Consider the following 138,062-nt stretch of genomic DNA (forward strand, 5'->3'; position numbering starts at 1 on the left):
CTTCAGAGGTGTTGGTAATTCTCAGGAAATCTAAACAGTTTTCCGGGAGGGTGGCCAGAGCTTGGGACAGGGTCTCAAAGTCAATGACCCCAAAGGTTATCACACAAACACCATCATACAGGACCCAGGGCGATCCTGCACACAGGTGAACACCCAGAGGCAGACACAGAAGAGCACACCTTACGGACACGTGGAAACAGACACACAGACCAAACTCTAGTGTGGAGAAGACCCCCCCTAATCCCCATCACCACCGTATGGCCAAATGCACATAGGGACATCTGCAGACAGACTCAAGCATGTGCCCATGGCCACCCAGTGGCCAGGTGGGAGCTGGCCAGCCCTGCTCCTGGTCCTTAAAGCTCCAAGCTGCCCAACCCCAGGGGCAGTCAGTGCCTCCACACCCCGATTGGGCCTTTGCCACCATCTGTGAGCAGTGAGCAGAGTGCCACGGGGTGGGGGTGGCATGGGATGGGGGCTGAGTGTGTGGAAGACAAGTGCCAGGCCCCAGTAGGCATCACCACCCCCGAGCAGGCAGGGAGACAAGGCCCAGACACAGCCGCTAATTCTTTCTTGCCTCAGACAAACAGGGTCCCAGGGTATCCTGTGTGCCAGGCCCAGGCTGGGCACCAGGGGTGTGGCTGGGACCCTGACACAGGGAGCTGGTGGGCAGAGCTTGAACTCAAGGCATGGCACTTGGGGTAAAGGCCGCAGGAGATGTAAGATGGTACTGGGAGCTCGGAGAAGAGGTGCCAGGGTGGCAGGACCTAAAAGCCACAAAGGCACTGCAGGAGGTCTTCCCCAGGTCAGGGGACAGTCCCACCTTGTCACAGTCTGTCCCTTCTGCAAGAAGCCCTTGAGATCTGGTACATTTCAGACATTCCACGTAGGTTCACACGTGCACACCCACACACACACACACCCACTCTGACTTACACATGCTGACATACATCCTCTTGCATGCAGACACACTCGTACATGATGACATTGTCACACGTGCTGACACATACATGGTGACACACGCACGCTCACACACGCTGCCACTCACATATGCTGACGCACTCACAGACAGTGACACACATGCTCCCGCATGCTGACATTCCTACATGCTCACTCAGAACACACACACACTTATGCACGCACATTCACACCAAAGCTCACCCATGGTCACAGCCTCACACATGCACACTTACCAGTGCTCAGCCACAATTCCTCATAGCCACACTTACTGCCTCACAGGGCTCACTCATACTCACTCACCCACACGCACACATGCTGTTATTCTCACACCTTTACCCTCTCATCTCCAATTATTCACAGTCACATACTCGCGCACAATTGTATGCACTCAGTTATTCACACACACACACACACACACACTCAGAGCACTTGGGGCTCTTCTTCCCTGGTGTGGATGCCTGGGTCAGGCTTGCGCCCCATTACCCGTCTCAATGAAAACCCAGCTTGACCACCAGCTCCGGGTACAAGTGGGTGCCCCCAGGGCCCAGACGCAGGGGTGGCCAGGACAACCAGGCAGAGAAGACCCCAGGCTGCAGGGGCCATACCATCTTGAGCTGTGGGCCCTACCTGTTGTGATAATGTGTGTGTCCTTTTAAGAGGGAGGCAGGAGTGAATTTTTGTAGCCCTCCTGATACCCTGATTTTGGACTCCTGCGTTCAGGAACACGAGACTTGATCTGTATTTGAAGCCCCTGTGTGGTCTTTTGTCAAGGTGGTGGCCCCGGGCAACTTGTACCAGCCCTGACCTGGCAGCCCGTGCTGGGTCCCTTCAGTGCTGGAGCTGCCCGGGCCCTCTGGGGTGGCAGGGGCCCTGTGTCACCCCTGACGATGACACTCTGCTCCAGGGGTTTGGCCTTCACCTCTTCCAGAAAACTCTGTCCTCCTGAGACTGGAAGCCACGGAGGTGGGGCCAGCAATGGATGAATATCCCCTCCAGGTTCTCAGAGTGGGGCCCCTCCACCCCTTGGGCCCTTCAGGAGGGGCTGTCACTTTCGGTGCCCTGGCTCTCGCCCTCAGACACCTGGCTGACTGCCCCTCGGACAAGCCCCAACTTGTCTAAACCTCAGCCGTGGATTGAGCTTAGGCTCCAGCTGGGCCCGGCCACATCCAGAAGGCACCTGACCTGCCAGGAGGGCTGGGAAATATCCCCTGCCCCAGCCCTGGGTCACTCAGGCAGCCCCTTGGTGGCCTCTCCATTCACGGGACTGCCCGCCCCCAGTGAGCTGCTGCCATGACTTTCATTGCCCTGTGTGTGTGTGTGTGTGTGTGTGTGTGTGTGTATGTGTGTGTGTGTGTGCCAGCCCCAGCTCACTCTCAGGGTCAGACCCCTCCTGCAAGTCACACCTGCATGCCCAGAGCTCCCCAGGGGGCCCCAAGCTGCCCCCTGCGCCCTCTCCAGCTCTCACCCCGTGTCCAGTCTGTACCCAAGGGCAGGCTGGACCCGGTCCAACTCAAGGTTGGCTGGACCCGGTCCCTCCCGCCTCTTTCCCTGGGGGTTACTGTGGCTTTGGAACTGGACTCCCCTCCACCCATCCATCACTCCCCACCCCAGCTTAAGCCCAGTATCCCAGCCTTCTGTACGTGGCAGGCTGTGGGCTGGCAGAGATGCGGCCTTAGGCTTTTTTCAAAGGCCGGTCACTCTCCACTTTTGCTTTCTTCTTGCTATCATCTCAGACCTTGCCATTCACCCCGTAGCTGACTGACACTAAGTGGACTGTTGGTCTTGGACCTGGGGCTCTGGCTACGGAGACCTCCCTTCCAACTGGTCTCCGAACCTGCAGTGGGGAGGTGGGATGGTGGGGTTGCCTGGGTGGTCCCCTGGGTCCCTGAGAGCCACACTCTGGTCCTGCCTGTGGGGTGTTGTCGCCTCTCATGCAGGGTGACCCATTGGGCCCATGGGCCACATTCCCAGGAACCCTACCCCAGGGGTTGGCTCTGTGCCTCCCAGCATTATGACACGGGTCCCACCGGCTTGTCAAGGCACCCATGTCCCCGAGGGAGACGGAGGCAGGGAGGGAAGGAAGGGCAGGGCAGCCAGGAGAGAAGACAGGCATCCACGATCTCCAGTGGGGGCGGAGGGTACTGAGTTGAACCTGTGCCCCAGGATCTGGTGCCCTGAGCTCCCGCCAGCGAGGGGACTTGATCGAGGCCCTGACTCCTGGCTCCCCGCCACTGCCCTTGCCCCAAGCCTGCCCAGCTCAGCAGAGATCGCCAGGGCCGTGGAACACATGGCCCAGAATAGTGCTATGATGCCGATGAGTGGCATTTTATTGCGGGGCCAACCACATTGAACAGCACCTCCCGTCCCCCAAAGGAAAAGCCCTCCTCTTGAAGGGCCTAAGGGGTGGAAGGGCCCCACTCTGAGAACCTGGGGGGGGGTGCAGTATTCATCCATTGCTGGCCCCCACCTCTGTGGGCTCCGGCCTCAGGAGGGAAGGGCTTTCAGGAAGAGGCGAAGGCAGTTCCATGCCAGACCCCTGGGGCAGAGCATCATCGCCAGGGGTGACACAGGGCCCCTGCCACCCCAGGGGGCCCGGGCAGCTCCAGCACTGAAGGGACCCAGCACGGGCTGCCAGGTCAGGGCTGGTACAAGCTGCCCGGGGCCACCACCTTGACAAAAGACCACACGGGGCCTTCAAACACAGATCCAGGCTCTCGTGTTCCGTCGGTGGCCCATGGCTGCTCAGGGAAGCCCTGGCTCCCATGGCCCAGTGCCCAGGACCCTGGTGCGGGACGAGGGCAGAGCCGTCAGGCTGGAGGTAGCCTGCCTCCTGCTTAGCCCGATGGGCTTGCCACCCAAGGGCATTTCTCTGACTGTCCTCCCTTCGTCCTCTCTAGGGCAGATCTGTGTCCCCCGGCTTCACCAGCTGTGTCCGCGATCCTTCCTAGCGAGCCTGAGCCTGCGTGCTACGACCTGGGCATGGCTCTGCTGGCATACAGGGGGACCTACTGGGTGGACGCGCTGCTGGGAGCCTAGGCCAAGCCAGCACAGGTGAGTGTACATGGCACTGGATCCTGTCCCCATGAGGCCTGAACCTCCTAGGAGTGCGCCCCCTGGTGCTCACATGGGTGTGGCGCACGGCTCTGCCCACAGCCGACATCCCATACCATTCTGAGCCCCCAGACTCCAAGACCAGCTCCCTCTGGTGGTCTGCAGCCAGCTCTGCTTCAGGGATAGCCCAGGCGACAGAAGGTAGGGCTAGAAGGGAGGGAAAGGGGGCAGCCTGGGGCCTTCTGCCTGGTTTCCCGGGTCCTCTAGGTCCAGCCTCCAACCTGAGGATGCTCAGGACCCTTCCTTGAAGGCAGGGAAAGCAGCGAGTAGGCAACCCAAGGCTGGGCGTGGGCACACAGAGGCAGAACCTGGGAGCCAGCCGCAGTAGCCCAGTGTGGCTCCCCCTTCTGCTGGGTCCCCAGGCACCCTGAGAGGTGGCACGCACACAGCCTTATTGCACAGTGTTTCTTTAATTGAAAGACAACAATCGACCTCAGAAGCAGCCCCTCCTCAAGCTGGGTGTGATGGTTTGAAACCCCCACCAGACCAGAGGCCAGAAGGCAAGGGGAGGGGAGACTGAGCCATCATGGGGGGAAGATGGACAGTGAGAAGCGTGATGGGAACTCCAGTGGGACAGACCCTCAGGGTCTGGCTGAGCCCAGGGCTCCACTCTTGGCTGTGGAGGAGAGGGTGCAGCACCTCCCTGTCTGCTGGGTTCCAGAAGGATCACCCAGGCTTTGGGTGAGCCTGGGCAGAGTAGGAGGGCAGCTGTCCCCCACTCCTGCCTGCCTGGGTAAGGGCTGGGCAGAGCCCAGAGAAACAGAAAGCAGACCTAGCCCAAGTATGTCAGAAACGAGGGTGGGGGGGGGACAGACAGAGAGAGCTGGACAAGACTGGTCCAGGGGCCAGGAGACCCAGGAGGCTGCCCTGGGGGGCCATGAACTTGCAGAAGGATGGCAGGGGGCTGAGGAGGACAAAGGTAGCCGGCTGGGCTGAGGAGTGATGTGAGTCTGGCAGGTGGGGTGGGCTTAGTGGGGTCTCCATCCTTGATCCCCCCAGACCCAGGGACCGTTTTCCTTGGACTGGAGCCTCAGATCATTTGCTTTTGGGGTGAATGGGAAGAAAGCTTGGTGGGGGGGCGCCTCTGAATGGGTATGATGTGGGTGGGCAGGGGCAGCTCTGAAGCCAAGGGGCATGTGATGGGGCCCAGGCATCACGCCCCACCTGCACACTTGGGAGCCAGTGTGGGGGTGTCAAGGGGCCGTGAGTGGAGGGTGGGGGTCAAAGGCAGGGCTTGGCTCCCTTGCTTTGCTGCCCCTTCAGGACACGTGCCATACACCCCAAGAGACCCTTCCCAGGCCACCACCACAGTGGCTGCCACAGCCTCTACTTTTTATAGTTGCCAAACTGGATGGCCAGGCGGTCAGTGACGCAGCGAAAGGTGGCCGGCTGCACCTCCCAGTAGGGCACAGGGTTGTTGAAGAGGCTGATGCCGTTGTAGTAGGCCCGCTTGACCCCGAAGCCCACCGGGCAGAAGTCGTTGACGCCCACTTTGGTGATGTTGTTGGTGTGCAGATAGACCACCTGGGGACAGAGAGGTGTGGCTCAGGGCAGCAGGCCCCTTTGCCCCCGCCCCTAACCCTGTTCCAGAGTCGGCCCCACTTGGGGAGCCCAAACAGCGGGCAGAACCCATAAGGCTGGTGCCCTCCATGCCAGCTGAGTCCTGCCCAGCCGCCTCAGGGGTTCATGTGCTGCATCCATACGACCCTTTGAGGGCCTGGAGGTGATTCTTCCATTGTCTGGAGGAGTACAACCAGGCTTGCATATGGCTGTCAGGTGGCTGTTGAGCAGTGTTCAGGCACTGGTGTGTGACTGGGTGCTGGGATGGGGGGTTAGTGGGGTGGGTGTGAATGGGGCTGTTGATGTGGGAAGGATGCCACCCTGGGTTCACACAGTCCCTGGCCTTCTTCTGGGTTCCCTGGACTGAGGGTCTCCTCCTCCTCCCAGTTCTCAGGAGCTCTTGCCCCCCCAACTCCTTGAAGGCTCTCTCTATGGGACTGTAGGGTGGGGGGCGTGGACTGTCTGATGGGGTGGGGCGGAGGGGTGCGGCATGGAGGGCTGCAACAGTGCCTTCTAGAGGTGGCAGGATATGGCCGCCAGAGGGCACTGCCGCTGTAAGTTGGCAATCCCCTTGCAGGGCAGGGTAATGGACTCGCCCCGACTGGACAGCCTGCAAGAATGGCCAGTATCCTGGCATGTAGGCAGAGACTGAGGTCCAGAGCAGGCCCGAAGAAGACCTTGAGAGGACCCCTTGATCCCCTCATCAAGCCACTTCCTGCCCAGACTGTTCCCCAAGCCCCTGGGCCTGTGGCACCTTTGTGGGGTCCCACCCACCCAAGAAACTCCAATACTTTGGCCACCTGATGCGAAGAGCTGACTCACTTGAAAAGACCCTGATGCTGGGAAAGATTGAGGGCAGGAGGAGAAGGGGATGACAGAGGATGAGATGGTTGGATGGCATCACCCACTCAATGGACATGAGTTTGAGTAAACTCTGGGAGTTGCTGAAGGACAGGGAAGCTGGTGTGTTGTGGTCCATGCGGTTGCAAAGAGTCAGACACGACTGAGAGACTGAACTGAACTGAACTGAACCCACCCGAGAGACCTTGAGCTCAAGTATCTACCAGGCTGGCTCTGGCGCATCCTGCCACCTCGCCACCCCTGTACCCAGCCTCCTCGCTGTCCCCAGTGCGGTCCCTACTCTGCCCTTTCACTTTCTCATCACCTTTCCAGATGAGGAGCTGGAGTCACCAGCCAGAGCACACATCTGACCAGCTGCACAGCGAGGTCCCGTTCTGCTCCGCGATGGGTCCGAGCACTGACAGCTAGGGTCTCAGCAGCTGCCCTGGGAACATCGGCTGCCCCTTCCCCTCGCCGTGTGTTAGAAAAACCTGGCTCTCACCTGGAGGAGCTTGAGGTCTGGAAGACCAGCCGGTACCCTGGACAGCTTGTTGTTGTCCAAGTGCAGCTCCCGCAGCGTGGGCAGAAAACTCAGGCTCCCGTTCTCAATCATGCGGATCTGGTTGTGGCCCAGGCCCAGCCTGGGAAGGGATAGATGAATAAAAGACGATGTAATGGGGTCTGTGGGCCACAGGGCACTGGGCAGACTCAGGGCCCCCTGAGACACCCCCCTCCCCAGCCTACCTGTACAACTTGGAGTAGCGGAGCAGATCTTCTAGCTCGATTGCCTGGATTTTGTTGTGGTCCAGGTGGAGTTCATTGAGGGTCTCGGGGAGGTCTGCCAGGAAAAAAGGATCCTCTGAGTTGAATCCAGGAGGGAAGACTGTGGGGTGGGGGAGGGCTGGTCCTGAGTGTGTGTGTGTGTGTGTGCACGATTTCACTCCTGATGGAGCGGAGAGCCGAACTCTGCCCCAGGATGGGAGAGGGGCGACCAAAGCCCTCCCCGAGTACACTGGGTGGTGGCTCCAGATGGCTCCAGGCTCCTTACCTGTGCCCCCCACCTGTGCCCCCCAAAATGTGAGAAAGAAGGCTACCTCCCTACCTTTGGGGATGCCAGTGAGCTTGGCCTCGGAGATGCGAAGGTAGTTGAGCTTCAGGCCATCAAAGGCTCCAGGTTCAAAGCCACTGTTCTCCAGGGGGTTCCCACCCATCTCTAGGAGAGAGGCTCTCTCAGCCCTGAAGCCAAGGCTAAGCATCTGTCCCCATACCCCTGGGGCCTGTTGCTTCCTAAGGGGCCCCCACTAAGCACCCGCTCCCCCATCTCCCCCTGAAAGCAGTGCCACTAATTTACTGGATGAGCTGCAAACTCCTTGCTGTTGAACACCATGAACTACCAAGGGCCCTGGGCCTGGCATGGGCCCTCGGGGACAAGGGGAGCCAGCCCAGCTTCTCCCACCTGGCCCCTGGCTGGCAGGCTGTGCCACCTCTATACTTGTCCTTTCCTTACAGGCCTGGGTTTCTCTTCACCTGGCCTTGGCAGCTCTGGGGTGTGACCCTAGGCAAGCCTCCAGAACGTTCTGTGAGGCCAGCTGGCTTGTCCATGGCACCTGGCTGCTCCGGCCGGCAGAGACCCCCTCCTTGACCCTCCCCCTTCCCTGTCCACCCTCACCACAACGGGGGACCACCACAACCTCAGGACCACCTGAGGACCACCACAGGGCGGGCCTGACTCACCAATGCAGTTCATATTGCGAAGCCCACTGAACACGCCCTTGGGCACCTTGCGGATGCGGTTGTCATGGATGCGGAGCTCCACCAGGGAGCTGGGCAGGTTGGGAGGGATCTCCACCAGGTGGTTCTTGGAGATGTAGAGCTTCTGCAGCTTCCGCAGGGGACTGAAGGCCTTCTCGTGGATCTTGGAGATCTTGTTGTTCACGAGGACCAAGGCCTGAGGTGGCACAGAAGGCCTCAGTTCCCCGCCTGCCTGCCTGCCTGCTCCTCTCCCCTCTTGCTTGCCCCTGAGGTAGTGATTCACATTGTTGGGGCTTCACAGATGCTGGAGCCCCAGCTCAGCTTCCAGGAGATCTACCTCTGTTCATGGGCAGAGTGCAGAGCAGGAGCCGGCACTCAGGTCCAGCAAGGTTGCTGCAGCTCGTGCCCTGGTTACCCTACCTGCACCCCGGTTGCGATGCAACCTTTCCTTTCTGAGTTGCTGGGAGGAGCCAATAAGATGCAAAGGTAACAGTCAACAGAGAGAATTGGGCTGGGTGATCCTGTCCTTCCCTGGTGGCTCAGAGGGGAAAGAGTCTGCTTGCAATGTGGGGAGACCCGGGTTTGATCTCTGGGTGGGGAAGATCTGCTGGAGAAGGAAATGGCCACCCACTCCAGTGCCCCTGCCTGGAAAATCCCATGGATGGAGGAGCCTGGTAGGCTACAGGCCATGGGGTCGCAAAGAGTCAGTCGTTTCCTTTTATCTTGTCCTGACATTGCACATGTGCCCATGACCCTGGGTGCTCCCGCCACAGCTGCCTCCTAACCTCTCTCAGGACTCCCTGGGTCCCCGGTCTCCTCTCACATTGCATAAGTGCGTGCCCACACCCATCGGGACCCCACCCCTCCACACGCCCAGCGGGCTGCAGGCCTGCTGCCTCTTCCCAGACCCTTGGAAGAGCCAGGGTAGGCTTACGTAGAGGTGCTGGAGGCCTTTGAAATCATCTTTTCGGAGCTCAGAGATGTCATTGTTCTGCAAGTCCAGCAGGGTGGTGTCGGGTGAGATCTCCTTGGGCACAGCCTTCAGACCTGGGGGCCGGCGCAGCAGTCAGCAGTGTGAGCCAAGGCCACGGCCACGGCCACAGCCCCAGCCCCAAAGGGGCGCACATGTGGACCCTCATGTGGGGACTCCGCGGCCGCAAGTGGGTGCAGCTCCAAGGCCAGGGTTGGACACTCTTTTCCCTCCCCACATTCTTTCAAGCAGACCCAGGGACACCCTCCCACGGTGAAATCAGGATCCCTGGGCTGGATCCGGATCACCCCCTGCCCACCCTCAGGCTTCCACATCCATCCGCCACAGACTGACCCAGGTCGGAGCACTGAACAACCCGCAGATGGCAGTGGCAGCCAAAAGGGCACATGGCGCTGTAGGTGGGTGGGAGGGAGTCCAGGTCTGGGATGCCCGAGGTTGTTTCTGCACCAGAAGCTTCCTCATCATTCAGCATGGGCAGCCCATCGTCCAGAGTGAAGTCCCAGAAGGCTTTTTGCTCAAAGGGCAGGGCCTGGCTCAGGGCCAGCAGGGCCGCAAGAGGCCACAGGGGCCACATGGTGGGCGTGCCTGCAAAGCCAGGGTGAGGAGGGGCCATCAGAGGAGCCCAGCCGATGCCCATGCCCAGGGGGCTGGGGTTCTGGGTGTGTGCTGTCCTCATGTCTGTCACACCTCCCCAGGGCAGCCAGACCCTGGGCTGGAGTGGCCAGGAGGGAGGTGTGGGTGGGCAGGAGGCCCTGGGCAGGGTGGGGGCATGGCTGGCTTCCTTCTGTCCTGCTCCGTTTCCAGGCAGGACTTGGCCACCGTGGGCCATGCCCTATCTTTCCAGTTAGGGAGTCTGCACCCCTCCAATGCACAAGCACACACACACACATGCATTGCCCCCCTCCCCGCACAGGACACTGAGTCAGCCTCAGCCTGTGTAGGGGGGGATCGGGGAGGTTAGTGGAGGTGGAGGAGAGGGAAACCCAGTCCTCTGCCACCACAGATCTTGAAGAGTTAAGACTGAAAGATAACCACGGGGGCCAGGGCCAATCCTTTCCTGCCTGAGCCCCCTTTGCAGTGCACCCACGTTTTTCTAAGAAAGTCAAGAGACCAAGGCACCAGGGTGGGCATGCTGGGCAGAGCTGGGCTAGCCCTGGAGCAAAGCAGAAGAGGGGGCATCCTCTCAGCCCATGTATGGAATGCCAGAGATCGAGGGGGAACCCTGACGTCCCCCCACATCCTTGCTGCTACTGGGGGGCCTTGGCTTCCTCCTCTGGCCCACGAAGCCTTCCCCTGCCTTCTATCCATGGCCCGCCCCCTTGGAAAGGCCACTGGAGGGGAACAGGCTACTGCCAGGGTGGCGGGCAGGGTCAGGCTTGTCTGGAGTCCCCCAGGCCAGGAAGCAGGCTGAGGGTGGGAGTGGGGGGAAAGCCGTCCTGCCCGAGCCTGCCCCTGGTGCCCACACCTGCCTGCCTTCTCCTCCTCCAGCAGAGGCTGCCCCCATCCACACGGGCTCCTCTAGCAGAAAATCTTGTCCCTGAAGAGGATGCCCCCTCACCCAGATTTCCTGGGCAAGCCCCAGCCTCATTTTCCCAAGTGTGACACAGGGATACACGTGCCTGCCTTGCTTGTTTCCCAAGCACAGGGTGTCTGGGGTTGCCCCATGTGCGGACCTCAGCCCTACCCCACAGAGGCCCTCACTTGGGGCCCATCTTGGCCAGGGGAGGGGTTCTTTGGGGCTTCAGAGGGGTTGGGGTGAGCCCCCCCGAGCCTGAGGCCTGGTTGCAAAGTGGGGAGAAGCCTCGGGCAGGCCCAGTGGATGTGGGGCTGGGCTGGTGGCCTGGGGGGCTGCTGCCTTGGAGCCCTGCCACCCTCAGGCGGTGGGAGGGCCTGTGGCCACTTGCAGACCTGTTGGCACAACAGCTCTGCCCCCTGGGGTTCCCATTGATCGCCATCTGGCCACCCTCTCTCGCACCTCTCTGGCCCCTCAGAGCTGGTCATGTGACCTGTCCTGGCTCCCACCTTTGCAGCAGCTGGGGCGGGCAGTGCGCTTGGCAGACAGATGCTGGAGGTGGGGGGCGGGGTCCCCAGGTGGGGGTTCAGTGGCCTTAGCGTCAGAGTCAGCCCCAGAGCGCCCCCAGCAGGCCGGCAACCCTCTTGAGTGTGCAGCCCCCACTGATAGACTCAGAAAAGCCGCCTTGCCTCCCAGGTCACACAGCAAAGTTAGGGTTCCTCCTGGTTGGGGGAGCCCCTGGCCTTCCTGGCTCCTTTGGGCCTTGAGTGCCCGTGGTCACACTCAAGGTCCCACCAGCCCTATGCTGGTCCCATAGGACTGGGGGAGTCTCCACCCCACCCCACCCCCAGCCCCGAGGGTCTTGGCACAGAGTGGGGAGAAGACCCTGGGTTTGCCTACCTGGACCACTAGTCCCTTTTCCTTCCCACAGGTTTTCAAAGCACAGGGCAAGGTAGGGTGGGCCCAGGCTTCCCAGGCACGGCTGGACACCCAAAGTTGAGAAGAGGAAGTGAAGGGGAGGATGAAGGCAGGAGGGCAAGATGGAGCAGGAGGCGGAGGAGACTGTTCCCCCCTCCCCTGGCACCCCTCCCAAAGCCGCTACCTCACAGGGGGAATGAGTCAGGGCTGGAACACCCCACTGGAGCCTTGGGAGGCTCTGGGATCCACCATCCACCTGGACGGCGGGGGTGGGGTGGCCCGGCCAGGCCTGGGGGACCGGGGAGGCCTGGGGGCCTCCACAGGGAGCCTTGGCCTGGGTTTGGGCCCTCCACATGGAGTTCCCAGGCAGAACTAGCCACTGAGGCCCTACGTGGGCTCCTGGGACCCTCCCTGGGGGTGCAGGGTGGGGAAGGGCGGGCTCCATTGGAAGCTCAGTCTGAGGGAGAGGGAGGCTGAGGTCTTGAAGGCCCCCAGAGCCCTCAGGGCAGAGGACAAGGTTTGGCTGGTTCTCCCTGGCTCCTGGCCAGGCCCAGGCAGTGGGCAGGCTGGCGGGCTTTCCGCCACAGCCCTCCTTTCCCCACAGAGAACTGGCAAGAGACTCAGCGCCCAGAACTGTGCAGAGGGGAGAGGGGCCGGCTGCATACCAAGCCTGCCAGAGACCACGAAAGACACCCCCGGGCCTCAGGGCCAGAAGGAGCCAGGGAGGGGCCTGGAGGGGGCGCCCAGGACTGAAGTTCCATCTGATGGAAGAGAAAATGGAGACCTAGAGAAAAGAACCCACCTCAGGTGATGCCAGGCCCTCAGGTTTTCACTATGGACACAGAGGGTGAGAACCATGGCTGGTCCCCCCAGCCTAGCCAGGCCTCCGGGCCTCAGTTTCCCTTCATTGGCCTCCCTGGGCATGTCCCAGAGGACTTCAGGTGGCCTTGGGCCTCATCAGGGGGTTCTCTGAGCTCAACGAGCTCCACCTCCTCAGAGCAACGGAAAGAAGTGGTGATGGTGGTGAGGCCTCAGGCCAGGCGCCCACAGGTGGGAGTGAGGACCGCCCCCCCCCAACATGGCTCTCCTTGTCTGGCCCTCTGAAAGGCTGCGCAGTCCTCTGACTGGGATGGCTCCAGGTCCCAGACAAACAAGACGCACTGGCAGCCACTGAGAACACGGAGGGGCCATGCCAGGCATTCACGCCAGGCCAAGGGTGGCAGGAGCAGGCCCTGAGGTCTGGCAGGCCCTGGGAACTCGCTTACAGATGTGTGGCCCACAGCTGCCAAGTCACAGATGCCGGACGCCTAAGCCCAGTGCCTGGCTCCACCGAGCAACCCGACCTGAACTCGGACACACGTGCCATCTTCCACTCAGCCCTGCTGGTGCCCACTTTTCTGTCCGCTTCCCTCCCAGAATCCAACCCATCATCCCCTGCACCCTCCAGCTCTAGTCTCCCCTTAGGTGGCACCCAGACAGAGGGCACGGGTGCCATCCCTGGGTCTTCCTGAAGCTGACGTGTGTGCGCGCATGTGGGGATGACTGTGTGAGGGGCTGGTGGCTGCAGTGGGGGTTGGGGTGAGCCCTGCCCTGCTTGTGTCTACACCCCAGCCACCCCTGAACCCACCGCCGTGGCCTCAATACGCCTTCCAGCTCTGAGGGAAGCGGGCATCCAAGTGTGGCTGGCCAGGACAGCTCCTTCCTGTTGGGTCCTGTGCCCCCGCAGCCTTCAGGCACAGACTCGACCTGGATGTGGGTGTCAGAGACCCACAAGGAGCCAGCCCATCTGCTGCAAGGAGCTGGCCCTGGGCCAGTGGCTGGTGCTACCCAGGCCAGACCTCTCTCCCCACAGCCCTGAAGACACCCATCACACCCCCATCCTGCTGGGAAACCTCTGGAAGGCGGAAAGGTCTAAGGGCTGGCCTTCCACCGTGCCAGGAGTCAGGCAGGAAATGAGCCAGGTCACCTGGTCTTTCCACCCCAGAGCTTTCCTTCTCCTGCTCGCTGAAGAAAGCCCAAGGGAGAGTGAGGGTGCTGTCGCTTCCCAGGGGTGCAACAGGAGGCCCAAGTGATTTCCTAACTCAGCCTTCCCCAGGGCCAGCAGGAAGTGCTGTCTCTCCCATTGCCTCTCCACGACTCAGGCTGGAGGTGACGCTGATGGAAAACAGGGCTCTGTCTTGTGGGTCTGGAGGCCCCAGGCTTGCATCACGCAGCTTCTGGAAACAGCATCTCTCGGGCCGGCACCATCAATAGTTCCCCTCGGCCCATGGGGACAGATGGCCCTGGCCCGCCTCCAGCTGCAGGGAAGTGGCCTGGGAAAGCCATCACGCCACCCTGGCCTGGAGGGTCCCCCAAGCCTTTAGGTCCCAGCAGGCGCCGGACCCCACAGGGAGATGTTCTCAGCCCGGCTCCCAGAACCTGAGGCCCTTGGCTGCCTTGCTCCCTTGTGGGACTGGGGCTTGGCTTGGGGTGGAGGTCACCCTCTGCAGCCAGCCTAGGTCTTGCTGGACCTGTGACTTTCAGCCCCTCCCAGGGCTCCCCCTCCGTGTGGTGGGGTAGCCTGTAAACCCCTAGGACCACCATCAAGGCCAAACTGGAACTGAGACTGTGAGAGGTTGGAGGTGGCACCCAGCTCCCCAGCAGTCCCTGTCTCCGGAGACAGGGCTCCCAGAGCCAGTCTCCCTCTGCCCTCTGTCTGGCTCCTTCAGGTCCCAGTTTTGTTGCCCAAATCTGTGATCCTTTGGAAACTCTGGCCTCTGACCGCTGCATCCCTTTTGGGCCATCTGATTCTCCTAGAGGCTGCTGGTGGGCAAGACGTGGCAGCAGGTTCACTGTTGCATGCAGCCTGGGACCTCTCCCAGCCCACTGCCCCATGTCCTGCAGCTCTGCTCCGTGCTGCAGTTTCTGCTGACTTGGGCCTTCACGCCATGGACCAGGAGAGCTAGGTGTGAGCTGGCTGGGTGGAGCCCCAAGGCGCCTGAACCCCGAGATTGGATGTGTTACCCAGGGAGAGGAAGCGGGGAGTCGTCAGAGTCCCCAGCACCTTTGGTGGGCTTGGGATGTCAGAGATCCCAGCCCACCAAGGAGCACAAACTGGGCTGCTGAGAGGGTAGGGGAATAGCCAAAGAGGGCTGAACTGTGGCTGGTGCTCCAAGAGCCTGGGCAGGGGCCCAGAGGGAATGAAGGAAGCCCTGGGGGACCCTGGGGCTGACGGCTCCAGGTGTGGGAGGGCTTTCACCCCAGGACCTCTTATCTAGAAGGTTCATCTTACCACAGCCCCAGTGAGCAAGACTAAGCAGACCCCTTCCCCATTCCCCCTCAGGCCATCTCCCACTGGCTTCCTTGAAGATGGGATTCACCAAGAAGGTTTTGTGCATGATCGAAGTTTGGGTGGGCCCAGTACATGAGAGGACAGAGGGGATGGGAGGGCACTGTCTGGCCCGAGAACCAGCCAACAGGAGGAGGGTGGAGCTGGCAGGATCCTGTGTACCTGCCTTCAGGAGCCCATGCTCATCCCCCTTCCTCCCCTGCGGCTCATAGCAGGGGGCCCCAGGAGGCTCACTGTCACCCTCCAGCCCCTCGAGTGGAGCTAAACCCTTGGGCTGGTGTGTCCCGTCCCACCAGCAGGGTAGAGAGGCTCAGGGAGGGGTGCCCAGCTCAAGGCAGGGACCGAGATCTCCCACCCTGGGGTAACTGATGAGGACGATTGGGAGGCTGTTGTGGTGGGCGTGGGAAGACCTTTTCTAACAATCTAGGGTGTTAGCACATGGGCAAGGAAGGGGAGGGCCCAGATATGCCAGCCAAAGGACCAACAGCTCAGTGGCCTAGCAGGTGGAGCTTTGGAGACCCTGGAATGGGGCTGGGGCCCTGCCTGGGGGCAGGGGGCACACGCCAGACAGTGCCTGGCCCTACGGACACTTTAGGCGTTGGGCTGTGCCTGCTGTTCACGTGCTCCTGGGTGGCCCTGGGGGCCAGCCACTGTCCCAGGCTATGTCCCAGGTGACCAAGGACAAATGACCACTGGACGGGCCTGTCTCCTTGGGGTTTCTCCAGGGCTGGCTGTGGGTGGCTCTGGGAAGCAGGCTTATGACTGACTCCTCCTCTGGGACTTGACGCCAATGCTGGAAGGGACCCTCTGCAGTCCTGAGTGACTACAGAGTATCCCTAAAGAGAGGAGATGCTTTCTTGTCTTTTGAATACCCCCTCTGCTCCAGTCCTTCCCCGTTCACCCTTCTGTGATGAGCCAGGGCCATTGATGGGACTGGGGAGAAATTCAGGCCAAGGCTTGTATGTCACCCTGCACAATGGTGAGAGGGCTAGCACCCCACGTTTCTGGGCCCCTAAAATCAACTGGCAAAGAAGTGCCGCCAGACCTGTGGTTGAAGGGGCTGGGCCTCAGACTCCCCATCAACACAGTGAGACCCCTGCTCCAGGGCGGGGCATTAAAAGCAATAGGCTGGTTAATGCCTTCTGTGACCTGGGTCCTCAGAACCTGAAGGTGGGCCAGTGGGTGAGTCAGCCAGGGTGGCAGGGCTGCCACTCAGCTGCTGGCTACATGGTGATGGGAGCCCTCCCTGATGCCAGCCTCTTTCCACGGCCTTGCCCCTGTGGCTGCAAGACAGCCATGTGCCTTCCTCTCGATGCGCCTATGGCAGCTGGTCATGGGGCATTCCGCACAAAAGCACCTCTGCCCAACCACCAGGGTGCAGATGGCATAAGTATTTGCAGGCAGCCAGGAGGCGCTCACTTGTACACACACAGGGGCAGCGACGTGTTATCTCTCCTCATGAACCCGAGAGCCTGGATGCACATTCCAGAGCATCTACAGCTTCTCTCAATCCCAACCAGTCCCCACAGGGTGGCCGGCCAGGAGGGGAGTGGGCACAGAAGCAGGAGACCTCAGGGCACGGGACTGGCCACATTGGCGACCTGAGCGGCCCTTAAGAAGACTTCAACTGTGAGAGCAATCTCCCAGGCCTGAGCGAGGTCTGCTCTGTGCCCCCCACCAGCACCCTGCCTCAGAGGACCCTGGGCCTTCTGCTCCACCAAGCAGAGCCAGCTCAGGAAGCTCTTGCCAACCCATGCCTAGGTCCCAGACCCATCCACAGAATGGTGAGGTGGGGCTCCCACCCCCCTAGTCTTCCAGGGCACGCTGCTGGATTCCTTGGCAGGTCCCTTGGCATGCCAGCCATTTTGGGAGCTTGCTAGTACACGGGCCGGGGGTCTGGCCGCCTCCCACACCAATCTGCACACCCTGCAGTTGACCATAAGCTATCATGATCAACACTCAAGTGTCTCTAATGGCTCCCTGGATGCTATGGGGTCAATAGCCAGGGTCTGTCAGTCAGAAGCCCTGACCCCTGGCCCCAGCTCTGCCCCTGACTGGCTGGGCCACTGTTGGCAGTTTCCTGCCCCTCTCTGGGCCTCTGTTGCCCCCTGTGTGCAATGGATGGGGTAGGGGGTCCTGTGGGACCAGCTCTGGAGGGCAACCCTGTTGGCGCCATTTGGTTTCAGATCTGAGATGCTCTCTCCATTCTAGAGGTGCCCCCAGGTACCTGCGGGGTGTGGCCTTTGGGGAACAGAGCACCTAGCCTGGGATCTCTTGAACCCCACCCCTCCCTAAAGGTGCCCATCCTGGAATGATGATGTCCTCGAATTGACCCATGGAGCCCTCTGGGGCCCTGGGCCAAGCCGGCCTGGCTAACATGGCACAGTGGCCTGGGCTTCCTTCTGCACTCCGCTTTGGAGCCTCAGTTCAAGGAGGTTCTGGGGACAGAGAAGCCTGAGCCACTCAGGCAGCCCCACCCAGGCCCCCCACCCCCCACCCTCAGCCACGGCTCTGTGGACCCATGCCTCACCCAGGAGGAGGTGAACGCAGAACATTCGCCTGCGAGTAAGCGAGGAATATCTGGGCAGGGTGCCTGGGGCGTGCCTGGGAAACCAAGTCTCCGAGCCCATGCCGTGGTCTAGCCCCAGGCCCTGGGGATCGCTCCCCAGCACTGAGTTCAGGCTGGCGCCCGCAGGTCTATGCTAACCAGGGGCCGGAGCCAGGCCAGCGGTGGGGGTGCAGGGCGTACCTGGGACTTGATGATGTTCTGGGGTGGCCTCCAAGAGGCAGAAGCCCAGGGGGATGTGGAGTGTGAAGCAGGGCTGAGCAAGGGGAGAGGGAAGGGGATGGAGAAAATGCCTGGAGGACCCAGGGGGGAAAAAAGGCCTAGACGGGACCGGGACCAAGGAGGGGCTGCAGAGTGGCCATGAAGGGGCATGCTGGGAGCCTGCAGCCGGGGGCCGTGGGAATCTGCAAGCAGCCTTGGGGGCAGGGGGTGGGAGACGGCGGTGAGGGGGCTGCGGGGGCAGGGGTAGGGACGAGGAGGGTGAGTTTGGGGGGTGCAGGGTCGGGGCATCTGGAGGATGAGACAGCGGGGCAAGGGTGGTTCCAGGCCAGCTGTAGGAATGGTGGGGGACAGGATGGGGCTTGTGGGGGTGGGGGCCTTACCTGAGGAGGGCAAGCGGTGGGCACGCGCTGGCTGGTGGGCAGCCTGAGGAATCGGCCAGTCCCTGTGTCTGTGTGTTGGGTCGTCTGAGAGCAGCTGCTCACTCCTGGGCAGTTCGGGGAGAGAGGGAGAGAGGGAGAGGGAGGCGGAGGGAGGGAGGCTAAAGGCTGGGCGGGCGGGCAGACCGACGGGGAGGGGACGGCGGCGGGGAGGGGGCGGGGAGGGAGGGAGAGAGGGAGGGAGGAAGGGAAGGAGGGGGCAGGCTTCCAGGCCCCCCTGGCAGCTTCAAAGGGAGTAATTTTCTTGTAGACGGCTGGGCTAGCTACACCCCTCCCCCTTAAGCCCCCCCACCCCGAGGACGACGCCCCCAACTCCAAGGCCACGACCCCCTGCTCCCAACCCCGGGGGGTGCACACTCTCTCACTCAGACAAGGCCCCTTGGCGTCTCCGGGCCAACGACGACGCAGCCTCAGAGATTCAAACTTTCCACCGTCCAGATGGGGACACTGAGGCCCAACAAGGGGGGCTGGAGCTGGCTAGCTCGCCGGTGCTCGGCCTGGCAGAGGAAGGCGAGAGGGCAGAAAAGGAAGGGGGATAAGGGGGTGGTGGCCTCCTGGTGCTACTCCAGCGAGGGGCCCCTGGAATCCTGTCCTGAGCCTTCCCAGAACAAACGTGTGGCAGCCGCAGTCTGGGGAGGAGGTGGTTGTTTGGGATCAGGGAGGGAGTCGTGGTGGATTGCTGGAAGGGCTGGATCCACTTCCCAGCCCACTCCAGCCTTTTTGTCCCCGTGACCTCAGAATGGGGTTCAGCTGGGAACTGGCAGGGGGCAGTACAAATTCTGGAGGTCCTCCTCCCCGGCTTGCCTCCCCCGAGCTGAGGCTCGCAGAAGCTGATTCAGAGAGGTGGAGCCGGCCAGTCATCCTTCTTGCTCCATCTGAGCAGGTCCCCCAGGGTGCAGGAACCGTGGTGAGGGTGGCCACTTCCTCAGCGCTGAGGCTGGTGCTGGCCACTTCTTGGGGTAACCGGGTCAGCCCACCAAGTGTCCCAGAAAGAGGCTGTCAGCAGCCTTGACACCCACGCCATCCCTGGTAGCTCAGCCACTTCCTGAGAGACAAGCCCACCCCTCCTCCCCGTCCCGTGGGGTCCCAATTCCTCCCCCTCACCTTGGCCCTTTTTGCCCAGCTTCGTCCTCAGGGAGCCTCCTGCAAGAGCAGCTTTGGGGAGACAGAGGTGAGGGTTTAGATGGGACGAGAAACTGAGGCAAGGAGCGCCGCTGAGATCTGCAAAGGAGAATGGGGAAAGAAATGAAAGCCAGACAGAACTCCAGTGGGCCCAAAGGAGGAAAAAAAAGAAAAAACTCAAACAGGCAGGGGCCGAGGGCAGGTCAGGGAGAGGCAGCGCCAATGAAAGGAGAAGGGGGGTGGTGAGGCCTCAGGGTCCGCCCACCCAGCTAGCAGGTAGGTTCTAAAAAGTTCTACCAGGGCAGTGGCTGGGCCCAGATCCCTTTTCTTTGTGGAAGCATCCATTCAGGCATGGCCGGTTGGACCTGGGACACAGCCTTGACAAAGCTGTGGTGGCTCCCTCTTGTTCCTGTGGGTGAGGTAGTCACACTTGGTTGGAAGCATGTGCCCTTCCAGACATGGGGGTTGGTTTTGCTTATTTGTTTGTTTTTTTTTCTCCTGTTTATTGGTGACATATTCAAATATCTCTGGCAGCAGAAGGACTCATACCATGAAGCCTGGGTCACCCCACGGAGCAGCAACCCTCATTCACAGCTGGGAAGGAGGAGAAAGAGGGTCCAAAACACATACAAGACCTTGTGCTCACATTGCGTGAGCCTGCAGGAAATGTCTAGAATCGGCACATGGACAGGGACAAAAAGTAGATTCGTGGTTTCTTAGGGGGGCATGACGGATAGAGTGGTGATAGCCAAAGGTATAAATTTTCTTTAAGACTTGATGAAAATGTTGTAAAATTGACTATGATGATGTTGGACCCTCTGTGAAGATATTAGACAAAAACCACTGTACACATTAAATAGGTGAATTAATTGTATGCTATAGATCCTTTCCAAAACATATTATGGAAAAATCTAGATAAGCTTTTTGGTCGATGCAATATAGCTCCATAAATTTATTGAAACATTTTTTAAATGAAAAAAAAAAAGGGGGCGCAAGGCATGCCTACTGCCCAAGGAGCCAAGTTGTTTACTGAGTAAGGTCCCACCTGGCCTGGTGCCCCTAGCCGCCCTCTGTGGAGCCTTGCACTGCTCTGGGGACTCTGTGGCCGGGCTCTGAGCTCTGTGGGGAGGGGACTGGGTCAGGCCATGGCCACACACAGCGCCAGAGGCACTCAGGAAGGCTTCCTGGAGGAGAGGACTTAGAGCAGACAAGTAGAGAAGAGGGATATTGTTGGCAGAAGGAAGACCATAGGGGAGCAGGAAGGCAGTTAGGTGGGAAACCTTAGTGGTGGGCCAGGGAGGCTCCTGGAGGGAACTTGGGACAGCAGTGAGGCGACACCCTGCACCTTGGAGTTCTTCCCCGCAGCTGGAGGTGTGTCTGGGACAATATGTCCGTAAATACGGTTCTTGCGCCTGGAAGGCTTTTCTGTCTGTGGTTTGCAGTCTGCAATAAGCCATAACTGCACGCCCGGCCCAAGGCCCATTGAGTCACTGGGCCTGGCCCTCTAATTTGGGGGCCACTCCCAGACCAGCCAGGCTGCACCTCGGTCCTGGGCCTCCTCCACTCCCTCCCTCTCCTCTGTAGCCGAGGAACAACGAGGACCCCAGTCGAAGCAGCCACTGAGCACAGCACATCCCACTGGCCAGCGGAGCTGCGGCCTCCTGGCCTCTGGCCTCCTGGGGCTGGGAGGAGGCAGCAGGAGGCAGGGGAGGGCAGGCATGGGGGCAAGGCAGGAAGGAAGAGCAGGCATTTCCTGAGGCCCCCGGGCCCTTGGAGGAGGCTGATGCACAGCTGTCTTAGCTCCACAAGAACCAGTGCAGACAGGGCTGGCTGAGGGACTGGAGGTGGGGGCGGGTGGACTGGGAGGCAGAGGCCGGCCTCTGCCAGCAGGAGCCCAGGGGTGACTAACGCCCTTTCCCAGCATTCTCTGCACCTCTGGGACATCACTGTACAGGCTCCCAAAGCCCTAGTCTGGACACTAGCCCCAAGGGGCTAAAGAGGACTGGGTGATCCTGCCAGCAGCCCCCTGCCCCTCAGCCAGGATACCTTAGCAGCCTCCACTTGTTAGAAGGTCCTTCTGCCAGGAGTCAAGAACACAGCCCGCTCAAGCTGCCTTTGCTGCGTGTTCCTCAAGGGCAGAGCCTGGTAGCCTGGGAGGTGGCCCAGTGGGCCGGGCTCCCAGAGGCTCAGAGAGCGCCTGCCCCAGCCTGAGCGCCAGCCCACCCAGATGCTCGCTCCCATCCTGTGTGCTTCTAGGGCCTGGAGAGATTAGCCTGGCCCTGACCTTCAGGGGCCCTCTGCCAGCCCCCTTTCAGGGCCTTCCTGGCCTCCCTGCCCTGCTGTGTCTGGCTGGTGCTCCCCTCTCTCTGCCTCTGCTAATCACTCCCCTTCTCTGTTCTTCTGGGCTCCCCAGTCCTTTTTCAGGTCTCTCTTCTGCATCTCTGTCACTTCCCTGGGCACTAAGTCAGTCAGCCTCAACTTCCACTGGTCTCCCTCACCCACCTTGAGCTCACTGGATGGGGCACAGTGAGGACTTCTGGGAGGAGGGGGCACAGGGAGGACTTCTAGGAGGAGGGGGGCAGGGAGGACTTCTGGGAGGAGGTGGCTCCCAGCGGTGTCCTGGGGCTGCCTTCTAGCCCCTCCTTGGAGTGCTCCCATGGGTTCTTGCACAGCCAGCCCAGTAGGGGGCATCACCCACAGGAGCCCCATTGCCAGGCAGGGACCTGTCACACACATACATTAGGGTCACTTCCTGAACACGCCACCCTGCCTAGAACTCAGCCAAGATCTTGGAGAGGGCCCTCAAGGCTTCTAGGCACTGCAGCCCCTGCACCCAAGCCGACACCCCCAAGTTCACAGCCTTGCCTGCCGTCACTCTCAGCCTTCTGGTTTTATCCACTCCCCTCATCCGCACTGCCCAAATCTCTGCACCCTCATGGGCTGGGCAGGGGCAGGGCAGGGGCCAGGCCCACAGTAACTAGGAGCAGTCCCTCCCACCTCATTGGTTCCTTGGCATTCCGGAGGCCCCAGGGCCACAGGTATAACGTGCCCAGGGGACCCTCTGGATGCCTGGGGCCAGTCCCACTCCTTAGAGTGGGCCAAACCTCTGCTTTCTGGAAGGTTCCCAGCGCTGATGCCTGAGGTGTGGTCGGTGAAAGCTGGCACTCTCTATGCCAGAGCTTTTTTTGACCTTCCCTTGAGGACATAATCACACAGCGGCTCTGTGTCCCAGGCCACCAGGGCTGTAATTTCAGGGCTTGAAGGGGGCTCCGTGGGGGCCTGGCCCACATCTAGCTATCTTTGGAGAGGCACGCTCTGGGTGTGGCTAGAGGAAGCAGCTGGACAGGGGACTGTGCCACAGGGCTGCATCTGTGGCCGCCTGCAAAGCCGGGAGACCCCAGAAGGCCATGAAACAGGGTGGGGGGGACATGGTCCTCCCTTGGTGGACACCAGCCCCCAGGAGTGGGCCCTGGATCTGCCTGCTGCCCTGGGGCCAGCAGGCTCCAGTGGGGGTTGTAGCCGAGAGCAGGTGCAGGGCTGGGGGCCAGGCAGCGAGCCTTACTGGACTGGCCCTGTGTGCCCACCATGGTGCCACTGCTCACAGGTCAGGGTAGGGGGAGGCACAGGCCTGGGGGGGGCAGCATGCCTGCCACATCCTTTGCCCTCCTCACTCTCTAATGCCCCTTCCTCAGCCTGTCTTTCTCCAAGACCAGCACGTGGGTTTATAAGACAGGAGGAATGCTTGGAACCTGCTGGGGGAAGCCCCTCGAAGGACTGGGTAGCTGGCCCTCGGGTTGGAGCCCTGGGGAGGAGGAAGAGGTGGCTGGAAGAACGTTGGTGGGCAGGACTCTGGGATTGTGCGTGGGGCGGGGCCCTTGAGGTTCTTGGAAGGAGTGCCCCCCAATTCCCTGTCCCCCTTCTCTGCTCCTAGTGGCCATTAGCCTCTGTGACTCACTCCTGATTCCCACTGTCCCCACTGGTCTCATCCTTAGTCGTACTCCTACCGTCGGAGGACCTCTGCCGCCTTGGTCCAGGGACTGATGAACACCTTGCTTTTAGCCACCTGAAAGTAGTCACCCCTACCCTGTCATCACCACCATCACCGTGATGACCATGAGGAACCCTCTGATGCCCAGTGTATCTGGGTTACTCACTGGGCCACGCCCACTGCTGGGCACCACCGCCAGCAGGCACCAGTGAGCAGAGGGTGCAAGGTGGGCTTGGTCCTGCCACCAAGTCTTGGCCTCACTGTGCTTGCTCCCCTGGCTCGGGGTCTATCTGGGGTTCTCACTCTCCTCGGGGTCGTGCCACCACGGGCACCACTCTGATAGGACTGAAGGCCCTGACATCCTAGCCCTCTTGGGGAGTTGCCTGAGCTGAACAGAGGGTCTTTGCCCCAGTCACCCCCTCCTTTGCTGGGAAGGCCTACCTAATGATGACAGGGGATATAAAAGTCCTGTGCCCTGTTCCAGCTCCCGACCAGCTTGGATCCAGGGCACCTGTGGGCCTTGGCTTGTCTTGCATTGTCGGTCACATGCCAGCTTCTCCCTGGGCCCACTCTTTTCCTCTCCTCCCCTCAAGAGCCTCCGAGGAGACTTCCTCACACCTCTCCTCGCCTCTGAGTCAGCTTCTGGGGAGCTCAATGGTGGATACCCACTCGGGGCTGAGGAGGGTCATGGAAGAATTGCCCAGCCCCTGCTGGGTTCAGTCCACCTGACAGAAGCCCCAAGGGCCAAGTGTTCTCTGTGTGAAGTGGAATTAGTTCAGAGGGTCTGCTCAGTAGGGAGGTAAGAGCAGTTGGGGGTGGGGGTTGCCCAGCCTGAACTTCCTGTGCCTGTCGGGGGCCAGAACTCTGAGTCTGGGGAGGGGACTCGGGGCTGACTGAACAAGCTGAAGGGGCTGGGGGTGGGGGCAGGCAGCCAGACTGGGGAGGAGGGGTTGTGAGAGCTGGGAAAGCAACAGGGGGCCTCCCCACAGGGCCAGCGCCTCAAGGGCTACTGACCTCTGACCCAGTCCAAACAGGAAGTGCCATATCTGTGGGCCCAGGCCCAAGAGGAGAAGGAATGCAAGGATGAGTCCAAAGCAAACACTCCGCCAGCTTCCCAGGCCTCTCCCCGCCCCCTGCCAGAGTCTGGCCTTTTCTCTGCTTAGAACTCAGGGCTGAGGCATGCGGGGGCTGACTACAGAATGGGACCGACGCAGAACTCCCAGCTCCCAGGCCCAGACCCCAGGCCAAGGCACTGGCAGGGCAAGGTCTTCCTTCAGCAGCTGTGCTGCATCCTCAGTGCCTGTCATGTGCTCTCTCTCTGGCCGCCATATTGCCATGAGCTCCCCACGCCCCGGGGCAGGGGCTGTGAACTGTTCCAGTGACCTCCAGCTGGCTCTCAGCACAGTTGAAGGGCCCGGTGGGGCTGAGCGCTCATAGCTAGCTGCTGTCTCCCCCACCAGGCGGACAGTCACCACCTCTTGTGTGTGTCCACTCCCAGGACAGGGATGCTTCCTGGAAAAGAGGGTAGTGATGCTTCCCTGAACAGTGGAGGTGAGCCGGGCCTCTAGATGGCTTTGGGCCAAGCTGCAAGGGGACATCAGGACCCTGGCCAGGGTGGGTGGGGGTCGGGGGGCTCTTGGAGAAGATTCTAGAATCAGGCCCTCTTAACCTCCTGCTGATGAAGCCATGTCCAGGATGTGGGCTCTGAGGGCTCCATGTACCCTGGAGTGCCAGCATGTACAGGCTGCCGAGATCCAGGAGGGAAGGAGGGAGGCCGGTGGAGGTGAATGGGCTTGAATGAGATACATCTATTATGTTTAAGTCCAAACGAGCACCGTACCAGGCTGGGCCATCTACTGAGTGAAGGGGCCTTGACAGTCAATGGGACATGGGCACATCTGAAGCAGCAGGGTCTTCTAGAACTTTCTCCCAGTGGCGCATCAATCCATCGGAGCTGGGCCTAGGCTCCTGCCACCTCCAGTCCCCCCAGAGAAGGGGGTGGAGAAGGCTGGCAGTAGGGCTAGGCAGACTCCCCTTCCTTTTGCTGGGGCTCGAGGACCACGCTATGGTAGGCCCGGATGCAGGAGAAGGCAGTGGGTGGGATGCGGCGCCGGTCAATAAGGTTGTTCTCCAGGTGCGTGGAGATGAGGTTGGAGTCCTGGGCCACACGTGTGTCACAGATGGAATTCAGGGGCACATGTCTGTGGAGGAGGGGTTGCAGGATGAGCCGAGACCCCAGAAAGGAGAGTCAGGCATCAGGCGAGAGGAGAGAAAGCGTGGCCCCACAGTGGATGGTGGGGACACCGAGGCACAGACACCAGGTCCAGGGTGGAGGGTCACCTGGCCACTCGGGGCTCCCAACCTCTCCCGCCCTCCCCCAGCCCAGATTCTTCTGCCAGCCACTGGGCACAGCCTCCAGTCACAGCGATCAAGATGGGCCCATGGAGGCAGGGAAGAATGCCCCCACAGTGCTGCTGCCAGCCTCTGGGGCCCCTGCGTGATGAGCCCACAGGCCAGAACATCTGGCCAGCCTGCCAGGTGGGGTCTCCGGGTCTCAGCAGAGCTGCCTCCCTCCCAGACTGGAGGTGGGGACAGGCCGGGGCGGGGTGGGGGGAGGGAACAGCAGGATGTGGCCCTACCTGATCTTGTTGTGGCTCAGACGTAGCACCTGCAGTGCCCGGAGGCCCAGGAGACCCCTTGGGATGGCCTGCAGCTGGTTGTGGTCCAGGAGCAGCTCGGCCAGGGAGGCCTGCAGGCCCAGGAAGGACACGCCGTGGATGCCATCCTCGCGCAGGCTGTTGTGGGCCAGGTGCAGGGTCTCCAGGCCGGGCTTCATGTGCGCAAACACGTAGCCGGGGATGCGCTCGATGCGGTTGTGGTGCAGCATCAGGTGGCGGAGGCCCCGGGGCAGGAAGGAGGGCACGTGCACCAGCCGGTTGTAGGACAGGTCGAGGGCCTCCAGCTTCCTAGGGGTGCAGTAGGGGAGTTATAGTCGGGGCCCCTGGTCCACGCCCCAGAGGAGGGTGGGGATTTGCTTCAAGATGGCAGCCACCACCAAGGCTTCCAACGGCTGGGGAGGGCCAGGCCCTGTCTGGCTTGTGTGCCCTCTGTCCACGGAGGCTGGGAAAGGGTCTGCGGGGTCCTCCCTTGCTCACCGCACAGCTAGCGAGGCTGGCCCTCGGGGCGGAGATGGAAGATCCGCTCCCTTTCCTCTCTCTCCCTCCTAAGCCCGAGCAGAGGGGCCAGTGGTCTGGGCCAAGAGCTATCTCCCTGGTGGTCCCCATGCTGCACTTTTTTGACCTCTTGGCCCTACCTAGGCTGAAGGCAAGCTGAAGACTGATGGGGAGGGAAACCAGGAGCACAGGGTGATGATGCTTCTAGAACAGACTGGGGCAAGGCAAGTGGTTCCTCTCACTGATATCCCCCCTCCCCCAGCCCCTGTGGTTGGGGTCAGCTCTTTGGCCTTGGGGTGGATGCCATCCTCTGTCCAAAGCAGGTGGGTCTCTGGTGCCTCCCAGGCCTGCCGAGCCAGCAGCCCCCTCTCCATCTACCAGCCGGAGAAAAACTGGCCGGCGCCGGCCTAGGCTTGACTGGCCGCCAGCCCCCTGCCCAGGCCCCGCGGCGGGAGTGGAACACGGCTGGGCGGCCCCTCCCTAGGCTGCTGTCTGCTTTCCTTTGCCCCCTTGGCAAGAGGGGGAGAGGAAAAAGGAATAATTAAACCCAAACGTCCTGGTAACTTTTTCCTGGAACACGAGGGCGCAGGGCGGGAGGCTCTGGTCCCTGGAATGGCGGTCTGGACTCTCAACCCCTCCTTCACCCTACCCCTGCTCTGCCTCAGTTGTCTTCAAACCCCAAGGATTGTCCCTTTCCAGCCCTTTGGCCAGTCCTGGGGTCACATCCTGACTCCTTAGGCAGTGCCTGTAAGGGCCTTGTCTGCCTCCTAAGCCCCTCCTGCCGGTGACCTGACTCAGCCATCCAAATGAGATCATGGGGACTCATCCTGGACCCTTCTTCCTATAGTGGGGTGACTAGTGCCCCCCAAAGATATGGCTGCCCAGAACCCGTGTATGTGACCTGATTTGGCAGAAAGGTCTTTGTAGATGTGAGTGAGTGAAGGATCTTGGGATGACATCATCCTGCTTTAGGATGGGCAGGAAATGCAATGGGAGGTGGTCTTAGAAGAGGAGAGACACAGTCACAGAGGGGAAGCCAGGTGAAAAATGCAGAGACTGCAGTGATGCGGCCACAAGCCAAGTGGCACCTGGAGCCCCCAGAAACTGGAAGAGGCAGAAGGGATCCTACCCTGGAGGGAATATGGCCCTGCCACACCTTGATTTTGGATCTCTGACCTCCACAACTGTGAGAACAGAGCTCTGTTGTTTTAAGCTGCCCTCTTTGTGGTACTTTGTTATGGCTGCCCCAGGAAGGTCACAGGCCTTTTTCCTGTGGCTGCCATTTCTTCCATGCCCCTTCCTGCCCTCGTTACTTCCTAGCTAAACCCAGCATGGGGACAGCTTGCAGCACCTAGACTGCCCTCCCTCTGGGCACAGGCAGAGGAGGGATTTTGTGGACTTGGGAGTTCTGTCAGGTGGGAGGGCCAGAGAGAAATCTTGGAGAAGCAGGTGGTGACTGAGGGCCCAGGCCACCCTGAACCCTGGGCAGGGATGCAGGTGACCCAGGTGACCCACCAGGCCCCGTGAAGTCTCTCTGCCTTCCCTCCTAACTCTCTGCTTCCTTTGTGAGCATCCTCTATCTTTGTGCCCATGGGGGCAGAGCTTGGGCGGTGCCAGGGGGACCGCAGTACTCACGGAAGATCGATCCAAGCACGGGGTGCCAGTCGGTCCTCCTGGAGCCGGTTGTTGCTGAGAACCAGAACACTGAGGCTGCAGCTGTGGTTCAGTGTGCCCTCTCTCACCTCCTCGATGATGTTTGTGCCCAAGTGCAGCTCCTAGGGCCAGGGTTCAGGGTAAGCATTCGACCCACCAGTCAGTGGTGGCCTAGCTCAGCTCCTTGCCCCCTTCCACTAGGCCCCACTGTCTCTGCCCCTCTCAGAGCTGTGGCCAACTGTGCAAAAGATCCCAGTTGACACCTGCAAGCTGTACCATGACTCTTCAGAGTCCTGCAAGACACAGGCTCAGAGAGCATTGCCAAGCACCAGGGATCGTGAGGCCCAGAGAGGGCATGAGCCTTGTTCAGGGACACCTGGCAGGTCCACGATGGTCCTTGACGTTCAATTTTGGGCTCCAGGAAGGTTTCGTCGGGCTGAGGAAAGGCCCTTTGGTGCTGAGGCCTTGTGGGTTTAGCATCAAAATTGTCCCCACAGGCAGCTGGCCCAGCTGTTGTGGGCAGACACTCCAGTCTTTTGGCCACAGCTCACCCTTGTGACTCAGTTGGTAAAGAATCAACCTGCAATGTTGGAGACCTGGGTTCAATCCCTGGGTTGGGAAGATCCCCTGGAGAAGAAAAAGGCTACCCACTCCAGTATTCTGGCCTGGAGAATTCCATGGACTGTATAGTCCATGGGGTCGCAAAGAGTCAGACACGACTGAGTGACTCTCACTTTCAGGGATTCCCTGGTGGCTCAGACAGTAAAGCATCTTCCCGCAATGCAGGAGACCCGGGTTCGATCCCTGGGTCAGGAAGATCCCCTGGAGAAGGAAATGGCAACCCACTCCAGTACTCTTTGCCTAGAAAATTCCATGGATGGAGGAGCCTGGTGGACTACAGTCCCTGGGGTCACAAAGAGTCAGACAACTGAGTGACTTCACTTCACTTTGCCTCTCGTGGCCTCGGGGCTCATAGTCACCTGCAGGGAGGCTGGCAGGCCGGGCGGGATGGTTCGAAGCTGGTTCCGGTCCAGCCTCAGGTACAGCAGGCTGCGCAAGGGCTGGAAGGCCAGGGGGGAGATGTTTCCGTCATGTAGCCGGTTCCCTTCTACCTCCAGTGTCAGCAGCTGGCTGAGACCTGTGGTGGCAGGCCGAGGGGGCAGGTGAGCTGACTGCCAAGCTCAGAAGGCCGGCTGGGAGCTGCCCACCTTAGCTCCAGAGACCCCCCACCCCTGGTCCTTGAGGCCAGGGCCACCTTTCTAGGTTGGTGCTCCCTGTCTGCCCCCCAGGAGGCTGCCTTGGGTGGAGCCTCCTCTCGCCCCCTCCCCCTGGGGCCTGTTCGCACCCCAGAAGCTGCTGTGCTCCAGGCCCTGAAGATGGTTGTCATTGAGTTTGAGCTCCTGCAACGAGGTGGGCAAGGTTGGCACTGTGGACAGTGAGTTCCCATCCAGGTTCAGCCGCTTCAGCCGCGTCAGATTCTAGGAGGTTGGAGAAGACCAAGCTGGAGACTGGGATGCCGCTGGCTGGGGCTGGGCCTTCCCGGTGTGGCCTTGGGCTCGCCCTGCCCACAGACACCCTGCTTGGGTTGCATCATGGCTTCCTGGTTCCCTCTTGGACCAGGCTTGTCTGGCGGTTTCTAGAACTCTCCTCAGGTTCTCCCAAGAGTGCTGGTCCCTTGGGGGACCTCAGGATCTGTGTTGGCCTCCATGCTCCCAGCTATGGACCATGTCACTCTACATCACTGATGCCCCTGGCACTGATCCCCCAGGAGACCAGGATGAGGGGCTGCTGTGTACCTTGAAGGCGTGGGGGTGCAGGCCAAGGGCATCCAGCTTATTCTTGCTCAAGTCGAGCCACTCCAGATTAGGTAGTCCCAGGAACGTGTGGGCTGGGATCTTGGCAATTTCGTTCTCTGCGCACACACAGGGCAGCCATTTTCCCGGCCCCTCCAACCCCCTCCCCTCTGCCAATCCGTACCTCCTCCACACAGGCCAGAGGCCGCAGTGACAGACTCCTTGAAGGAGCTGGGTCTTCTGATTGACCTGGTCAGAGCCTCTCAGGTCAGAGGGGCAGTGAGTCGTCCCCAGGCGTGGCGGGGAGGCAGCCACAGGGACCAAAGACCAATTGCGGCAGACACCCAGGTGTATGTCCTTCTACCCCTGCCATGGGAGTGGGTGTGAGAAAGTGGGGCCACCCACCTGCTAGGTAAAGCATGGTCAGGCCGGGGTCGGACAGGACAGGGACACGTTTCATCTTGACGTTGCCGCAGGCGATGGCCGCCTGGGCCAGGAGGCAGGAGGCTGGCAGGGAAGGCATGACCCGCTCTGGAGTGCCTGGGCCTATAGGCCCAGGGCTCTGCCCTCTCCTGCTTCCAGGTCTTTTCCGCCCATGACCTGTGGTCCCCGAGGTGTTGCTGCCCCCTTCACCTTGGCTATGATCCTTCTTCTCATGCCAGTCTGCTGGCCTGGGTTGCTGGGGGGCCCCTGGAGGATGAGAGATGAGGCTCTAGCCTGCTCACATAGCAACGGGGGCCTGCTGAGGAACAGGGTCTTTCCCGGGGCTCCCCAGACCCGCTGGTGACTCAGCCAGCTGTACCAGAAAAACAGGCCACTGGGCCTCCTGCTCTCGGCACCAAGGGCAAAGACCCAAACTAGGGCCCTGAGGCTGGGGTAGAAGATCTGCCTTGGCAGGGTTGCCCTCCTGCCTTGCAGATGGGGGCACTCAGCTTGGGCACTCTGAGAGTGGGTGGGGGTCTCAGTAGGTGGGAGTGTCAGTGCAGTTGGGCTATGTGTCCGAAGTCAGTCTTCACCTTTGGGGTACCTCTTGGGCTTTGGGCCCTTTTTCTTGGCTTCCCGGCCTCTGACCTACCTACCCTGGCCCTTCTTGTCAGCCATGGCACCCTCTTGGGCTCGGGGGGTCCTTGCTGCCCCAGGCCTTGTTGTACCTGTGGCCTGGGGGTGGACCTGTACGGTGCCGGCCCCATGGTTGTGGCCCTGTTTGTGCTCCCAGGCTGCTGGCTGTGTCGACTTCCTCTGGGTCAGCCTGGGTCTGGCGAGGACCTTCCAGCGAGGGGCTGTGGTCCAGGTAGGGGCTCTGGGGGCCCCCTCCTTGGAGGCAGGCCGCAGCCATGGCCTGTCCAGCTGCCCGTCATCAGGCCTGTCTGGGCTCCCGTTCCTGAGCATGGGTCGCACTTGACCTGCAGAAGGAGCCAGTGTGGGGTGGGGTGGCTGGGACCCCTGCGTGCCTGGGAGGCAGCACCTCCTTCCCGAGGAGGGAGATCAGCCATTGGCCTGCCTGCCTCTCTCCTGTATTTGCCCAGGCCTCACTTCTGCCTTTTTCTTCTCTCCTTAGGAGCTCTTGGCCTTCTGTCACTAACCCAAAGCCACCAAGTGTCAGAGATTCCCTGATCTCCAACTCACACTTTCACGGTGCCAGAGTGGAGGATCCTGAATAGGAGAGAGGTTCTCAATGTGATAAGCAGGCTGTGTCACCCTGCCTGCTTCTCAGAACTCCCAGGGATCCTTCAGGGACAAGGCACCAGCTGGTCCTTGGCTCATGACTGTGGGCCCAGGAGACCTTTAGTTGCCCTATTCAGAGAGGCGGGGCCTGCTCCTGTGTCTCCAGTTCCCTGTGACTTCTTCCTGGGCAGGGAAAGGCAGGGACCCCCTCTGGGAAGATGAAGGGTCACTGCCACATGGCATAGTTTGCTCTTGGAGGTGGAGGCCCCAGTGCCTACTGGGAAGGAGGTGTTGAGGGTGAGGAGAGCCTACGGGCCACTCTGAGGGGCTATCAGCCATTGAAAAATGGGGATAATAGTCTCCCACCCCAGACCTCCCCTCCACTGCATGGTGCATGCTGAATCACTCAGTCGTGTCCAACTCTGTGTGACCCCATGCACTCTAGCCCGCCAGGCTCCTCTATCCATAGAATTCTCCAGGCAAGAATACTGGAGTGGGTTGCCATGCCCTTCTCCAGGGGGATCTTCCCCACCCAGGAATAGAACCCAGGTCTCCTGCGTTGCAGGTGGATTCTTTACTGCTGAGTCACTTGGGGAAGCCCCTCACTGCATGGTAGCCCCTCCTCAACCAGCACTGACCATGAGCCTGTCCTGCAAGTCCTGCTGTCTGCAGTGGGTTAAGGCACTGGGTCCCCTCACGGGCCCCTCCCATTCCACCCCTGGGCCTGGGCGGGGCCTCCATTTTCAGCCTCCTGCGCTTCTCTCAGTCCCCTTGGTAGGCATTAAGGCAGCCAACTGTACTCTCCAACCAGCAAACCTGGGTCCATTCTTCCAGATCCAGCTGCAGCAGCCTCTCTTGGTGAGGGGGTGTCTTCTCTCCCCTGTCCCCACCATGGGCAATCAGCACAAGGGCCTCTCAGAGTCCATCATGCCCCCTTACCCTCCAGGAACAAGTTCCCTGAGGCTCATGGGACCCTCACGGCCCTGAATGGAACACTCATGGTGGGTTATGAGGTGGGCAGCCTCAGGGTGAATCTGCTTGCTCTCCCTCTGTGCCAGCCCTGGAGGTGGCGGGTCCCAGTAGTGGGGGAGAGTGCCATCCTGCCAGCCACCCTGCTAGTGCCACTTACTCACCGTCCGGGGGCCCAGATGCGCTGGGTGGTGGTGGCTGCAGGGTGGGCATCCCTGTGGGGGTTGGCTGGGCCCCAGGCCCTTTTGGGCCCAGGACTTGCTTGGCCAAGGCCCCTCCAGGGCAGCACCCCACCCAGAGAGCCAGGACAGGGAGCAGCACCCTCTTCATGGCCACCGGGGCTGGTGAAAGAGATGAAAGGCTGGAAAGGATGGAACACCAGTGGAGTGGCAGGCGACAGTCCGGCTCCCAGAGCTACAGTGCTTCGAGCCTCCCCTACCTGGCCTGGCCCCCCTCCAGGAAGGCTGCCCCCCAATAAACGCCTCCCCAGGCCTGGCCCCCGGCTTCCCGCAAAGTCCACTGCTCTCATCTGAGGAGAAAGAGAGATTGATTTTTTTTTTCTTGGACCTGAGTGCTCTCGCTCCTTTTCTGAGAAGCCTGCGTTCATTCTCCACTGGCCCTGACCCAGTGGCCCCCGTGAATAGGGCTTCTGTCTCTGCACACAGGGGGACCTGTGAGGCCCACCACAGATGGGGCTGCTCACCTCGGGCTGCCAGATCCTACCTCAGCGGCTGGGAAAAGAGAGGGTCTGGGCCTTGAGAGCCAGCAGCACACCCCAGGGCTTCCAAGGTCCTTGGGAGCCAGGGCAGGATCCTGGGGCACCGAACCATGGTGGCTCCAGCCCCTCTGTCGCAGTTGCTGATGCCGAGGCCTCCCAATTCCAGGGAAGACAGAACACGTGGGCAGAGCTGGGATGGGGTCCCAGTGCCCCCCACCTCTGGGCAGCTCCCTTTCCTCCAGGCCTCCACCTCCTCCTCTGTGAAATGGAGAGTGGGTATACATACACCCTGCAGGCCACCCCTCCCATGCCCTCACCCCTACATGGGAGTGTGTGTGGACCAGGGCAGCCAGGTTCTTCGGGAATCCTTGGTCTGGGGTGACCTGGCAGCCGTCTGGGTGAGGCCATTTCACAGGTCCTCACAGACTTCTTGGCTAACAGTTTCCAGGTCCCACTGGGACTGCTGACATCAGGCAGATGGGTCCCTCTGGGTCGGGATGGGGTCTGAGAGTAGGGGCAAAGAAGGGGTGTCTTAACCACAGGCTCCCTGGCCCGCCCTCAGAGGGCCCCAGCTCCAGGCCCAGCTGTGGCAGCAGGCGGGGGCTGGCAAAGTGGCCAGATCTCACCACATGGCTCTTTGGGGCCAGCCTTGAGGAAGCTTTTCCTACAACTCTGTCCAGCATTGACTTATGTTTGGAAGCGATCTTAAAAAATGAGTTAATTGTGGGCAAGGCTTGGGTGGAGGGGAGAGGGGGAGGGGGTGAGGAACAGGGCCAGGAGGCTTGTGGAGGAGTGTCCCGTAGCCATCTGGGGCTCAAGGTATCTGTCAGGGGTCAGGGAGGAATGTGTGAGACCTAGGATGGGGCAGGGGGCACAGATTTCCCCCCACAAGCGAGTCTTCCTTTGTGCCTGGGGAGCAGTCTGAGTCCCGAGTGCCAGATGTGGTGAGGACACAGCAGTCACTGCCTTCCCAGAGCCCTTGGGCCACCTAAAAGTTGCACGTGAGCCATACAGGGTCCCCCGTCCTATCCGGGACTCTGGGTTAAGAAGTGAATTTGGGACCATGAGACAGAGACAGTCTAGGGATTGTGATCAAGCGCCCTGGGAACCAAGGATGAAGCCACCATCTGCTTGTGTGCTTGTAGGTGACACAGGATATCCTGGGCTAACGTTTTGCTAAAGCTGGGGGAGGGGGAGAACGTAGGCACAGGAAGCCAGGGTTTGCCCAGGGATCCTGGACCATTGAGCCCAATCCCTCCCTGCTCAGTACAGAGAAGGAACCGAGAGGGGGTAGGGTTGGCCCAAGTCTGATGCCAGAGACCGGGTCTCCTGCCTCCCGACCTGGGCATTGCTTGAGGACGTGGTAGGACCCAGCCTGAGATGGGCCCCTGGAGACGGACGGACTGGTGGGAGCCCCGGCTCTGACCCTCCCCCTGCCTGGGGATGGATTCTGGAATCCTGGCCCCCAACCCATTTCCCCTGTTTGCGCCGCTCCCCAGGCGCTGACTAAACATCCTGCCATCTGGTTCCCATTAGCTGGGCTGGAGGTGGGGGAAGCCTGCTCCCAGGTTTCTCTGGCACAGTGGCCTGGAGGAGGGAGGCCTAAGCTCCTACCCACCTAGGCAGGAAGGGGCGAGGCCTGGAGCACTCTCAGCCCCCCAGGTCCCATGGAGTCCTGTCCTCACTGCCCTTCTCCCACCGGGGGCTCATTGGCCACCTGGCTACCTACTCTGTCCAGTATCAAGGCGTCTGGCCGTCGTGGGGACCTTGTAGCCACCCTCACAGAGCACAGCCTGAACACAGAGCTTGCTCGTGGACTGGGCTGAGACAGGCAGGGCCCCAGGCCAACACTAACCCTGAGCCTGGTGTCTGGATTTTCCAGGAACCAGAGATGTAGCCTGAGGGTTGCTGGAAGGGTTTTGGGCTCCCAGCTCTGCCCGGACGGCTCAGCCATGTGATGTCAGGAGGAAGCCTCCCTGTTCAGGGCCTCGGTCTCCCCATTTCGTTGTGACAGATATGGTCTCTTTAGAAAGTTCTAGAATCTGAGAACTGGAAGGGTTTTGGGCTCCCAGCTCTGCCCAGACGGCTCAGCCATGTGATGTCAGGAGGAAGCCTCCCTGCTCAGGGCCTCGGTCTCCCTATTTCATTGTGGTGGATATGGTCTCTTTAGAAAGTTCTAGAGTCTGAGAACAGGCAGGGCCCTATAGTAACTGGATGAAATGATCAAAATTGCTTCTGGCTGCACAATCTCAAGGTTCTGAGGACTAGGAAGGGAGTCTTGCTCCTTCTCCTCTGGTTCTTCCCTTCCACGTGGTCCACTGTCTACATGCAATTATCCCCCAAGAACACCCATACCCTCATGAGTCAGGACTCACTCAAATTGGCAGCCTAGAGGATGACAAAGCAATGCCCTTCGTCCCTCAAGCCTCTTTAGAACTGCACAGCGGAAAGCTCCTGTCCTGTCAAGGGAGGATTGGAGAATAGATCTTTGCTCACAGAACATTCCTGAGCCCCTGTGGTGGGCCAGACACCATGCCTGGCACAGTGTGTGGTACAGTGGTGAACCACATGGCCAGCTTTCCTGTGCTCACAAAGTGTGCTGTCTAGTGGGGTGTGTGAGGACCCCATCAGAAGGAAAGGGGCTGGCCACGGTGACTGTAGGAAGAAACACTTTCGACAGGATGAGGACTGTGAGAAACTGATGTTTGGGCTGAGATGTGAGTGAAAAGGAGATATCCATGCAAAAAGGGCTCCAGTAAGGAACCCCCCCGAGGAGGATGGACAGCAGTGCGAAGGCCCTGAGGCAGAAAAGGCTTTGGCCCACTTTGAGAACCAGCAAGGAGACCAGTGTGGTGGAGCAGGCTGAGTGAGGGGTGAGGCCGGGGAAGGGCTGCAGGGCTAGCTAGCTTGATAACGCATCAAAATGTGGCCAGTGGACTTTGCCTTTGACCTTGAAGGAAGCAGGGAACTGCTGTGGATTTCTGAGCAGAGGAGTTACATGTGATCTGACTTTTTAAAAAAAATGTTATTGAAGTATAGTTGAATTACAATGTTGTGTTAATGTCTGCTGTACAGCAAAATGAACAGTTATACATACACACACGCACACGCACACACACACACACACACACACACACACATATATATACATATATATAGTTTTTCTTTTTCATATTCTTTTCCATTATGGCCTATCACAGGATATCGAATATAGTTCCCTGTGATATATAGTACAGAGAAGGAAATGGCAACCCACTCCAGTATTCTTGCCTGGAGAATCCCAGGGACAGAGGAGCCTGGTGGGCTGCCATCTATGAGGTCACACAGAGTTGGACACGACTGAGTGACTTAGTAGCAGCAGTAGCTATACTGTACGATCTTATTGTTTATCCATCCTATATATAATAGTTTGCAGCTACTAATCCCAAACTCTCAATCCTTCCCTCTCCCTCCCACCTCCCCCTTGGGCAACCACAAGTCTGTTCTCTATGTCTATGAGTATATTTCAGAGATAGGTTCATTTGTTTCGTATTTTAGATTCTGCATATAAGTGATATCATATGGTATTTGTCTTTCTCTTTCTGACTTATTTCACTTAGTATGAAAATCTTTAGGGCCATGCGTGTTTGCAAATCCATGTTGCTGCAAAGAATTTCAGTCTTTTTAATGACTGAGTTTTATATATATATATATATATATATGTATGTATGTATACATAACTCAGCCATTAAAAAGAATGAAATTATACACATATACATACACATGTATGTGTATACAAACATGTATATATACATGTATGTATGTATATACTATATATACATATATAGTACATATATGTATATATGCATATACATATATATACATACACATATATGCATATACATATATATGTATTTACAATATACACATATATACATACATATATACACATATATGTATGTATATACAATATATATATATACTGCATCTCCTTTATTCATTCATCTGTCAATGGACATTTAGGTTGTTTCCATATCTTGGCTATTGTGAACAGTGCTGCTATGAATATAGGGGTTTAATTAGAGTCTTATCTGGGTATATGCCCAGGAGTGGGATTGCTGGATCATATGGCAACTCTGTTTTTAGTTTTTTTGAGGAACTTCCATACTGTTTTCCCTTGTGGTTGCACCAATTTACTTTCCCACCAACAATGGGGGGGGTCCCTTTTCTCCACACTCTCCCCAGCATTTATTATTTATAGATATCTTAATGATGGCCATTCTGACTGGTGTGAGTTGGTACCTCATTGTAGTTTGGATTTGCATTTGTCTAATAATTAGCAACTTGGAGCATCTTTCCATGTGCCTATTGCCCATCTGTATGTCTTCTTTGGAGATTTCTCAATTTAAGGCTTCTGCCAAGTTTTTGATTGTGCTGTTTATATTTTTGTTATTGAATTGTATGAGCTTCTGTATATTTAGGAAAGTAAGCCCTTGGGCACATCATTTGCAAATATTTTCTCCCAGTTCATAGGTTGTGATCTGACTCATATTGTAAAAGGATCCTTTGGACAGCAGGGTGGAGCACAGACTTGTTGAGGGCACAAGGGCAGAAGGAGGGAGCCAGTGTGGAGGCAGCTGCACCCTCCACTGGAGAGGTCTTTGAGTCTAGCCCAGGGTGGAGGGGGCTAGTGGGAAAAGTTGGTGGAGCCAGAACAGTGAAGGCGAGTGAGCCCGGGGCAGAAACTTGGGAGGCCAGCTCCTGACATGTCAAGTGTAAAGTGGGTGATCAGACAGCCAAGTTGTCAAATCTGTAAGGTAGTTCTGTGTATGCATCTGGAGCTCAGGGCCAAGGTCTGGGTTACAAGTCCTGCCCTCCCACTGCCTGTCATTAGACGAGTTCATTGAGCCCCTACTATGCACCAGGCCTTCTGCCAGGACTCAGGGAAGAATAGTGGCTCTGCAGCCAAAGACACACTCCTGGAGTGACACCCAGAGCAAGCAGACAGGCCTGATCTTGTGCCTTCCACAATGTGTCCCAGTAACATCAAAGCTTATCTGTGCATGTGTGCGCATGTGTGTGTGTGGGCATCTATCATATATAAACAAAGGTACAGTGGCCTTTTCCCTCTTCAAACTTTGAGAAGAAAAAAGGCAAACTTTCCATACCCTCTTCCTGTTGCCAGCCGTTTATTCCCTAGAGAAAACCCATCTTGTTTTAATGCCATGAAAACCCCAGAGGATCTGGTCCCAATTAAACAACTTTTCTTGCAGATGCTTTTGTGAGAACTAAATACATCAGAGGTCCAGATTCCTGCGTCGTCCTTCCTTCCTTGAGAACTGGTGTTCCTGAGCAAGCAAGTCACAGAGGGACAGTGAGAGAGAGAAGAGAGGCACATAGACAGACTAAAGGAAAGACAGAAGGGAGGAAAAGGGAACACAGAATCCGGATGATGGCTGGGGATACAGTGATGGGTAGTAAGAAGCACTGGCAGTCAGGGGAGAGGACCGTGGACATCCTCTGGACTGTAGGCATCCCTGGGGAAGGTGCCAGTGGAAGGCGTGCTGGAGGGGGGTGGAAAGCAGCAAGCGTGGCTTGGGGACAAAAAGGTCCCAGGTGGCCGATGTGGCTGAGTCGAGGGAGCAAGGTGAGGGGCAAGTGGGGCCACTCTCCCAGCCTCCTGTCTGAAATTCCAGATGGTTCTTGCAAATAATGTGGGCCCTGCTTGACTCCCCATGGAAGCTGCCCCTGCCCCTCTAGGTGGGCATCGAGGGGCCCCACACGTGGGGCAGAGGCTAGCGTGGGCCTGGGGGCGAACAAGCTGGAACGTGAGGTCGAGCCTCCCCCCCAGCCCCCACCTCCCCGGCCCTCCGGAGTGGGCACGTTCACGTTCCAGTCCTGGCGCCCACGTCTCCAACTCCAGACGCATGTGACTCAGCCCCGCCGGACTTGCCAAGCTGTCTAGACCCAAGTGTCTCCCCGTGGAGGGGCCGTCCCGCCCGCCACTTCCTCAGCCGCCGCCCCAGGGTTGGGGGCGGGGCGCTGTGGCGCCCCAACGCACGTGCAAGCGCGCGTCCCCGCCTCGCCTGAGCCGCGTGCGCGCGCCCCTGTCCCATCAGCCTTCGGGGGGCGCCAGGCGCGTGCGCGGAACCCCCAGAGACCCGCCCCTACCCCAGAGCGAAAGGGCGCGAGCGTGGGGCACCCCAACGCCCGCGAAGGCCCGGCTCACTCCATCGGAGCCCACCACCTCCCCGCGTGGCTCCCTCGGGGGAGGGCCTGGGAGCGCACTTGTGGGGACAACCCCGCCCATGCACCCTGGCTTCCTCCCGCACCTCCAAGCGGACCGGCGGGCCCTCGCAGGCCCTGGGGGTGGGGCCCTAAAGCAGGAGTTTCGCTGCCTTGCCTGGGTGTCCCAGGAGCAGAGAGCCAGGGGCTCTCTCAAGCCCCTCTCAAGGGCTGGCTCTCCAGTTGCCCCTGCCTTGCCCCCCGCCCCGTCCCTGTTCCAGCGTAGGTTTCAGAAGGGACAGAAAGAGGAGGCCAAGGTCCCAGGGAAACTGCTTCATCCTCTTGCGCCAGCAGACACGCTCAATGTGGACACAGGCTGAGAATGAGAACGTTCCTGATGGTTTTCATCAGGCAGCTGCTAGGCTGACATTCTTAGCCAGCCAGGGCTAGGACCAGAGACCCCAAGACTCCCCCAAGCCTCCCCTCCAGGCAGGCCCATGTCTGTCAGGCCCATAGACACAGCTCTGGGGTCTTCCAGGCTTATGCCACCCCAGTGCGTGGCCAGGCCAGTCCCCAGAGCCTCTGGGTGGGCGAATGGCAGCCCCGCCCCCCCTGCCCCCCCCCCCCCCAGCCAAAGGAAAGCTGGTGTCATTCTTGTTCCCAGAACCCTTCTGGTCTGTTGCTGATGACAAAGTTTGGGGTCCCTGCAGCCTTGAGGCTCTTCCCAATCTCACTGGTAAGTGTCCCATGTTCATGTCCTCTACCCCTCCTCCCATCCCTGTGAAGATGGTTTGTTTTGGAGTGGGCTTCTGGCTGGCACAGATGGCGTGGGCTGGCTGCAAGCCCTGGGCACCTGGGTGGATGGGTGACCAACAGTCCAGCCTGCTGGCTCAGTCTGGAGCAGATGAGAGAGGTCCAGGAAGAGGGCAGGCAGGAAAGACAGAGGGGGGAGACAGCCCTCTCACTTTGCCTCTCCTGGAGAACCTTGAACTCAGACCTTCCTCAGCCTGGCCTCATCACCCTGTGTCATTTCTCCCCCAGATCCAATGCCAGGCCCAGCCACTTACTTCTACAGAGTGCCTCAACCCATAACTAATGGAATTTTTCGCCTGAAATCTCTCTCTCTCTCTCTCTCACACACACACACACAGACACACACACACAGACATGTGCCCTTTTCTCAGGAGCGTGCATTTGGTACTCACCAGAGGATGTGGTGAGGAGTCCTTTGATCTCATTTTCTTACTGGGGAATCTCAGGGGTATGGGGAGTGGGGCACTGGAGGGATCCTCCATCCCTCAAAAGCTCCCCTTTCTTGGAACAAGGCCTTCAGTCTGTCTCAGAGGCAGCTGAAGCAAATCTTCCTTCTCTTCCTTGTGTGTGTGCGTTAGTCTGTGTCCAAGTCTTTGCGACAACTCTTTGTGACCCCATGGACTGTAGCCCGCCAGGCTTCTCTGTCCATGGAATTCTCCAGGCAAGGATACTGGAGTGGATTGCCGTTACCTTCTCCAGAGGAGATTTCCCTGGTGGCTCAGTTGGTAAAGTGTCTGCCTACAATGTGGGAGACCTGGGTTCAATCCCTGGGTTGGGAAGATCCCCTGGAGAAGGAAATGGCAACCCACTCCAGTACTCTTGCCTGGAAAATCCCATGGACGGAGGAGCCTGGTTGGCTACAGTTCATGGGGTCACAAAGAGTTGGACATGACTGAGTGACTTCACTCACTCACTCTCCAGAGGAACTTCCCAACCTAAGGATTGAACCCTCACAGGCAGATTCTTTACCATTTGAGCTACAGGGAAGTCTCTTCCTTACTGGAGAGGTAAACCTTGAACTTCTGCTTTCTTTGATTGGCTGTTGGGGGTGGGGACCTGGTTCAGATTCCCCCAGCACCCTGGGGTCTGCTGCTAATGGCAGCTGCAACTTTGGGGCCAAGATGCTTTCAGAGCCCTTCCTCTCACCCGATGCCCTGTACAGCTCCTGCCAGCAGCCCACTGCTCCAGGGCAGGGAGGCCATGGGGTGAAGCCATCTGGTTGACTATACATTTCGTACCCAAGGCACAAGGCCAGGTGCGTCACGTGGCTGGCTGCCTCAGCCACCACTGCTCGCTGCCAGCCCATCCCTGACACAGTGAGGCCAGTACCTGTCAACTGGTCTCATTTTCCAGCCTCTTTTCCAAGCACTGACACGTGGCCAAGTTTCCCCCATGATCAGGAGTTTGGTTCAGTGCTCAGGTCTGTGCAGGGCCCTGCGGTCTCTGCTGACATCTGTGCCCCCCACGCCCAGCCCCATCCCCTCTCAGGCGGACATTATCCTTCAGCTCTTAACCTGCCCAGGCCTCCTGCACAGAAGCCATGCGCTCTGGGCAGGCATGCCCCCTAACAGAGTTGTCCACATCCTCCCTGCCTCCCTGAGCTTGCATACCTCCAAGACAGAGAGCTCCCTCCCTTTTCCCAGGGAGCCAAGCTAGTGTTTTTGACAGTGCCCTCTGAGAGAAGTGCTTCCTTGTATTGAATTTGAGTCCACATTTCCAGAGGCGTCTACCACTCTGCAGTCCTTTCTACCCCACCCAGAGAGGCCCAGTAGTCTCTGTTCCCATTCCAGTCTCCAGTCTTTCCTGTGGATGAGGCTTGGGAGGCACCATGATTCGGGGGTGGTGTGGGAGGGGAAGCTGAGGCCTGCTGCTGTCATCTCTATGAGCTGAGGGCTGGCCAGTGGGCTCTCCATGCAGGGGACGGACCTGAATGACCCTTTGAGATGGTCTTCTCCCATCAAGGCCCTGACAATCCCACCACATCCCATCCTGTGCCATAGACAGAGCTGTTGAATCGGGGAAGGGCTGTTTAAACTACTGGCTCCATAGAGCTGGGTGGAGAAGGGGAATTTTCTTCCAGAATACACAGAGGCTGGTTTCTTCTTGATCTTCAGGAGCAGAGGATATGGAGAGGGTGGGGAGGCCACCACACTGCCATAGTTTCTCCCGCCAAATTCCCTAGTCCTAGGAAAGATCCACAGAAATACCCACAAGAATTTGAACGTCTGAGCTAGGGCTGTGATGGAAATGAAATTTTTTAAAAAGAAAGAAAAACAAAAACAGAAAAAGAGGGGGGAAAAAAGGTTAAAAAAAAATCCCAAAGCCCCCTACAGCCTTCAGCGGTAAGAAGTGCCCAAGGTAGCAGCCACATTGGAGGGGGAAGGGATCTTACAGTGCTTTTGCAAATCTCTGGGTCCCCGGGTCCAGGCTGGGGCATCCTTCAGCTCAAGTTTAGAGGCTCTGTGTTCTCAGAATAGCTTGGAATTCCAAACCATTCACTAGGGAATCAGGCCCTGCTCCACAAGGCCAGGCTGGGGTCCCTTCCTCTTAGCCCAGACTCCTGCCCATCCCTTCCTTCCAGAACATGGCTGAGCCCTCTCCTGTCACTCAGAGGACTGAAGTCGCCTTCAGCCAGGTCCCTAGGTCTCCTGCCCTCTAGCCCTGCCCCCTGATGCCACCCTCCAGGAGATGGCAGGATGGGGCACTGAGCAGGTACAGACTCTGGAGACAATCAAGGAGAGCTGGCAGCAGCTCCTTGCTGCTGGTTTCCCACTCTCTGAGCATCAGCCACCCTCCAGCTCCTTCCTACCTCATCTGATCAGCAGGTCCCTGGGATGCGGGCGTTAACTGAGCTGGGGGTTTTGGAGGTGTGGCAGAGGACAGGCTGACAAATGTCATTTCAGACTCATTGAGTTTGAGGGGCCTGAGAGGTGCAAAGACATTTCTAAGTGGCCAGGGCAGGAAGGAGACACAGAACCTTCCAGAAGGTCAAAGACAGACTGGAGGAGGGGTAGGTGAAAGGAGCACAATACTAGTAAACATGTACATAGTGCTTTTCACATGCCAGGTATTGCCCTGGGTATTTTATATAAAATTTTACCTCATTCCGCCCTCATAGCAACCCAGTGAAGTAAGTGCTCTCAGTATCCACATTAGGTGCGTGCAAGGAAGCACAAAGAGGTTAGGTAACCTGCCCAAAGACACACAGCTTGGGCCAGATTCGAATCCACGAAACCTCTTTCTAACTACGCTGTGAGTGTGGGTAAACGGAGACAGAGACCGGCGCTGGGACGTGGGACGCTGAAGTCCCAGTTCTGTCCCGTCACCCAGGTTCCCCCTTTATCTTCCCGCGGAGAAACCGCGGGAAGAGGGCAGGAGCGCCCTCTTCTGGAGGATGTTCTTCCTGCTCCGTCCTCCTTCCCGGGCCGGCGGGCTGGAGCCTAGTGCGTGAGCCTGGAACCAAGTGCCAGCCCCGGCTCCTCCCTCTTTCCTCGAGGTCAGCCTCCTGGGCGGAGCCACTGCCCAATGGGAAGGCACGGTGGAGGAGGGGGCGGGATGCGTCTCTGCGCAATGCCCCGGCTATGGCGCAGGCGGGTAGGCGGGAGGGACACTAGGCTCGCGATTGATTGGTAACTGGGCCGGCCAGTCAGCCGGGGGCGTGGGCAGGGCGCGGCCTCGAGCGGGAAACATGGCAGAGTTGGGTCCTGGCGGTGGCGGCGGCGGCTACAAGGGTGGGAGTGACGACAGCTCGTTCCAGGCGGCTGTAGAGGTCTTCGCGAAGCTGAAGGTGCCCTGAGGCCCCGGGAGCTGCCCCGGGGCGAAGGGGTCTGGGCGGCGGGGCTGCAGAAGTCGGCGGCGCCTCGCAAGGCCCGGATCGCCGCTGCTGGGGGGAGGCTCGTAGGCCGTCCGTCTCCGCTCCCTGGGCGGCCCTAGGCTTTCACTTTGCTGTCTCCGTGGCCCGTGCCTGGGAGTTCAGGCGCCTGAACTTTTGTCCCGCGGATGCTTTAAGGCCTGGCGTGCGGAAGGAGTGCAGGGGCGGGTGGCGGGGGTATGGGGCCACGGATCCTGGCTTCTAGGAGGAGGTCGCAGGGTCTGGTGGAGACAGATGGGCGGAGTGCATGCCTCCCGCTTTGAGTTTTCTTCAGCAAATGCCGGTGACAGCGGTGGTGAAGACGCCTTCCCCGCTAGGTCAGGCGGCGGCCCCGGGGCTGCGACCAGCTCTCCCCTCATTCCCTCTCCTTTCCCCTCCTCGACACCTCTCCCCTCGCCTGCCCCTTCCCCCCGATCCGTGATCGGCCCCGTGGGCCCTCTCCAGGTTCCCTTTGCTCTACGGCCAATATTGGACTCTCACCATAACCCCTAGTTGCTACCAAGTCAAACTACCGCTTCTGCCTCGAGGGGGCCTCCAAAAAAGACACAAAGTGGTGGGCACCTGGAGCTGCAGATGAAGGGGACTGAACTCTGGGCGTGATCAAGACCGCTACCCGTGGTCCGGGGCCGGGGATCTGTGTCACCTGCCTGGTGGCTGCTTGGCGGCCGGGAACGTGCGTGAATGGAGGTGCACTGAGAGCGTGATTACTGCTGTGCGTTTCAACCTTTCACTGATGTTGCCTTTCTAAAACTTCCTGGCTTTCCCTTTCTTGTTTAGGACCTCAATTGCCCCTTCCTTGACGGTCTTTATATCACAGAACCAAAGACCATTCAGGAACTGCTGTGTAGCCCCTCGAAGTACCGCTTGGAAATCTTGGAGTGGATATGCACACGGTAACAACCTGCTTTCTTCCTCCCCCACTCTTGGGGTACACAGACACCACTCAACCCACAGGGGAAGATGGGGTTTCTTCTTTATATGAGAAAGTGCCCACCGTCTTTAGTCACTATGAGAGCAGCTGCTTAGATAAGAAGTGAAGTCGTGCTCGGATCTGGGGAGAAAGTGTCCTGGAGAGTGCTTCAGCTTGTTTCTTCACAGCTGTGCTATAGCTGAGCTTGGCTTCTGAGCGCTTTTCTGGCTGTAACTACTACTTACAGAGCTGGCAGGGATCTGGGAAATGATGTATTTCAGACCTTTCATTTTCATACTGAGAAGCTGAGGTTCAGGGTGGAGTCGAGAACTATCTGGGGTCTTACTACCGAGGAGTGGCAAGCCGGGGCCAAGACCCCATTTCCCAATCCTTTGGGTCATGGTACCATTTCTCAGACACTGATGGGTGTCCCCAAGGAACTGGGGGTGCAGAAGGCTCAGGTACCAATCCAGTGCCTTCCTACCAGTGGCTCCCAGTGCTCTGGAGAGCCAGACAGGACAGCAGGCCAAGACAAAGCCAACAGGCTGAGGGCTCTGGCAGGGGTGTGCTCAAGAGGCTATGGGTGTCCAGGGTAAAGATGGGCATGTTTTGCCCTGGGACCTGGAGATTTTCTTTAAAAGGAGACAGGATATATGAGCCAGGTCTTTGTAGGCTGTATAGGATCCTGTATGTGTGCCACGCAGGGACCTGGGCAGACTTGGCTTCCCTTGCACGGTGCCAGGCACACACAAACACACACACACAGCTGCACCATGTGTCCAGCCACTAGCCCCAGGTCGCAGTATGGTGTTGCACATACTTGAGATGTGCTCTAGGGTCTGAAGTGACAAGTGGGCACACAGACACATGCTCACTGGAACACCTCAGACACTGATAGGTGTCTCCAAGGAACTGGGGGTGCAGAAGGCTCAGGCACCAATCCCAGTGTTGGGCACACCTGTGTTGTCTGAGTGCTGGGATGTTGGCATGGAGGAGGTCGCATTTGATCTGGGAAGGAACAGGTCATGGCGGACACTGGTTTCCATGGGAGTGGGGAGTCAAGGTGTGGGAGAGAGAACCAGGCAGCAGTGGCTTGAATGGCAGAAAGAACCCGGGACCAGGGGAGTGACATGTGAATTTGGCATTTTTGGCAGGGTCACTTGGGAGTTCTGTGTTGGATGGGTTTAGAGGGGAGAGGCTAGAGGCAGGGAAAAGACTGGAGCGTGGCTTGGAATGGCAGTGGCTCACGTGACAAGCACTGTTGGTCCTGGAAGGACTAGTGCCTGGTCCAGGAACCTGGGATAGAAGTGAGGATGGCCTGGGTTAGTTTGGAGATCTTGAACACAGGAGGGGGGCCAAAGTCAGGCCTTAGAGAGGCTTTTGTGGGAGGGAGCTCAAAGTTGCCTGGCCCAGGTGGAAACTGGGGACCAGGTCTCTCTGCTGGCCAGAGGGGCAATGGATGAGTCTGGCTGCGGCCCTCAGATGCTTTTAGTGCATTTTTAAATACAAGAAACAATCTTTTTAAGAAGCAACCAGGGAATGTCCAATTGATTTTTATGATCCCAAGCTGGCAGAAGTGCTGTAGGCCTCTCGATGGCCAAAAAGGATTTCACAGAGTCCAGTTTCTTCCAATTTCCTCTTGGTTTCTTTGTACATGGCTTCACCATTTCAGCCTCATTTAGGGCCACATATTCACCTTCCTCTGGGTGGAACCTGGGAACTGCATGCAGCATTGACTGGGGGATGGGTTTGAGCATGATGGTCTTGGTGGCTCATATGCCAAGCTGGCCTTCAGCATGGGCAAGGCAGAGCCACAGGGCCCCTGGATCGCTGAGTTCAACTCTCGTGGGTTTCCTTGGTGCCTGAGGAGCTTTACTTGCTTTCGAGGCCTTGAGCACTGTTAGTTTTTGCCCTGCTCCCTGCTGCTTCAGGAAAAGCAACTTTAATGAAAGTCCTTTCTGAGTGAGGTCACTTAGGCTTTTGGGGATTTATTCTTGAGTGTGTTGAAGTGGTTTGCTGTGGTTCAGCCTAATGGATCAGTGAGGGCTCCTGGCTCTCTGGTGCTTTGTGAGTGGGAATGTTGCCTGGCAACCAGGCCCAGGGCCAGCCTCCTAGCTTTTCACATGGTGGCACTTCCCTTTCCCACCCCTTCTGGCCCAGCCCTCTTTGACAGAAGGAATGGGTGCCTTAATGAGTAATTTAAGACAGGTGGCACAGCTGAGGCTGTTGTCCTGTCTCCCTCTTCCCTGCAGTCCTGTGATGGGGGTGTCAGGGTGGCCCCCACTTGCTCCCAGCCCCCCCACCCCGGCCCCAGCCTGGTTGGGGCAGATATGGCCACAGGGAAAGAACAATGAGCCTTTTCCACCGAACACCTGCACTGTCCTCTCCCACCATCATGATGAGATAGTCAGCAGGTCCCCAGGGTGAGGTCTGGGCCCCAACCCTGCTAGAGCTGGGCGGGTTCCTGGCCCCAGTTATCCTGGGGCTCCCTGGCTAGCAGCTGGAGCGCCCTTCACATGGCCTGACTGCTGCGCCAGGCCTGGACCTTGGAGCTGGGGTTGCTATGCTCAGACTGTGCCCCCTCACAGAGGAGACCCAGTGGGAGACTTGGGCTGTGTGTCGCTTGTGATGCCTGCTGGTCTGTGTCTGGAAATGGTTCTGCCCATCAGCTTGGCATCTTCTTTTTAAAAATTAATTTACTTATTTTAATTGGAGGCTAATTGCTTTACAATATTGGAGTGGTTTTTGCCATACATTGACATGAATCAGCCACGGGTGTACATCCTGAATCCCCATCCTGAACCCCCCTCCCACCTCCCTCCCCATCTCATCCCTCAGGGTCTTTGAGTGCCCTGTCTCATGCATCGAACTTGGACTGGTGATCTATTTCACATATGGTAATAGACATGTTTCAGTGGTATTCTCTCAAATTATCCCACCCTTCACCTTGGCATCTTAAGGCAAGATGCTTACCAATGGCCACTCTCCTGTTTATCTGTGCAGTATTGTTAAGGGTAGGGCTCCACCAGGCCAAGGGGACAGGTGGGATGGCTGTCTCCCCACCTGGGAGGCTGGTACTGTGATCCCAGAGCCCACCATGCTGGGAGCCCTCAAATGGCTCAGAGCTGTGACCTTGGGTAGCATCATTGCCTGTTGACTTACGTTAGTTTAAGAACAGAAAATGCCCCTCTGTTGAAAGAGATAGGCATGGGCCCTTACTAATGGTGGATCAGTCTGTGACAAGAGGCTGTGGTCATTCATTCATTAATGCTCACCAGCCGCCTTTTCAGTGCTGGCTGCTGTGTTTGTTAGGGCCTAGAAGTACACAACAGAAAGTTGGCTCCTGGCCTTGGTGAGCCCAAAGTCTGGGAGGTGAGAGCCCAGCAGAAGGACCGCATCCAGGACCTGCAGTGGTGGAGGGATGCCAGTGTGGCTATAGGCGGGTCCAGCCTTCCCGCGGCTTCCCTGGGGTGGTGAATGTCAGCCAGCGGTGGGCTTCACCGGATCAGCTGGAGCCAACTTGGTGTGCTTGGCTTGGGTGGGAAGAAAGCCCTGCAGGTGGAGAAGGGCAGTCAGCCACATGCAAGGAGAGGGGCCCAGGCCCGGCCTGTGAGGATGCCAGACCAGGGAGGTCCTTTTCGCACATTCTCCAAACAGACCTGCACCGTGATTGCAAGCAAAGCCAGTCCCTGGGTTCCTCCTGGAAAGGTGTCAGAGCTCTGAGGAATTCAGTTTTCTTTCCACTTGGGCAGTCCTTTCATGTTTTTATTGTGAGAATTTTAATGTCAGTACTCAAATTCATATTTCCGAGGTGAACTTTCAGAAATAGTTTGGTTTTGTGTTTCGCTGATAATTTATGGAGTTGAAATCACATAAGATTATCTATTTTAAAGTGAGTTTTCCAGTGCCATTTAGCACCTGGATATGAAGATTCCCTTTTGAGAGCATCTGTAAGGAGAGGTGTGAGGGCCCCCTGCAGTCCACTCATGCCTGACTGCTTTTGCTCTTTGCCTGCAGGGTCTGTCCCTCCTGGCTTGACAGGTTCAGCTTGCTGAAGGGGGCGTCAGCCGAAGTGAAGATCCAAGGTGGGTCTCCTCCGTTACGGGAGTTTGGTGTTGAACGGTGGATTCTGGCCGTTCTGACCTGGTGCGTGGCCTCCTTAGTAGATTGGTGGATTGTCCAGTGGACTGGTGTTTTCAGTGGATGTCCCCAGAGCCTGCTGGGATCCGCCCTCCCTTGTGCCTGTGAAGGAGACCCTGCCAGCCCATCTACTAGGGTGCTGGGGGGCAGAGACAGCCATTCTCGCTGATGCCACCAGTGATTAGGCCACGTTGTGCTTGGGTGTGTGTGCATGCCTATGACATGAGGCATTCCTGGGCAGGTCTGTGTGGGGGCTTATCTTGGAACTGCTTCTTTTCAATCCGTTTTTGGCAGAAACTGTCCTTAAGCCAGCAACGAGCACTAGGTAAAAGGGAGCAAATTGCAGTCCTGAAGGCGCTGGCTAGCTCTTCACCCACACAGCAGTGTTTCCGAAGGTCCATCCTTCTGCGAGTCTGTGTTTGCCCCACCCCCGCCCCAGGGTGGGTGAGCTGGATCCCAGATTCCTGATCCGTGCCCCTGCTGGCCCTGCCACATTAGTTATCTGAGGCCTGTCCCAAGGCTGACATGGGTTGTGTCTCGGAGCCTGTCGAGGCCGGGCCAACCTGGTCATCGGGTCACAAGTGAATCCTTGAACATGCACGCACAGGTACCTACCATGGTGTTACCATTCCCAGCCTCAGTTTCCTCTTTAGTAACGTGTGGGTGAGCAGCTCAGCCTGGCCCACCCTGTTGGGGGGGTCCCTGGGTGGCATAGCAGGTGGTAGATGTGAGCACTTGAGGAAGAGTGTAATTGGGAGAAACTGTGACACGCAGAGTGGGGATCACAAGTCACCCGTTCACATTTAAGGAGCACCCGCTCCACACCCAGCACTACTCTTGTGGAGCTTGCTTGCTAGCTAGGAGACAGGTGATACACAGGAGGTGGCGACATTTCTCAGTGTATCAGATGCTGAGAAGCACCATAAACAAAGGCAGGTGAAGGCAGGGTGGTGCTCGGGTGGGCTGGGAGAAGGGTGGCACTGTTGACATAAGATGGCTGGGGAAGGCCTCCCTTTTAAATAACAAGAGTCATGTGGGAAGGAAGGAAGTGAGGCAGGCAGATCTCAGGAAGAATAGTGTTTAGGGCGAGAGAAAAACAAGCACCAAGGCAGGGGTTAGGAACAGCTAGGAGGCCAGGGTGGCTGCGGTAGAGGGCAGAGCAAGGGGCCAGGGCTGGGGCGAGGTCCAAGGGGCGACAGGGCCAGACCAGGCCAGGCCTGGTAGACTGCAGAAGGACACAGGCCTGTATTCCAAGGAGAGCCATATAATCCTGACTTTGGGCTTATGTGCTGTGCTGAGATGGGTGTGGGGCACTGGAAGAGGGGAACGCCACCCAGATCCTGGATTTCTAGTGAAGGGACTGTTTGCTGGACTTGATGAGACTCAGATGTAGGCATTTGCAGGGATTTGGGGTCAAGGGCTGCAGGGCTGGGTGGGATGTAGAGCTTGCACTGGCCCCCAGCTTTGTGGCTCCAAGTTGTGGCCTACCATCTGGTTCTTCGGAGAACGCCCAGGATTCCCTGGAAGACGCGGCTGAGGATTCCTTGCACCACATAGGGCCTCAGTTTCCTAATCTGTGAAATGGAAGAGTAGCCACCTGCTAGGGCTGCCTGCAAGAGGAAGGGGTGTGATGGCGTGAAGGGCCTGTATGAAACTGAGAAATGTGAGATGGTTCCTTGTGCTGTGGCTTGCCGAGGTCTCTGAAAGGGTGGCATGCGGCATCTTTGGAAGGTGCCCTGGCCTCTGTGGGCTCCCCGGGCAGCTGGCAGGCTTCTGTTGGAAGCCAGCGTTGCCTGTATGGAAGAGCATTGAATGCAACCTCTCATCGCAGGTAAGGAACGTAGCCCCCAGAGAAGGGCAGTGACCAGGTGTAGGTCACACAGCAGGAGGCCATGCTGGCACCCCAGGGTGTCCGCCACCTGCCTCCTTGTTGACCTCCTTTAGCAGGGAACCCCTTGGCACTTGGCCAGGGTGCCTGGCATCCCCCTGTTTGGGTGACTGTCTGCGGTAACTGGACCCTTGTGTTCCAGCAGAGATGGTGAAACTGGGCCATGAACTGATGTTGTGTGGGCTGGATGACCAGGAGCTCCTGAAGGTAAGAGAGAGCCCCCTGTCCCTGTGGGCTGGGGGCCTCCATGATGCTGGGGTGATTCTGGGAAGGCTCCTTCCCTAGGAGCCAGCATCCTAAGCCCCTGGGGCAGGAACCCATAGGATTCCTTTGGGTGGATCCCTGCCATTCCTAGGATGAGGTGAGGGGCTGGTTGAAGCAGTTGAGGAGGCGCTTTGGCTTATGTGCCAGTAACTGTCATCCTCCTCCTCCCCAAGATAGCAGGTCCTTGTCATATGCCATCTCCCCGGGAAGGTGACAAAACAGCTCTCTCAAGGTTACTCTGTAACAGAGCCTGGCCTCTTGAACCCAACCTTCTGGCTTCTGAGCCCATGTATTTTCCTCCATGTGTTGCCTACCATGGGTTTCCATACAAAGGCAGCCACCCTTAAACCTACTCTGAAACCCTGCCACCTCCCCTTAAAATTTAAGAAGCATATTTGAAATAATTATTTCCATGTTTTGGCTCTTAGAAATAATGATGCTCCGACTGTGCCTTATACATTTTTGACAGAAGACATGTTTCTGGTTCTCTTCAGTATATATGAATAGCTAGGAGTGGAATTACCTAACTTTCAGAATTCTTTGAATATGTTAAACTTTTTGAGGAACCCCAAAGTGTTTTCCAAAGTGTCTGTAACCATTTCACATTCTCACCAGCATTGTGTGAGGGTTCCAGTTTCTCAGGTCATCACCAACACTTGTTATTGTTCATCATTTTCATATGAGCCATCCTGGTGGGTGTGAAGGGCTATCTCATTGTGTTTTTTTTTTCTCATTGTGGTTTTGATTTGCATTTCCCTGATGACTAATGGTGTTGAACATCTTTTCATGTGCCTATTAGCCATTTGTGTATCTTCTTTGGAGTAATGTCTCTATTCAGTTCTTTTGCCCACTTTTTAATTGGGTTGTCTTTTTATTTTTGAGATGTAAGAATTTTTTATATATTCTGGATACAAGTCACATCAGATATTTGATTTATAAATATGTGCTCCCATTCTGTGGATTGTCTTTTCACTTTCTAGATGTGTCCTTTGGAGTACAAAATTTTTGAGTTTTGTTGAAAAACAGTTTTGTATTTTTAGCTCTTATATTTAGATCTTTGACCCATTTTGAGTTAGTTTTATGTATGGCTGTAAGGTGTGTATCCAACTTCATTCTTTTGTGTGTGGCTGTCCAGTTTTTCCAGTTAATCAACCATTTGTTGAAAAGACCATTCTTTCCTCATTGGACTGTTTGGGCATCTTTGTTGAAAATCGATGAATGTAAAAGTGAGGCTTTATTTCTGGATTCTCCAATTCTATTCCATTGATCCTTATGCCTGTCCTTATGCCAGTAGCAGAATGCCTTGATGACTGTAGCTTTGCAGTAAATTGTGAACAAGTCAGTCCTCCAACTTTGCTCTTTTTCGGATTGCTTTGACTTTTAGGGGTACCTCGAATTTCCATGTGAATTTTAGAATCAGTTTGTCAGTTTGTGCAAAACTGAGCTTTTGATCGAGATTATGTTGAATCTGTAGATCACTTTGGCGAGTATTACCATTACCTCTAATAAGACTTTCCATCCTTAAACATGGGCTGTTGTTCCATGTAGTTCGGTTTTCTTAAATTTCTCTTGGAGATGTTTTGTAGTTTTCAGTGTACAGGCTGTGAGGAGCGGCTTACCCTTTCCTGAGCTGGTGGGGCTCCTGGAGCTGGTCTGCTGCAGATGGGCTGGTGGGCAGCCCAGGCCGCCAGTCAAGGCTTTGTAAGATCCTGAGTAACACTTGGTCTCACGTTTCTGCCCAGGCTTTCCTCCATCCAGACAGTGTCCCACGCCCCATCTCATACTTGCAGGGTGCCCTTCCGGTGTATCATTCTGGCTTGGTGTTGTTTGGGGCCGGTTGGGAGAAGGAGGCGACACGAGGTAGTGATGCCCTCAGTGGCAGGCCAGGGGGCATGGAGGTAGAGATGCCAGGAGCTTGCAGAGGCACTGGCCCCGTCCCTGTGGCTACGCAGGTGGGAGCCAGGCTCGCAGGGAGTGCCAGGCAGCTGCAACCATGATGGTTGTGGACGGGAACTGAGCTGCAAACAAGACAGCAGAATGTGACCCTGTATCCCAGTCTGCTGCCTCCCCGGGGCTGCCTGGGCCCCCTTGGCCCTCCCCTTCTCGGCCCACTCTAAACGCTGTTGCTCACAGGGCTCTCGGAGCAGGCTGTGTTTACAGCCCACATTCACACAAGCTCTCCCAGATTGAATTTGCATCACAGGGCTTGGTCTCGGGCCTCTTCCCCTTTCCAGAAGGAGTTGAGCTCTCGATCGGACCACTCCTGGCCGGGCATCCCAGCTGCTTTTGGGGCGGAGGGTGACTCAGCTGCTCTCAGGGACTCTGGCTGTAAGGCTTGGCTGCATGCCGCCTATGGGGGAACGAGTCCCCGTTGGCCACAAATTAGTGGGTGTGACGTGGCCACATCCACTGCCTGTCTTGTTGTGCTGGGTGCCCTGAACCTGTCCACGAACCTGCCAGGTGGAAGCCTGGGGGGACTACTGGCCCATTGGGGCAGCAGGGGGCCCCTGGCACATTGGGCTAGTGAGTGCATGTGTCCTTCCCTGCCCAGGGCCGGGCCTGCGCCCAGAAGCAGCTGCACTTCATGGACCAACTGCTGGACGTGGTCCGCAGCCTGAGTGTCGGCGACTCCAGCTGCCCCAGGTAAAGCTTGGCACAGGCCCTGCCCGAATCGGCCGCCGGGCGCCCTTGCTCCTCCAAGCCCCCTGGACACATCTTCCCAGCAGGAACCCCGCCACGCTCCATCCCAGGGGAACGCAGGCTCACCCCACCGAGGATGGATACCTGGGCTGTCCCTGCAGGTGGGCGGGCTCTCAGAGACCAGAGGAGATGCCTTCTCCTGGCCCCTTCGCTGGTCTTGGCTGGTCTCTGGCATTGACAGCGTGGCCCTGGGGCTGCCTTTGCAGCACGGAGGAGCGCTTTGAGGACACCAGGGAGAAGACCGAGGGGCTGCTGGGGGAGCTCTTCTCCAGCCCTTGCCTGCAGATGCTCCTGAGACCTGAGTGTGAACCGTGGCCCCTGGACGTGCAGCCGCTTCTCGACAAGCAGAGCAACAACAGGCAGGAGTAGGTGGCCTGTTGGCTGGGATGGGGAGTCTCCTGTGCGTGGTCCACAGGTGCCCTGGTGCCTGTGATGGCACCAGGCAGAAGTGACCCCTTGTTTCCCTGCAGGGCCAGCCCCTCGGTCAAGTCAGAGGAGGAGAAGGTGGCAGAACTGGCCCGGCAGCTGCAGGAAAGTGCCTCAAAGCTTCAGGCACTCCAGGTAGAGGTGAGGTGCCAGCCACAAGGGGGTTGCAGGGGGCCCCCGCCGGATGTCCTGAAGCCTCAGACAGCTCTGTCTCTTCGACGAGCATGTTGGGAGGCCTGAGTGAGGTGGCACATGTGCTGAATGGCCCAGCTTCTAGAATGTGATGGCCGGAGAGGGGAGGCTTTTCCAGGAGTGGAAAGGACCAGCTTTGGAGGGGAGCCCTGTGCCAGGCCTGGCACCCTGGGCTTTTCCTGGGCTTTCTCCTGCGGCCCTCCCTGCAGCCCCAGACTTGTCCTCATTGCCACTAAGGTCCTCAGGAGGACGTTGAGGTCCCTGCAAGCCTCCGGTCTTCTGTTTGTCTCCTGGTTTCTGGAAGCATGGAGTGGCCAGCAGACCCTCACCTCTCCAAGGGGTTTAGGGCCCTGCCTGGTGCCCCGTGGCAGGCGGGATAGCCTCCACCCCTGACTTCGCAGTGCTTTGCACAGCAAGGAGCTGCTGTGGGCAGCGCCCACGCCAGCACCCTGGACCAGAAGCTGCGCCTGGTCACCTCTGACTTCCATCAGCTTGTCGTGGCTTTCCTGCAAGTCTACGATGGTGAGCTGGGCGAGTACTGCCAACGCCCAGGCCCCTACCTCCATCCATGTGGCCCCATCGTCCAGGCCGTGTACCAGACCCTGATGTCGTGCAGCCAAGTAAGCATTGCCCTTCCCCCGGCCCCTCCCAGCGGCCACTGTACCCCCAGCGAGGCACCCGAGGGTGGGGACCGGCTGAGCTCCAGGCTCCAGGCCTCAGACTGAAACTTAAAGGCAGGTTGGGGCTATAGAGGGGAGGAGGGGTGCTGGGGATGTCCCTCCATGGGCCCCCCTGCCCTTCATGAGGGTGCCAACCAAGCCACAACTGCAGGCGCAGAAGAGGTATGTGCACTGTCTGTGCTGGGCCCCAGCTGACCGTGGGAGACTCTCGTCCCAGCCTACAGCTTCTGTCCTGGTGTTGGCCTCAGCCTGTCTGCACAAGAGGCTCAAGCAGGTGTTCGTCCTCACGTGGTCCAGAGCGGTGCCATACAGACAGACGGATGCTTGCCCGTCTGGGCCCTTGACCGAGTTTGGACACACGGGAAAAGGCGACCTCACATGGCTGAGCTGATGGCCTCAGGATTGATTCCGATCCCTGGAACCCAGACTGCTAGCTTTGGTTATGATTATGTGCACACTTGCCACACGTGACACTCTGCCATCGACTTAGGGCTCCCATGGCACTGGCCTTGGTGTTCTCACAAGAAAGCTCCCAGACTTCTGAATCTCTGACCAGCTTGTTCTTTGCTAGTCTACCAACAGGCTGAGTTAGGGCACAGTCCTCGCCCATCAGAAAGGCCCTTTGACCTTGAGACACTGACTTTTGCACTGTCCATCTGTCCCCTCAACCCTGGCTTTGTGTGGCCCCAGTGTGGGGTGGGATCTGTGATAGTGTGGTGTCCCCGCAGGGCCAGGAGGAATGGAGTTACGCTGGGGAGCTCTGGTGGGTGACTGTCCTTGTAGCTGGAGGCAGGTGTTTAGTGTCCACTGGGGCAGGGAGCAGGAGACACCTCCTATGGGTCAGACCACTAGCATTCAAGCCTACATGTCCCCACCCTCTGTTCCTCCGTCCCAGCTATTGAAGGCAGCTGTGGAAGTCACTAGCACCTCGGCGAAAGCCATGCAGATGGCGAACCAGCAGCAGGACGAGCAGATATGTTGGGGCAACAACAGCTCTGTCATGAGTCTAGGTATGTGGTCACCCCTTGCTGTGTCCGTGGCCACCGAATTGGTGGTCGGGGCCATCTTAGGGCACCTCAGCCTGCATTTGGGGACTGGTCCCTTCCTGTTCTCTTCTTTTTCTGATGCTATAGGTTTTCCTTCCCTTAAAAAATGCTTTTGACAGATCAGAAAAGAAAACCATGAATGGTGGAAAATGGGGATTCTCTAAAGCCGTGCAGAGGGAAACTAAAAGCACTGCCTAACGCAGTGGCCCAGAAGCGGTCAGTGTTCATGTTTTGGTCTGTTTCCCTCTATTTTGTTTCCTCTCATCACTTTTTAAAATTAATTAATTTATTTTAATTGGAGGCTAATTATTTTACAATATTGTAGTGGTTTTTGCCATACATTGACATGAATCAGCCATAGGTGTACACCTCTCATCATTTTTTATTTTTTGTATAAGTTGAATCTAATCACATCATGCTACACTATTATATTCTTTCCCTTGGACCTCATTTTAAGCATTGACCCAGGTTCTCAAAGTCATAATTCCAATCGTCAGATGCTTCCTTTCAGACATGAGCTAAAATTTGCTTAACGTTTTCTGTTACTGAGCCTGTAGGTCACTTTCGATTATTTATTGTTATACTGTTCCAGCATTTGCAATACTGACAAATGGGAATAATTCAAGGTTTTATTCTTGGATAATGCTTGGGTAGATACTGGTTATATGTATATTGTGGGACAGTATTTGTTGTTTCAAAATTTGGTTACAATGACATGAGGAAATGCATATAATGTTAAAAGGAAAATGCAGGTTAAAAGTGAAATACACAGTATGATCTTACTTTTCTAAAAGGAAAAAATGCAGAGGAATCCATTGTAGGAGTTGAGCTACCACATGGATGTTGATTTTCTCTGTGTCAGAGTCAGAGGTGATTTAGATCATTTGTTATTCAGTCGCTAAGTTATGTCAACCCCATGGACTGCAGCATGCTGGGCTTCTGTATCTTTCACCATCTCCCAGAACTTGCTCAAACTCTTATCCATTGAGTTGATGATGCCATCCAAGCATCTGATCATCTGTAACCCCCTTGTCCTCCTGCCTTCAATCTTTCCCAGCATCAGGGTCTTTTCTAACAAGTTGACTCTTTGCATCAGGTAGCAAAAGTATGGGAGCTTCAGCATCAGTCCTTCTAATGAGTATTTCCTTTAGGATGAACTGGTTGGATCTCCTTGCAGTCCAAGGGACTCTCAAGAGTCTTCCCCAACATGGTTCAAAATCATCAATTCTTCAGTGCTCAGCTTTCTCTATAGTCCAACTCTCACATCCATACATGACTACTGGAAAAACCATAGCTTTGACTAGACGGACCTTTGTCAGCAAAGGTAATGTCTCTGCTTTTTAATATGCTGTCTAGGTTGGTCATAGGTTTTCTTCCAAGGAGCAAGCATTTTTAACTTTATGGCTACAGTCACTATCTGCAGTGATTTTGGAGCCTGGTATAAACTTGTCAAGAAAGTAAATTCTGTCACAGTTCCCATTGTTTCCCCATCTATTTGCCATGAAGTGATGGGACCAGATGCCATTATCTTAGTTTTTTTGAATGTTGAGTTCTAAGCTAACTTTTTCACTCTCCTCTTTCACTTTCATCGAGAGGCTCTTTAGTTCTTCTTATCTTTCTGCCATAAGGGTGGTGTCATCTGCATATCTGAGGTTATTGATATTTCTCCCAGCAATCTTGATTCTAGCTTGTGCTTTATCCAGCCCGGCATTTCGCATGATGTACTCTGCATATAAGTTAAATAAGCAGGGTGACAGTATACAATCTTGACATACTCCTTTCCCAATTTGGAACCAGTCTGTTGTTCCATGTTTGGTTCTAACTGTTGCTTCTTGACCTGCATACAGATTTCTCAGGAGGCAGGTGTGGTGGTCTAGTAGTCTCATCTCTTGAAGAATTCTCCAGTTTGTTGTGATCGTTTAGTTTGTTTCCTGTCTCTTTATCCTGTTCTGCAGCCTTCACATATTCTGCAGTGAACATGTATCACTGAGGGAATTTCCCTGTGATTGTCAACCTTTAAGAAAGGTTGCAGTGAACTCGTTTCAACAGTTGAGGTTCCACACGGGGGTGAGGTTCTGTCGTCGTGGCGGTGAGGCCAGCTCCTCCCGTTTGTGGGGCTAGCTTTGTTGTTTCCCACCTTCCTGCTATTGGGTAAGGTCAAAATTGTGTCTGCATTTAATTTTAAACTTTGTTTCTGAGTAAGTTTTTTCTTCTTGTGAAAAATACACTCAGAGAAGGTTTTTCGTTGTTGTTGTTTTTTGTTATAAGAAAAAAGCAGCCTTTTGGGAGAAGTCTTAACTCAGGGTTAGTCAAGTGAAAAGCTGCCTCTGTCCCCTGGGCTGTGGCAAACCCCCTTCAGTCCATTGCCACTGACTTTAAAGCAGATAGTTGTGTACCACAGACCAGGCTAAGAGATGGAACATGCCTCACACAAGAGCGACTCCATCAGCCACTTCCTGCCTGAAGCTGAGCGCTGGCCCGGCTTGGTGAGGATTCTCTCCCGGTGCCTACACCTCCCAAGTAGGGTCTGTGATCACTCACGTTCATTGACATGTAATGGAGGCCCTGGTGTAGTCTCTTCCATCTTCCATTCTCAGATTTGTCTTGCCCTTTGGCTCTTTTTGACAGTCTTGGTGTGGGGTCACTTTTGAGTTTCTCCCATTTGGAATTGTGTGAGCTACTTGGGTATGTAGCTTCATGGTTTTCCTCCACACTCAGCCAGATGGCTGACGGTGTTTCCTTCCTCCGCACCTCTGTTGGTCCTGCCTTAAGGTCAAGCAGAGTCATGGGCTCAGGGCCTTTGCAGGTCTCTCCCAGACGCCCTCGCGGCCCCAGGCATGCATGTGGACTTCCACATTCCCAGGACTCTTGCAGCTCTTCAGAGCCCTCGTGGGCCTCTCTTGCCCTATTGTCTCTTTCTGCACTTGATGCTTTGTCTGTGTTTGCCCCAACCCTTTTCCACCACCAGAGGCAGTGGTCATTCAGAGAAGAGAACTTTCCAACCAACTTGAATGAACATACTCAGCATCTTGTCCACACATACTGAGGAAACTGGGAAGACCCAGCAAGGGGAAATACAAGCAGACACTCTTAGGGGTTAAACATGGTTGTCACAGTGTTCAGAACAATCCATGAGAGAGTTAGGCAGATCTTGAGTAGAAAACATCTCGAGACTCAAGAGACAAGGGGCAGATATACAAACAAGGGCAAAGAAAAACAGCACAGAGATGGGCTGAGATCTCTGATGCTGAGGAAGGAAGGAGGAGGGAGGCGGTTGCAGAGTTGAGGGCTGAGTCCAGACCAGAGGGAGCCCCAGGACGCACTCCAGACCCAGCCTCCCATAATCCACAGTAGCAGGGATACAGCGTCGGGGGCCCAGGCTTCCAGAGACAGCACAGCTTGGCCAAACCCTGAACCAAGAGAAGGCCATGTAGCACCGAGGGCCTGGGACAGAGGGGCGACATGTGAGCTGAGAATACGCCTGGATCTGGGGGAGCCCAGGAGCAGGGCTGGGGCATCTAGAGATTGGGAGAATCTGAGGACTTGGTAAAGGGAAATGACACCCCCGAATCCTATCTGTATGTAAGAGAAATGTGAGTGCCCTCAGAGGGAGTGGCAGTGGTGAGTGGGAAGGCTCGTTGGGACCAGGCCTGTCTCCTCTCTGTGAGATGCCTGCCCAGCCATCACCCTGAGGCCTACCCCGTGATGCCCAAGCTTCGCACTCACCCTTGGGATGGGCAGGACTTAACACCACTTGCCAACCTTGTGGGAGGGCAGAGGATGGGCTGGGGAGGTGAGCTCCTAGAGGATGGACTCGGATGAGCTGAAGGAAGGACTGATCAAAATCCATACAGCATCCAAATCATGAACCTCCCTGGCTCCTGGGCTTTGCGGAGAGTGGCAGGGAGGGACCCGGCCAAGCCAGTGAACCCCAGCCTGGGGGCTCTGCCTGGGGCCCCCAGGGACTTCCATCGGAGCTCACCAGGCCCTGGCCCCGTCGGGGGCTCCTGGCTTAACCCGTTGCTGGGTGCCCGGGGCCCGAGGACAGCTGGACTGACTAACCTTGCTATTTGCCGTTCTCTTTCTTTGGCAGCCACCAAAATAGAAGAGCTAACCCAGCAATATAAGACCTTCAGCGACTGTCTGCACAAAGGCCCACAGTAGCCTGTGAGCAGGGAGCTCTACCCCGAAGAGCCAGGCAGCAGCAGTCAGCCCCCTTGCTGCCTCTAGCTGCTCAGCACCTTCAGCTCTTTGGTGGGGGGTGGGGTGGGGTGGGGTGGGGAGTGAAGGGAAGGGAACGTGGGGATGGTGGGGGGTGGAGGTGGGGTGGGGTGGGGCGGGTTTGGATGGTGTGAGCTGGGGAGAAAAGAAAGCCCAGGTTTTAAGAAGTTGCCTGCAGCCTGCTTTTTTGCTTCTGTGGCTCTGCCTGACTGCCTCCCTGCCCATCCTGCCTGTCCCATGTTCCATTGCCTGTTAAGACTGGCGGTGTCTTGTCACGACTCCTGGCTGAATGCGACCACGGCCTCCACCAGGCCCTGATCCGCTGCTTCCTACCCCCAACCCTGGGCTGGCCTTCGGGGTGCTGGCACCCACTGCATCTGGGGTGTGGCCAGTGGGGGCGTGTGCTTCCTTCTCCTGCCTCCCCAGGCCACCCAGCACTGACCTGGGGAATTCTTGTTGGTGGCCTGACTGGTTGGCCAGGAAGCAGCTGTCGGGGCTTTCCAGGGCCACCCAGTATCTGCCTGAGCTGTGTCACAGCCACCTCCCTCCTGCAAGCCCAGGGACAGGCACACCTGGTGGGGTCCCCTGCCCCCGTCAGCTCAGGATCAGGCTGAAGGGTGCTGGGGGAGGCCCCCCCACCCCATCTAAGCATTTGGTTGCCAGTCTCACTTGCATCTTCGTTTCCCTGATTCCCCTGTGGCTGTTCCAGATCAGGAAGCTCCAGGGAGCTGGTCCCCTGCCATTGGCAGAGGTGGGAGCACAGGCAGACCCCTGGGCACTGTGGTCCAGGTTCCTTGACAGCTTTACAGCCCAGGAGACTGAAGGGCCCGCTGCGGGCAGGCTGCCCCTGGCTCTTAACTGCCTCCCTGCACCCCAGTGGGAGACTGGGCTTGTGAGCACCCACTGCCGGAGGCTGGCACGACTTGCCCAGGGATGAGGTCCTGGGGATGGTGCCATCCGCTCTCCTGGAGCAGGGAGGGCCTTTTCTCTTACCTCCTCCGTTGACTGTGCCCTTCACCCTGGCCCAAGCCACATGGGCTGGGCAGGACCCGGAGCCTCTGGCTCTCATGGCACTCGGTGGAGGGCTGCTCCCACCTGCCACACCTCCCTTTGCTCCTTCCCTGGTAGCCTCTGCTCCAGGCCCCTGAGATACTCTAGAGGAAGAGGAGCCCCCCCATAGTGGGAGGGCCACTGCCCTGGTGCACCCCAACTGCTGTCAGTGGGGCCACACTGTGGTCTGTCTTCCTAGCCCACTTTGGTTGCCTCTGGTGACAGAGCTGTGCCCTGGAGATACTCCTGTGGGAGGGTGCCAGCCCGGGGCTGGGTGTTGAACCCAAGGCATCAGGCCCGGCTGCTGCTGCCAGCCCTGATCAGTTGTGGAGGCAGGGCAGAGGGCTTGGGTTTCCTCTTCACACCTGTGACACACCTGTGATGACACGTTCTTCCAGCCCAGGCTGCGCTCCACCTGTGGGGAGCCCGCCTGCGGCCCAGGAGCCAGCTTTTCGGCCTGTAAAAACATGGGGCGTGTGTCCCAGCAGCTGTGAGCAAGTGAGGGGGTGGCAAGCCAGCAGCACAGGTCCTGTGGCATCCGATCTCCTCCCTACCCAACAGGCGGCTGGGGGCGGGCCACAGCCACAGATTAAAGGCCGCCCAGAGCAGCCTGTGTGAGACAGGTATCCAGTAGCCCAAGAACCCGGCCAGCAGCTGCTGCAGGTAAGCCAGCGTGGCCAGCTGCCGGGGCCCGGAAGCAGAACGGGGGACAGATTGGGTCAGATCCGGATTGGATCCACCTGTGTGCTGGGAGGAGGCCAAGCCAGGGAGGCTGGGAATTCCCAGGAGAGCTGTCTTGGGTGCCTGCTTGCCTGCTTTCCAGCAGCTGATCCCAGGGTCACGTTTGTTGGGCACTGGTCCTGAGGCTGCTGGCCACAGTGTGTTGGTGATGGTGCCATCCTAGGCTGCAGTCCCTGGTGACATGGGCCTGGCACACTGCCTGTCCATGTCCTTCGGGTCCAGAGTCAGAGGCCCTAGGCCAGGGTCTGGGCATATCAGACCTGCCTTTTGCTGTTTACTAGACGGTAGCAGTGGGCATGGTCAGGGAGGGTCTGAGGGCCACCATGGAGGGGGTGACAAGACCCTAGGAGGCCTCATCCTGGACAGAAGTAACAGATCCCAGTCACTGGATCCCAGTTCGGAAGGCCCCATAGCAGTCTCTCTGGACTTGGGTCTTAGAAATGGCTCCTAGAGCCTAAAGGCTCATGAGGTAGCCAGAAGGGAAGTCAGAAGGGTCAGAACCTTGGCCACGGGCAAAGCTGTGGCTGGCCGAGGCCAGGCATCCCCATCTCTTTTGCCCCTGTGTCTTCTGCCTCTTATTTCGGCAGCTGTAGGCTTCCCTGTTCTGTGAAAACCATCACCATGTCCAAGGGACCTCGGGCCGAGACCTTTGTCTTTCTGGACCTGGAAGCCACCGGGCTCCCCAGCATAGACCCTGAGATTGCTGAGCTCTCCCTGTTTGCAGTCCACCGGTCCTCCCTGGAGAACCCCGAGCATGATGAGTCTGGGACCCCCCTCCCACCCCGGGTCATGGACAAGCTCACACTGTGCATGAGCCCGGAGCGCCCCTTCACCGCCAAGGCGAGTGAGATTACTGGCCTGAGCTGTGAGGGCCTGGCTAGGTGCAGGAAGGCCGGGTTTGACGGCACCGTGGTGCAGACACTGCAGGCCTTCCTGAGCCGCCAGGAGGGCCCCGTGTGCCTGGTGGCCCACAACGGCTTCGATTACGACTTCCCCCTGCTCTGCATGGAACTGCAGCGCCTGGGCGCTGATCTGCCCCAGGACACCGTCTGCCTGGACACGCTTGCGGCACTGCGGGGCCTGGACCGTGCCCACAGCCACGGCACTCGGGCCCAGGGCGGTAAGAGCTACAGCCTGGGCAGCCTCTTCCGCCGCTACTTCCAGGCGGAGCCGAATGCGGCCCACTCTGCTGAGGGTGATGTGCACACCCTGCTTATGGTCTTCCTGCACCGCGCTGCCGAGCTGCTTACCTGGGCTGACGAGCAGGCCCTCAGCTGGGCCCACGTGGAGCCCATGTACATGCCACCTGATGACCCGAGGCTCGAGGCCTGAGCCAGGGGCTCGGTGATGCTGCTGCCCAGGGCAATGAGGCCTCAGTCCCTGCAGCAGGGCAGCACCAGCATCCGCACCATTCAGCTGGGCCCAGACACCTGCCAGGCTTTACCCCGTTCTGGTCCAACCAGCCTCACAGCCCTAAAGCCTTCTCCTGGCCTCTTCCCTGGCCCGGGCGCCAGGGAAGTTGGTTGTTGCTGGCACCCACCTGTCACCCCATCTTTCAATAAACATTAACGACTGCTCACCAGCTGGCTTTCAGTTCCCCTCCTCCCCACACCCTGCCCAGAGGGGCCAGGCAGGGAGCAAGGCCCAGGGCAGGAGCCAAGCCCCCCCCACCTGCCCCCCAGGGCAGCCCCCTGTGGCCTCTCTGCGGTGAGTCTGCTGGGTGAGACCTCCGTGCTCAGAGCCTGGTCCAAAGGGTTGACAGGCTGGGGCTGTGGACCTCAAGCCATGGGCCTCTGCCCTGGCTGGTCTCCTCCCGCGGCTTTGATTATCATCCCCCCAGAGACCCCCAAAAATCAGTGAGCAGGACCAAAGTAACCTCTGTGGGGCCTGAAAGTGTATTGGCAAAGCCCCACTGCCTCCTTCCCAGAGCCCTGTCCCTTCTCTTGAGTGGACAGCAGGGTGAAATCGGGAGGTGGGTACACAGAGCGCCGAGCGGAGTGGGGTGGGGGCCACTGGTGCGGGAGGAGGGCCGGAGATGCACACATCGAGCATGCAGGGAGGGTACCGTCGGGGCTCCAGCTGTGCTGCATAGGTGCTTAGTGAGGGAGACAGCTTGGAAGGAGTCTGTGCTGGGCCCCGCGAGGCTGAGAAGAGCCGGGAGTCATCTCAGGGCAGAGGGCACCTTCTCAGCCGTTGGCTTGGTGGGGGCGTCGGCTGGCCCACCTGCCACTGGGGCCCCGCTGGTGGCACCAAAGGATGAGGCAGGGTAGGGGCGGGATGGCCAGGAGACAGAGCAGGTGAGAAGGGGCGGGAAGGTGGGGCAACCATGCCCAGGAGTGACTCACATGAGCCACGCTTCAAGCCTTTAGCCAGCTGGGCCATCCCGAAACACAAAAGTAGGTCAGAGTGGTTGGGGCCACGGCGGTGGGCAGAGTGGCAGATGGAAGAGGCCAGGACCCTGGCAGTGGCTGCCTCAGGCCAGCCTCATTCCCCAGCTAGGGTCTGGATGGACCCTGACAGTACTGGGGAGCCACACAGCGCTGTAAGCAGAGGAGAGGAAAAGTCGACTTCTGTTTTTACAACACCTCTCACGCTGTGCTGTGGGAAAGACCTGAGGGTAACAGTCTGGGAGGGTGGTCCACACCCTGCCACCTGCCCTGGGGAGAACACCCACCTGGGAGAGGGCCAGGGCAGGGCCTTGGTCCAGGAGCTAGTGGCAGGCAGAGCTGAGTGTTGGGGTTGCCTAGAACCCCCCAGATCCCTGGTGTCCAGGCACAGCCGGGTCCCTTTATCTCATTAGCCAGGCTCTGGGCCACCTACTCACCAACTCACTGAGTCGGTGAGGAAAACAGGGCCCCCTCCAGGCCACAGTGGGTGGATCAATGGCCTTTTGTGAGCCCGAGTGCTTCTCCCTACCCAGTGCCAGCTTGCCGGGCCTTATAGCAGCTGGGGCACAGGCGCCCTCCCTGAGCCCATGCTCAGACTGGCCAGGCGATGCTGTGTACCTGCTGCATGGAGCAGACAGGCTGGGGCATGTCCCCTTGTGTCTGAAAGCTGTGATGTGCTGATCCACAGTGACAAGTAAATGTAAGCCTATTTGTGTGTGTGTGTGTGTGTGCACCTCTGTGTTGGGGGAGTGTATATATTTCTCTATGTCTGTCTATATATGCACACAGACACAGACATGTAAATTTATTATAAATTTTACTGTTATCAAATATGTAAACACACAATGTACAAATAAATCTACAATATATATACAATAAAACACATGATACACTATTTCTCAATTCCATATGACCCATTGATTCTCACCAAAATCTCTTCAGTTGACTTGCCAAACTTTTGGATGGGTACCTGACCCATGGTTGCAACTGAGGGCTGACTGTGGTTCCCACATAAACATTGGTTGATATTTCTACTGATCTTACCAAGACAAAAGCGAAACAGCAAAGGTGTGTGTTGGAACCTCATGTGTTCATTGGTGACATGAACAAAATCTCTGCTGAACTGGATAGTAGTTTTTGATATTGCAAGTTTTTTTTTTCTTTTTGTTATTCACAGTGTAATTACTACAGACTCAAGTCTACACATGGAGAAGGAAGGCACTGCTGACCCACTCCAGTACTCTTGCCTGGAAAATCCCATGGACGGAGGAGCCTGATAGGCTGCAGTCCATGGGGTCGCTAAGAGTCGGACACGACTGAGCAACTTCACTTTCATTTTTCACTTTCATGCATTGGAGAAGGAAATGGCAACCCACTCCATTGTTCTTGCCTGGAGAATCCCAGGGACAGGGGAGCCTGGTGGGCTGCCGTCTATGGGGTCACACAGAGTCGGACGTGACTGACGCAACTCAGCAGCAGCAGCAAGTCTACACAATCAACCGAACAATAACCAGTCTAGCCCTGGTTTGCAGGCAGTGCTGATTCCTGTGGGGTAAATATTCCCACCAGGCCAAACTGTTGTAAAAACACAGCTACCCACATGATGTCATTGAACATGTGGTTCAGAAGAGATCCTGGGTGGTGCACTGTGCCAAGGTACCGGGGTGAAATAAGACATGATGCGTTTGGAGTATCTCCTTTGTTTCTTTAATACAATTTAAGTGGAAGTTTATACAATTGAATTTTTTAAATAATCGTGTTTGACAATCAACTCTCAAAATTCCTGAACTTTACAAAATGTGTTTATGTCTTTATTTGGCTGTGCCAGGTCTTTGTTGCGGCATGTGGGATTTGTAGTTGCGGCATGTGGGATCTAGTTTCCTAGCCAGGGATTGAACCTGGGCCTCCTGCATTGGGAGTGAGGAGTCCTTAGCCCCTGGACCACCAGGGAAGTACCCTGAACTTCTAACATCCACTAGAATGGCTACAACACAGACCGACCATCCTGAGTGTTGACAAGGACGGGGAAGAACTGGGAGGCTCAGGCACCACTGGTGGGAGTGGGAGATGGGACAGACACTTTGTAAAGCAGTTTGGCCACATGTTAAAATATTAAACACTCACCTACCATAATGACCTGATGATTCCACTCCTGAGTATCTATTTACCCAAGAGAAATGAATGCGTGTGCACACACAAAGACTCGCACACCTCTGCTTGTGGCAGCTCTAGTCATTACTGCCCCAGGTTCCTGGGCTGGTGAGTGGTTGCAGAGACTGTGTGCATCCACAGGGCCGAACTCGGGACTCACAGCAACCATGCTGAGCAGCAGGGCCAGACCTGAAGAACCAATTCCACCGCTCCAACTCACCCTGGCCGGCCACCTGCCCCTCGTCAAAAAGTGTCGGTCGCCCAGAGGGATCGGGTAGAGAGGGAGGTGGGAGGGGGGATCGGGGTGGGGAATACATGTAACTCCATGGCTGATTCATGTCAATGTATGACAAAACCCACTACAATGTTGTAAAGTGATTAGCCTCCAACTAATAAAAATAAATGAAAAAAAAAGTGTCGGTCGCTCCCAAGCCACGTCCATGTCTGCCAGTGCGGATGCAGCTGTGATCAGGAGCATGCCTGATTGAAAACAGAACTATCCATGCAGCAGGACGAGGAGAAGAGGACAGAAGACTGGAGCAGCGGGCTGGAGATGTCTTTCGGTGGAGTCCACAGGCTATGGGACACCATGTGCATAGGACTTCAGCTTGTATCTTTACGAATCCCATCTTTCTGTCTTCTTTTTGGCTCAGTTTTTGTTCTTTTTTTCCCCCTAATTTCTTAAGAGGAATACTAACCTCCTTTGTCAGCTTTCATCTTGAATCAGTAAGGCACTCAAAGTCTGCAATTTTGCCCTGAATGAGATTTTCCTGTGTCTTGTACGTTTGTCACTAAACATTCCTCTTTGCTTTGCGTTGGGAGATGCTTTCAAATTTCACTTTTCATTTCCTCACCCATCTACTGCTTGCATAGTAGAGTTTGTCTTGGTTTCCAAGTTGTTGAGACTGTGGTCATTTTTTATATGTGTATGTTGAATTGTACTGGATAGTGCTCTGAAGATACATTGCTTAAGATTTTGGGGTGGGGGCTTTATTAGCTTTCTAGGGCAGGGCAGCTTTAACAAAGTACCACAAATTGAAATGTCCCGTTTTTATAAAGGCCCAGTCCTGTTGGAGTAGGACCCACCCTATTGACCTCATCTGTACTTGACCATCTCTGTGAATCCTGGTCTCCAAAAAAAAAGGTCATGTGCTAAAGTTCTGGGGGTTAGGACTCTTAACAGAATTCAACCAATAATAGAGGTCAAATGCATGCAACGTTTAAAATGCCCAACAGACTGAAAAAAATTAATGTCCTTCAGAGATGTGTGCTTTTCACTATTTCTCTAGAATCTAGTTTGATAATTGCACTATTGAATTTCTCCTTTTTTTTTTGTCCACTAGATCAGCCCAACCCTGTGATACTGTATTAAAATACTCCATTATCATTGTATTTTGCTGATATCATTCCACCTGTCTAGTAGGTTTTCTCTGAGCACTTAGTTGCTGTGTATTCATATGACTTTATGACTGTAGCAGTCAGGGTGCTTCTGAAAAACAGGACAAGTTGGAGAGCTCTAGATAGGTGTACATATGGAATCGGCTTATGTAGTTCTGGGGGCTGGCAACTCTGAAGTCTGCAGAATGAGCCATTGGGCCAGAGACTCAGGGAGGAGTAGCAGCTTGGTCCAAAGGCCATTTGGAGGCAGAATCCCTTCCTCTTACGATGACCTCAGTGTTTTTGTCATCAAGCTTTCAGCTGATTGCATGCAGCCCACCCAAATTATGTAGACTGACATGCTTTGCTCAGTTGCTAACTGTATTTCCCTGTTAATCTCATCTCAAAAATCCCTTCACAGTGACATCTAGACAGATGCTTGACTGAACACCGGGAACCCTAGCCTAGCCAACTTGACACAGAAACCTGCCGGCACAATGACTGCTCCACAGCCTTCTTCTATGTGCTTTACCTTGTCTGTGGAGATGGACCCACACGGTTTGCAAAGTGACCACCCACAACTGATTCCTTCATCTCCTCTTCTTTCCTGAGGCTTCTGCCCAGTGTGCTGTGTAGACAGTTTCTGGGTCCTCATTCTTCTTACCCTGCTGGGTGAGTGGCTGCGGCTGGGACAGGACCCCCTGGCCTGCATATGGCCCCAGATTCCAGCTTTCAGAGTTGCCTGCCATCTCAGTAAACAAGCAATTATGCCAGTGATCAAGCCATCAGCCACTGCAGCTGCCCCAGTACTCTGTATCCCAAGAGGAATTCAGGATGGAGAAAAATAGGATACTGATCCTAGATAGCTAATGTGTGTATCAAGGGAATGATATCAATGAACCCAGACCCTTGAATCTCACCCCCCACATAGAAAAGCATGAAATTCATTAACTTGCAATGTCTGGTTTTTGTGATTAGCAGCAATTTTTTGGTGTTTGACTACCATTTTGTTGTTTTGAAGCAAAACCTGGCTCCTCCTTGACCTCTCTGGAACAGTTTCTCAGAGCTCTCTGAAAGGCTTTGTCCTCAGTAATGCCCCCAAATACAACATAATTCTCAACTTTTAGGTTTTGCTTTTTTTCAGTCAACAATCCATTTCTGTTGTCGCTGGTTCCTTATATTCAGAAGCTTCTAAGAGGTTTTTCTGGGATTTCAGGAATGTTCAATAGGCAATGCCCTGGTTTGTGGTAATCAATCTGGTTTCGAACTTGGGGAGCCCACCCACTGCATAGACGAATCATCATAGTCCCAGGGAGGCCAGGAGGGAAGGGTGGGCCTCAGGCCTCAGATCCATGTCCTCCCACTTTAGGCTCCCTGCCCCTGGACCCTGCCCACCCAGAGTCCTCTCCACAAAAGTGGCAATGAAAGCAAACAACTTTACTCCTCAGTTCAGTTCAGTTGCTCAGTCATGTCCGACTCTTTGCGACTCTATGGACTGCAGCACACCAAGCTTCCCTGTCCATCACCAACCCCCAGAGCTTGCTCAAACTCATGTCCATCGAGTCAGTGATGCCATCCAACTATCTCATCCTCTGTTGTCCCCTTCTCCTCTTGCTTTCAATCTTTCCTAGCATCAGGGTCTTTTCCAATGAGTCAGTTCTTCACATCAGGTGGCCAAAGTATTGGAGTTTTAGCTTTAGCATCAGTCCTTCCAATGTATATTCAGGACTGATTTCCTTTAGGATGGACTGGTTGGATCTCCTTGAAGTCTAAGGGACTCTCAAGTCTTCTCCAACACCTCAGTTCAAAAGCATCCATTCCTTGGCGCTCAACTTTCTTTATAGTCCAACTCTCACATCCATACATGACTGCTGGAAAAACCATAGCTTTGACTAGATGGACCTTTGTCGACAAAGTAATGTCTTTGCTTTTCAATATGCTGTCTAGGTTGGTCATAGGTTTCCTTGCAAGGAGAAAGCATCTTTTAATTTCATGGCTGCAGTCACCATCTGCAGTGATTTTGTAACCCCCCCAGAATAAACTCTGTCACTGTTTTCGTTGTTTCCCCATTACAAAGCCAGAAGGAATCCTCAGTCTTTTAAGTCAGGCAGTCCTTCCCAAGATCACCCATCCTAGCTCACAGCAAGTTCTCCTGGTGATCTGGGTGGCCGTCTGTGCTGGGAACTGCCTTTAACCTCAGGACCAGAAAGCTTTCTCTCTGCCTGGAGGGGCGCGAGGGTAACTTCCTGGAGATTTGCATTTCAAAGAGGTGACTCCAGGGCCCTTAAGAAGAGCCTTCCTGAGCTGTAAGACTGGCAGGAGGCAGGCCAGCTCCAGGGTTCACAAAGGGGAGGTGGATCTCCGTAGTCCTCTCAAGAAAGGGAGGGCAGAAAAGTTTCCTTCCAGCAGCTTGGCTGAGGCCTTCCCACAGTCTTTCCACCGCAAATCTCAGCTTGCAGGCCTCCCACAGCCCTGCCCACTGCCCTCAGGCTGCCTCGTGGCTTCCCAGCTACTGCCCCACACGACTTGCCTCTTTGGGGACACTCGGGTGTCTCATGAGTTGCATGGACTCCGCTCATGGGGCCGCTCTCTGCTGGATGAAGGGCTCAGCACATGACCTCCCAAAGGCCCACCCACAGGGGATTGTCCCGTCTCTGGCTGGCTTCCCTGCCATTTCTCTGCCTTGACCACCAATCTGGGCACAACCAGGGCTCAGGGGGAAAGGGAGAGCTCTGGGCAATGTCAGCTGGTAGGCCTTCCCAAGGCGACATGGTGCGTCTTTAGAAAGGCCTAGCTCGGTTGTCACCCGCAGTGGTCATCGGACCCCAACAGTATTGGCAGAAGCCTGGAGTGGGGTTGGGGGCCTGGCCCGTAACCAGGTGAGGAAAAGCCTGTGGGGAGGGCGGGCACAAGGAGTGGGCAGCCAGCCCCGCAGAAGGCTGGCCAGTGACCGTGGCAGGTGAGAGGCTACACGGGGTCAGGGAGCTGTATAACCTTCCATTTAACTTGGATTAAAAAAACAAACAAAGAAAAGTGAAAGTGAAGTCGCTCAGTCATGTCCAACTCTGCGACACCATGGACTGTAGTATACAAGGCTCCTCCATCCATGGAATTTTCCAGGCAGGAGTACTGGAATGGTTTGCCACTTCCTTCTCCAAAAAACAAAGGAGATACTGAAAACTCATCATGTCTTATTTCACCCCTGCCCCCTTGGAGCCTGTCACCTGCCTGCCAGGGCACATCAGGTTGAGAAGCTGGAAATCCTGCTCGCGCAGAAAGAGCGAGCAATAAATTGTTGACTTTTCCTCTACATGTGCTTACCCTGGAGGTGGTGAGAGGTATCCAGCAGTTGGGAGAGAGCCTTGTCTCTTGGTGATGTGTGTGGACTTTGCCAAGGGGAAGAGCCTGGGAGCTGGGCCCTGCCCCTACCCACCCTGTTCCCCAACTCTGTGACCAGCAGACTGGACCTCACAGGGCAGCCTGTTTCCTTCTCTGTAAAATGGACACAGTACAGTTGTGCCAGGAGGATGGATTGAACCCAGGGCAGGGCACATATCAGCTGGGTGGTGAGCGTCAGTGACGATCCAGCTCCTGCTCCTTGGAACCCTGGCCTAGAAGCTTGGCATGTTTGAGATTCTCATTATGGCCTCTGAGCCCTACCTGCTGCCCCTGCCCACTGCCCTCATACCTCCCCCAGCTCCCTGGGTTCCACAATGTTCCTGACTGGGCTCCACGAGGACCTCGATATGCCAATTCTTAGACTCAGTGGATGTGACCTTATTTGGAGAAAGGGTCTCTGCAGATATAATTATATGACAAATGTTGAGACGAGGTCATGCTGGATGAGCCGGGGGGTCTCAAATCCAATGACAAGTGTCTAGCAGATGGACCTGAAAAAAACTAGATATCTAAATAGAAAAAAATGAATCATGAATTGACCTCACACCATACACAAAGTTAATGAAATGGATCATAGACCTAAATGTAAAAGCTAAGACTATGCAACTTCTATAAGAAAAGTGTGTCAAGGTTGTGTATTGTCACCCTGATTATTTAACTTATATGCAGAGTACATCATGTGAAATGCTGGGCTGGATGAAGCACAAGTTGGTATCAAGATTGCCAGGAGAAATAAAAATAACCTCAGATATGCATATGTCACCACCCTAATGGCAGAATGCAAAAAGGAACTAAAGAAAGAGCCTCTTGAGTAAAGTGAAAGAAGAGAGTGAAAAAGCTGACTTAAAACTCAACATTCAAAAAACTAAGATCATGACATCTGGTCCCAACACTTCATGGTAAATAGATGGGGAAAAAATGGAAATAGTGACAGACTTTATCTTCTTGGGCTCCAAGATCACTTCAGAGGGTGACTGCAACCATGAAATTAAAAAAACACTTACTCCTTGGAAGAAAAACTATGACAAACTTAGGCAGTGTATTAAAAAGCAGAGACATTACTTTACTGACAAAGGTCCATATAATCAAAGCTATGGTTTTTCCAGTAGTCATGTATGTATGGATGTCAGAGTTGTACCATAAAGAAGGCTGAGTACCAAAGAATTGATGCTTTTAAACTGTGGTGTTGGGGGACTCTTGAGAATCCCTTGGACAGCAAGGAGATCAAACCAGTCAATCCTAAAGGAAATCAACACTGAATATTCATAGGAAGGACTGATGCTGAAGCTCCAATACTTTGGCCACCTGATGCGAAGAGCTGACTCACTTGAAAAGACCCTGAGGCTGGGAAAGACTGTGGGCAGGAGAAGGGGACAACAGAAGACGAAATGGTTGGATGGCATCACCAATCTGATGGACATAAGTTTGAGCAAACTCTGGGAGATGGTGAAGGACAGGGAGGTGCAGTTAGTTCAGTTCAGTTCAGTCGCTCAGTCGTGACTGACTCTTTGTGACCCCATGAATCGCAGCAGGCCGGGCCTCCCTGTCCATCACAAACTCCCAGGGTTTACTCAAACTCATGCCCATCGAGTCGGTGATGCCATCCAGCCATCTCATCCTCTTGTCGTCCCCTTCTCCTCCTGCCCCCAATCCCTCCAAACATCAGGGTCTTTTCCAATGAGTCAACTCTTCGCATGAGGTGGCCAAAGTATTGGAGTTTCAGCTTCAGCATCAGTCCTTCCAATGAACACCCAGGACTTATCTCCTTCAGGATGGACTGGTTGGATCTCCTTGCAGTCCAAGGGACTCTCAAGAGTCTTCTCCAACACCACAGTTCAGTGGGAGGTGCAGTGTGCTGCAAAAATTGAGGAACAAATCTTAGTGGCTCAAGTTTTGAAAAGATTTCTTAACTGTGATATGAAGAGTGCAAGTTATAAAATTTACAAACTCATAAATTTGACTTCATCAAGATAAAATCACTCCTTCTCATCAAGGAACAGCTACGAAAATGAAAAGGGAAGCCACAGTCTGGGAGAAATATCTTCAAAACACGTATCTGACAAAGGACTTGTATCTAGAACTCTTACATTAAATAACAAGACAACCCAAGTTAAAAAAAAGGGGGACTTCTCTTGTGGTCCAGCAGTTAGGACTCAAAGCTTTCACTGTGGAAGGCCTGGGTTTAATCCCTGGTCAAGGATCTGAGATTCTGTAAGCCCCACAGTGCAGCCAAAAAAAAAAAAAAAAAGTAAAAAGATTTGAACACACACATCACCCAGTTAAGATATATGAGTGGCTGATGAGGTTGTAAAAAGGTGCTCAACATCATTAATCATCAGGAAAATACAAATCAGAACTACAACATGATTCCACTTCAACCCACCAGGATGTCTGGAATCACAAAGATGGACAAAAACAAGTGTTAGGATGACGTGCAAAGTTGGACCCCTCATACACTGCTGGTGGGAAGGTAGCCCGGTGCAACTGCTTTGGAAAACACTTTGGCAGTTCCTCAAACAGTTAAACATAGACTTACTATGTGACCCAGCAATTCCACTCCTAGCTATATACGAGGGAGAAAGGAAAACAACTGTCCACACAAAAAAATTGCACACAAAACTTCACAGCAGGTTTATTTGTCAAGGCCAAAGTTTGGAAAACCTAAAAATGTACCAAAATAATTTTGATCCATTCAGAAAATAAGACTAGTACTTAGTGATTAAAAAATGAAGAACTTACAAACACACAACAACCTGGATGAACTTCAAAGTCATTATGCTGAGAGGTCAGGCAAGAAGAGTGCATGCTGCATCATTTCAATTACACAGAATTCTAGAAAAGGCAAACCAATGTGGAGTGACAGGAAGAACAATCACTGTGGGAAGGGGGAGGGCAAGAAGGGGTATGAAGGAGTGAGCACTGGGGCAGACAAGGTAACTTTTTGGGGTGATGGACACACATTCACCATCTTCACTGCTGTGATGGTTTTACAGGTGGATACACATCAAAACTCACCCAATTGTACACTCTGAATGTGTTCAGGTTTTGAAAGATGAACCAGCAACCTTCAAATCCTAGAGGGCCCTTGTGTTGTGATGTCATGGACACACTGGGGCTAGCACAAGAGGAAACCATCTAAGTAGAGGTAAAAGTGAGAATTGACCTGAGAGAATAAATGGCAGCAAGCCACCACCCGGGGTGCTTTGCAATTTTGGGCACTCCCGTTTGCCTTTGCCCGCCCCCCCCCCCACCAGTACTCTGTCCTTTTGACCCCTTCCTGCATGGAAAATTCTTCAGAACTGTCTAGATGACTCCAGTGTACACTTAGTGGTCTTCAATGTGTAAATTCACAAACTCTAGCAGTTATCATCTACAACTTTTTTCTTCCTTGATCTTAGAATAATTCTGTTAGAAAAAATTGCTCTTCTTCAGGAGCCAGCTAGAGACCAAACTTCTTTGTCTGACACTCCTAGTTGTTCGTGCTCTGGTTCTCATGACCCTTTACCCCATGTCTGCCCTACAGAAAGCCCTCCATCCTCTCAGAAACCCCATGATCTCCACTTCTCGTCTTCAGAGTTCACCTGGTACTAAGTTCTACCCTGACCTCCACACAGTACTTTGCTACCTAACCAGGCAAAGACTCAGCATCCTGAGCTGAAAGCTGCCATGTCCCCTTACCGTGGCAGGGATGGCAAAAGCGGGGTCTTGGCCCCTCTGGAATTGTTCACAGGGAGTTGCCTCCAGCCTGGGCATCCTGCTTCCCCTAGATTGCCACAGTATGGGCCAGAACCAGCCCCGGAGTGAGGGGGAAGCCATCCAGTAGAATTAGAAACTAAGGACATTCAACAACAGTGGTAACAGAATCCTGCAAGAGCCCCCTTCTCAGGCACCAGGCAGCTTTGCAAAGGGGAACAAGCCTTGCAGGCAATGTAAGCAAAAGGTCTAAGACACCAGGTCACTGATGGGGTGGCTCTGCCCTCCTGCTCTAGGAGTCCCAGCGGCCTTGGGCGGCTGCCCTTGGTCTCTGTGCAGCTCCTCTTGGAGGGGTCCTGGCTTCCCTTCATGCCCAGACACACTGTCTCGGCTCCCCCTCCCCCAATCTAGGTCAGCACCCTTTCCTGAGACCTTTCACCAAACTGCTGTTACTTCAAATCAACACCCAGACCTTCCTTATTTGTTTACACCCAAAGTCAAAGAATTCAGTTGGGACAGTTTACCAGTTATGAGAAGATACTGCCGCAGCACTTAAACAGCTCTTGAAAAGTGTCCCAAGTTTGAAAGATCAAATCATGTGCTACATGATCCAGCATCTGACAGGGTCGTCTCTGGAGCCAAAGCCCAGTCCAGAAGTGTGGAGTGTGAATTTTGTTGGGGGGCAGGTGGTGAAAAGCAGGCAAGACATCCCCAACAGTCTCAGCTTTTACACTCCAGTCGTCATGAGAAAGCAAGTGTGGGCCACAATCGCAGTTCCTCACCTAGCCGGGGGGAGCCCGATTTCAAGGCACAGTAGAAGGCAAATCGCAAGCATCCTCTCCGGACACTCTCTGGATGATTCCATGTGACCAGTTTAGTTCCTGATGCACACCTGATTGATTACCACCACATGTGCTAATGAAGTGGAGTGAAAATCTAATGAAGGAGTGAGACGAGGTGGAGAAATGCCAAACCAAAGATGCATCACTTATACATGTCACATATCTGGGTAAGCAAGCACTAAAGAAATCCTGGAGCCTTTCAGGGCACTGAGACCAGAGAACATGTGCCTGGCATCTCTGCTTGCATCTCTCCAGGCAAGTCCACTTTCTGTTGAAAAATCAGGCATCACCACCTGTACCCCCAGTATCTAGTCATCTCTAGGTGGGTCCCAAGGTATAAAAAGGTGCTCACATTCAAAATCTAGTCAGCTTATCCAGTGGAACCAATAGGTTGATGCTGTACTGGGGAGATACACCTTTTCTTTATTAAAAGTTGGTTACTGACCCATAGGAGTAAAGCCATTCACTTTCTAGAGCGATGGAAATGGATAGCATTGTGCATGGATTTACGCTCCTTCCGGGCCTGTCATGCAGCAATTGTTGCCCCAATCCTGGGTTGCCTCAGCTGAACAAAAAAGGTACCAGAGCCCGAGCAAATGGCCTCAGGCCGCTGTCCCCTGCCCTTTGTGGGGGTGGGCTTCCTGAAGCCCTGCTGCTTTAAGAAAGACTGTCTGGAACCTCAGACAAACAACATGCTTCCCAGTGACCTCACCACAGTGTTCAAAGACAACACTCCTTTAAAACGTCTATTTCTAGTGGAAAACCCAAAGCTGCAAATACTTTCCACTGCCAAAAGGTAAGGTTGGAGCCAACTGTGGTCTAAAACCTGAGGTCATTTGCTAAGGGGATAAGATTCATTTCACAAATATTTACTAAACGCTGGGCTCAAAGACGACGTGACACACAGAGCAAAAGGAGGCTGAAATAAAAGCAAGTTACAACAACTAAAGAACTTTTCCTAAGTCACAAATGTGCACAAGTGATGGTCATATTAACTGTATGAAACGACTTGCTCTCTATCTCCTTCTCACTCTCACTTCCAGAGTCATCCAAGCAGTGGGCGCTCCAAGCAGCATGTGCAGAAGGAGCCCTGCACTTCCAAGCCCAGTTTCTGGCAGGGGAAGTGCGTGCTTCTCAGAGGCCCGGTGGGGGAAATCTCCAGCACACCCACCACCTGCCTGACCTCTGGCAGTCCGTGTGACTGAGCCGAAGACCCTGGCGGGTGCTGAAGGGGGCTGGCAGGTGGTGAGCCAACCAGGATGCAGGGCTGAGAAGGGCAAGGGGGCAGAACTCCTGGTCCCAGCTCTGGGGACAGTGTGGGCAGAACAATCCAGACCTGCCAGCAGCTTCCCCCCAGGCAGCATGAACTCTTCCCTGCAGAGTTTCTGTGGGTAAGGTGGGCAGGGGGTGGCCTGCAGTAAAGTGCCATTTGAAGGCTTCACCCTGTCTCTGCAGGGATAGGGGAGGGAGTGAGAAGACGGGCCAGGCTTGCCAGCAAGCTAACTGGCCGTCAGGCCTGAGGTAGGCCCCTTTCTCCTTCCTGAGGTCTTCTGAGAGGGTTGGAAGGATTCTTATTTAAGGGGCGATTCCCTGACACTCCCCTATAGCAAAAATTTCTACTATGACTTACATTACACCTGAATGCAAGAACACTGAAAGCAACTGAACCTCTAATATTGTAACAAACATCATGTGAAAGCGAGAGCCATTACTGGGCTTGCTCTGTGCAAATTCCTAACCCAGCCTGCTTTCCTCCTGATCAGCACCAGGCATGAGGGGCTGCTGTTTCAGGGGGAGAAGCAACTTAAATTGTGTGCTTTAGGCACTGAGAGTGGGGAGAAGGAGCAGACAGGCCAGTCCAGCCCTTGCAGGCTGAATCTGAAGGCAGTGGGTGGGGTGAGCCGGGGTGTGGGTAGGAGACGAAAGGCAGCAGGGCAGCTGGTGGCAGCTGGGAGGGACCTGAGCCCAAGGGCTCCTCTCTCTGGGAGGGGAAGCCAAGAGTCCCCAGGCCTCATCCTCTTCGAAGGGCCCAGGGAAGCCATCCCCCCAAATCCCCTGAGCTCCGAAAAGATGGGTCCTGGGTGCTGCTTCTCCTGGAAGCAGCTGGTGGTGCCCGTGGGAGGCTGCGATTTTCAGGCACAAAGTCAAATGGCCTGGAAAAAGTATGGGCCACTGCTCAGCACAAAAGCAGGGTGTCCTGTGCTTTACCCCCCAAGGAGATGCCACTCTCCATGGGCTGATGTGTGGGCACACAAAGTGGGCACGAGCAATTCACTGTCTCAGTCCCTGAGTCCTTTCTCAGACCATTTCTGATGAATTTTAGGTGATGTCACAGTCCAGCCACAGCCTCGATGTGGAGCCCACAATTTTGAATGCTGTCAAGTCCCTCCCACTACTACGCTTTTAAAGGATTAAAGTGCTCTTCGTGTCTTCTACCTGAAAACACTAACAAGTCTTGGGATGAATTGAAGGCCCCCATGAGATGATATGGGTTACTACTTAACTCAAGGCACTCGCTCCCTCCCACCCACAGCACGCAGGCCCCAGGCACAAGGGGCAAGAGCACTTTCAGCTGCTCCAATGAGGAATACAAATGTGTGAAGGGGCCAGTCTGTGGTGCAGTCTCTGGGCTGCAATTGCATCATCAATGAGGGAAGGGAAGGGGACTAGGAAGGCTCATCTTAAAGCCAGCCCTCCTGCAGAGCACCCAGTCAGATGGTGGTGCTGGGGGCAGTGGCACAGCTGGAGTCTTGAAGGTGATTCTCATTCTCTGGATGGGACTCCGCAGTGGCTCTTTGGAGGCCCAGGCAGGCCGGTTCCATCTCTGAGTTGTTCCCCTCCAAGAGGTTCTGGTGAATTCTTGGCTGCTGGTCAGGCTGTGGTTTCTCCTTGGAGGCCTGGTTGCAGTCATCACAGTGGCCGCAGGCACAGGGCTGTGGGCGGCTGTGGGTGCGCCAGTGTTGCAGGAAGGCAGAGCAGTGGCGGAACGCCTTCCCGCACTCTTGACACCTGTAGGGTCTCTTCTCAGTGTGCACTATCTGGTGCTTGAAGAGGTTGGATCGCCGGCTGAAGGTCTTCCCACACTCACTGCACTCATAGGGTTTCTCACCGGTGTGCACCCGGTGGTGCTGGCTGAGGCCTGAGCGGCCCCGGAAGGCCTTTCCGCACTCCTTGCACGTGAATGGCTTCTCCCCCCTGTGGACACGCTGGTGGTGAATGAGCTGGGAGATGCCCTTGAAGGCTTTTGTGCACTGGCTGCACGTGTAGGGCTTCTCATTGCTGTGTGTGCGTTGGTGCTCAGTGAGGTTGGAGCTCCTGCTGAAGGCCTTGCCGCACACATCACAGGAGTAGGGCCGCTCGCCACTGTGGATGCGCTGGTGCTCCATGAGTGTGAAGTTGCGCCCAAACCGTTTCCCACACTCATCACACACATACGGCTTCTCGCCAGTGTGGATAATCTGGTGCTTGATGAGGTTGGAGCCACGTGTGAAAGCCTTTCCACACTCGCCACATGCATAGGGCTTCTCACCACTGTGGATGCGCTGGTGCTCCAGGAGTGAGAAGTTGCGCCGAAAGAGTTTCCCACACTCACTACACTTAAAGGGCTTCTCGTCACTATGGATGACTCGGTGTTTGACGAGGTTGGATTTCCGGGAAAAGGATTTCCCACACTGCTGACACACGAACTGCCTCTCCATGTCTTTGAAACTCGGCTGCCTTACAACCAAATCCTGCCTACCTCCGCAGCTGCTTCCCTGCATCTCTCTTCCCTCACCTGGGGAGCTGCCTTGGTCTTCCTCCCCAGGAGGGTCACCCCTGCTGGAACCTGTCTGTGGACAACAGGCACGTTTCTGTCTGTGCTCAAGTGTTTCCTCTGACTGCCCAGCTACCTGGCCCATGTTGCCAACCTGAAGATTGGCCCCTGGGAGTTCTTCTGGACAATTATTCTCCTTTGAAATTGTCAGCTTGCTATTCATTCTGTCACCTGGAAAGACAGAGAGAGCACCAACCAGCGTCACTACCTTCCTGGGTCTCAATTTAGGTTTGTTCTTTACCCTCACCCTCACTCCAAGTCTGAGAAGAGCTGAATCAGGAGTTGAGGGCATGGGAGAGAAAGGAAGATGACTATCAGCAGATAGGAAGGCAAGAGGGGAGGAGACAGCAGTGAGTTAGAAATAGAAGAGCTGTTGTGAGACAGAGGATTCCATGGCAGATTTAAAACTGCCACGAAAGAGAATGTCCAACCCAAAGTGACCATGCCACCCTCCATCAACTGCTGCTCTTTGCCAATGGCTCAGGCAAGCCAGTAGAGCTCCCCTCACTCACCTTCCTGCATCCCTGTGGTGATCCTCATCCTGTGGACATCTGCTACCCATGGTTTCTCTCCTTGCTCTAGCTGGATGATCAGCTGAGGCTTGGAGGACGAAAATCCTGTCCATGGAGAGGAAGCAGGTTAATCACTCCTGGACTCAGTCTGGCATTAGTATCTTCAGGACCAGAGAATGAAGAACTTTCTAGAAAGTGTCACTGGGAAGGTCCTGAGAAAAGGCACAGTCCCTCTAGGGGCAAAGAGCTCTGAGTGTATGAACAGGCTTGGCATGTATGAAGAGTCTTAAATAGGTGGTGATTCGGGTCAAGAGGATAACCATGTTATCATTTGGCCTGCAAGATGGGCAGCTTGTGGGAAATGGGGAGTTAGTGCAGACACTGAAGGGCAGACAGAGGGCTGGAGCAAAGCTGCAGGGAGTATCAAGAAGTGAACAGAGCTAAAAGGCTGCCTGTTTCACCATGTAAGAGAGGAGATGTCTCTGTTCCTTACACCAAACCTCACTGCCTGGTGAGGGGCAGAAACAACCAAGGGGGGGCGCAGTAGAGGAGCTGGTGCCAGCTCTTTCCAGATTTTTCCAGACTGGAAAACCAAGTCCTGGACCTCTATGCCCTGGGCTCTATATGGCTTGATGCAAGGAACAGATGCTTCTAAACTTTATTACATGAAATGTACACAAAAGGCAACTTTGGTAAAAATAAGTATAAATTAATGCATATAAATATTCAAGGATAATTTGCACTTATCTTTTGGGTAGATGAGGTTTAGTTAACCTCTGATTTTATATAAAAATACCTATAGGCCTAAAACCACTTAGATAAAACTGCCTTTGAGGTAAAAGCTGGGCTTCACTGGATTACTGACCTGATGGGGAAATGCATTTATTCTTGGAATCACAGTAACCTACAAGGAAAGGAACTCAGAAATAAACTGAGTTCTGAGACAGGTTGGGGGCCTGACTGTGTGCAGGATCCTTACCCAGTGACACCAAATTGTGGTGATTATCTAGCATCACTTGCTTGTACAGCTTCCTTTGTCTATGATCCAGAAGCTTCCATTCTGCCTTGGTGAAGTACACAGCAACATCCTCAAAAGATACTGGCACCTAAAACAAGCCATCACGGTGGTTTCAGGGGAATTCACCCCCATGGGCCCCAGGATGAGCTGGCAGCAACAAAAAACATGGGTCGTGGTGGGTCCCAGAGAGCTCGTCAACAGCTGTGACAACGGGACAGGAAAATGCAACGGATGGAGGCTGATGGGGGGAATGCTGGGCTGAGGGGCTGTCCACAGTCAGGGATCCCCACTTACCTTTGGTCTGGCTGTCAGGAGCATGGCCGCCATCTTGGGGGCACAGGGATGCTAAGGGGGTGGAGAGAGACCGGTGTGAGCTGAGCCTATGCACTGTGTGACCTTGTCCAGATAAGGCCCCAATCAGAGCTGCTAACAAAATTCAACCCATAACACTTTCCAAAGCTGAGCTCCTGTCCCCTCTCCTCAGGAGACAAGGATTCCATCTCTCCTCATGCTGGGCCCGCCTAGCCAGGCTGCAAGACTGTTAAGGGAGTGTCTTTCTTCTTTCCTTTTCTCACCTCCTTCCTCTCTCAACCCTCCTACTACATGACTAGCCCCTCAATCCTGACTTTCAAGCTACCCCTGGAAGCCCCATTGCCACTCCTTTGCCCCTGAGGTCTTTATATATACCTATATATACATATATTTATACAATTTCATTTATTTATTTTTGGCTCCTCTGGGTCTTTGCTGCTGCATGGGCTTTTCTCTAGTTGTAACCCCATGGACTGTAGCCTACCAGGCTCCTCTGTCCATAGAATCCTTTTAGGCAATAATGCTGGAGTGGGTTGCCATTCCCTTCTCCAAGGGATCTTCCTGACCCAGGGATCAAACCCAGGTCTCCCGCACTGCTGGCAGATTCTTTACCGTCTGAGCTACCAGGGAAGCAGAAATAGTAGAATGATGGGGGAAAAATATCTTGACAAGTGACAAAAAAAGTCAACTTGAAATGTCCTTACACCAATTAAAGGAGTACATTTTTATTTTAAAGAAATGCTATCAACTATCAGTGACTAGAGCAAAATTAATACTAAATCACTTGCAAGTAGCTATGTAACTAACCTCCAAGTTGGGACAAAAAGCTTATAACAAACCAATAATTCCTCCCCAAACTGGCAAAGCCAGATGAATACAAAATCATGTCTTAGAAGGCACCTAAGAGTTGCCCAAGCAGTGAGAACAAGAGGGACTAAAGTTCAGGAGATAACCATGGAGAGTTAATTTAATGCTCTTTTCTTGGACAACTCAAGGCACAGGGAACAGGCTGAGAATTACACTTTGTCCTGAGCAGAAGTTTAAAGCAGTCTGAGAAGGCTATAGTAACAGAATCAGAGACATGAGAGGTCTTAAGCATATGGTTGTCTTTTCCGCTCATGGTGTGTATGAACTTCTGAAGCTAAAAAGGCCAAAAAACTAAACTGAAAGTCTGAAAAGCAGAGCTCAGGGAACTGATACAAAACTTAAGAGTTAAGGAAACTTTAAGGGAAGAAGTCTGGTGAACAAACTAGGTTTTCAGATGAAAGCCAAGAAATAATCAAAGGCAGCTGATACCTTACTAAAACAAAACCCAACCTGCACTCCATTCAGTACCTGCCTGAATTAAGGGGTCCAACTCCCACTTTATCAGTCCAGCGAAGAAAGGGTGGAACTTTTCTAGGGGAAGATATAATCTTCAGGAGTATCTATGATTTTAAAGATTCTAAAATATGAATTAAATTAACATTTAATTATAAATACTGCAAGATTATTTACATTTCTAGCATTTAACTAAAAATAACTATGTTACCAAGAAATAGGACCATAAGAACAAACCTCAAAAAGAAGAAAAACAACACAAAACAGAACAAAATAAGCAATCTACATATTTGAGTTAACAAACTAAGACATTAAAATATAATTAATATGTTAAAGAAAACAGTGGAAAAGATGGAAGAAATACATGAAAAGATGGCATATTTCCCTAGACAATTAATATCTGTATCAGAAAAGAATCAAAAGGAAATTCTAACTGAAACGTCTAAAGTGAGCTCAATAAATGGTTTTAACAGGAGATAGGGCTTCCTTCATAGCACAGTTGGTAAAGAATCTGCTTGCAATGCAGGAGACCAGGGTTCGATTCCTGGGTTGGGATGATTCCCTGGAGAAGGGAATGGCAACCCACTCCAGTATTCTTGCCTGGAGAATCCCATGGACAGAGGAGCCTGGCGGGCTACAGACCATGGAGTCACAAAGAGTCAGACACGACTTAGCAACTAAGCCACCACCAACAGGAGATTAACACAAAAGTCAGAATTTTGAATTGGATGACATGTCGATACAAAATACCAAAAATAAAAGCCCAGACATTAAAAAACAAAAAAAATGGAAAATACAGAAAAGACCAATAAGAAACATACGAAACACTATAACTGAAGATCTAAGAAGAGAACAGATATGAACGTTTACAAGACTTTCTAAATATAAGAGGAAGGTATTAACCAACAGATTTAAGAAGCTTTAAGAATATCAAGCAAGAGAAATTAAAAAAAGAAAAATTATACAAAGGCACAACATAGTTCCACTGATGAAAACCAAAGAAAAAGAGAAAACTTTACAACCAGTATGGGGGAGAAAGAGTAAGGAGGAGATATAGTACCTTCAAAGGAGCAGTAAGAAGAGTTAGAACTAGAGCTAACTTCAAGGAAAAAAAATGGCAGAAATTGGAAAAATAGGATAAAAACCTTAGGCACCACAATAACCATTTGCGTGAGTTATTTTACAACAGGCGGTCTTGGTAAGGAACACAGAACCAACAAGCCACCACCAACCACAAGAATTTGGGAAAGGCCAAAAGGCCACATGTCCCAGGATGCTCTTTGCAGGAATCCATTTTGGCTAAGCAATGCATGTGCCACCAGGAAGGGCCCTGAGTCAGAACGACTGGCCAAAGACAACCTGGAAGCTAATCCCACCCATAAAACCTGAGACTGCAGGCAACGTGGCTGAGCAGTTCTCCTGGGTTCCCTTACTCTACTGCTCTCTGCCTGGGTGCCCCTTCTCAGTGAAGTCTTTTGTAAAGTCTCAGTAAATTCTCAGGACGTGTGTCTCCTTGGACAATTCATTTCCGAGTGTCAGACAAGAGCCCACTCTCGGGCTCTGGAAGGGGTCCCCCTTCCTGCAACAAAACCATGAGGTGAAATGCTGAGGGCTGCTGGCCACATGATGTCAAAATGTCTTCCCTATTTACTGCTGGTCAGAAGAGACGAAGTGAACCTAATGGTGGGACAGAGCTGGGATATCCCCCAGAGGTGGGATGTCCACTCCCTCGGCGGAAGTGCTCAGTAGAGCTCCTGCCAAAGCTTGACCTGATTCTATGCTGCCTTGGGACTCAGCTTCTGGTTTACAGAGGACCTTGGGACAGAGGGACTGGTTAAAGGCACCACAGTGGAGCAGCCAGCGCTGATCCAGAAGGTGGGCCGTTTCCTGGTTTCCTCTGCAAATCAGTGTCACGGGGGGAAAGAGGAGGCTGGGGAGGGAGAGTGCTCTGGATGAAAAGAGAGTTAAGTGGCCAACAGCCAAGTGCAGTGGGAGTCCCTGATGACATGCTAGCATGAACAAAAGAAAAATCAAAGGGGGAGTGGGCGTGAGGGTGGGGCGACTGCTGCCCACATGGTGAGTGAATCGTGGCCCCCGGGTCAGAGAAGAAAATGTCTTTCTCAAGAGATGCACAGTGAACCATTTGGGGAGAACAAGGCTTGTGAAGTGACTCTCAAGCATTTTAATGGAAACAAAAGAAAGAGAGAAGGAAAGAGGGGGAGGGAGGCAGAGAGAGGGAGGGAGGGAAACAGGCACATAAGGCAAGCTGGAGGCCACTGCTAACCCTGGGAGGTGGGTACTGGGCTTGGTTGGACTATTCTACTTGTCCATTTGCTTGACAGTGTTCAAAGTTAAAAGGGAAAACAGTCTGGTAGTTCCTTAGTAAGTACACATAGTTATCATCAGGCCCAGTAGTTCCACTCCTGAGTATATGCTCAAAAGAATTGAAAACGTGTTTTCACAAAAATTTGTCCACCAAAAAAAAAAGAAAGAAAGAAAGAAAGAAAGAAAGAAAGAAACTTGTCCACTAAAAGAAAAAAAAAAACCAAAAACTTGTCTTCCCATGTGAATTAAGTGCAGAACAATTCATAATCTCCAAAAGGTGGAAACAACCCAAGTGTCTATCAACAGAAGAGTGGAAAACCAACCATTGTCTAGACACAGGTGGAACATTATTTGGCCGCAAAGGGGAATGAAATACTGATCTACGCTACCATGTGGGTGAACCTGGTGTCATGACGCTAAGTGAAAAAAAAACAGACACAGACACAAAAGGCCACATACTGCATGATCAACCCTGAATATTCACTGGAAGGACTGATGCTGAAGCTGAATCTCCAATATTTTGGCCACCTGATGCAAAGAGCTGACTCACTGGGAAAGACCCTGATGCTGGGAAAGATTGAGGGCAAGAGGAGAAGGGGGCGACAGATGGTTGGATGGCATCACCGACTCAAAGGACATGAGTTTGAGCATGCTCCAGGAGATGGTAAAAGGCAGGGAAGCCTGGTGTGCTGCAGTCGATGGGGTCACAAAGAGTTGGACACGACTGAGCAACTGAACAACAACAACAACTACTGCATGATTCTACTTATATGATGCAAGATAAGATTTCATAAGAGCTTTCTCGATCGAGTTTTGAGATTATGACTAAAAACTCTTTTCCTCCAATTAAAATAAATAAATTAAATTTAAAAATATTTAAAATACATATTGTGGAAAAAAAGAAAAAAAAAAAACTCCTTTCCCTTCGCCTTCTCAGGCAGTTTGCTAAGCTCTCACCCCACCAACCTCCCATATCAGGGCCCCTCTCTCCTGGTCCACTAAACCCATGGCCCAAGTCCCACTTATTGAGGTTTCACACTCTGGGGCCAGGTACCAGACAGCTAGTACAGCCCCTGTGTCCTGGAGCCTGAGAAACCATTCAAACTAGCCACTGCCCAGGGACCCTGTGGACACTAGCTACCCCTATCAGGTTCGCCTTCCCGTGGCACTCACCCCTTCTTCTGCCTGTCATCTCTCCAGAGTGTCACTGTTCTGTAGCTCACTATAAAAAAATCTTTAAATCTTATAAAACATATGACATATCCAGAGAGTCATAGGTAGATCCACATGGTCAGAGAGCCAGGGGCTGGGATTGGGTAGGGTGGGGTGACTGCTTCATGAGGATGGAGTTTCTTTTTGGGGTGATCAAAGTGTTTGGAAGTCGCTACTGGTGACAGTTGCACAGTGTTGCCAATATACTTAATGTCACTGTCAAGGGATCCTCTTTTACCCTCTTTTACCCATGTTCACTGGGAAACCACCATCATTCACTGAGAGGCCTCCACAAGCTGAAGGGGTGGGGGTGTGTGTGTGTGTGTGTGTGTGTAATACTGATATTAGCAAGGGTTTTCAGACTAGTGTCAAATTGTTTTCAAACACATCACAAGCTTATTTTTTTTCTCTATCAAGACTGTACTGCCAGGTCACCATCCATTTTGAAAAACACAGAAAAACTGAAAGGAAGAGGTGTTTTCTCTAAACCCGTATCCCAAGTTGTGCTGCAAGCCCTCAAGAGAGAAGATACTTGAACCGTGACCGCCCAAGACAAACATGTCACAGACAGAGTTCACTGGTGGACAGAGACTGACGCTCAAGTTTAGTACCACAAGGCACATCAGAGGTGCCAGCCAGCAAGCTGGTTACACACAGCAGCGTCTATCCTTGGGACATAGCACCCCACTGGCAGCATAGTTTCAAATCCTGGAAAGAAACATGACAAGCCCTGTGCTCACAGACCCTGTGTGCGTGTGTTAGTCGTTCAGTCATGTCCAACTCTGAGACCCCATGAACTACAGCTCGCCAGGCTTCTCTGTCCATGGAATTCTCCAGGCAAGAACGCTGGAGTGGATTCCCATTCCCTTCTCCAGAGGATCTTCCCGACCCAGGGATTGAACCAGGGTCTCCTGCATCGCAGGCAGATTCTTTATCATTTGAGCTACGAGAAAGTCCTTTTCACTGACCCTAATGCCCTAAAAGCCCCCGTCAGGAACAGTGTGACTTTCTCAGAGAGCAGGAATGGAAGAAAAGATATGGAAGGAGCTTGCAGAACTGGAGGGCGGCTTCTCCCAAGACACTTTGGCCTTGGTGGGTCTCCAGAGAAGGGGAGAAGCTGAAGGATGATTCTAGGCCCCAGGGCTCGGGTTTCCCTGAGATAGGGCACCAGGTATGCAGGTGAGGGCCCCTCAGATAGCAGCACTTGGGGCAAGGAGCTGGGAAGGTCCCAGGAGTCTGGGGAACCTGGTAGCCCCTTCCAGGCTGGTCTACCCCACAGAGGGGCGGCAGACTCCCCGTCACTGGCTGAGCCTGGCTGGAGGTGGCGGGATGGAGAGAGGAAAGGTGGAAACGTGAGCCCCAGAGGGAGAAGCAGAGGGCTTCAGTGCTGATGTCTTCTGAAGACCACGAGATGGGGCTATTTCCCCAAAAAAAGAAAACGGAAAACAGGGAAGGCATGCAGCAGTCCCACTGAGGGCGGGTCAGGGAAGTGGGGCTTTGCCGTCGACCAAGAGGGACGAGCGGGGCCACTAGGGTTGGCCGCCTTCTGCCCTGCTGGAACTTCCTGTGGGTTTTGGTAATTCAAGACCCCAAGTGCCTCCGCTCAGCGCCAGGCAGCCTTCCTGGAGACCTGTGTCACCTACCAGCCACCCAGGGGAAAGGCCTGAGGTCCCATCTGAGAGCTGCCTGGGGCCAGCAAAGGCCTCTGGGAGCAACCTGGCAACCCGGGTCTCCAGGCTCTGCTCTGCAGGGGCTGCGGGTTGGGGAACAGAGGGATGCCACCTGCTGCCAGCTCTTCATGGGGTGCCTCTCACTCGTGTAGAGGAGCTTCCTGACCTTGCCCTCTTCTGCTCCACACTGGCCCAGAGTGGCTCCTGCCTTTACACTGGCTGTTGCCTCTGGCCCCCAAATCTTTCACCTCTGTTAAGTTTTTCCGAAAGGTTGCCTTCTAACCACACTGCTTAAACCCGCACGCGGCCTCTCTTCTCTATTTCTGCCCCGCAGGACTTAGCACTGGTTAACATACTCTGTGATTCTTTCTTGTTTGCTTGCTTATTTTTTAAATTAATTAATTTTAATTGGAGGCTAATTACTTTGCAATATTGTAGTGGCTTTGGCCATACATTGACTCTGTGATTCTTAATTCCAAACGTTGACTGTTTCTTGCCCGTTTCTTGCCACTAGAATCGGACCCTCCCCGCCCCCACCAGGGCTTTGCGGGTTTTGCTCCCCAAGGCTGGATCTGCAGTGCCCGCTGCAGCCTGGCCCCCGGGAGTGCTTGGCCGCTGTGTGGGGGCCGGAGGGCTGGCACCGCTACCTCTGTCCGGAGCCCGGCACGCTTTGCCGCTCGGCCCCTGGCTTCCTCTTCTCGCACCTTCTCCGGGCGTGCTCGGCCCCGCTAACATCCCTCACCACCCAGGGACACAACGCCCCACCTCCCGAGAGCCGCAGGGGGCCCGTCCGGGGACCCTCGGGGGGCTCACGCTCGCGGACGGTTGGCTGGGTGTCCCTGGGCGGGAGTGCCGCGCGACCTGACGCAGAGGCGCAAAATCCAAACTTACCCGCGTCGCGACGCTCTCTGAGCAGCCCTAGAGTCAGCGGTGAACCGCAGTCGGAGGAGAGAAACCGAGAAACACCCGCTGCCTTTCCCCGGCCCGAGGAAGGGGGAGGGAAGCCCCGAGGGCTGGTCGGCAGCTCTCCGCGCTCGCCACCTCCCAGGGCGTCCCTAACCACCTGCCGAGACCTGGCTCGTGGGCTTCTGAGCCATTCTTCCGTCTTCCCCTCTTACCCCCCGCGCCCCCGTCCCTGCCTCGGAGAAAGCCCGAGGCCAAGGCCACCACCTCCGAGAAGCCCTCCAGAGCACCACACCCAGGGGGCGATGAGGCTCCCGGTGGCGGCTTGACTTTACCCTTGGGTACCGTGCGGAAGGCGCGTCCAGCACGACCGTCCGTCTGTTCAGCGCCAACGAGCCGGGGCCGGGGCACTAGCAGGGCCGGGGCGGCGGCGGCGTGGGATGGGGCGTGGTGGGGGGGGCACGGAGCATGCGCGGCACAGCAGGAGGGAGGCCCGGCCCCGCATCCGCCCTTGGCGCGCCCCGAGGGGGGTCTGGCTTAGCTCCCTGCGTCCCCCGGGGCACTTCCGCTTTCAGTCTGGGCTGCTTAGACACCTTGGGGGTCGCAGCCAGTCCAAGACCATCCCCCAGGGGCAGGGGAGGGGCAGTGTTAGTCACGCACCTCCCAGGTCTCAAGACTGCGGGGCTTTCTTTTTTGCCCGTCCGTCCATCCATCTGGGGCTCACAGAATCCCTGGGGCGGGGGGGGGGGGGGCAGTCAGCACCAAGTGGCTCAGCCACGGCACCCCAGTAAGGGACCAGCACATTTGGTCCCTTAGGAAGAGGAAGGTGCGAGAAGACAGAAGGGTGAAGCTAAGAAAGTGGGGGGCAGTGAGAGGGGATTTGGGGAGATCAGTGGGCAGACAGACAGAGGAGTAGTGAAGCGTTGCTGCGTGCTTTGGTCTTTCCCTGGGTCCCCCCAGGGCCTTGGAAACTGCATTTCCCCACAGGACTGGGACTGGAATCCAGGGCTGAATGCACATACCTGCCCTTGGTCATGATGAGTTCCTCCCAAAGTTAAGAATAGGAAAAAGGCTGTGGAAGAAAATCCACAACAAAAAACACCAGCACTGCGTGTTCTGTCCCTCCCGGCCCTGGTTGTTGGGAATTAAGCATGAGGTGGAGATGCTTCCTTCCACAAGCAGAGCACAGGACTGCAGCAAGAAGCTCTCCCCATGCTGACACTCCCAGGACACAAGCTGCCTGCCCTGGCTTAGGAGGAAAGCTGGGACCCCCCTACTCGGGTGCTTCTGGCCTCGGGGAGCAGGGTTCTCAGGCGGCCAAATGCTGCATAGCTTCAGGGCCCTGTCCCTGGATCAGAGTCAGGGAGGTCCCCTGTGGCCCCTGGTTGCAGGTTCTGATGCCCACTCTTGTCTTCTCACCAGGAGTCTGGCTAGATAAGCCTGGACCTGGGCTTTAGAGGTATAATGGGGTGAACAGTAGCCCCTTAAAAGATATGTGCATGCCCTAACTTCCAGAACCTGTGAATGTGAGTTTTCTGGGAAATGGGTCTTTGCAGATGTGATGAAATTAAGAATCTCAACATGAGAGCATTCTAGATGATTCAGGTGAGCCCTAAATCCAATGACAAGTGTCCTTATAAGAGACAGAAGAGGAGAGAGAGACACACACAGAAGAGAAGCCACATGAACACAAATGCAGAGACTGGAGGGATGCGACCACAAGCCAAGGGATGCCTGGAGCCCCACAGAATGAAAGAGGCAAGGAAGTGTCTACTCCTGGAGCCTTTGGAGGGAGCACAGCCCTGCTGGCACCTTGATTTGGGGCTTCTGGCCTCAAGAGCCATGAGAATAAATTCCTCTTGTTTTAAGCCACCTGATTTGTGGTTATTTATTGCCACATCTGTAGGAAACTCATCCACTAGGGAATGGATTGAGCCAGTTGACGCAAGGGGCTGGACCTTTGTATCCCACATTAACAACTAGTAATGGGATATGGGCTAAGGGCAACCTTGGGGAAGGCAGCTTTTGTGGTTTTGGGCAATTCCTAGAGAGCCTTGGCATCCAACCTTCACAGAAGGAGGGAGTGAAAGCCTGAGGTGGAGTGGGGGCCTCTTGGAAGTGCACCCCACATCCGCCACACTGTGGAATGGCTGAGTGTCCTCAGCATGTATCAGGAGATTCATTTCCCTCTAGAAGTTTTCCAGTTTTTGTTTTTTTGAGGCTTTTTGATTTTTTTTTTCTTACTCAAATGCTTCATTTTTAATTTAGGTTTCTTTTTTTTAAAATAGAAAATCTTATATTACAGTAATTGTCTTTGTATTAAAAAAATCTTTCTGCAAAGAAAACTCAGCCCCTCAAAGAGGATACTACAAGGAAGGAAAATTATGAGCCAATCTCTCTTATAAACACAAAAGCAAAAATTCTAAATAAAATATTAGCAAATTGAATCCATAAACCATTTGAGGTCATTTAAGTTTAGAAAAAGTAGGAAATCAATCAATAAAAATCAGCCATATTAATAAAATAAAAGAAAAACCGTGTGATCATTATTTTGCCAAAGGCAAAAAAAGATTTTGATAGAATTTAATAACCATTAATTTTTTTTAAAAAAACTTCTCAGAGTGGGGAGCAATCCAACAATAGAAGAGACTTCCTTAATATACTATTTAGCTTTCTGACTCTGTTCTTGTGCTTTCAACACTTTCACAACAATCTTCTACTCCTCGATAAGGAAAGCACGCTTGATTCTGTCACACATGGACCCACCATAGGCTCGGCTGACATGTTTCTTCGTTTTAGACAACCTCATGAGAACTTTAGGTCTCACAGCACGAACGCCCCTAAGTCTGCCTGGGCACACACCACACGCGGATTTTTGTGCTTTCCCAACCTTCTTGGTATAAAGGTAAACAATTCTATTACCAGGGATTCGGGACAGCCTGGTTTTCTTAGAGGCTGTATTGTGGGACAGCCTACGACGGTATGCAAGATGCTGCACCATCATAAATGCCTCTAGATGCCATCCCCAGAAGAGTTTCCCAGTTTTTTTTTTAATGAAGAATTTCAAACACATGCCGAGCCTAGAAAAAGTCATGTAACAGAAATCTGTGGATGCACCCGGCAGCTCCAGCAGCAATCCACCCAGGCCCATCCTGCTCCATCTCTCCTCCATCCACCTCTCCTTATTGTGGCAAGAGTGAGGGTGGGGCAGGTGCAGGCAGAGACAGTGCCCTGAAGGCAGCAAACCCTGATTCAGCCACTCTGCAGTGAGTCCCAGGGATCCCAGCGGGGAAGGGGCCTGGTAAAGCGGTCCAGGGCGAGCCAAGCCTCAGGAAGGAGGGAGGGCCCAAGCCAGTGGTGGGAGGTGGCCTGGGGGGTGTGTAGAGCCTTGAGTGGTGTCCTCCCAACTCCAGACACTAAGGGAGTGACAGACAGAGCCCAAACCTGATGGCAAGCCATTACATTTAGAGTGCATAAACAACAAGGAGAAAAGGGAACCCTCTTACACTGTTGGTGGGAATGCAAACTAGTACAGCCACTATGGAGAACAGTGTGGAGATTCCCTAAAAAACTGGAAATAGAACTGCCATACGACCCAGCAATCCCACTGCTGGATACACACACCGAGGAAACCAGAATTGAAAGAGACACATGTATCCCAGTGTTCATTGCAGTACTGTTTACACTAGCTAGGACATGGAAGCAAACTAGATGTCCATCGGCAGATGAATGGATAAGAAAGCTGTGGTACATATACACAACGAAATGATACTCAGCTATTAAAATGAGTGCATTGGAACCAGTTCTAGTGAGGTGGATGAAACTGGAGCCTATTATACAGAGTGAATAAGTCAGAAAGAAAAACACCAACACAGTATATTAACGCATATATATGTTATTTAGAAAGACAGTAACGATCACTATATGCGAGACAGCAAGAGACACAGATATAAAGAACAGACTTTTGGACTCTGTGGGAGAAGCAAAGGGTGGGATGATTTGAGAGAATAGCATTGAAACATGTATATTACCATATGTGAAATAGACTGCCAGTCCAGGCTCATGCATGAGACAGGGCGCTCAGGGCTGGTGCGCTGGGACGACGTGAGAGATGGGATGGGGAGGGAGGTGGGAGGGGGAGTTCAGAATGGGGGACGCATGTACACCCATGGCTGATTCATGTGAATGTATGGCAAAATCCACCACAATATTGTAAAGTAATTAGCCTCCAATTAAAATAAATTAATTTACAAAAACAAAAAACCAAACTGGAAATAGAACTGCCATACAACCCAGCAATCCCACTGCTGGGCATACACACCAAGGAAACCAGAATTGAAAGGGACACGTGTACCCCAATGTTCATCACGGCACTGTTTACAATAGCTGGGGCATGGAAGCAACCTAGATGTCCATCAGGAGACGAACAGATAAGAAAGCTGTGGTACATATACACAATGGAATGTTACTCAGATATTAAAAAGAATGCATTTGAATCAGTTCTAATGAGGTGGATGAAACTGGAGCCTATTATACAGAGTGAAGTAAGTCAGAAAGAAAAACACTAATACAGTATATATGGAAATTATGCAGTCCATGGGGTCACAGAGTCAGACATGACTGAGTGACTGAACTGAACTGATGGAATTTAGAAAGACAGTAATGATGACCCTATACTCGAGACAGCAAAAGAGACACAGATATACAGAACAGACTCTATTCTTCTTGGACTCTGTGGGAGAAAACAGGGGTGGGATGATTTCAGAGCATTGAAACATGTATATTACCATATGTGATAATTTATGTAATATTATAACATAATATAGCATTTATGTGATATTACCATATGTGATATTACCATATGTGATAAAGGAAATGACAACCCACTCCAGTTTTCTTGCCTAGGAAATCCCATGGACAAAGTCTGAGCCTGGTGGGTGACAGTCCATGGGGTCGCAGAGTTGGACATGACTTAGCAACTGAGCACACACCATATGTGAAATAGATGAACAGTCCATATTTGATGCATAAAACAAGGCACTCAAAGCTGGTGCACTGGGACAACCCAGAAGGATGGGATGGGGAGGGAGGTGAGAGGGGGGTTCAGGATGGGGAACACATGTACACCCATGGCTAAAACCACCACAATATTGTAAAGTAATTAGCCTCCAATTAAAATACATAAATTAATTAAAAAAAACAAGGTCCTACTGTGGAGTACAGAGAACTATACTCAATATCCTGTGATAGATCATAATGGAAAAGAATATAAAAAAGAATGTATATATGTGTACAACTAAGTCACGTTGCTGGACAGCAGAGATTGGCACAACATTATAAATCAGCTATACTTCAATAAAAAAATTTTAAAATAAAGTGTTAAAAAAGAATGAAGGTGAAATAAGTGCCTTTTGAGACAGATGAAAGCTAAGAAAACTCACCAATAGATCTGTACTAAAAGAATGCTAAAGAATATCTTTCCACATGAAGAAATATGATAGTAGAGGGAAATCTTGATCTTTGGGTAGAGATGAGGAACACCAGAAATGATTAAATATGGGTGTAAACATTTAAACATGGGCATGAATTTGAGCAAACTCCAGCAGATAGTGGAGGACAGAGGAGCCTGGCATGCTGCAGGTCATGGGGTCACCAAGAGTTGGAAACGACTTAGCAACTGAACAGCAACAACAGACATTTAAACATTAAAAAATACTTGTTTGCTCTTAATTTCTTTATTATGACTATTAAAAGTTCTAAGACCAAGTATATTGTAAGGTTTATAATCCACGTAGATATAACATACATGGAAACTACAGCATAAAAGATGGGGTAGAGTTGGAATGAGGGCTCAGGATGGTGGGAACACCTATGGCTGATTCATATTTATGCATGGCAGAAAACATCACAATACTGTAAATTATATTGTGGAAATGTTTGTACATTTATGTGAAGTGGTACAATGTTAACCACATCAGGCAGTGAAAAGTTAAAGATATCCAGTAAGTCCCCTACATAAGAGCATTCAAGTGGGGAACTTTCAAAGATGTGAATGTATATTCACATGTCCAATCATGTACGTTAGCTCACGTGTCTGGTGTACATGGTCACGTGTGAGCACCCTCTACAAGTGGATGTACTTTAGTGCACTTTACTGTACAGTACTGTATGGAGTACAGTATCTGTATTTCAAGCCCAGGATGCCCAGACTCAATCACAAAAGCAGTGACGATGTAGCCGGTACTGAGAAGAAGTGCCAAGCAATAACGATGGAAACAAAAGTGAAAATAATTGAGAGAGGGAGCAAGGTGAAAGATGGTAGACGTCACTTGTTCTTATAACATGACTCATTCAACCGCTGGCATGATTCTAAAGCATGATGACAAAATCATGGAACATGTGAAGTCGGCTGTGCTGATGATATGAACAATAATATGGCAGAAGTGTGAAAAAATGATGGAGGAACTAGAGAAAGAGAAATGTCTCGGTGTGTGAATGCAAGATCAGCATCAGTGTCAAGTTCACTCAGCTTAATGCTGATTCAAGAGAAAGGTGACAGCCTGGAGAGATAGGGTGGGGAGGGAGGTGGGAGGAGATTTCAGAATGGAGGGGACACATGTGTACCTATGGCCAATTCATATTTACGCATGGCAAAAACCATCACAATGCTGCAAAGTAATTATCCTCCAATTAAAATAAAAAGAGAGAAAGCTAAAAGCCTTTATGAAATTACCTCAGGCAGGAAAAAGGGAGCACAGGGACAAAAATAGATGGACAAGACAGTGCTATGTATTGAATGTTTGTAAATGCTCCACCAATTCACCTGTTAAATTCTAACCCCCAAAGCAATGAGATTTGGAGGTGGGGTCTTTGGGAAATGATTTGCCCACGAGGGTGGAACCCTAATGAAAGAGATTAGTGACTTTATAAAAGGGACACCAGAGAGTTCCCTCGTCCTCTTTCTGCCATGAGAGAAGATGGCTAGTTGATAAAACTAGACAAAAAATCAGTAAATATACAGAACAGCATTATGAAATTATCAGTCACAGTATAAGATGAACTATAACAGGCTTCCCAGGTAGCACTAGTGGTAAAGAACCCGCCTGCCAATGCAGGAGACTAAGAGGTGCAGGTTCGATCCCTGGGTCGGGAAGATTCCCTGGAGAAGGACATGGGAGCCCACTGCAGTATTCTTGCCTGGAGAATCCCCACGGACAGAGGAGCCTGGCGGGCTATAGCCCATAGGGTTGTAAAGAGCTGGACACGACTGAAGCGACTTAGCACACACATAAAGAGAAATTGACCAATTTGCCAGCGATGGGTTTTCCATCTACAAGTTTACTTTTGCAACTCAGCTGCCTTGCAGGGAGACCTTTTGATTGGTGGAAAGTAAATGAAGTGACGTGAAAGTTGCTCAGTCGTGTCCTTCTCCAGGGGATCTTCCCAGCCCAGGGATCGAACCCAGGTCTCCCACATTGCGGGCAGATTTTTTTTTTTACCATCTGCGCCATCAGGGAAGCCATCTTTGCTTCCCCGGGCGCCACGCCTTGGAACATCCAGTCCTTAGTGCTCACCGCTTGTTGATACAGTAGCAAAGAGTCTCCTCTCGTGTGTTTCTCATCCAATCATTTTCCTTGTAAACAGCTGCCTAGAACTTTCTCCCTCATCTTCCTGGGGCTTCCGGGAGCACGGAGGAAACCCAGGTGGCATTCGCACAGAGGGCTCGGGATAGTGCGCAGCACGGTTCCTGGCTGCGCTGCTGAGCCGAGTTCTTCAGACCCTTCTGAGTGGGATTCGAGAGTCGTTTACAGAGTCGGAGAAAGTAAGTAGACAGGCGGGGACTTTGCTGGGGTCTGGACTCCGCAGTTACCAGGAGTCCCGGGTGGGGGTCCCTTAGCTGACCCAGCAAGGAGTGGAGGTGGGGGGAGGGCCAACATCTACTAGATTGGGAATCCGGGTGAGGCCGCAGACAGCGGCAGGCTTCAGAGGGGCTGAGGGAAGGGTTTCCTCAGTGTAGGAGTTCTGAGGGAGGACTGCTGGCTGCCAGGGTGGCTGGTGGGGGGCATTCTGGTTTGGGGGTGCAGAGGGGGTGGCTAATGGTTAAACTTGTGGGGGTCTCAGAAGGAAGGGCTTCCTGCTGAGTGGGTGAGGCCTGCTTTGGAGGCCAGAAGAGAATACTACTGGCTGAGGGAGTGGGGAGGACGTGAGAGGGGGTCCCCCATGCCGAGACATGAGGGGAACATGAGGGAAGGGCTAATGTCTGCCCCCTGTTGGTGGAAGGGGCTGAGGGGAGGGGTGGATGGGGTGGACTCGTGGATGCGGTTTGGAAACCGTTAGGGGAGGTACCAGCTCTGTGGGGGGTGGGGTGGGGGCGGGACGGGTGGTGGGGTGTGGCGTGACGGGGGCGGGGCGTGACGGGGGCGGGGCGGGGGCGGGGCTGGGGAGAGAGGACGTTGGTGGCCGGAAGGGGGCTCTGGCTGCCTTCTTGGGGGAGGCAAGAGGGACAGTCTTTACATCAGTGAGATAGTGTGAGATAACGCTTGTGGGAGGACTCCCCGGTGTGGGAAGGTGAGAGGGGAAGTCTAATCTCTAAACATGTGGGGGCGCCCTGCTTCCAGGGCCTAGAGGAGAGCACCACCAAGTGGCGGGGTGGGGGAGTGGAGTTGAAGGGGGTGAGAAGGAGCCGCCTGGCCACGTGGGGTGAGTGAGGCTGAGACTGGCGGCGCTGGAGCTGCTGTGACCTGGTGGAGGCTGTTTGCTGCTGCAAATGGATTTGTGGGGGTTCCAGGCGGGTGGGGGGGGGGCTCTGGCACACTGTATTAGGAACGGAGAGGTTCCAGGTCGCCTCTGTCTGAGTGGCACAGGAATTGCAGTGGTGGGAGGGACCGGGGCCCTGGTCTCCACACAAAAATGCAGATTCTTCACTAGGGTGCTTTGTACATTCACTGGGATACACCACACCTGAATTTAAAAGTATTGCAATTTTACATGATAAGTTCTGTCGCTACAGGGGAATTTTATTTGATGTTAATAATGGTAATATATCTTTAAATACTGGGAAATCCATGAATTGAAAAAAAATCACAAAGGGATTTAGAAAATATTTCAAACTGAATAATGAAAAAACACAATTTACCCAAGTTAGTGGGAGGCAGCTAAAGAAGCAATAGGAGGAAAATATATTGCTCTAAATGCTTATGTTAGAAAAGAGTAAGGACATAAAATCAGTGACCTAACAGCCCCTATAGAGATGCTAGAAGAAGAAGAGAAAAAGAAGCATAAAATGAGTTGACTGAAGTAATAATTGGGCTAAGAGAGGAAGTTGGTGATAGAAAGCAAATTACGGACATGATAAACCAAGCCATATGTTTGTTTTTTTAAAAAAGGGCAACAAAACTGAGAAAGCTCTAGAAAGACAAATCAAGGAAAAATACAAAGATTGCTAAACACCAATATTAGGAATGAAAGAGGGCTAACACTACAGGTCAGATATACATTAAAAAGAGAATATAGGGCTATGATAGAAAAAATTATGCTAAAAAACTTGAAAAATTCCTTGGGAAAAAGGCAACTTCCTAAAACTGATGCCAGAAATGTAGAAAATGTTTTGTTTCGTAAATATATATTTAAATTTTTTTAATTAAAATTTTTTCAATTGAAGGATAATTGTTTTACAGAATTTTATGGTTTGTTTTGTAAATACATTTAATTTATCAGAAAAGTTTCCTAAAACCAGCCAAACAAAACAGGTTGGGGCAGTGCTCCAAGCTGCTGCTGTGAGGGGCAGTGGGGTGGGCTGTGTGGCCCAAACATTATTCTCTCCCCTTTGCACCCACAAGCCTATTCCCACACTTCAACGGTCTGTGCACACCCCTTTGATCACTTTCCCCACCCTCAGGTCCTCAAAAATGGTGATGCCACTGGCGCTGCTGCGAGACTGGTGCAGGTGGATGGGCGTGAATGAGGAGCGTTCTCTGCTCATCCTGGGCATCCCAGATGACTGTGAAGACCAAGAATTCAAGGATGCCGTGCAGGCTGCCCTGGGCCCCCTGGGCAGATACCGAGTGCTGGGCAAGGTCTTCAGAAAGGAACTGGGGTCGAAGATCGCTTTGGTTGAGTTTGCCGAGTATTTAAGCCGAAGCTTGATCCCTCGACAAATACCAGGCAAAGGGGGGCCCTGGGATGTTGTCTGCCTGCCCCAGGCCCCTGATGCTGAGTCACAGGATAGACCCAATTTCCCTGCACAGCCCCAGAGACGAGCAGTGTTTGGTAGGGTAGGTGAGGCAAGAGCCACAGGTGATGTTGGAGGAATAGGTGAGATGGGAGTCTCAGGTGAGGAGGAAGCCACAGGTGATGTTGGAGGAACAGGTGAGGTAGGAGCAGCAGGTGAGGAGGGAGCCACAGGTGATGTTGGAGGAACAGGTGAGGTGAGAGCAGCAGGTGAGGAGGGAGCCACAGGTGATGGAGGAACAGGTGAGGTGGGAGTCTCAGGTGAGGAGGGAGCTGCAGGTGATGTTGGAGGAACAGGTGAGGAGGGAGCCACAGGTGATGTTGGAGGAACAGGTGAGGTGAGAGCAGCAGGTGAGGAGGGAGCCACAGGTGATGTTGGAGGAACAGGTGAGGTGGGAGTCTCAGGTGAGGAGGGAGCTGCAGGTGATGTTGGAGGAACAGGTGAGGTGAGAGCAGCAGGTGAGGAGGGAGCCACAGGTGATGTTGGAGGAACAGGTAAGGTAGGAGCAGCAGGTGAGGAGGGCACCTCAAGTGAGGAGGGCACCTCAAGTGAGGAGGGAACCTCAAGCGAGGAGGGAACCTCAAGTGAGGAGGGAGCTGCAGGTATGGAGGGAGCTGTAGGTGACATAGAAGATGCAGGTGAGGAGGGAGCTGCAGGTATGGCGGGAGCCACAGGTGAGATGGGAGCTTCAGGTGAGGAGGGAGCTGCAGGTATGGAGGGAGCCGCAGGTGAGAATGGACCCACAGGTGAGGCAGGAGCCTCAAGTGAGAATGGACCCACCTGTGAGGAGGGAGCCGCAGGGGAGGCAGGAGCAACAGGGGAGGGAGGAGCTGGCTTCGAGGGACGAGCTGCCTGTGAGGCAGAAGCTACCAGTGAGGCAGATGGTACAGGTGAGGCAGGCACTGAAGATGAGGAAGGGGCTGCAGATGAGGCAGGTGGTATAGGTGAAGCAGACACTGCAGATGAGGAAGGGACTATAGATGAGGCAGGTGGTATAGGTGAAGCAGACATTGCAGATGAGGAAGGGGCTGCAGATGAGGCAGGTGGTATAGGTGAAGCAGACACTGCAGATGAGGAAGGGACTATAGATGAGGCAGGAGCTCCAGGTGAGGCAGGCACTGCAGATGAAGAAGGGGCTGCAGGTGAGGCAGGAGCTGGCATTGAGGCAGGACTTGCAAGTGAAGCAGGAGCTACAGGTGAGGCAGGCACTGCAGATGAGGCTGGGGCGGCCAGTGAGGCAGGAGCTGAGGGTGAGGCCAGAGCTGAAGATGAAGCAGGAACATCCGATGAGGAGGGAGCGGCAGGTGATACGGGAGTTGCAGGTGTGGCCGGATCTCTGAGCATGGCAGGAGCGGCTGGGGAGGCAGGAGTTCCCATGGAGGCTGCAGCTTCAGGCATCGCTGGAGCCATGGATGAGCCACGGGCCCGGTCCCCACAGTGGCAGCTGGCCTTGGAGCCTGTGCTAGAGAATATGGGCTACCAGGAGCTGAGAACCTTCTCCGGGATGGAAGAGCCGGGTGAAGGGGAAGAGTCCTTTGAGAGCTGGCTGGATCATGCCAACGACATGCTGTACCTGTGGCGCCACGTGACCGAGATGGAGCGGAGGAGGAGGCTGGTGGAGAGCTTGGGGGGTCCGGCGCTGGATCTCCTGTGCAGCCTCCTGGCAGAAGATCCCAACCTGGCGGCCCAGGATTGCCTGATGGCGCTGGTGGAGGCGTTCGGGAGCAAGGATCCCCGGGTGAACGCTCGGCTGAAGTTCATGACCTGCGCCCAGCGGCCCCAGGAGAGCCTCTTTGCCTTTGTGATGCGCCTGGAAGGCCTGCTGCAGTCGGCCCTGGGCAAGGGGGCCATGCACCCAGCCATCGCAGATCAGCTGCGTGCCCGGCAGGTGCTCATGCGGGCCCGGCCCAACAGCCTGATGCAGAACAAGCTGAAGAGGATGCGGATGGAGAGAAGACCCCCCAGCTTCGTGGCGATGCTGCAGCTCATCCGGGAGACCGAGGCCTGGGAGACCGACCCAGCAATGGGTGAGCAGTTCCCGGTGGAGGAGGAGGCCCATGGGGTCCTCGGAGACCTGGCCGCTGCCCTGGCCCATATGATCATCACTGAGGGTGCAGCTGCAGGTGGAAGTGAGCCCTCCCCAGCCAGTGGAGATACCTCTGCCCAGGTTGCCCTTTCCAGGGAAGGTGGCGTGGAGGCCCTCCCAGTGCGTGAAGAGGCCAGTAAGGCAGTTGGCAGCAGCACCGAGGTTGCCCAGGCTGCTCCTGAAGCCCGTGGTGCCACCAGGGCAGCCTCTGCCCCTGGGGAGACCACTCAGGAAGATGGAAGGGCTCCTGGCCTCCCGGGCCTAGGTCAGGCGGCACCTTCAGAGGCCCTTTGGGGCCCTGCCACTGCCTGGATGGGCGGGGCTTCCCCGGTGGTCCCAGGAAGTCCTGGCTGGGAGCCAGAGGGTCTCCCCCAGGCAGGAGACCAGGAGGCCGAGGAGCCTCCCAAGAAGGGGCTCAAGCCCGTCCCAGAGGAGCCCGGAGATGAGGAAGGGGCTGTGGAGATGAGCCCCCCGGGGTTCTCCTCTGGTCAATAGGCTCAGCAGGTCCCAGGCCCCTGGCCTGGAAACAGGGAGAGGCCAGATCAGGCAGCCTCCTGGCCCCGTGTTAGGGGCCATGTCATGGTGCCTGGGCCTCCCCACCTCCCCAAGAGGGGACCCCTATTCAGCATACCCTGGGACAGGTTGCTCCCTGTCCTGGGAAGTCCAAATGTGTCCCTGTAGGCCCCCTAGTGACCCAGATCTCAAGGAACGGCTCTCTGGTCCAGCCCCTCTCCCCTCCCCATCAACACACATCCCTGAGCTGTCATCAACTCCCCTCCCACCCCCTGCAGAGCCCCGAGGTGCCTGTGAACCCAGGCCGGGTATCCCCACCTACCTGGTCAGCCAGCCCTGGGTCCTGCCACGTTCCCTGAGCTTCAGCACCAGCCAAGGCCCAGTCCTCAGCTCAGTGTGTGCTTCCCGTGTGGATTCAGACCAAGTTCTGCTTGGTCTCCTGGAGATGTGCATGTGTTCTTCTCTGAGCAGTTCCCCCCACCGTGGCGCAGAGACACCCCAGCCCACTCCCAGGAACTGGTGAGAAGGAGGGGACGGACGAAGGCTTGGCTGGCGACCACCCTGGGACCTCGGGAAGGAAGATCTGCATCGGGGCTTCCCAGCGGGTCTTCGGGAGGCCCCCCAGGACCTGTGCTCTGCTGGGCCACGCCGTGCTTCCTTGGGACTCTGCGTTCTCAGCTTGGTGCAGCGTGCCCTGCTGTGTGACTGTCCTGTGCCTGCCATAGGGCATGTGGGCCCGAGGGGGAGGGGCTGCCCTGGGGGGATCGGGCATTGCCAGCGACCACCGTCCTGGCAAGACACCGACCACGAGGCCCTCAGGAAGGGAGAGGGTGGGGAGAGGGAGGGCCACTGCATTGGGGGAGGGAGGGCACCTCATTAGGGACCCTGGGAGGAGGTGGGGGGCGGGACTGTGATCTCCAGCAGCCATCAGAAGTTCCCTGTGTTGTCATTCCCTGTTTTCAATGGTTTCAGTCTGTGTTGTGCTTCAATAAAATTTGCTGAATGTTTCAGTTGAGTCTTGTCTCTGCTCTGGACGGTGGAGGGGAGGGGCTGCTGGGGGTGGGGCCGGGGGTGGGGGGAGCGACAGTGGCCTGGTATCCCGAGTCAGCACTACGGTGTGGTCCCAGCAGGGTAGGGGGGCGGGGGGACAAAATAGGTTCCTGCTCAGCACCCATGGCAATGGAGGGTAGAGTAGGTACTTTGAAGACCCAGACATGGTGAGGGGTTTTCTTCCATTTGATAGGTGAACTGTAACATTTTGAGGTTATATTTGTTCTCATTTTGGGATAGTTGTGTCTTTTGAACACAGCTATAGTTGATAGAGACAGAATAGTCCTCTGTCTTTTGAAAATGCATGGTGGTGATCCTGATTTTCTTCTTTACTGGGGGCAGGTGCCCCTGGCATCCAAGTGCCTGGGACCCGGGGCTGCTCAAGACGTGGGATCCAGAGAGGGGCTCCAAAACAAGGAGCTGGCATGTCCAGAGGTCTCTAGCCTCCTTGGTGAGAAAGCTAGTATTAGTCTGATAGAGTTTTGAAAAAAACCAAATGTATTTTAAGCTGAGGGATTGTAAAATGCGACAACCTCACTGTGGAACAACAGTGACAGCACTTAGCAGTGGAAAATCAGGCCTGAACACTCGTAGGGTTTCTGGGAGAGCAGGCGCAAACATACCCACACCACCTCAGCCTGCACACAAATTTGCTTTCAAAAAGAAGACATGACCAGCCTACTGAGACCTGCAAGGGTGGAGGCCCAGTCATGTGAGGGGGAGGGCCAGGGGTGCTCTCTGAAGGGGTAATGTTCAGGGATGGGGGAAACTGGCCTGATGCTAAGGGCACTGGGAAGCTGTCGGACCCAGGGACCAAACCTGCATCTCTCGTGCCTTCTGCATTGGCAGGCAGATTCTTTACCACTAGCACCACCTTGGAAGTGGTGGGAAGGAGAGGGCCAGAGGGGTGTCTTCGCCTGTCCAGCACTGTGGCATGATTTAGAGCCTTGTTCCTTTCTGCAAAGCCCCCGGGCCTGGCTCTCCAGCTCTTCCCGAATGCCGATGGGACCCTGGGCATCCTTCAGCTGATTCCCTTTGTGCTCCCACTGGCCACAATAAGATGTGATGGCTAAAGTCTCTCAGTGGTACGAGGGCCACCCAGTGACACTCGCCGAAAGGACCCCAGGCCTCAGTAGGTGCCTGCCGGGTGGCTGGGAGTTGGAAAGCTGGGGCTCATGCCCCAAGGGCAAGTCTAGGGCAAACCAGGCAGAGGTACAGAGGGTGGGTCTTCACCTCTTGTCTCTTGGAACTGAAGTCTGAGGGGGAGCCAGGCTGATGGCAAGAGCAGAGCCCAGTCTGTGGTCAGTGGCAGGGCACACATGCGTGCACGTTCAGCTGGTGCCTCCTGCTGGCTGGGAGAGCTGATTGCCAGTGGCGAGGAGCCTGTGAGCCCCTGGGGAAGCCCTGGGATTGGGAATCTCCAGGCAAAGCTTCAGTATGTGTGTGCATTTGTGTGGTGCATATGTGGTTGTATGTGACTGTGGAGGGTATGTGTGTGGAGTTCTTGTGAGTGTGCGTGATTGTGTAGTGTGAGTGTTCGTGATTGTGTAATGTGAGTGTGTAGGGTTGATGTGAACATGTTTGAGCGTGTGTAAGTGTGTGTGTGGCTACATATATGTGTGAGTGAGTGTGGGCATGGAAGGGTTTATCTCTCAGGCCATATCACCTTTGCTGAGTGGAGCCTGAGACTTCCACTGGCTTCCATCTTCCCCATGAGCTGGAGGAAGATGTCAGCTGACTCCAGCCAACTGAGGGTGCCAAGCAGACCAGCTGCAGGGGAAGCCCCTGTCCCCAGTGTGCCACCCTGTCCCCATTCCCCAAAGCTTTGGGTACTTTACTCAAGTCTCAAATGGGGTGGCTGGAGACAGCTCTACAGACTTTGACATCGCCTTTCACATTTCCCTCTCTGTCTCCCTCCGCCGTCCATCTGTCCTGCAGTCCAAACCCACGTTGGCATAGCCCCTTCTGGCCCTGCCAGGATCTGGGGCAGCTGGTGGAAGCCTGTGGGGTGGCATGCCCTCCACTCCCTGACACACCCTTTCTAGTGGGCAGGGTCATGTCCACGGCTCTGCTGCCAAGGGGTGGCAGCTCACCATGTGGATACCCTCCCTAAGCTCCTGGGGAGATCCTGCTGGTGCCCCCGGCAGTCCACTGGCCCATCTCTGTCCCAGCCCAGTCCCTGTGTGCAGAGGGGGAGACTGTATTCAGCCAATAGCCCCTGAGACTCAGCTATAAGAGTGGATGCTTGGGGGGATGCAACTTGGTACCTGACCCTTTGGGGTCACTGAGGAACTGGTCTTGAGCAGTTCCTCCACAGGGGCCTTGGTGTGGGGGCCTGAGTCTTGCTCTGTGGACACATCCCAGTAGCCACGCTGGGCTTTGGAGGACAAGTTCACCAGAGCAGGGCTCCAGGGGCCCTGCCAGCAGCCAGGTCCCGCAGGGAGCCAGTGACTTCCAGGTGAGCAGGAATTTGGGCTCAGGGTGGCGTGGAGGGAGCTTGTGAGCCTGTGTCCCAGTGGCCGTCTGGCAGGGCCCAAAGCCCTGGCTTTCTGAAGGCTTCAGGCTGGAGACCGTGTCCATCATCTTCACGTAAGCTGCCAATTTAACATCTGGTGCATTCCGCCATCTTGGGCCGCCTGAGAATCTTGCCACGGCTGCAGGGCGATGCTTCTCCTCTGGGTCCCCAAGAGGCCAGACCCCAGCAATTCCCCTGCAGTGATCCCCTCACTCAGTCCTGCCCTCTGGTGCCCATGGAGACAGGTGCCCTCAGGGCTGGGGAGGGGGGCCTTGGGTTTAGGTTAGCATACATGCACACGTATGCTTCTGAGGCAGAAGGCCAATGTTTGCAGGTGTGTATAGAGGGGCAATGGGGAGGGGTGGAGGAAACATTGAGGCATCTACAGTGGGGAGACAGCACTTGTCAAGTGTACAGTGTCCCCTGGGCTGAACTGCAACTAGTTTTCCCAGAATCCCCTGCTCTTTAGGGTCCCAGGTTTGGGTTGACCACTGGTTTGCTGGCTCTTTGTTGCGTCTTGCTCCACTCTGTTTTCCTGGGCAACTTGCAGTCTGTCTTTGCCTTTCAGCAGTTACTTCGGGCCACTTTTTCTTTAACTTCTTTCTGGGTGGCTGAGAAAGTCTGCCACCTAATGCCCTGGGTCCCAGTTTAAGGAACTGCTCAGACTTGGGACTTCCCAAGAGTCTCAACTTGCTCATCAAAGGGCTAGAGCCCATTCTCCACATCCAGCGGTGTTGAGAGAGCTGACATCTCCTTCTGTGCTTGTCTTCAGCTCCCTCCTGGGGCCCCTGTGAAGCAGCCAGCTGAGGGCTGCCTCCTGGCCATGACACATCTCCCAGTGACCCAGTGTGACGTTAACAGACACATTGCGTGTGATCTCACAAGTATGATGGCTGGCAGAGGGCAGGGCAGGCGGACAGTCGTCTCCACCTATATTCTTTCCCACAGAGCAGCTCTCAGCTTGGATAGGCTAGGCCTTTCCAGCCCGGGCTCCTCCCCAGTCCAGAGTCAGGGAGCTGGTGGAGCCAGGTGCTTTGTGCTCCTGCCTGAGTCTTAGCCGCCTGTGGTAGATACTGACCTAAGAAAGGAAATTCTTCCAAACATTGGGTTCCCCCACCTCTCACCTAGATTCACAGAGAAATGATAGGCTAGCCTGGCTTCAAAGAGAAAAACAGCTACATCTCCAGGCCGCAAATTAGGAAGCTCTCTAGTCAAACACTGCTATGTCTGCACAGGGGTAGGGAGCAAACGGGGCCAGCAATGCCTTCTCAGAAGTGGAGGATGAATCAGACTGCCCCAAAATCCAGGGTCAGTCTGGAAGATCTTGTTAGATCAAGGAAAATTAAGGACACAGAGCACTGGAGCCGTGGAATGTCACTGTGGAGACCCAGGGAGATGATGTGGACATGTTGGCAAAAGCCAGGGCATTCACAGCCCAACATGAGTCCTATTCGTAACATGGAAACAGCACCAATTACAAAAATAATAAGAGGAGGAAAGGAATGGGAGCAAACAGAAGAAAAGCACATCATAAAGGGAATCATTAATACCTACAGGGTATTAATACAGGGAGACTCTAGACAAAAACAAAAAACAACCCCCTAAAAAACCTCAAAGAAATTTCACTAAACATGATTTCTCAAAATAAAATTTGAAGAAGAAGTGTAGAGCTCAAAGAAGGGATGATTAGAAAGCAGAAGGAAATGAAAGAAAGGTAGCAGAGCTCAGAAAAGAGTGGAAAGAAAAAATAAAAATATTGCTGAGATGAAAGCCACAGTGAGAGCAATTCAGGTCAGTGTGACCAAGGTGAACACATACATAGTGATGATGTGAGGACATAGTGTAAAGGCTTGAAGAAGTCACACAATATAAAATGGGAGAGAGGACAAGATTGGAGAGCAGATGACAGTCTGGGAAGCAGCAAAGGAGATGAAGCACATATATAATGGGTTTTCTAGAAAAGAGAACAATCAAGAGAAGAATATCTTCCTGGGAGAAGTCACGCTGGCCTTAGACTTCTCATAATCAGTTCTCAATGCTGGATGCCAGTGGAGAAAGTTTTCTAAAGTTTTGAGGAAAAGGCAGTTTGCTCTGAGAACGTTCCATTTGTCCAACTTGTCCTTCAAGTCTAAAAGCAGAAAGTTGAAATTACCACTGAACAATAAAGGCTAGCCAACAAAAAGATAAACTGAAATCAAGACCTTGGAGATGGAAGGAACTATCCCGATCACTGAATCCATTTATATGCAGAACTAATATTCCATAATTGTGGAATTATGCATTAATCATTGTCCTACTATAGGACAGAATGCAAATTTTTGAAACCTTAACAATGTAAAAGTAATAATCTAACCAAAACCAGAAGTGGAGAACCGAGAGGGCAGGAGGAAGATGGTGAAATGATTTCTTCATCTGTTAGAGCCAAGAGTCATTGGATACTGTGTCGGAAGATATCATTAAACATAATCCTTCAAATATATCAGAAAACTTAGCATTCTTCAGAATTTCACTCTTTAACTTTTGTGAGATCTTTTAGGAACTAATACTCCTTGGAAAGAAGCATGTAGTACAAGTTCAAGGGTCTTGCCATTTCTTTTTCTTTGCCCCCAGTCAAATGAGTGCAATACAGGCACACCTCAGAGATGTCTTAGGTTTGGTTCTGGACTACAGCAATAAAGTGGATATCTCAGTAAAGCGAGGCCTCCTCAGTTATGTATTTGAGAAATATTGATGGTACCCGTCCTGTGTGCAGTTGTCAGGTGATGGAGGATGGGACCTGGGCCGGGAGTTATTGTAAGGGAAATGGAGAGGGAGGGATGGCTGGACCGGGGGATCCAAGGAAGGGCTGTCAGTCGGTCAGTTCAGTCACTCAGTCATGTCCGACTCTTTGCGACCCCATGAATCGCAGCACGCCAGGCCTCCCTGTCCATCACCAACTCCCGGAGTTTACTCAAACTCATGTCCATCGAGTCGGTGATGCCATCCAGCCATCTCATCCTCTGTCATCCCCTTGTCCTCCTGCCCCCAATCCCTCCCACATCAGGGTCTGAGAGAACAGGAATTCCTGACTGCCTGGAGAGGGGCGTGGGCTCCTGGTTGAGGAAGAAGAGGAGTCAAGGATGACGGGGAGCTTTTCAGCCTGGGCAACAGATGGGGGTTTGTGATCAGCACGTGTGTGCACCTAGAGGCGGGGGATGTGCTCCTAACCTGGGCTGCTCCTTGGTTGGGTTGGGACAGGGGAGGGTGCTGGGGTGGAGGAGGCCATGCCCCCCACAGGCAGCCTCTGCTGGGTTCTCACTCAGTGTGCCCTGCTGGAAACTGCCTACCCTGCCACCCTGGGGTCTGTGCCCACAGGCGGGTAGCAGCCCTCCTCCAAGGCTTCTTTCTAGGTCAATGCAGCTTTCACAGCTGCCCTGGGAAGCCATCTCTGAGACCATGTGCAGTTCAGCTACATCCATCTGCCCTGGGTGTGCTGGGTGTGCTCTGTGTGTGTGTGTGTGTGAACTTCTCACAGGTGGAACCAGACACCCTTGATGGGAAGCAGTAATATCCCAGAGCCTGGGGTGACCTCCCCAGCTCTGGAGCTCTGTCAAGTGATAGCGAACGGGCAGGAGGCCAAAAGCATTGAGGAACTTCACTCCCCTCCCCAGCAGCATCCCAGTCAGAGACGGGAGAGGGCACTGCAAGCCCCTTCACTTGTCACCACAGCTGGAGAGGCTTCTAGTGGCTTGAAACTTCCTAGGGGGCAGAGGCAGGCTAGCTCTCGGCCTTTCTGTCTGGCTCTGTGTTGCTCCCCGCCCCCTCCCTCTCTGTGTGTCACATACAGAAACACGAAGACGAGAGGCCCCCGAAGTAAAGCTGAGACCCCCCTGGGTACAAGGTAACCCTGTGTGGCTTCCAGTCAAACTCCCAAATGATCTAGCCCTTCCTGTTCTCGGAACTGTGCTGTTTCCCAGACAACCAGTTTTGTGTAATCACGGTCAAGGCAACGTACATTTTTGCTCAGAATCAAGGTCACAGTATAATACCAATTCACCACAGCAACAGCAGACTACTCATCTGACACGGGAGATGGGATTTACAAGGAAAACCACTTGCAGCCTGCTAGGGCTCTGCCTGCTGAACTAAGCTTCCTTTTCGCCAGGGCATGGTGATTCTGCATCATGAAATAGGCTTTAATCCCAGTGGAGTCTGGAACCCATGTCCTTAAGAGGCACAGAGTCCATCGTAAGTTTGACATAAGTAATTTGCCACACAGAGCCAGCCAGGCACAGGGTGGTGGTGATTTAGTTGCTAAGTGGGGTCTCTTGCACCTCCATGGACTGGAGCCCTCCAGGCTCCTCTGTCTGTGAGATTTTTCAGGCCAGAAAATGGAGTGGGTTGCCATTTTCTTCTCTGAGGGATTTTCCCGACCCAGGCATTGAACCCGGGTCTGCTGCACTGCAGATGGATTCTTTACTGACTGAGCCACCAGGCAAGCCCCCAAGTACATGGTGCCACTGGTAAAGCCATGTGTCACAAGAGGACCATCCTACCTGACCTTCCTGCGGGAGCTTAGTTCAGTCTGCAGATGCACACAAGCCACCCTGCCCTTTGTAAACAAGCTCTGTGCGCCCTAAGTCAGGCTCACTGTGGGAGCCAGGTGGCCGCCTGCCACGGGTGGGTCTCAGATAGAACAGCTCTGATGAAAGGAGATTGTGGAACAAAACCTTATAGCTTGAGATTTGATCATGTTTCTAATTTCTAGGCCCAAGGCCAAATGTCAGTTGCCTCCTACCTCGTGGGCATCATCTCTGGCTCCCTGAAATCTGAGTGGGGTAGCACAGCCCTCTCAGATTTGGTAAGCATGGGCCTGGGACTACCACGCAGTCAGTGGGTCTTAGCTCAGCTCCAGAGCCACAGGGCCCCACAAGCCCAAGGGCAGTGGTCTTCAAGAAGGCGAACGTCACCTTGCACTATCTGGGTATGCCCCCTGCTCCACCTCTGGCCCCATGGAGGGGACTGGCTGTTGGCCTCTGGGAGAAAAGGGTGGAAAGAGAATACGAGCAGCAAGGAGGGCCAGAAGACTGCCTGGTCACAGTCAGGGAGGACTTGGGGACTGGGGTGGGTGTGTGCATGTGTGGTCCACATTGGGAGGGCTGGTAGGGGGGAGGGGGTGGACTTCACACCCTCTTACTGTTGCTCTTGATGTCAGACCTTGGGATGGCAACTTCACATCCCTCCTGGTGCCTATCCCAAGGCCGTGCCATGTGTTTGAACTTTGGTAATGGGGTCCCACAGCAGTGACATTTTTTTAAATTAATTAATTTATTTTAATTGGAGGCTAATTACTTTGTAGTGGTTTTTGCCATACATTCACATGAATCAGCCATGGGTGTACCTGTGTCCCCCATCCTGAATCCCCCTCCCACCTCCCTCCCCATCCCATCCCTCAGGGTCATCCTCGTGCACTGGCCCTGAGCCCCCTGTCTCTTGCATTGAGCCTGGACTGGAAATCTATTTCACATATGGTAATATACATGTTTCAATGCTATTCTCTCAAATCATCCCACCCTTGCCTTCTCCCACAGAGTCCAAAAGTTTGTTATTTACATCTGTATCTCTTTTGCTGTCTCGCATATAAGGTCATCATTACCATCTTTCTAAATTCCATATATATGTGTTAATATACTGTATTGGTGTTTTTTTTTCTGACTTACTTCACTCTGTATAATAGGCTCCAGTTTCATCCACCTCATTAGAACTGATTCAAATGCATTCTTTTTAATAGCTGAGTAATATTCCATTGTGTATATGTACCACAGTTTTCTTATCCATTCATCTACCGCTGGACATCTTGGTTGCTTCCATGTCTTAGCTATTGTAAACAGTGAGAAGTGACATTTTTTAAAAAGGCCACCGGGACAAAAGGAAACACAAAGTGTAACATCAGGTCCTGTGTGGCTTCCCATCCATCATGATCAGTGAGAACACACAGGTAACCACTCTAGGTCAGTGAGTCCTCAAAAATATATGTTCCCGATAGCCCTCAAATGTCACGGGGCCTCCCCTGACCCTGATTTAAGTTAGGTTGCATGAGTGGGGGCAGGTGGCCATTTCTCTGGTACCTAATGCAGCACGTGTTGGTGAAGATGATGTGAAATGTAGAGGGTGGTGGGTCCTAAGCTGTAGCTCCAGGAAAGAGAGACTGTGAGAGGGGTCTCCTCCATGCTTCTGGGGCCAAGGGTCCTGCCTGAGGCCTTGAAATGGTGCTCAGTCAGTAAGCAGAGCTCCAGGGGCAGACTCTGGGAAGGGGCGACAAGATCTGTCCTCCATCAGCAGCCCTGCTGATGGAAACATGTGTCCTAACTTAGGGAGTCCCGTGACTCAGGCCAGGGATGCCCAGGAAGGGCTGGAGGCAACCTCTGGAGCCACGTGGTCAAGTGATCAAAGCCTGCCTGATGGGAAACACTCTCAACTTCACTGCTGTGGTTACCAACTTTCCGAAACTGACATTCCGCTCGGATCTCACAGTTCAAGGAAATGCCAACAGCACTTTCTAGCAGATGCGGCGCTGGGCATTTTTCCACCCCTCACCTCATTTCATCTTTACAATCCCTCCCTTCACTTAGCTTGCCAGCACTCACTGAGGCTTGGCCCGCACCAGCCTGGGTTGTGGGGTACCTGAGAGCCCAGAGGACGGGCTCAGGGACCTGGACGCTCATGGAAAGTCCCATTCACACGCTGGAAAAGAATGGACAGGGCAGAGTGCTCCAAAGTGAACAGACAGGATAGAGATGAACAGGGCAGGGGCAGGGGGATTCAAGGAAGGTGCTCTGAGCAGGTGACCTTGAATCTGTCACCTGAAGGACCAGCAGCAAGGGGCAGGAAGGGGGGTTCCGTGGAAGTGGGACTCATGTGCCAAGGCCTTGTGTGGTACTTGTGACCCAAACTGAGGCTCCCTTCACCAGAACCGTTATGTCATGACCCCACTTCCTTCCGGGAGAGATGCCCATTGCCCTTTCATGACAATGAGCTCCATGAGACCAGGGAATACGTTGCCACCACCAAACACCCCAGCTCCTAGCCCTTGGCCTACACACAGCAGGTGCTGTTTTAGGTCACCTATGTCCATGGAGCACCCACTCTGGCCTGCCTGGGAACCCAGAGTTTGGTGGGGGAGAGTGAGAGCTCCCTTCGGGCCCTGCCATCCCCACCTGGACCCCCGAGGTCCATTTGGGAATCTTGGTTACAGCTGAACCCACCAGCCTCACCTGCCACTCTTGCTGGTTGGCGCTACAATGCCAGCTCCCTGGGCCTCTCGTCCCTACCCTGCACTGCCCTCCACACTCTCCTTCGGGCTCCTCCCCAGCCCTTCTGCCATGGCCTCCTCTGGCCCTCACCCTCCTCTCCTCCACCTCCTGCTTCAGCCAAGGTATGCCTCCAGGGGCTGCCATCTTACACTCCTCCTGTCCCCCCACCTTTTTTGTCCTTCAGAGTCACTCCATGTACCTGCATGCCTCTGCTTGTGTATACAGTCTGACCCTTCCAGTCAGATGCGTCTCAACTATCCCCATTGTCTGCACCCCTCGCCCCTTTGGTTCCCTGCTATTGTGGGCACACCCTGGGTCTGCCCATCCCTCCCCCCAACAGCCAAGTGCCCTCACTGGGCCCTCATTTTGTCCTCCCCACCACCCCCTCTTGTGACATTGATGGGAGAGAACACAAGCCTAGCCCCTTCCGGGCTCCTTTTCTTCACTGCCTGGAATACAGGGGCTGCCCCGACCACCTCCTCGACACCCCTGCCTCCCATGTGGATGCTGATCCTTCCCATTTATTGAGCACCAACTGTGGGCCTGCTAGCTGCTGAGACACAGCTCCCTGCCCTCATGGATGTCACAGCCCAGACATGGGAAAGTCACCTCACAGAGACAAAGAGCTCTGTAGGAAAGTGCCAGGCTCCCAGAGTACAGAACAGCATCCAAATATAGTCTAGGAGGAGAAGGACAGAAAACTTCTCTGGAGAAAGTGACTTTTGCGCTACAATCTAGAGGAAGAGAAGGAGCAACGTCCCTTCTCTTGAATGTTAGCCTGCCGTAGGCACGTGTTTCAGCCAGGTGCCACATCATGAGTGACAAGTGTATTAGTTAGCTATGGCTGTGTAACAAATTACCACAAACTCAGTGGCCTTCATCAATACCACCTACTTATCAGCTCACAGCCCTATCAGTCAGAAGTTCTGGGAATGATGTGGCTGGGTTCTCAGGTTGCACTGGAGGTGCATAAAGAACATAAAATTACAACTACCAGGCTGCCTTCTACTCTGCAGTCTCATCAAAGCCATTGGCATGTTCAGCTCCTTGTGGCTATAGGAATGAGGTCCCTGTTCCCTCACTGGCTATCAGCTGGGAACTGCTCTCAGCTGGCCAAGGCCTCCTCCGTCTCCAAAGCCAACAGGAGAATTTCCTTCTTATTGAATCCCTTTTGTGCTTTGAATCTTTAACTTCCTGGTCTCTGGCTGCTGGGCCCAGATTTAAGGGGTTCATAGGATTAGGTCAGGTCCACTGGGGATAATTTCTCTTTCTTGAAGTCACATGTGACCTAGAACATAACCCAGTCATGGGCATGGTGGCCCATCAGCTTTGCAGGCTGGAGCTTCACACAGGGAAGATACCCCAGGGGCTGGGACTTGGGGTTGGTCAGAGAAAATCAAAGCCTAACCCTAGTTGAAGTGGCAAAAGAACAGATGTTAATTAGTCATCTACTACTGCAGGGGGGAAAAGAGCCCAGCATGAACTCAATGCAACTCCAAACCATACAGAGTGGACTGGGCGTTTTAAGGAGAGGTTGGTCCACATGAAACCTGCATGGGTTCTCTAACTGGTGCTTCTCAAAGTGAGGCTTCTGCCTTCCCACACAGGCTGGGAAATAAGGATCCATCTTCAGGCTCAGGCTGGTGCCAACTGCAAGTTCTTTGGCCAGCCTTGAGTTTTCTCAGGCAGGCACTTTAAGGAGGCTAGAGTCATCCCAGGGAGGCTCAAACTGTTCAAAACTATGTCAGTGTTTTGTTCAAGTCTTTCTCAGCCAAGATTGAGGCCTCATGCAGAACGGGGCTCAGAGGAGGAATTCTGCCAACCACAGTGAGCCATTTATGGGGGTCTCATTCCAAGTGCTAGTGGGTGCTTGGCCGCAAGTGGATCCAAGGGTTGCAGAGCTTAAAGCTCATGCAATTTGGAGGGCCGTCGTCTTTAATAAACGTGAAACATGAAAGTCGCTCAGTTGTGTCTGACTCTTTGTGACCCCATGGACCATACAGTTCATGGAATTCTCCAGGCCAGAATACTGGAGTGGGTAGCCTTTCCCTTGTCTAGGGGATCTTCCCAACCCAGGGATCGAACCCAGGTCTCCTGCACTGCAGGCGGATTCTTTACCAGCTGAGCCACAAGGGAAAGAACATAACATTACAACTACAATATTGCTAGCACCCCTCTTAGGACTTGAGGAGGAGCCTGTGCCCAAGGAGTTTATATAGTCTGCTGTGGGGTGAGGGTGGGCATCAGAAAAACAAACTCAGTTTCATTGGGTCAAAATCAAGGTGTCAGCAAGGCTGTGCTCCCTCTGGACACTCTAGGGGAGAATCCACTGCCTGATCTTTTCCAGCCTCTAGAGAAACACCTGCACTCCTTGGCTTGTAGCTCCTTCTTCCATTATCAACGCCAGTAGGAGAGCAGTTTCAACTCTCTCTCTGCTGCCATCACATTGCCTTCTCACTTCTGTCATTTAGATCCTTTTTATAAGGATACAGAAGATTGCAGTTAAGGTGCACCCAGATCACCCAGAGTCTTCTCCCCATCTCAAGGTCCTGAGCTCAAGCCTGTCTGCAAGGTGCTCCATCCACAGGCTCCAAGGGTTAGAATGTGGACATCTCCCGGGGGCCACCACATGTTCACTGGCCTTGGCTACAGGGGCCTGAGCAGTTATAAGAGGTGCAGAAGCCTTGGGAGCACACCGGGGCAGAGCCTGCCCTCTTTGGAAAATTCTACAGTCTGCCGGGGATTTTCAGCACAATCCAAAAGGAATGTAAAACATCGGAAGCTGGCCTAGAAGACTCAACTCCTGTAACAGCTGAGTCCCTCACACCTAGAATTCCAATATGCTTACTCAGAAACTGGGAAAGACTGGAAAGGTCCTGGCCCAGCTGGGGGTCTAATGAGCTCAGAATCAGCCTACAGAGGGAAGGGCCACTGAAGTCACCTAAGAGTGACAAGTTGATGGATTGATTGGTCCATTGAAGACCACCTGATGACTCAAACAGTTGGGGGACCATAACTGCCTGGTTTTCTGCTGTGGTTGCGCTTCCCACTTCCTTTGGGTTATTGAGCATGGAACAAAGTCTACCTCACTATGAAACCGAGACCCTTCTTTGGTCTCAAAGAGGCTCTGTATTTACTCCAATTTTGTCTCTCCTGCCAGCCTTACCTTCTCTCAGTCTCACTGGCTCCATCCTCGAGGGTCCTCTTTCCCACCTCCTTCCTTTTTGCTCTGTCCTTTGGACAATGGGGACTGTCCCCTCTGGCTCTCCCGGCCTCCAGGTTGGTCTCCTCCAAACCCTCCTCCACCCAGCAGCAGAGGGATCCTTGGCACATGCCACTCGCATCTTGCCCTCAACTGCTTAAAGCCACTGGGTGGCCTCCTTGAAGCCCTCAGCAGAGAGGCCCACACCAGCAGCAGAATCAGTCTCAGCTCTTCAATGTCCCCTCAGCCTTCTGCACACAAAAGTCACCAGAGCCAACACTGCCCCTCAGATGGACACAGCCTACCCTCTGTATTCTCTCACACATCTCCTCTGTGTTCAAAGCCTTCCTTTTCCTTAGGATCAAGCCTGATTCCACTCCCACCCCCACTAGACTCTGGAACTCCATCACTTTCTTCCCTGGGCACTGCTTCTTGGCACACTGACAGGGGTATGGCTTTCATGGGGCTGCCATAACAAAGGACCACAAACCAGGGGGGATGGCCTTACAGAAATGGAAATGTATTCTCTCCCTGTTCTGGAGGGAGAAGTCTGAGATCAGGTGTGGGCAGGCTTGGTACCCTCCAGAGGCCTTGAGGGAGAATCCGTCTCAGGCCAGTCTCCCAGCTTGTGGCTGTGTCACTTCAATCCTTCCATGTGGCTTCTCGTCTGTGTCTGTCTTCTCTTCTGTGAACTCAGTCATTGGATTTAGGGTCCACCTTCATCTGGAGTGATCACATACTGAGATCATTCGTTTCATCACCCTTGTAAAGGCTCTTTCATCCAAATAAGCTCATGTTCCCAGGTTCCATGTGCATATGTCTTTTTTTGGGGGGGAGGGTCACCGATCAGCTCTCTACAACAGGTGCGTGTTTTTGTTCTCAAACAATTTATTTATTTCCATTTATTTTTGGCTGTGCTGGGTCTTTGTTGCTGTGAAGACTATGGGCTACTGTCTAGTTGCACTGATGCAGGCTTCTCATTGCAATGGCTTCTCTTGTTGCAGAGCACAGGCTCTAGGGCACAGGGGCTTCAGTCATTGTGTCATGTGGCCTCAGCAGTTGTGGCTCCTGGACTCTAGAGCACAGACTCAGCATGGTTTATTATTGTGGCACATGGGCTTAGCTGCTCTGCAGTATGTGTGATCTTCCCGGATCAAGGATGGAACCCCTGTCACCTGCATTGGCTGGCGGATTCTTTACCACTGAGCCACCAAAGAAGCCCTCTTTTCCTTTTTTAAAAGTCTTTATTAAATTGGTTATCACCTTGTTTCTCTTTTATTCTTTTTTGGCCCCAAGTCATGTGGGATGTTAGTTCCTCAACCAGGGATCTAATCCATACCCGCTGCATGGGAAACATGAAGTCTTAACAACTGGACCACCAGGGAAGTCCCCAGGTATCTGTTTTCCATTGCCTCATAACAGATGACTAAAAACTTCGCAGCTTAAAACAGCACACATTTGTTATCTCCCAGTCACTGGGTTTTCCTGGTGGCTCAGATGGCAAAGAGTCTGCCTGCAACACGGGAGACCTGGGTTCAATCCCTGGGTCAGGAAGATCCCTTGGAGGAGGGAATGGCAACCTAATCCAGTATTCTTGCCTGGAAAATCCCGTGGAAAGAGGAGCCTGGCATGCTGCAGTCTATGGCGTTGCAAAGAGTAGGACATGACTGAGTGACTTTCATTCAGTCCCTGGGTTAGGTATTGGGCTTGGCTGGTCCTCTGCTCAGGATCCTGCCAGGCTGTGATCAAGGGGCTGGCTGGAGGTGTGAGGGTCAATACTCCTGAAAGCAGCCCTCAGGCGATGACAGATAGGAGCTGGAGGATAAATACCTCAACTGTGTTGCATCTCAGGCTTGCAATCCCCTTGCCCACAGTGCTGACATCCTTCCTTCCTTGCCTCACTTCCCCATTCTCCCAGAGGCCTTCCTGGGATGACTTCCCAAATAAACCACTTTCTCTTAAATCCTCACTTTAGGGTCTGCTCTGGGAAATCCAGTCTAAGATATGAGCTATGCGGCTGTGTGGGAGAAGAGTGTTCCAGGCAGAGGAAACAGTGCAAAGGCCATGTGGCAAGAATAGAAAGGAGGCTGGTAAGGCCAGAATGGAGTGAACATGGGGGAGAATGGTAGGAAGATAAAGCTGAAAGTTCAACTGGGAGTGTGTAGTGTCACAGTAGCCAAGGGAATAGTGCTTCTAGGAGGGAAAGTTTCCACCTGTGTTGAATTCTGCTGAGAGACTGACCGAAATGAGGACATAAATGTGTCTATTGGATTTAATACCTTGGAGGCCATTGATGACCTGGACAAGAGTTGGGGATGGAAGCCAAAAGAGAATAGTTCAGAAAGGGAGTACTGAATGCCCAGCCAGCATCATCTGTGACGGACAGCTGGGATAAGCATCACCTGCAAACGGGGAGGTACCCTCCTGAGTCAAGAGACTAACAAAGCAACTGCCAGACCAGGCAAGCATCAGTCATGCTCAGAACTCCTGTGGAGATGATTCCCTCTAAGGATGAACTCCCAGACTGAAACCATAAACCATACCAAGAAGCTCAAAGCCCTGCCAGAGAGTCCTCCATCATGTCAAAGAGATAAATGAAGAAACAGGAAGATCAGGATGTCATAAAACAAAGGCAGGGAGACATAGGAGAAAGACTAAGGTAAGAGCTTAGAAATTTAAAATGGCCACTGGAAGAAAATCTCATTTGTTGAGTCAAGTAGTGGAGCAGACAGAGTTGAAGAGAACTGTTGTTTCGGGAGTGCATAAGTTTGCGGGAGCTGCTGGAACAGAGTATCACAAACTGGGTAGTGTTAAGCCACAGAAACATATTGTCTTCCAGTCGTGAAGGCCGGAAGTCCATGATCCAGGCGTGGGCAGGGTCAGTTCCTCCTTGATGGCCGTGAGGGAGGGTTTGTTACAGGCTCTCTTCTGGGATTGGAGAGGCCGTCTGCACCGCGTGTCTTCATGTTGTCTTTCCTCCGTATGTGTTTGCATCTCCAAGTGTCCCCTTTTATAAATGTGCCTGTCATATTATATTAGGGCTATCCCGAGGACCTTATTTTAACTGGATTACCTCTGTAAAGACCCTGTCTCCAAATAAGGTTAACTTCTGAGCTATTGAGCACTAGGACTTCAATATAGGAATTTTGAGGCAGGGGCCACTTCAGTCCATAACAGAGAAATATTAATATAACAAGAAACTTCTTGCCCCTAAAGCATAGCACAGGGAGACAATGAAGCATGGATGATAATCAGTCAAGGCCCTCCAGAATTAAATAGGATATCCAATTAGAAAGACCAGTGAATATGAGAGATCAAATATTCTAGGAATCAATGGTTAAAAATTTTCCAGATTTGAATCAAGATACAAGTCCTCAAATTTCAACAGCTTACCAACAGTCAAACAAGGTTTAAGGAAAAAGAAAACACATTCTCAACCACTCTACACTGTGGTGAAAGTGTAGACCATCAAAGGTAAAGATAAAATCCTAAAATTCACTCAAGAGAAAAGACAAGAGTTATGCTTAAGTGGAAAAAGGAAAGTGCAAAGAGAATATAGAGTATGGTGACTTTTGTATAATAAAGAAAGGGAATTAACACACACACACACACACACACACACACACATCTGCTAATCATTACAAAAAGAAACAAGGAAAGGATAATACAGAAAACAAAGAAGTTGGTTATCTATAAGGAGTGGGGAAATGGAGCAGAAAATGTGTGTGAGGAAGGTATAGATATATTTCTCTGAGTATGCCTTTTTGATTACTTTTCACTTTTATGATCATGCTAATGTTCTTCATATTCAGAAAACAAAATCAATAAGGATAAGAAGGGGGGAAAACCCTAGAACTGAAAACAAATGAACCTGATTGGATGTCAGCTGAATACCGTAGCCACAATGAGGAGGAAATAAAACACTAAGTAACTCATAAACACAATTTTAAAAAATTATTTTAAGCTTATTTGACTATTTACCTTCACTCGTGGGAAAGGTTGGAGAACCAAGGGGGACTGCCTAGAGGCCCAAGCTCCTACAGGTTTGTTTATGGTGCTGGGAAGTATGAACGAAGTAAGCTATACTATAGGCTGGGGCAAATGACTGAATGTGTCGTTGTCGGGAGTCATGGTTCTCACTGTGGAAGAAGAGAGGTACAGATAAGGAATAGAGGAAGAAAAATAAGAAGCCAGGGGAGGAGGATGAATGTGGAATGAAGGTATAGATGTATGTGCATGCACATGTGCACATGTATCTGTATGTTGTTATTGTTCAGTAGCTCAGTTGTGTTCAACTCTTTGTGACCTCATGGACTGCAGGAAGCCAACCTTCCCTGTCCTTCACTGTCTCCCGGAGTTTTGCTCTAACTCATGTCTATTGAGTCGATGATGCCAGTCAACCATCTCATCCTCTGTTTTCCCCTTCTCCTCTTGCCCTCAGTCTTTCCCAGCATCACGGTCTTTTCCAATGAGTCAGCACTTTGCATCAGGTGGCCGAAGTATTGGAGCTTCGGCTTTGGCATCAGTCCTTCCAATGGATATTCAGGACTGATTTCCTTTAGGATTGACTGGTTTGATCTCCTTGCTGCCCAAGGGACTCTCAAAAGTCTTCTCCACCTACCTCTTAGAGTAATGGAAACAAAAACAAAAGTAAACAAGTGGGACCTAATTAAACTTAAAAGCTTTTACACAGCAAAAGAAACTATAAACAAGGTGAAAAGACAACCTTCAGAATGGGAGCGAATAATAGCAAATGAAACAACTGACAAAGGCTTAATTTCCAAAATATACAAGCAACTCATACAAATTAATACCAGAAAAACAAACAACCCAGTCAAAAAGTGGGCAAAAGACAAAAACAGACATTTCTCCAAAGAAGACATACAGATGACTAATAAACACATGAGAAGATGCTCAACATAGCTCATTATTAGAGAAATGCAAATCAAAACTACAATGAGATATCACTTCACTCCAGTCAGAATGGCCATCATCAATAAGTCTACAAACAATAAATGCTGAAGATGGTGTGGAGAAAAAAGAACCCTCTTGCACTGTTGGTGGGAATGTAAATTGATACAGCCACTATGGAAGACGGCATGGAGATTCCTTTGAAAAACTAGGAATAAAACCATCATATGACCCACCAATCCCACTCCCAAGCATTTATCCTAAGGAAACCAAAATTGCAAAAGACACATGTACCCCATTGTTCATTGCATCACTAGTTACAATACCTAGAACATGAAAGCAACCTAGGTGTCCATCGACAGATGAATGGATAAAGAAGATGTGGTACATATATACAATGGAATATTATTTGGCCACGAAAAGGAATGAGTCTGAGTCAGTTTTAATGAGGAGGTTGAACCTAGAGCTTATTATACAGAGTGAAGTAAGAAAGAAAGAGAAAAACAAATATCATATACTAATGCATATACATGGAATCTAGAAAGATGGTACTGATGAAATTATTTGCAGGCAGCAATGGAGACACAAACATAGAGAACAGACTTATGGACACAGGGGTGTGGGCGGGGGAGGAAGGAGAGTGTGGGATGTATGGAGGGAGTAACATGGAAACTTACATTATCATATGTAAAATAGGTAGCCAGTGGGAATTTTCTGTATGACTCTGGGAATGCAAACTGGGGTTCTGTAACAACCTACAGGGGTGGGATGGGCAGGGAGGTGGGAGGGAGGTTCAAGAGGGAGGGGGCATATGTATGCCTGTGGCTGATTCATGTTGATGTTTGGCAGAAACCAACCTGATATTGTAAAGCAATTATCCTTCAATCAAAAATAAATGATTTTTTTAAAAGAGTCTTCTCCAGCACAATTCAAATGCATCAATTCTTTGGCACTCAGCCTTCTTTATAGTCCAACAACTCTCCCATCCATATATGACTACTGGAAAAATCATAGCTTTGACTATACAGACTTTTGTTGGCAAAGTGATATCTCTGTTTTTAAATATGCTTTCTAGGTGTGTCATAGCTTTTCTTCTAAAGAGCCAGCGTCTTTTAATTTTGTGGCTGCAGTCACTGCAGTGATTTTGGAGCCCAAGAAAATAAAATCTGTCACTGGAACCACTTTCTCCCCTTCTATTTGCCATGAAGTGATGGGACTGGTTGCCATGATCTGTTTTTTGAATGTTGAGTTTTAGGCCAGCTTTTTCACTTGTAAATGTATATGTGTATTAAATATGTGTGTATACTAATAGGTACATACATATATTTCTTAGCTCCTTTCAGTGAAAAAGTCCAGTAGCAACTAACACACTCAACACTCAGATCTTGGTCCCTAATACCATTCCTCACTAAAAGAAATTAGGGCTCCTTGAAGAAATAGTTGATATCAGAATTGGGGTAGGAAGTAAAGAAGTGCTCAAATAAATAAGGAGGGTAACAAATCATAAGCCACTGCAAGATGGAAACCTGTGAGTTCAAACCCATAATACAGAGATAAATAGATGAATAAACAAATGGGGGAGAAGATACAGCTCTTGATTTTAGTAGAAAAGATAGAGAGGATGACAATGATAAAGTAAATGGGGCTAAATATTAAGAGTAGGTGAATCTGGTTAAAATGTGTATGGGTTGTTTTTATTCTAATCTGGATATTTTTCAGTAAGTTTGAAATGATTTCCAAATAAAAATAGAAAACATTTAATTTATAATAGCATCAAGATTATAAAATATTTTGATGTAGCAAAGGTGATGGATTGTCACATGCAATTTTAAGTATGTACTTTTAAAATATGGACTCTTTAATAACATAACTACAATACCATTATCACACTACAAATCAACAGCAATTGTTTACTACTGCCAAATATCCAGGTCTGTGTTCAAATTCTCCATTTTCACATTTTTTTCTTTATAGGTAGTTTGTTTAAATTAGGAACCAATTGAGGTCCATAGTGGAATGATATATTTTCAAGTGTCTTTAAATCTATAGGTTCTTCCTTTATCTTTTTTTAATCTTGCAATTTATTTGCTGAGAAAATTGTGTTGTTTGTACTGTAGAGTTCCCACAGTCTTTATGTTGATGATTGCATCCCTGTGGGGTAGTTTAACAAGTTGCTCTGAGCTTATTACTTCCTGTAAATTATGAATTGAATCTAGAGGGCTGACCAAACTTGGGTTTAAATTTTTTTTAGCAAGAGCAATTCACACGTGGAGCTGGGAGACTTTAACAACCCTCTCCCAGTAATGGACAGATCAAACAGACAAAATTATCAGTAAGGATATGGATTTGAAACCATGGCAGCTTTGTCTAGTGAACATGTATAGAACACTGCATCCAACATCACACTGCACATTCTTTTGCACACACAAGGGAACTTTACAAAAACTGACCACATACTGGAACTAAAGCAAGTCTTAACTTGTTTCAGAGGATCAAAATTATTCATAGCATGATCTATGAAAACTAAGCCAGAAGTCCATGAGCAAAAAGGAACAGAACAGGAGCTCCTGACATTTGCAAGCTGGCCTGGCTCTCATTTTACTGGATGTAAACTCTCTCACAGAATACTAATCTCAGACAAGGTTAATCTGGGACCATGATAAAATAAGATGAAGCAAAGCCGTTTCATGATTTTTTCCTAAGCCCAGATAAAATCGAGGTCAATATGCAACCAGCAGATACCAAACATCCCCTCTTACTTGACTTTCCCAATCAAAACTTTCACCTTGCTATATTGATCTCCCTATAGAGAAGATTTATTGACATCTTCAGTCATAGAATTGCCCTTGCTTTCTAATTGCGTCTAAAGCAAACCTTCGATTCCTTGGACTCTCCCCAAGATCACTCCACTAAAGCCCAAATGTTACAATAGGTTCTTTCTTTCTTTTAAATTTTATTTATTTATTTTTGTTTGTGCTGGGTCTTCATTACCACGGGCAGGCTTCCTCTGGTTGTGGTGAGTGGGGGCTACTCCCTAGTTGCAGTGCACAGGCTTGTTATTGCAGTGGCTACTCTTGTGGAGCACAGGTTCTTGGCACACCAGATTCAGAAGTTGTGGTTTATGGGCTTAGGTGCCCGTGGCACGTGGAATCTTCCTGGGCCAGGGATCAAACCCAGGTCATCTGCATTGGCGGGTGAATTCTTAACCACTGGACCATGAGGGAAGTCCTAGGTTCTTTCTAACACTCTCATTTTCAGACCCCCCACAGTTCCCCATGGCATGCACTTCCCTCACTGCCAAGAGTAATTGGCTCATCTTGCTCACCTACAGATGTGTTCCTGTGTGTGTTGACACTCATAACAAAAAAGATCACTAGGAAAACCCCCACGTGTTTAGAAATGAAGAAATACACATTTAAAAACCCAGGGTTCCATGACAACAACATGATGGACATTACATAATGTTTCATTGAATGGTTAAAAAAATACTACACATTTGAATCAAGTCAGTGGCCCAACAGGAAACAGATGGCACATGCAAGCTAAGTAATTTGCGGAGAGTTAAATAAAGAGTTTGGTGGCTCAGATGGTAAAGTATCTGCCTGCCATGTGGGAGACCCGGGTTCGATCCCTGGGTTGGAAAGATCCCCTGGAGAAGGAAATGGCAACCCACTCCAGTACCCTTGCATGGAAAATCCCATGGACACAGGAGCCTGGTAGGCTACAGTCCATGGTGTCGCAAAGAGTTGGACAAGACTGAGAGACTTCACTTTCTTTTTGCTTTAAATAAAAAGTATGTTCACCTTTTTTTTTTCTCTTAGTATGCCACACGGCATGCAGGATCTTAGTTCTGCAACCAGGTGTCAAACCCATGCCCCCTGCAGTGGAAGCATGGAGTCTTAACCACTGGACCACCAGGGAAGTCCCTGAAAGTAGTCCACTTCATTTAAAGGGTAGGAAAGGCATGTAAAACACATGATTTATACCCTTCTCTGCCATTGATGTTGTACATCACAATTTGAAAGGTTAAGACATTGCAAAGCAGAATTGAAGTGATGACTATTTGCAGAGGATTGCACGTGCGTGCGTGCATGCTAAGTTGCTCAGTCATGTCTGACTCTTTAAGACCCAGTGGAGCATAGCAGGCTAGGCTCCTCTATCCGTGGGATTCTCCAGGCAAGAATACTGGAGTGGGTTGCCATTTCCTTCTCCAGGGGATCTTCCCAACCCAGGGATTGAACCCATGTCTCTTATGTCTCCTGCATTGGCAGATGGGTTTTTTTTTTTTTTTTTTTACCACTAGTGCCACCTGGGAAGCCCATTTGCGGAGGATATGCCTCAATATATGGAAAATCCAAGAGAATCTACTTTAAAAATGTTACAGAGAGTTAAAGAGAATGCAGCAAGTTGGCTGGGTACAAAATTACTTAGATAAGTGACAAACTAGAAGACGTAATGAAAGAAAAAATTCCATTCAACAGAAAAGATAAAATATCTAGAAATAAACTAGGCAAGAAATATGCAAGGCCTATGCAAAGAAACTTTAAAATGTTGCTTTGGGACATAAAAAAATCTGAATATAAAGGTCTACCATGTTCTCAGATAGGAAAATTTAACTTCATAAAGATACAAAATCTCCCTACATCAATCTATAAATTAAACATCATCTAAAATACAATGATAGCAATGATAGAATTTGTAGGAACTTGACAAGGTGATTCTCATATATTAATATGGAAAACTAAAGAAGTGAAAATAGCCATAAATATTCTTAAAGGAAGACTGTGAAAAATTCTGAAAGAGATGGGAATACCAGACCACCTGACCTGCCTCTTGAGAAACCTGTATGCAGGTCAGGAAGCAGCAATTAGAACTGGATATGGAACAACAGACTGGTTCCAAATAGGAAAAGGAGTACGTCAAGGCTGTATATTGTCACCCTGCTTATTTAACTTCTATGCAGAGTACATAATGAGAAACTCTGGGCTGGAGAAAGTACAAGCTAGAATCAAGATTGCCGGGAGAAATATCAATAATGTCAGGTATGAAGATGACACCACCCTTACAGCAGAAAGTGAAGAGGAACTAAAAAGCCTCTTGATGAAAGTGAAAGAGGAGAGTGAAAAAGTTGGCTTAAAGCTTAACATTCAGAAAACTAAGATCATGGCATCTGGTCCCATCACCTCATGGGAACTAGATGGGGAGACAGTGGAAACAGTGTCAGACTTTATTTTTTGGGCTCCAAAATCACTGCAGATGGTGACTGTAGCCATGAAATTAAAAGACACTTACTCCTTGGAAGGAAAATTATGACCAACCTACATAGCATATTAAAAAGCAGAGACATTACTTGGCCAACAAAGGTTCGTCTGGTCAAGGCTATGGTTTTTCCAGTGGTCATGTCTGGATGTGAGAGTTGGACTGTGAAGAAAGCTGAGCGCCAAAAAATTGATGCTTTTGAACTGTGGTGTTGGAGAAGACTCTTGAGAGTCCCTTGGACTGCAAGGAGATCCAACCAGTCCATCCTGAAGGAGATTATTCCTGGGTGTTCATTGGAAGGACTGATGCTGAAGCTGAAACTCCAGTACTTTGGCCACCTGATTTGAAGAACTGACTCATTGGAAAAGACCCTGATGCTGGGAGGGATTGGGGGCAGGAGGAGAAGGGGATGACAGAGGATGAGATGGCTGGATGGCATCACCGACTTGATGGGCACGAGTTTGAGTAAACTCCGGGAGTTGGTGATGGACAGGGAGGCCTGGCGTGCTGCGATTCATGGGGTTGCAAAGAGTTGGTCACGACTGATCAACTGAACTGAACTGAATGAGAGGAGGGCTTCCCAGGTGGTGCTAGTGGTAAAGAATCCATCTGCCAATGCAGGAGATGTAAGAGACACGAGTTTGATTTCTGGGTTGGGAAGATCCCCTGGAGGATGGCGTGGCAACCCACTCCAGTATTCTTGTCCAGAATCCCATGGACAGAAGAGCCTGGCGAGCTACAGTTCATGAGGTCTCAAAGAGTGGACACAACTGAGCATCTGATCAAACACAAATGGGAGGGGTACTAGTTCCACCAGATTTTAAAACATAATAAACATACAGTAATTTTAAAAATTATAGTACTGGTGTATGACAGAATAGAAAAAAGGAAAGTCTAAAATATACCAAAATAGAAATAGAAATAAGAATTTAGTATATGCTAAAAATAGTTCAGGGGAAAATGAGTTACTCAATAAATGGTGTTGGGACACCTAGGTGGCCATCTGGGAAAACATATAAAGTTGAATCCCTACTTCACAATATTTATTTTCGTTGTTCAGTTACTAAGTCATGTGCAACTCTTTGTGACCCCATGGACTGCAGGAAGCCAGGTTCCTTTGTTCTTCACTATCTCCGGGAGTTTGCTCAAACTCATCTCCATTGAGTCAGTGATGCTATCCAACCATCTCATCCTCTGTCGTCCCCCTCTCCTCCTGCCTTCAATATTTCCTAGCATCATGGTCTTTTCCAATACGTCAGCTCTTTGCATCAGGTGGCCAAAGTATTGGAGCTTCAGCTTCAGCATCAGTCTTTCCAATGAATATTCAGGGTTGGTTTCTTTTAGGATTGACTGGTTTAATCTCCTTTCCACCCAAGGGACTCTCAAGAGTCTTCTCCAGCGCCACAGTTTGAAAGCATCAATTCTTCGGCACTCAGCCTTCTTTATAGTCCAACTCTCACATCTGTACATGAATACTGGAAAAACCATAACTTTGACTATAAGGACCTTTCTCGGTAAAGCAACATCTCTGTTTTTTAATATGCTGTCTAGGTTTGTCATAGCTTTCCTTCCAAGGAGCAAGTGTATTTTAATTTCATGACTGCAGTCACTGTCCACAGTGATTTTGGAACCCAAGATAAGAAAATCTATCACTGCTTCCACTTTCTCCCCTTCTATTTGCCCTGAGATGATGGGACCATATGCCATGATCTTCATTTTTTGAATGTTGAGTTTTAAGCCAGCTTTTTCACTCTCTTCAAGAGGCTCTTTAGTTCCTCTTCACTTTCTGCCATAAGGGTGGTGTTATCTGCATAACTGAAGTTATTGATATTTCTCCCAGCAATCTTGATTCCAGCTTGTGCTTCATCCAGTCCAGTGTTTCTCATGATGTACTCTGCATAGAAGTTAAATAATCAGGGTGACAATACACAGCCTTGACATACTCCTTTCCCAAATTTGAACCAATCTGTTGTTCCATGTCTTGTTCTGTTGCTTCTTGTCCTGCATACAGGCATATACAATATACAGCAAACTAAATTTCAGATGGATCAGATTTAAAGATTAAAAAATCAAAATCATGAAACTACTAGAAGAAATCATGGTAGATTTAAAACATAATGTTAGAGGAGGAAAGAACTGTTAAGGTATGACTTAGACTTGAGAAGCCAGAAAAGAAAAGAAGATAAGAGATAAGAGACTAGCTTTTGCATTAAACAAAGCATACAAAATAGGTAGAAAAATGGCAATAACTCAATAGAAAAATGGGCAAAAGCTATGAATACAGCTTATATGAAAGAAATACAAATGACTTCCAGATGAGAAAAATTAAAATGACAGTGAGCTACCTTTCTCCACTTACCAGTTTGGCAGCAGTAGAAAATTGCCAGCACACCTCATTGGCTTTCTCTTGCGTGGCTGATGGGAGTTGGAGCTGGCACAATTTCTATGCAGGTACTGTGGTGACATGTCTCAAAATTGCAAATTCATATGCCTTTTCCCAAGCAATTCCACATCTAGGCATTCATTCTACACATACATTCGCATATGTGTGAAATGAGAAAGGAATACTAGACATTAAAGAGACATGAAGAAAATGAAGACACTAGGTACTCATATGGAACCATCTCCAGCATACATGGTTAACTTTAAAAAGGAAGGCAAAGGAGAGTGTGGCTAGTGTGCTGGCATTGGTGTAAAACAAGAATATGTGTGTATGTGTGCACATGTACATTAATAGAATATTGATGGATAGCTGTTGAAGCTGGATGATGGGTACATGCCATAATATTTGCTGTTTTGTGTATGTCTGAAAATTTCTATAATGAAAGTAAAAAATATATACCTAGAATAACGGAATAAAATGAATATGTCTAGAAGGATACACAAGAAACTAATAACACTGGTAGCCTCCATAGGCACTGGAACATAGGAACTGTGTTTGATGGAGTAACAGATACACAAAAACAGGTGGTTAAACACACCGAGTTTATTCTTCTCATGTATTGAGATGTTTGGAAGTGGACAGTTGCTAGCTTTGGTTAGCTGCTGAAGGATACCAAAGAGAGGTTTTTATTACTTTCTTGTCATTTTCCTTACTGTGCCAAGATTGCAGCTGAAGCTCCAGCCATCAAATATGTGTTCCAGATTGGGAGAAAGAGACGAATATGTCTTATGAATACAAACAGAAAGATAATAAACCATATCCTTCATCATGCCCAAATAGGGTCTTCCCAAAGAAATGCAAAGATAAATGAATATTGTCAGGGTTATGGATTGCAGTGGGGATGTAACCTGGTCTGGAAGAAAGAGAATAAACAAGATTCAAGGACCTAAGGTCCCTGAGAGACTGTGTGGGGCAGAGCTGCCCCATCAACCTGGACCCCTCAGCTCAGTCTTAAGTGAACAAAGAAAAATCTTCGCTCTTCCGTAAACCACCACATTATTGCTGGCCTCTTTGTTGAAGGTGCCTAGAGCTGCCCTACATCAGCATCCGTCCTGGGTGATGGGGCAAGGCTGCCCATGCAGCATTAGTTTCCAAATCCCTGCAAGGCACCTGAATGTGACTAAGGACCAGGAAAAAAAGTGGTAGTCGCTCAGTCATGTCTGACTCTTTGAGACCCCACGGACTGTAGCCCAGCAGGCTCCTCTGTCCATGGAATTCTCCAGGCAAGAATACTAGAGTGGGTTGCCATTTCCTTCTGCAGGGGATCTTCCAGACCCATGGATTGAACCCAGGTCTCCTGCATTGCAGGCAGATTCTTTACCATTTAATTGTGCTATATCCATGCTGTGCAATGCTCAGCTGTAGTTAAAACCTTTCCCAGAGACACTTAGTTATATGAAGAGAGCAAGTTACAGAATAATCATATAATATGAGAAACTCTCCCAAACATATATATGTACCTTTATGCATGCAGATGTGCAGAAAATGTCAGGAAGAATACTTTGGCGCCTAGAGAGGGGCTAAAAGTATGTCTGCTTTATCCCTACTTAATATTTTTAAATGAAATTATATCCATTTTTTGATTGTGTCATTAAAAATAAATGTAACAGGATATTAAACAGAATGTTTGTACATTTAAAAATAATGGTAAACAGAATAATAATGTCATCTAGTGGGTTGGTATACCAGGACAGCATTCATTGCATTGAGTAAAAGAACTTTAAGAATGAAATTTAGTATTCAGTTGTTTGATTCCATTTAGGTCATAAATGTTTTCAGAAAAAGTCCTGTGGGGAATTTTCATTTTGTAAGGGAAAATCTCCAAAGTTATATATAACTCGGTTTGATAAATCATGTCTGATTCTGAAATAATAAAGAATTTGAATGTATGAAATAAAGAATTGAGTTTTAGAGAAAAACAAGGCTCTCAAGACAAACTAGACTTTTAAAAAATGCTTAAACTGCTAAAGAAAATTTAAAGGAAATCTTGTCACACGAAGTGCTACAGAGGCCGAAGGTTCTCGGTGACTAAAGACAATGGGTTTTTGAGATTTGACCGAACTGTTAATCCTAAATACAAATTTCCTTCTGGAGAACATGCTACATGTTCTCAAATTCTTGCAAAACATTAGAGGTCATGCTGAGGCCAGCGTAAAGCAGGCAAATGTGCAGCACAGGGACCCAGTGAATCAGTCACAGGCAGCTGAGAAGCATGGTTCCTAAAAGTCGTAGGATGAAAGTGGATCACAAAATTATAATAATAGTTACACTTGGAGAAAATTTCAGAATGACTGAATCTCAGAAGTTCATTCCCTGACAGTGAGACATGGGGTTTGGCCTTGGCCATCTTCTGTGCCCTTCTGTCAGGCTTGGTGTTGTGAGACTTTTTGAGGTTCAAGGTCAAGAGTCCCCATCCCACACAATTCAGCATATCCCATTCAGCTTTCCAGAGTGTAAGTGGCTCCTGGTCTGGGTCGGGGGGTGGAGGCTTCTGAGTCAAGGTCAAGGCTGCCTCCGTTCCCATCCCCCAGGCCCTGCCACTCACCCGCTATTTCCCACTGGACTTTGCAGTGGCTGTTCTGGAACATTCAGAGGCCTGGGATGAAGCCGAGCCTGAGCAGGTTTCATGGCCCGTGACATGGCTGGGGTCTGGACCCCACCCTCCTGCCCTCACCCCTACCCAGCTCCCTGGGGCCCTCCCCGCCCTCCCCCAACTTTTGGAGAGTTCTGGGCTGCACCTCCCTGTGTCTCCCAGTCTGTAAAATCAGCCCCTAGCTTGGAGGTGGGTGCAGGCCCAGGGATGGGGAATGAGGGTCTCCCTGTGCCCCAGCTCCACAGGACCGGTCTGACAGCCAGTGTCAGCCTCCTGCCCCCACCTGCACGTGCTGCAGAATCCTCTGAGCACACCAGTGCCTCAGCTCCACGGAGATGCCCGCCAACTTCTCGTCCACCAGGTTGAGCAGAGTCATGGGCACTGCCATGGACTCCCAGGCTAGGCTGAGCCAGGGTGGTCTTTGGGATGTAAAATCAACAGGACCAGAGGATGGAGGGAGGGGGATTCGTTTGCTAATCTTATACTGTGTTTGGCTCTGTAGTTTTTTTTGTTTTGTTTTGTTGTTTTAAAGTGAAGTGTAACCAGATTCTATTAAACTGCCCAAATCCCAGGAGCCCAACTTGGTGAACACAGGTCCCACTTGTGGTGACATTTTGGTTATACGTCTGGCTTGCTCTGGTGCTCTGCCCCTGGGGGCAGGAATTGCATCATCTCTTTTGGAGCCTGGCAAACAGAAGGTGCTCAATAAGTGCTTGTTGAATGAAGCTCAGAAAAGGGGTGAGGGGTGAGGGAGTACAGGGTTTTCTCCACTGTCCTGTCTGAAAACTTTGGGGGCCATTTTTTTATTATATATTTTAAAATATCTGAATTAAAGCAATAATATGTGCTCAGTGGTTACAAGGTCAAACAGCTCACCAATGGGTAAATCAAACTCACAAATGCAAAAACCCAAGCGAAGCCCAAGTCCCCTCACATCCATTAATGGTGGGCAGGGCACTCTTGCCCACATGCATCTCTCCTTTCTCCCATCACCAATGTGAAGGCTTCTGCCCAGTCCTGCTAGGCCACTTCAGACTCATATCAGTGATGCCCTTCAATGTGAGGCTAGTGGCAGCCCAGCCGTCTCTTTTGAATGAAATGTGTTTTTAGCACAGAGCTCTGATCACGACCTGGGCCATCAGGGCTGGCACCCAGCAGGTGCTTCGCCTCTCTTGGAAGAACTGGTGAGGGTGGATCTCGAAACAGCTCTGGAAGCATCAGGCTAGTGGGCTAGGAGACTCTTGGGACTAGTCTGCATTTTAGCAGAAGCACTTCCTATCTACTTACACACTTGCTATGGACTGAAGGTCTGTGTCTCTTACAAGCACTCCCTTTCTACTTACACAATTGCTATTGACTGAAGGTCTGTGTCTCCTCCAAATTCATACACTGAAATCCTAACCCTCAATGAGATGGGATCAATAGATGGGGCCTTTAAAGGGCTTCTAGGCCAGGAAGGTGGAGTCCTCATGAATGGAATTAGTGACCTTATAAAAGAGACCTGAGAAAGCTCCCCCACTGTTTCCAACATGGGAGGACACAGCCACATATGCATGAGAAAGCAGGTCCTCACTGGATACTAGCTCTGCCGGCCATGATTTGGACTTCCCATGCTCCAGAACTGTGAGCAATCAAGTCAGTTGTTGAGAGGCCACCTAGTTCATGGTATTTTTATTACAGCAGCCTGAATGGACTAAGACAATGCCAGTGGCCCCTCTCAGGTGGTATGTGAGCTGGGCAGAAGAGGGCTGGGACAGAGGGCCATGGGTGGGTGCCTCCTTAGCAATGAGGGAGGCTCGGACGCTGGCCCATGAGGTGGGGGTCTGGGGTCAGTGAACTCTCAGGTAAGACTTCTGGGAGGACTGAGTGGAGGGTGGTGTTGAGAGAAGCTCCAGGGCTCTGGAAGGCAGGGGCACTAAGAGAGGAGCAGAGATGAACATTCTTCACCCCCTACTAGAGGCCCACAGGACACCAAGAGAAAAGTCCCAGCCTGTCCCTTCTCCCCAGGCCCATTCTTAGAAAGTGGACCTGTGGCCTTGACTTTTGCACAAGGCAACTTGCCCAAACAGAGCTTGCACATGTTTGAAGGAAAAAGAGGTGAAATTCTTGGTGGCAAGCACATCATGATACCAGCAAAGCAAATGAGTGGTTCAAGCAAAGATGGCTGGGCTCTAGGTTGGGTGAGGCAGTATCAGACCACCTGCCTGGAAGTTGCATTTGGGTAGAGTAATTGACAGGACCTGGGGGAAAGAAGACATAGGCCTTGCCTGGGCACCTCCAGGGAGACCAGGTTGGTAGGTGGAGTCATGCTCCTTTCCAAAATGCTCCTTTCTCTCCTATTGGGGCACATTGTGGCCTGGAAGGGGCCAACCCACACACTTCCTGGAGCCCATTTTTCACTTGGCCTTCCAGAATGGGGCAGCTGACTCCAAGGCAGAGCTCTGTTTGCGTTTCGGAGGGTCAGGGAACCAGCAGCCTGTCCTCGTGGCCTGCCTTTTCTCAGGCAACAGACACTACAGAGGGGGCCAGCCACGGACCACCAAGAAGACTGACCTCCTCCCTCCCACTCCTACACAGCCCACAGAGGCTGGACGATTCTTAAGTCTCAGAAGCCCCTTCTGTCACCCCATTTCTGATTTCTAGGGGGAGAAGCTAAGGGGAAAGCTGGTCTTCCACTTACACCTGGAATTTAGACCCAAGGGAGAGCCTCAGCTGTGGTGGATGGAGGCACCTGGCTGAATGACAGGGCCCTTCTACCAAGGAACAGCTCGAACTTCCAGGAAGACCAACTTTCTGTCTCCAGGGATCCCTCCTTCTCTTCTAGGCATCCAGCAGGCAGTTGCAGGGCATGGGGGGAGGCAAGACAAGGGCTGGAGTCCAGAATGTGGAGAAAAAGGGAAGAACTGATAAATCAAGCTTTGACAAAATAAGTCAAGGACAACCAATGCCATTTAACATATATTTATTGAAATCTACTCGATGCAAGGCACTGTGCTAGATCTGGAAGGGGAATCAGATAAGAAGGGCCACCCCTGTCTTCTAAGAGCTCACAATCTAACGGGTTGGGGAAGGTGGGGAGAGCAAAGCGCTAGTGCAAGGCTGATTATAGTAACTGCTGTAAAACAGACAAGTTAAGGAGACCGGGGAGGAATGAGAAAAGAAAGCCAACAACCAAAACATGAACTGGGGCAGGGAATAACTGTTCTCAGTTCTGCAAGTAACACTGAAGGCCATGTTTATTTAAAGAGACCATTTCTACTTTTGAAAATAACCACCCGAACAGATGCAATGAGAACTACACATTGTAAGTATACTAGCTATCCAGAAGTTATCAGTTTCCCAATCTGACAGTTGGGAAGTAGCTGGAAGTAGCTAGACACTTCCAAAATCAAGAATAGGGTGAGCAGTGACTTAACTCATTTCCTGGGGCAAACATGGGGTCAGGAAAGGAACAATGCCCAGACAGAAAAATCATTGGTCAAACTCAGCGAGACTGGGAGGCATAGATTTGTATCCATGTTAGCAAACAGAATACCACATTGAAAAGAGGTGTTTAGAACAGTCAGGTGGGGCTTGGTCTGGGGACAAGGGCTGGGTAGGACATGAGGAAAGTCAACCATGTGATTCTTCTCAGGAAGTGGACAAATGGGGAAATGCAATTGCTCTTGACAGACTGTAAAAAGCAGAGGCCCACTCAAGCTGGCTCAGGTCAAGGGGGTCTACAGCAGGGACACAAGTGGACCAGGGCAGTTGCCAGAGATCCCAGAAGGGAACTGCCAGGCTCCCTTGTGGTGCTGGGGTCAAGGCTCTCTAAAGGTGCCCAGCAGGAGTCCATAGATCTTCAAGCTGGTGCTGCCCATCAGGGCAACTCCCCTAAATCCCAGGTGGCTCCCTCTTCCTTCCAGCACCAACTAGAAACTTCTGTTTTCTTATTTACACTTCACAGAGAACCCTAAAGATCTGGTCCATGTCTCCAGCTCTGTCGACCAGTTACTGCCCGTGAGTCAAGTGTTTAGTTCTGGTTGAATGAACATGACCTTGATGGGGTGGGGTTCACATAGCAGACAACAGGGCACAGCCCCAGGCATGTGGAATGCAACCCCATGCGAGAGAGATGCCCACCAGGACAGGGTGGGGCTCATTTTGGAAGCTGGAGAGTGGGTAAGACACAACTAATCCACACAGTTCATCTTATTAAGCAGCAGAAGTGGTAAACGGTTACTTTCTTCTGAAAATTTCAGCAAGTATTCAAAACTTTAATAAAAGTGATGGGAGGTTTTTTTCAGAATATAAGGACCCATTTTGAAGGACAGCTGGCATTCTACATAACCAACCTGCTCTCCATTTGCCTTGCAAAAGGAATATGTGTGATTAGAAAGAAAAATGAAATGAGGTAGATACATAAATGCATAGACAAGCACACACGACAGCAAGTCTGATCACATTTTGCATCTGATGTAGCAGTAGACCTAGAGAGTCCAAGGAAATTCACCCCCTCCCCCAGGGACCCGAGGCAAACACTGAACTCGGTGCAACTACAGGACACACGTTAAAGCCACAGAGAGAGCATGGACTTCACCCACAAACACAGTGACAGAAAAGATGTGTTCACTCTGGCGGACGGTCTGTTCAAGAGAAAATCATAGAACTGAGAATGGAACAAAGGAAAGGAGGGCATGACAAGGTGCCGAGGTGCCAAGGTGCTGGGTCCTGGCTGGGGACAAGTGGAGTGGTGTCGACGATGCTAAGTTCTGAGTTAATACTGCATCTGGATCCTTCCTAAAACCCAGGCAAGATATGGCAGGCTACTTCCAGGTTGTGATGCCAGACTTGGCCCCATGGACGCCAACATTCATTACCAAATGACAGTTGCAGCAAATATATCATTAACAGCTTGAAAAGAGAAAACTGATGAGACAGGAAGTAGTGATTTCAGACATAGATTTACAACTATTGCAAGAACTGAGGCCCCCGAGCAGAAAGAATTGCTATGTAACAAGATCTGTCAGCTTCTCTCCAGCCTGGGGGTCAGGATGGAGATGTTGCAGAGAGCCACTGGTGTGACCTGGGGGGGGGGGCCAATCCAGAGTACCTCTGGCTAAGGTCACAAGGGTCACTGTGGGACCCTGTTTCCCAGCCCCAGTGGGCCTGTCAGAAGGGTGCCCTTCCTTGGCAGGCTCTCAAGTTCCCCCTCTACCCCGGGCACACCTGCTGAGAAGTCACGCTACAGGGGCCAGGTTCTTGGCTAGCCCTTGCTGCTGTTCCTCCTGGGGGAGGCTGCTGAAAGTGAGAGCCCAGTCCCAGGATGACCAATTTCTATTTCTGTGCCACACGGGCTGTCATCAGAAGGGCATCATTGCCCTCCAAACCCTTGTTTTAACTGCCCCTCTTGGGCAAGGCTGTGGCAAGTCACAGCCCAGGCCTGGTGTGGCCATCAGAGGGGCAGGGTTGTCTTCAAGCCTTTGTTCTGTCACCCCCTCACAGATGTGGATACAGGAGGTGACATCAGAACACACTGGTGAATTTCCTCCTAGTCACCAAAAGTGGAAGCCACCGAACTGCTGACCTCTTTCTAGTTCCAGAATCACTCTCTAGCAAGAGGATACCATCCACGTGACAGCCATCAGTCGGTTGAGTCTTCGTGTTTGAGATGTCTGTTGGGTGGATCTGCTGCTCAGGCACTGAATCCACACCGAGCCATGGCCAAGGCTCCCAGGAGCTGGAAGGTTGGCCAGCTGCTGCCAAGACCAAGTTTGGACCGCCCCATTGATCCTGACCCATAAGTGAGGTCCTGCCCCACTGCTGAAGGCCAGGGCTATGCTGAGGAACAGTCAAGAGTGTTCTGGCTAATCCAAGATGGAAATTCCTCTTGAGTGTCTGGGTGGCCAGGTTGGAAAGTCAAGTACTGCCCACAGACATGCAGAGTCTTCATCTTGGATGAGGAGTGAGCCTGCATCTCTGGCCCATTTCCATCCAGCCTGCCCACCTGGAGCATCCACCTTCTGGTGGGGCAGGACTTTCAACTTTTCATTTGTAATTCAATATCTAGAAGAAAATGTCATCATCTCTAACTACTGAAGCAATGGAAGTTACGATTTAACCGACAACAATGAACGCTTGGATATGTAAAAATCAAAAGCTTGCACAACAAAAATGTAATAAAACTGCTACAAAGAGCAAATCAATAAAACTGGCAAAGAGATCATCACAATTGATATAGAAAGAACTGCTGTATAAAGTCAATATATTCAAAGGTAACTTGATAACTGGTCAAAGGAGATGAACATACGATCTGCATGCGAGGAAACAGAAACAGTATTTTAAGCCATCATGTGAGAGAAAGAAGTTGAGACTAGGAGTCAGGAGCCCTGGGTTCATCCCCAGTTCAGATACCAGTGAGTCACAGAACAACAGCAATAACCATGGAGGTGATGGCAGATGACTTCACTGAGTGTGTACCTCTGTGCCAGGTGAGGCATCATGGTCCTTGTGATAACCTTAGGAGGTAGTCCTGTGATCATCCTCATTTTATAGAGGTGGAAATGGAGGATTGGAGAAGTACCATCTAGGCCCCATATCAGGAGAGGCTATTGTTCCCCCGGAGGAG

The 138,062-nt window shown here is 52.8% G+C and overlaps 8 protein-coding genes and 1 non-coding gene across 35 annotated transcripts in view; 3 read left to right on the forward strand and 6 right to left on the reverse strand.

Annotated features, from left to right (window-relative positions):
• Positions 1 to 4,462: 4,462 nt before the first annotated feature.
• BGN (biglycan) lies at positions 4,463 to 18,294 on the reverse strand. The gene is made up of 8 exons (XM_043895244.1): positions 18,142 to 18,294; positions 9,548 to 9,799; positions 9,158 to 9,270; positions 8,206 to 8,419; positions 7,574 to 7,684; positions 7,216 to 7,309; positions 6,974 to 7,112; positions 4,463 to 5,595 (listed from the first exon to the last, which is right to left on the reverse strand). The coding sequence occupies exons 2-8, from the start codon at positions 9,786 to 9,788 to the stop codon at positions 5,398 to 5,400; spliced, it is 1,110 nt and encodes a 369-aa protein (XP_043751179.1). The 5' UTR covers positions 9,789 to 9,799; positions 18,142 to 18,294; the 3' UTR covers positions 4,463 to 5,397.
• Positions 18,295 to 25,069: 6,775 nt separating this feature from the next.
• LOC122689095 (extracellular matrix protein 2-like) lies at positions 25,070 to 33,066 on the reverse strand. 5 transcript variants are annotated; one of them, XM_043895233.1, is made up of 9 exons: positions 32,726 to 33,066; positions 31,007 to 31,330; positions 30,561 to 30,617; positions 29,931 to 30,046; positions 29,480 to 29,612; positions 29,115 to 29,272; positions 28,117 to 28,256; positions 25,948 to 26,274; positions 25,070 to 25,509 (listed from the first exon to the last, which is right to left on the reverse strand). In XM_043895233.1, the coding sequence occupies exons 1-9, from the start codon at positions 32,889 to 32,891 to the stop codon at positions 25,329 to 25,331; spliced, it is 1,602 nt and encodes a 533-aa protein (XP_043751168.1). In that variant the 5' UTR covers positions 32,892 to 33,066; the 3' UTR covers positions 25,070 to 25,328. The 5 variants fall into 5 exon arrangements, with proteins under 5 accessions (XP_043751168.1, XP_043751167.1, XP_043751166.1 ...); XM_043895232.1 differs by having other exon boundaries at positions 25,071 to 25,509; positions 30,333 to 30,617; positions 31,079 to 31,330; XM_043895231.1 differs by having other exon boundaries at positions 25,071 to 25,509; positions 30,333 to 30,617.
• A 10,861-nt stretch (positions 33,067 to 43,927) lies between these two features.
• HAUS7 (HAUS augmin like complex subunit 7) lies at positions 43,928 to 60,795 on the forward strand. 7 transcript variants are annotated; one of them, XM_043895236.1, is made up of 11 exons: positions 43,928 to 44,083; positions 44,945 to 45,060; positions 49,095 to 49,162; positions 51,248 to 51,312; positions 53,921 to 54,012; positions 54,093 to 54,170; positions 54,276 to 54,434; positions 54,540 to 54,636; positions 55,089 to 55,307; positions 56,263 to 56,377; positions 60,507 to 60,795. In XM_043895236.1, the coding sequence occupies exons 1-11, from the start codon at positions 43,985 to 43,987 to the stop codon at positions 60,575 to 60,577; spliced, it is 1,179 nt and encodes a 392-aa protein (XP_043751171.1). In that variant the 5' UTR covers positions 43,928 to 43,984; the 3' UTR covers positions 60,578 to 60,795. The 7 variants fall into 7 exon arrangements, with proteins under 7 accessions (XP_043751171.1, XP_043751175.1, XP_043751178.1 ...); XM_043895240.1 differs by having other exon boundaries at positions 55,101 to 55,307; XM_043895243.1 differs by having other exon boundaries at positions 55,179 to 55,307.
• Positions 60,796 to 61,430: 635 nt separating this feature from the next.
• TREX2 (three prime repair exonuclease 2) lies at positions 61,431 to 64,007 on the forward strand. The gene is made up of 2 exons (XM_043895245.1): positions 61,431 to 62,347; positions 63,013 to 64,007. The coding sequence occupies exon 2, from the start codon at positions 63,047 to 63,049 to the stop codon at positions 63,755 to 63,757; it is 711 nt and encodes a 236-aa protein (XP_043751180.1). The 5' UTR covers positions 61,431 to 62,347; positions 63,013 to 63,046; the 3' UTR covers positions 63,758 to 64,007.
• Positions 64,008 to 66,689: 2,682 nt separating this feature from the next.
• TRNAG-CCC lies at positions 66,690 to 66,763 on the reverse strand. Its single transcript has one exon. It is a non-coding gene; the product is annotated as a tRNA-Gly (tRNA).
• Positions 66,764 to 74,347: 7,584 nt separating this feature from the next.
• ZFP92 (ZFP92 zinc finger protein) lies at positions 74,348 to 97,043 on the reverse strand. Of its 8 annotated transcripts, XM_043897619.1 has the most exons (7): positions 89,696 to 89,879; positions 89,349 to 89,375; positions 83,266 to 83,374; positions 81,913 to 81,963; positions 81,580 to 81,706; positions 80,601 to 80,705; positions 74,348 to 80,259 (listed from the first exon to the last, which is right to left on the reverse strand). In XM_043897619.1, the coding sequence occupies exons 4-7, from the start codon at positions 81,943 to 81,945 to the stop codon at positions 78,986 to 78,988; spliced, it is 1,539 nt and encodes a 512-aa protein (XP_043753554.1). In that variant the 5' UTR covers positions 81,946 to 81,963; positions 83,266 to 83,374; positions 89,349 to 89,375; positions 89,696 to 89,879; the 3' UTR covers positions 74,348 to 78,985. The 8 variants fall into 8 exon arrangements, with proteins under 8 accessions (XP_043753554.1, XP_043753560.1, XP_043753556.1 ...); XM_043897625.1 differs by lacking the exon at positions 83,266 to 83,374 and having other exon boundaries at positions 89,706 to 89,879; XM_043897621.1 differs by lacking the exon at positions 83,266 to 83,374.
• Positions 92,077 to 92,361, reverse strand: LOC122690714 (60S ribosomal protein L34-like). Its single transcript, XM_043897626.1, has one exon. The coding sequence runs from the start codon at positions 92,359 to 92,361 to the stop codon at positions 92,077 to 92,079; it is 285 nt and encodes a 94-aa protein (XP_043753561.1).
• Positions 97,036 to 103,200, forward strand: PNMA6E (PNMA family member 6E). Of its 5 annotated transcripts, none has more exons than XM_043897615.1 (3): positions 97,036 to 97,182; positions 99,259 to 100,193; positions 100,284 to 103,200. In XM_043897615.1, the coding sequence occupies exons 2-3, from the start codon at positions 99,269 to 99,271 to the stop codon at positions 102,170 to 102,172; spliced, it is 2,814 nt and encodes a 937-aa protein (XP_043753550.1). In that variant the 5' UTR covers positions 97,036 to 97,182; positions 99,259 to 99,268; the 3' UTR covers positions 102,173 to 103,200. The 5 variants fall into 5 exon arrangements, with proteins under 5 accessions (XP_043753550.1, XP_043753549.1, XP_043753552.1 ...); XM_043897614.1 differs by having other exon boundaries at positions 99,259 to 99,764; positions 99,801 to 103,200; XM_043897617.1 differs by having other exon boundaries at positions 97,037 to 97,182; positions 99,259 to 99,764; positions 100,104 to 103,200.
• A 31,200-nt stretch (positions 103,201 to 134,400) lies between these two features.
• Positions 134,401 to 138,062, reverse strand: part of ZNF275 (zinc finger protein 275) — a 17,577-nt gene continuing 13,915 nt past the window's right edge. For all 6 annotated transcript variants that reach the window (XM_043896235.1, XM_043896237.1, XM_043896236.1 and 3 more), the window contains exon 4: positions 134,401 to 138,062. This exon is cut by the window's right edge and continues 2,326 nt beyond it. The gene's annotated coding sequence lies outside the window, so the exon portion shown is untranslated.

This window comes from Cervus elaphus, chromosome X (genome assembly GCF_910594005.1).
Source record: "Cervus elaphus chromosome X, mCerEla1.1, whole genome shotgun sequence".
Lineage (NCBI taxonomy): Eukaryota > Metazoa > Chordata > Mammalia > Artiodactyla > Cervidae > Cervus > Cervus elaphus.

Bases quoted from the DNA above. Each gene is read 5' to 3' on its own strand.
- BGN (XM_043895244.1), bottom strand. From the start codon at position 9,788: ATGTGGCCCCTGTGGCCTCTTGCGGCCCTGCTGGCCCTGAGCCAGGCC. The intron at 9,271-9,547 runs GTCAGTCTGTGG...GCCGGCCCCCAG, and splicing joins TGTTCAGTGCTCCGACCTGG to GTCTGAAGGCTGTGCCCAAG. The intron at 7,310-7,573 runs GTAGGGAGGTAG...TTTTCCTGGCAG, and splicing joins GCTCACTGGCATCCCCAAAG to ACCTCCCCGAGACCCTCAAT.
- LOC122689095 (XM_043895231.1), bottom strand. From the start codon at position 32,891: ATGAAGAGGGTGCTGCTCCCTGTCCTGGCTCTCTGGGTGGGGTGCTGC. The intron at 29,613-29,930 runs GTACACAGCAGC...CCAACCTCCTAG, and splicing joins TGCACCCCCACGCCTTCAAG to AATCTGACGCGGCTGAAGCG. The intron at 28,257-29,114 runs GTGACTATGAGC...CCCTGGCCCTAG, and splicing joins GCCTGCCAGCCTCCCTGCAG to GAGCTGCACTTGGGCACAAA.
- HAUS7 (XM_043895236.1), top strand. From the start codon at position 43,985: ATGGCAGAGTTGGGTCCTGGCGGTGGCGGCGGCGGCTACAAGGGTGGG. The intron at 44,084-44,944 runs GTGCCCTGAGGC...TTTCTTGTTTAG, and splicing joins AGGTCTTCGCGAAGCTGAAG to GACCTCAATTGCCCCTTCCT. The intron at 49,163-51,247 runs GTGGGTCTCCTC...CTTGTGTTCCAG, and splicing joins AGCCGAAGTGAAGATCCAAG to CAGAGATGGTGAAACTGGGC.
- TREX2 (XM_043895245.1), top strand. From the start codon at position 63,047: ATGTCCAAGGGACCTCGGGCCGAGACCTTTGTCTTTCTGGACCTGGAA.
- ZFP92 (XM_043897624.1), bottom strand. From the start codon at position 81,945: ATGGCGGCCATGCTCCTGACAGCCAGACCAAAG. The intron at 81,707-81,912 runs GTAAGTGGGGAT...GGCTTGTTTTAG, and splicing joins TCCTGACAGCCAGACCAAAG to GTGCCAGTATCTTTTGAGGA. The intron at 80,706-81,579 runs GTAAGGATCCTG...CTCCATGGACAG, and splicing joins CCACAATTTGGTGTCACTGG to GATTTTCGTCCTCCAAGCCT.
- LOC122690714 (XM_043897626.1), bottom strand. From the start codon at position 92,361: ATGGTGCAGCATCTTGCATACCGTCGTAGGCTGTCCCACAATACAGCC.
- PNMA6E (XM_043897613.1), top strand. From the start codon at position 99,269: ATGGTGATGCCACTGGCGCTGCTGCGAGACTGGTGCAGGTGGATGGGC.